This window comes from Serinus canaria, chromosome Z (genome assembly GCF_022539315.1).
Source record: "Serinus canaria isolate serCan28SL12 chromosome Z, serCan2020, whole genome shotgun sequence".
NCBI classification, from domain to species: Eukaryota; Metazoa; Chordata; class Aves; order Passeriformes; family Fringillidae; genus Serinus; species Serinus canaria.
In genome coordinates, this window is record NC_066343.1 from 65570790 (window position 1) to 65685026 (window position 114237).

The 114237-nt window shown below is 39.7% G+C and overlaps 2 protein-coding genes and 1 non-coding gene across 3 annotated transcripts; all 3 read left to right on the forward strand.

Annotated features, from left to right (window-relative positions):
• The first annotated feature begins 6904 nt into the window (after nt 1-6904).
• Nucleotides 6905-54351, forward strand: ZFR (zinc finger RNA binding protein). The gene is made up of 20 exons (XM_050986915.1): nt 6905-7006; nt 7217-7301; nt 25468-25750; nt 27158-27302; nt 28120-28338; nt 29474-29724; nt 31132-31323; nt 33445-33733; nt 34676-34869; nt 36199-36317; nt 36831-36977; nt 37341-37503; nt 39084-39289; nt 39498-39648; nt 41011-41152; nt 46032-46129; nt 46948-47043; nt 50977-51088; nt 51184-51281; nt 51984-54351. Exons 1-20 carry the CDS (start codon nt 6970-6972, stop codon nt 52161-52163), a joined length of 3207 nt encoding a protein of 1068 aa, XP_050842872.1. The 5' UTR covers nt 6905-6969; the 3' UTR covers nt 52164-54351.
• Nucleotides 22349-22486, forward strand: LOC115485169 (small nucleolar RNA SNORA66). The gene has a single exon (XR_003945908.1). It is a non-coding gene; the product is annotated as a small nucleolar RNA SNORA66 (small nucleolar RNA).
• An 11676-nt stretch (nt 54352-66027) lies between the features above and the next one.
• MTMR12 (myotubularin related protein 12) lies at nt 66028-99207 on the forward strand. Its single transcript, XM_030237021.2, has 16 exons — nt 66028-66183; nt 73930-73984; nt 75136-75275; nt 77035-77107; nt 78247-78377; nt 79000-79093; nt 81585-81708; nt 82842-82917; nt 85863-85969; nt 88112-88236; nt 90807-90885; nt 92464-92534; nt 93517-93689; nt 94383-94550; nt 95372-95533; nt 96496-99207. Exons 1-16 carry the CDS (start codon nt 66028-66030, stop codon nt 97069-97071), a joined length of 2310 nt encoding a protein of 769 aa, XP_030092881.2. The 3' UTR covers nt 97072-99207.
• The last annotated feature ends 15030 nt before the right edge of the window (nt 99208-114237 follow it).

Sequence of the window (114237 nt, forward strand, 5' to 3'; positions counted from 1 at the left end):
CTGCCACCGGCCACGAGAGCGAAGAGATCGGTACCAGCCCCTCTGCTTCCCTTCGTGAGGTAGCTGGAGACTGCGATGGACCTTAGGAAGAATTTCTTCACAGAAACAAGGACATTGGACATTCACAGATGTCTTCACAGACTGGACATTGCAATGGGCTGCCCAGAGGGGTGGTGGAGTCATTGTTCCTGGAGATGTTTAAGGAAAGACTGGAAATGGCACTTGGTGCCATGGTCTTGTTGACCTGGTGGTATTTGAGTCATAAGATGGACTCGGTTGTCTCAAAGGTCTTTTCCAAATTGATTCTGTCGTTCTCTGAAGTATCCCCTCAGTCTTCTCAAAGCAGAAAAAAACCCTACAATAATTCATAAATGGCAGGGTTTTTTCACGCTCTGCAGCCATTACTCGATGCCGCTCGGGGCAGCGGCGTGAGGCGGGGTGCGGCTGCGGCGGCTTTGCATAGCGAAACCGCGGCCCCGCCACAGCTGGGGCGCCGCTCGGCAACCCCTCCTGATGCTTCCCCTCCTGATGCTTCCCCTTCTGCCACCCGATCCTCCTTCTGCCACCGGTGCCCGGGTTTCCTTCTCTTACCGCGGGGCTCTGCAGCTAGGGACCGGGGAGCAGCAGGGCACCTGTCCGGGCCGGCTCCGCGGGGGCTGGAGCCGCGGGGATGGAAGGTTAAATAAAGCTGTCTCAGCGCCTCTTTTAAACACCTACATTTTAAAAGTTGTCCAAGCAAATAAGCTTGAAAACATACTGACAGTGTTGGGGCTTTTTTTCTGCAGCGTGTTCACATGGTGATGCGTCCTGAGACACACCGAGATGGAAGGGAGGTGAGGAAAGTGCCTTCTGCCCTCAGCTTTGTAAGAGGCGATTTTTAGCAGCCTTTGCAGACTGCGATAGGCCAGGCATGCTGTCAGAGCACGAAGTGGCTTCATGTTGTGTTACCTGTTGAGTCTTTCAGTTTATGATAAATGTAATGTTATGAATAATTATTATAATTAATTTAACGCTATTACTAGCATTAAAATACGGGCATGATTCACACAAAACGAACACATCTTGCTCCTATTTGCTGATCGCTGTTCTCAGCAATGGGTCATGTAGTTGTGTTGTGAGCAATGACAATTCTTCAGACACCCTGTATCTGTTGAGTCCTTTTCCCATTCTTACTAACTCTAGGCTTATGCTTTTGCTACCTCGTGAGTATAAGCTTTTTTGTAAAAAGTGCAAGCAAACTATAAAAAATAGGAAGCAGACTACAATCCCAGTTCTAGCTTCCAGATAAAATTGATACAGGCTGAGTGATGTAGTGGTTGATCAACCTTCATAATTCCAGTAACAAACACCTATTAATAAAGTGTTGAAAAGCAAAAGTCTTTGGCTTTTTTTTTTAGTTGTAAAGATCTCTGTTTATTAATAAGGGCCAGAAAGCCAAACAACATGTTTCTAGAAGGAATAATTGTCCAAAATCAGCATAAGCAGCTGCAAGTTCTAAGCAGTGTTTCTGAAAAAGTACTTCAAGGAGGTGGACAAAAAAGTTTTCAGAGGGAATCCATGAGGTCTTTAGAGCCCTCATCATGCAGTAAACTGGCTTTTGCTGTGACAAGTGGCTTTCACTTCTTCACTTTAATAGCAGGAAAACAGGAAGGAAATACCAGAAATAGGAAGTGCACTCATCTAAATAATCCTTGGTAAATTGCAATTTCATGATGTCATGTAGATCGCAAAATGAAAAGAAAAACAGAAAATGATACAATTCTTACTACATCTCTGACCTTTGGAAGACAAAAATACCGCTGTTTATACAAGCAGGGGTCAAAGTACTGTAAATGATATGCAGGCAATATAGCAATTATCTCCACTGCAGCCATGTAATTGGGGAAGATGAACAGATATAGTGTAACACTTAATATTTAACTCCAACAACAAGATCATCTCAAAATAAGGACTATTACGTTGTAAAAAATAGTTACTCTTTTCAACTAATTTACGCTAATTTTCATTTTAGAGGCATAATGAGAGTTTAGGTGCTTGTAATCCGTATATGCTTTGCTTTTTTACAGGTCAACACTTGGTACACAAAGAATGTTCGGGTTTTAATCAAATCATCAAGGAATTGTTTATTCAAATCAACAATTCTTTATGCATTTCTAATCAATTCTTTCAGTTTTGACATAAATCAAACTGACTAAAAGAAACATTTTCTGCTGGCTCCTAATAAGTTAATTTCTCCCACTTGCAGTATTTCCTCCAAAGCAAGCACCAAGTTTATTTTTACAGCTGAATTCCTAAATAGCAGGTCAGTAAGAGGAAGGGAAGGTTTGCTGCAACTGGGATTTCATGTTCTGCTTTTCAGGAATGATATATTTCTTTGAGAAATATTCTGGTCATTGAGTATAGCAGCGGTTTGAGCTTTTGGTAAATTATCTTCACTATATTTTATTGTATTTAAAAAAGAAGAAAGAAGCTACTAAGAAAAAAAATGCTGTCTTTAAAACAGTGGGAAAAGAGCCATAATTTTTCCAAGGTAAATCTCTGCTATTACCTTTTGAGTGAGTCATCTATCCCCCCAAGGAGTATAGTTCACTTTCTGAGCTCTTAAAATAGACTTTTGTAATGGGTTTGTTCCTTCATCAGACACTTTCCTTCTGTAGCTGCCTTAAAAGGGCTTAAATTCTTCTAGTTACTGCCTGATTGCCTCATTTCATATCCCACATGTCTTCGGCAGAGAAGAACGTTGAAGCATTAGTTTTTTCTTCAGTAACAGATTTTAGCATGCAGATTTGAATGGGAATGCTGAAAAATACACGCTGGTGCTTCTGATCACATAGCAATTGCTAACTGCAAAGGATGAGTCCTCTGGTTAGAAATAGTAGAGCTAGCAAGAAAAGCATTTGGGGGCAAACCTTAAGTGGGACAGCTTTTAAAACTTTGCTGTTTGGGCTTTCTAGTTTAAAAGGTGGAAGAAGAAATCTGCCATGAAAGGGTAGGTTAGCAGTAGTTTTATTAAAGTGTTAGGAAAGAAAGAGTAAGGGATGCTACCACGCAATGGTTTTGTTTGTGGAACTGGAACTGGTTCGTTTCTCTTCTGTATCATGTAATTTGAGTTTGCTTCAACACTTGCATAACTTTTTATTGTGCTTCGGAAGTGGGGATTTTTTTTGTGTTGCAATTTAGTAACCTAAACAGTAATAACTTCTACCAATAGTTTAATAGGTCTATTGTTGTGATCACTGTACAATATCTAAATCCTGTTGTTAAAAGTAAAACTTTTTTGCTTTAATAATTGAAAAATATGGGGTCTTTACTTCTTAAAAAAATGTAATTTCACTCTTAAACAAGAAGGTTGATAAGCTGGTGAATGTCTTGTCTTTCTAGCTATCTGAAATATTTTCCAGGTGAGAAGATAGCATTGGTCTCCATATTCTGATTGTAAATCTCTTTCTATCTAGGGCATTTACAAAGAGAGCACTAAGTATTAAATTGCCTTTTCAGGAAATAAAAGCAGCTTTTGTTGACATGGTCTGTGCTGTGTTGGAAAGCTTTCACCTGCTGCTGTGGCTCTGCCCTCTGGTGGGCACGCAAAGGCTGGCTGAGAGCCTGCTTTTACATAAACTGGAAGGTTGCCTCCAAGAAATTTTGCCTAATCTTACTTAGCAAATCTTGAGATTTAAAAACATTTAGTTTTCCCCATTGTGTTTCAGTCGCAGCTTTGCAGTCCTGTGGCAGCAGCAGAAACATTATCACATGCATCTTGGGATATTAAAAGTTAAATAGTAGGATTGATGACGCTTGCTTGTTATTGTATTGCTTTCTTCTTCCCACCATATTTTGGAGATCTCTCCTCATATGGTTGAAATGAAGGTCAAAAATGTATTTTCCTGAATGCCAGATCACTTGCCATTTTTGTCTGAGATATTTTTAGACACTTTGAACTTTACACAGATAGAGTATCTGCTGTATATAATTCCAAATTAAAGATTTGTGTTCCAGCATATGTTTTCATTCTGGAACTTCTTTGCTGTTCTTCTGTAATCTTATTAGGACTGGGGATAGAGAAGTTGCTTTTTCCTATTTAAAAAATACCTTTTCCATGTTTCACAAAAGCTTTTCTGTCTTTCTCCCTGTGCCACAACTTGTACTTTATCACTCCATGTATTATCCTTCCAGTTAAAGATATAGAAATCAGTAAAGGTCAAAATGCCCTTAAGGATCTAATCTGAATTTATTACTGTTTTATTTGAAGCAATCTGATACATGTCTTAAGGAGATAGAATCTTGTTTTATAACCCACTGAGGTTTTTTAAGTATAGACCATGAATCTGATCCTGCAAGCTAGTAGTAGCATAAATAGATGTTATGTAATGGTTCACAAAGTCACCAGGAAGCATCAGGTTCTTATTAGGAAACTGCTGAGGGACAGACCTGTATAATACTAGTGGTTTGGGGCTTTTTTCCCAAGGAGAAAAGAAACCTTGGCTTTTAATTTTTTTTTTTTTTTTTGGTCACATTTAAAAATTATGACTTCTCATAAACTACGTTATATTCTTTTTAAAGTTATGTATGCACTCAAAACACAAAATTCACACAGGAAAGTAATCTGAAACTTCTTCTGAAATTGCAGCTGAATTGGGCTGCCAGATGGGAGCTTATGCTCAGAAATAAGCTGAAATCACAACATAAAGGCTGTAGTATTTGAATTTTAACTACTAGAAACTACTTGGATGAAGAAAAGTTATGAAACCTAATTCAAAAATCTCGGTTGTGAGTAAGAAAGCCTTGGGTTTTTTGTTCGTTTTTTTCTGATTGTTTTTCATGGAGACAAAGTTGAAAAGAGCATAAATATTCCAAGTTTATTATTCTTTTATAATACATATCAATAGAAGTATGTATTAATAATGTTGATCTACATCTGGGAGAGAGTCCACAGGAGCATCACTGATTTGATGAGAGGAATTGGAGCACTACTTCTTTGAGGAAAGGGTGTGTGAATTGGGTTTGTTCAGCATGGAGAAGGGAAGGCTTTGGGGTCACCTTTATGGGCCCTTCCAGTACCCAAAGGGAGGTTACAGGAACAATGGAGAGAGAATGTTTACAAAAGCCCGGAGTGACTGGACAAGGGGGAAACTGAAAGAAAGTAGGTTTAGCTCAGATATTGGGAAGAGCTTCTTTACTGTGAGGGCGATGATGCACTGGCAAAGGTTGCTCAGAGAAGGTGTGGGTGCCTCATCTGTGACAAAGTTCAGGGCAGGTTGGATGGAGCTCTGAGCAACAAGAACTAGTGAGAAGTGTTCTTGTCTATGGTAGGGGAGTTGGAATCACATGATCTTTAAAGTCCCTTCCAACCCCAGCCAATCTGACTCTGTCATTCTCTGAAGTTCATCTCATAAATGAATAGCAATGGCAACCCTACCTACTTTGCGCTTATATTTTTAATGAAATGTGTATTGAATATTGTCTATTTCTTAGGATATTGGAAGGCTTATAACTGAAAAAACTTGAAAGACAGTGGAACAAAAAAACCCTGTGATGTCTTCTTGTCCAAGCAGCATGATCCAGCGGTCTAATTATGGACAATTTTTAATAGATGTAAGGAAAGATATAAACATCTATATGAATCATAAGTCTTTTTATAAATAGTATCTCCAATTGAGATCCAATTGAGATTTTCATGACAGAGGTCACGTCTTTTAAGTTCTTCTACAGACGGTATCTGTAGAGCCTTCTCCTTGAGTACTGTCCCATGGAATTGTGGATTAAGACTTTTCTTTCCTAGTCTATAGCAATTAAATATTCACACAGTAGCCAGTTTCTTCCCAGAAAAGCACTTTGGGCAGAACCAAGGAGATTTCATTTACTGTTGTGCTTGATTAGGAAAAGAATGAACAGAAGATACAGTAATCTTCACTTCCTATGCAAAATTAATAATAATGACCAACAAATTATGTGCAGTGAATTGGGAAGGAGGTTTGGCATTGAGAATGGCTGTACCTCATATTCAGCTGCACTAATGTTAGCTATGAGATGAGGAAGTACTTTCCTCTTCTCATTTTATGAAAAATAATACCCTCGCAAGTCCTACTGCTTAAGACCACAGCTACTGTGGGATGTGGGAATCCCTGCTTTTGTTAGGACTGCACGAGGGCATCCCAAACAGGTATGTTTTGAAGAGGCTTAGTTTACAGTAAACAAAATTATGTCCAAAATGATACATTATACTGAATCCAGTGTTTATTAATCGTTTTATAAGACTTGATGACTCTACTAATAATGCACACTGTAGCATAGGCAAAATACATAAAGGGGATGAAAGCATTTGAGCATTCAAGTTTTGCTTTGTTTAGAGTTTTGGGGGACATCTGATGCTCAGAGAGAAGGATTTGCCGGAAGGAGCGGCAGAGCCATGGGGAACGGACGCTCATTCAGCCCCTTTGATCGGGAGGGCGCTGCACTGGCCGCAATGTGCTGCCCAGCGCGTTTCAGGAGTGATCTGACGGACTGCTGGCTTCTGGAAAAGCCACGGGGAATGGGCGCTGTGTGGCTGAGGCTGTAGCAGCGTTGCAGGAGCAGTAAGCACACAGGAGCCACGGCGGGACCTTACACACCGTATATCCATATGCATGTCTGCGTGTGTTCCACGGGCGCCGCGAGCGCGGCTCCCCATGGCCGGCCAGGTGGACCACAGCTCCCAGCGGCTCCCGCGCACATCCCGCGCCTGCGCACGCAGTCCCCGGGACGGAGGCGGCTCCCTGTTCCCTGAGCGGGAACCCGGCTGCGGCAGGACTACATTTCCCAGCGGCCCTCGCAAACATCCCGCGCCTGCGCAAGCGGAGCCGGCCCGGCCGCACTCCGCCGTTGTCGCCGTCGGTGGGTGGGTGGGGGAAGGGAGCGAGGAGGAGGAGGAGGAGGAGGGAGGGGGGGGAGAGTTGAGAGTTCACCCGCCGCCGTCGCTGCCAGGCCGGACTCATGATTCCCATATGCCCGGTAGTTTCGTTCACCTATGGTGAGTAGCGGTGCTCGGTGTGTCCGTGCTTCGGGAGAGGGCGGCGGGCGGGGGTCGGTCCTGAGGCGCCGAGTCTAACCCAGCGCTCCCGCGCGCTCTCTCTCTCACCCTTGTCCCTCTGTGTGTCCCGTTCTTTCCCCACCGCCTCCTCTCGCCGGGCCTCCTGTCATGGCCCCCGCCGCCGCCGCCCCTCGGTCGCCGCCGCCGCAGTGCCCAGCCGGCTGGGGGAAGATGCCAAAATGGCCACCGGCAACTACTTTGGATTCACCCACAGCGGGGCTGCTGCCCAGTACAGGTGAGCACCGCCGCGTCCCCCCGGGACCCCCCCAGGGCCCCTCTCCCCGGCCGGGACCCCGGGCAACTCCCGCCCCTTGCCCCGTGCCGTGGGTTGTGCTCGGACCCTCCCGCCGCGCCCGCGGGTGTGTGTTCTTATCTCCCTGTGTGCCTGGGGGTAGGAGGTGGGGCTGGGCACCGCCGAGAAGGAGGAGGAGGATGATCAGCGACAGCATCGGTCCCCAGGCCCTTAGATTAAAATGGCCACTTGCAGTCAGTCAGCAGCACCGGCGAGTCGCCCTGTGCCGCCCCCAGGCCCGTCTCCTGCCTCAGCTTCGGGGAACACAGGCCTTGCCCCCCAAGGCTTTGCTGTCACTGTGGGAGCCCAGAATCCCTTCTAACATGGGTTGAAAACCAACCTAAAGGAGGCTGGATGGATCAGGGAGCGATGGAGCACCAGAAAATAGCAGGGGACTTAATCCAATTGAAGTAATGTGTCTAAGAAAGTAGAGGAGGTACTTTCGTGCACAGGTACCTTTTTAAAAAAACTGTCCTACTCTCATTTCTAAGACCAGTATTAGCAGTAGGAGCAGTATAGTAGTGGAACTTGAGGACCCGTGACTGTGTTAAACAGTATACATACCTGTGTCTTGCGTGTCTGAATGCATCGAGAATACAGATCTCACACAGACACACTGGCACAAGTCTTTGTATCTTTATGGGTTTTGTTCATCTAAATTGTGGCCAGAGTGTTAAAAAGTAATTGGTAGCATCTACTATATCACAGTTGCTGACATCATAATACTTAATTTGCTAAAAACAGTCAGGAACATCTTTGCAATTTTAGCTTGTAATGGAGTAACACCTTAAAGTCCACATTTGAATCTTATGTTGCTCATTACATAAATCTGTAATAAGGACCTTCCTCAATGGCTAAATTGTGGTGAATAAGATAAAACCCAGAAGAATAAAGCAAATATATCAGACATTATTAACAAATGAATGCAGAGCTGTGCTAGTAGCTAATAAAAATTGCATACCTAATGCAGTTTTAGGAATGTACAATTTTGTGGAGGTGTTGGAATAACTCTGTTTTTCCATTGATTTTTTTTCCCTGAAATGAATGTGAAGTACACTGAATTTAATTTACTCTGGTGTTTAATAGAGGACTAAATTTAGCTAATCTTCTAGTCCCTTTGGGTGCTCACAGTGCATGTATGTGTTTACATTTTACGTGACTATTATAGTGACATATATATAGAATTTCCTTTTAAGTATAAAGGTTAAGTGAATAATAAACCAAGATCTGTATGCCTGCAGTTTTGAAGTGCAGATGAATTTTAAAAATCATCTTTTATTGCAGAGATGAGGTGATCTTTAGACTAAAGATCCTGCACAATTCCTTTGAAGTTATATAATTGGAATAACATTCAAGTTTAATAGCTGATCCTTAGTGTGTTTTTGAGAAAATGGAAAACAGATCAAAAGAACCTTTTTCCTTTGCTATCGTAAGTTTGAGATACTGTTTAATTTGCTATCCATTAAAGACTCTACATCCTGTAAATGATTTGTGTGTATACCGCATCTGGAAGTGAAGACACACAGCAATCAGTGTTTAAGTAGTCCTTTTGTAAGAAGAAATTTAATATTATGAGCTGAAAACACAAGAATCACTTAAAATGTCTGAGGGAGCTTACTTTTACAAAGCAGACTTGTTAGGTCCTTACTGGTGTGTTTGCAGAGTGCTACAAATCATGTATTCCACTCCAGTTTATTTGAGAAAGAGATGGAGGTGGCAGGGGATGGTGGTAAGGTTTGATTTTACAACAAGTCTTGAAGTTTTTTTCCAGTATTTGAAGTGACAGTTCACAGAATAAAAAAAAATAGTCTTCTTGGAAACCAGGGCAATAAATAAACAAACAAATGTTCTTCTACTTACTGAATGCATAGGTGAACCTCAAAAAATCTTGAAGAATAAAAGGGTTTCTGGATGCTGAACTAAACTATGGATTCTTAAAAAGTTGCTCAAAGGAACAAGTTGTTTTATGAGAAAAAAAATCACACTTGCAGTTGAAGTCTTCTTTATACATACACCATTTGAAGTTCTGACACTGTAGTTTTTATAGCAACAAACAGGAGTTTTCATAATAAACTCAATATTGGTCACATTTTTAAAGGTTTTCTCTTGCTAGAATGGCTGTGAAAAATTCTGATATGTTGGAAGAATATTAGTCTGCAATTTTAGATGACTCAGTGCTCCCCAATGATAATAATCAGAATTGTATTGATTTCAGCACTTAGTTTAAAAATTTCTGCAATTCTTTTGAGCATACACACCTTTCTTGTAATATCTCAAAGTATGAATATCTCAAAATACATCAAGTCCTCATCTGGAAACATGCAGAGAAAATTAAAAGCCTAAATTTTGCATCAGAAAGAAGAGAGTCTAAGTAGATTCTGTTCACTTTCAAGGAACAGAAGAGACTCTTCCAGTTGGATCTGCAGTCATTGTCCGGTCACTTGCCTGCCCACTCAGGGTTGGCCAAGTTCCAGCACATTGCTAAGGGCACTGTCCAGATGCTTTTGAACCCTGACAGTCTGGGGCATCAACCACTTCTCCAGGAAGCTGTTCTAGTGCTTGACCACCCTTTCTTTATAGAAATGCCTCCTAATGGCCAGGAAAGCTCTCCCAGTGCAGCTGTGAACTGCTCCCTCATGTCCTGTCCCAGGATGACAGGGAGGAGAGCTCAGCAACTCCCCATGCCCTTCCCCTCTTCAGGAAGCTGCAGAGAGCAGTGGGGTCACCCTTCGGCCTCCCTTTCCCCAAACCGGACAAGCCCAAAGTCCTCAGCTGCTCCTCTCAGGAAGTTCCTTCCAGCCCTCCCACCAGCTTTGTTTTCCTCCTTGGGACACCTTCAAGGACCTTCCCATCCTTCTCCACCTGCAGGGCCCAGCCGGGCCCAGGTGAGGCCACCCCGAAGCTGAGCCCAGCAGGACCATCCCCTCCCTGGGGCGGCTGTGCCGTGCTCAGTGCTCTGGGATGGGGTTTGTCCTTGGGGCTGCCCAGGTGCTGCTGACCCACCCTGAGCCCATCACCAGCCAGCCCCACCTCCCTCTGCAGCTGTCCAGCCACTCCTCTCCAACTTCATCCCTGTGCTTGGCATCACCCCATCCGCAGTGCAGAATCCAGCATTTGAACTTCTTAAATTTCACTCATTTAATGCCTGCTCAATTCTCTAATCTATCTAGATCCCTCACCAAGACCTCTTGTCCCTAAAGAGCATCCACAGCACCTCCCAGTTTGAATCATTAGCCAAGTTGCTGATGGTGCACCCAACTCTTGGTTGCCAGATGAAGACCCATTCAAAACAGCCCTTTGAGTGCTGCCATCCAGCCAGAGCACTGTGAGCCTGCTCATCCCACAGCTGGGCCCGGCTGGAGAAGGATGCTCTGAGGGACAGTGTTAGCAACTTTAGTCAAACTGGAGCTGCATCCACTGCCTTCCCTTCTTCCAGGAGGCAGGTGACCTTATGATAGAAGGATAGGTTAGTTAAACAGGACTTTCCTTTGTAAAACTGTGTTGACTGTAGAAGATTGCATTGTTTTTTAATAATTCTTTCCCCTTCCAGTAGCACTTAGTATCTCCATAGTTTTTCCAGGAGCTGAGGTTACGCTAATAAGTCTCCAGTTCCATTTCTTGCTTCACGCCTTTGTAAATGGGAATTACACTGGCAAGCTTCCAGTCAGCAGTGACCTGCCCAGACTCCCAAGGCCTTCAGCAGATGATTGAGAGTCTTACTGTAACAGCTGCAGGCCCATTCTGTTCTCTGGGGTGAATCCCATCAGGGCCCACAGAGATGTTGGAACATTCAGTTTATAAGCTGGTCCCTCAGAATTTGAGTATTCACTGTTGTAGATCTCCTACTCAGAAGACTCAAAGGAAAAAGTCTGCTCTATTAAGTGATTGCTGAAAGGTGCTTTTAAGGAAAGTTTCTGTATTTAATTCTAGAATTATTGCAAACTGGTATAAACTCTTTCTGAATTGCAGTTCCTCAAAGTGACAGTATTCTAATTTGTGTTATTAGTATTGAATCATAGTATCATAGAATATCCTGAATTAGAAAGGACCCACAGGGAACATCAAAGTCCGACTCCTGACCCTACTCAGGACATCCCGAAGAATCATACCACGCGCCTGAGAATATTGTCTAAACATTTCAGTAACTCTGTCAGGCTTGGTACTGTGATCGCTTCCCTGGGGAGCCTGTTCCAGTGCCCAGCCATCCTCTGGGTGGAAAAATTTTTTGTTGATACCCAGCCTAAACCTCCCCTGACACAACCTCAGGCCATTCCCTTGGGTCGTATCACTGTCACCACAGAGAAGAGATCAGTGTCTGCCCCTTTGCTTCCACTTGTGAGGGTGTTGATGGCCACAGTGACTCCCTCAGTCTCCTCCTGGCTGAGCAGACCAAATGACCTCAGCCACTCCTCACATGGCTTCCCCTCCAGGCTCTTCACCATCCTTATGGCCCTCCTGTGGACACTGTCTTGCAGGTTAATACCTTTTTTATATTGAGGCACCCAAAACTGCCCCCAGTACTCGAGGTGAGGCCACCCCAGTGCAGAGTAGAGAGGAACAATCCCTTCTCTTGCCCAGCTGGTGATGGCAAGGGAAGGGATTGATGCCCCCTGGACAGGGTTGACCCTCCTGGCTGCCACAGGGCTGCTGACTCAACTTGTCATCGACCTGGAACCCTAGGTCCCTTTCTGTGACACAGCTTTCAACCCTCTCCTTCCCCAGTCTATCCACACATCCAGGAGTGACCTGTCCCAGGTGCAGAATTTAAACTAAGACAGTGGAACATAGAAGTCACTGTGTATTCCTGGAGTTCCAGCTTATCCATGGCCCTGGTGTATCATTTAAATACTCTGTCATCCTTCACATGAAGAAGAAATTAAAATTTGTCCAAGTCTTAACATTAAATACTGATATTTGAAGCAGTTATGAAGGCCACGTTGATAGATGCTTAGGTGGTGGACCTTGGGTTTGGAAAATTCAGGAGTACGAGGTTATTGCTGTTTAGCCCCAGTGAGCAGCTAAGTACTACGCAGCCTCTTGCTCACTTCCTGCCTATCCTGGTGGGGAGGAGAATCAGAGAAGTAACTCCTGGATTGAGATAGGAACAGTTCATAGTTGAAAGAAAATAAAGTATAATAATATGAATTACAGCAGTAATACTAATAAAAGTAATAGTAGTAATGAAGGGACTAAGGGGAATAAAACCCTGGAGGAGAAAATAATGCACAACACAATTGCTTATCCGCTGCTGACTAATGTTCAGCCTGTTCTCCAGAAACAATCAGCAGCTCCTGGCCAACTTATCCTGGTTCATACATGCATACATGATGTTCTGTGGCATGGAATAGCCCTTTGGCCATTTTGGGTCAGCTCTCCTGACCATGCTCCCGCCTTGCTTCTTGTGCACCTGCTCACTGGCAGAGCACAAGGAATTTAAATGTTCTTGACTGGGAGTGAGCCCTACTGAGGAACAACTAAACCATCTCTGTGCTACCAGCACAATTTTCTTACTAAATCCAAAACACAGAACTGAACCAGCTACTAAGAAGAAAATTAACTCTACCCCGGCCAAAATCAGGATTGGCATGCAGAACTTGATAATATTTACTGTTGTGGCAGTATAATCAGTAAAGTTCCTTCAATTGACTATATAAGAAGAGGAATAGATTACTGTATTTATTAGTTCATAAATACTATTTTTCATAAAACATACTTGAAATCTTGTTTCATATTTAATCAAAGACAGCAAAAGAGCTAAATGCCCTTTAAACCTGTAAATAATGTATTAGAAGCATTCTTGTTCCTTTCAGTATTGTTGCTGCATGAAATTTCCTGCTACCCTACTAATTTAAAATTCTTTGTGTGCTCTATCAAGTAATAATATTGTGATTTATTGAGGGAAGCATTAAATTATGCAAATAGTAATGCAGGAAATTTCTCTGAACATTACAGGACCTTTACAGTTTGTGCTTTCTGCTAGTTGGTGGCGTTAGGGCCTAAGGTTATAAACCCGCATGCAATGCAAACCTCATTTGTTACTTATTGCAGTGACTGTACTAATCCATCTGTTTAGGAGCCTAAAATAAATGTGGAATTTGGTGGTACTAGACTTCTTGGTGCGTGTGTGTGTGCATGCTGTGTGCCTTACCAGAACCACTGTGGACTACTCGTTTTGAAATTAACACCCTAATATTGGCTTGTCTTTCCAATGTAAAATAGTATCAACATTCTTCGTTCAGTGCTGGAGAGAGGTATAATTATGCTTTTAATCTCAGATTGGCTGGTTAAAATGCTAATGGAGAGATAGGGGCATTAAGCAACGTTTGGACAGAGAAGTGTGCAAATGTGATAGTTTCATTTAATTAATCTTGTATTATGGTTTTGGTTAAAAAGGTGAAGAATCTCTTCAGCGTTGTGAGTTTCATCTTGGTGGTATTCATACTGTGTCTTGCTCTAACGAGACAGAACACTGATGGGACATGCTTGAGTAGTTAGGAATGATTTGCTAACTTTGAATTGCCTTCAAGCAGCTTGAATATTACTGAGTGTGGTGAGCTGTCGCAGATAAAGGCAATTTTAGCAGTGCAAGTTCAGAGAAAATCACAATGCCTGTGAGTCCAGCTTAAGATGCAATCTTCTCGGCAGCAATATAGAAGTGAGTTCTTGCAATTACAGCTGGTTTGGAATTCTAACATAGTGCACCATGTTACAGCATATTCAAGTGGTGCAAAACAACAAAAAAAAGTGGATTGTTACGCATGGGTGAGTTGGCTGTTGAGAATTGATTGGGGGTGGAGTGTTCTTTTCACAATTGCTAGTATTTCTAATTACTTTTGTCTTCAATATCCTGCCCCAGTTAACTTTTCTTCGTCTAGAAACTGGTTTAAAAAGGATTGAGTCTTTCAGAGTTGTTAGGGCCGTAATTTGCACAGGCATACCAGACCAAGCTTAAGGTATCACTAAACATAATTCAGTCTTGTGTTGGTGAAAATGGGATGGTGAGGACAACAGTGGGTAGGACTTCTTCTGCAGACAGGATGTACTACTAGACTTGAGCAGTGAAAGTAATCACTTTTACCTCAGGATGATGCTAAAAACTGAATGCTTGCTCTGCGTACTTTATGCCCATGCTCTCTTGAGTTCCCTCACATCTTGACACATAATTCTTAGCAGAAGAGACTTCACTGAATATGGTAGAGCTGTGTGGAGCTGATTCTCTTTTGGTCAACGAATGCTAGTGTTAAGTGCTGTAGTAAATATGCTGTTCTAGCTCAATGTACACAAGAAGCCTCCAGTGCTGTTGTTTTCGAAAGGATTTTGATGGACTTCTTTTCAAATCAGTGAGGTCCTACTCTCAAAGGAGATATGTCAACATTAGAAAGGCAATAAGTGGCTCTGGGTTTGTTAAAGTGGGTTTTTTGTCAGTATTGTAATAGGCTATAATAGGGAGACAGAGAAGGTGGTAAATGAGGGGGAAAGGTGCCTTGAGTCAAAGAAGCCTTTGTCATTTCAAGGAGGGCAAGCCTGCCAGCTAGTTGAAATTTACAGCAGGTGCTTGTCTTTAGGAACAGACCACTTTGGGGAGATTTTCTGTTAATGGTATAGCTGTGTCCTTTACATCCTCAGAATGGGTTGGTGGTTATAGGCTTAACTGTGGGGTGTTAAATCATGTGTGAAATTTTGTATGTTACTAAAATACAACAATGGTAGCTTAAAGCATGTTACATTATTGGTGCTAGAAAAGCAAGGTAGTGGCTTAAGGCAGGAAATACAGAATGTTTTAACAATTTAGTACAATTTTCCATACTAGTGAAGTTTCCTTCCTTTTATGGAGAACTTGCCAATTTCAGCATTTTTTCTGTTTAGCATCTTCATTAATGGTCCAGATGTTAGGGCAGAGTGTACTCTCAGCAAGCTTGCTCATGACAGAAAATGATGAGAAGTGTCTTACGTGCCAGAGGGTTACAGTGACATCCAGAGGAACTTCAGAAATCTGGAGAAAAGGGCTGCCAAGAATCTCGGGAAGTTCAACAAGGGGAAGTGCAAAGTTCAGTATGAAAGAACTACACAATGCATTAGTACATACCCTGGGTCACCCAGCTGGAAAGGAGGAGAACCTGGGGGTCCTGGTGGACACCAGACTTGAATGTGAGCCAGCAGTGGGTCCTTGCAGCAGAAAAGGAGAATGGCATCCTGGGATGCATTAGATAAAATATTACCAGATGGGTGAGGGAGGTGGTCATTTCCCTCTTATACAGTACCAGTGTGGCCACACCTGGAATCCTGTGTCTGTTTATGGGCTTCAGTACAAAGCCCAGGAGAGATATGGATGTACTGGAGAGAGCCCAAGAGGCCCACCAAAGCTTCTGAGGGGTCTGCACCATTTCTCTAATAAGAAAAGGCTGGGAGAGCTGGGACTATTCAGCCTGGAGGAGGGTGAGAAGGATCTTAATAACTATAAATACCTGAAGGAAGGCTGCAGAGAGGGCAGAGTCAGGCTTCTTCTCAGTGATGTCCATTGTAAGGACCAGAGGCAATGGGCATAAAGTGGAGCGCAGGAGGTTCCCTTTGAACGTGAAAAAGCACTTTTTGAATACAAGAATGTCTGAGTCCTTGTGCACGAGGCCTAGGTAAGTTGTGGAGTCTCCACCCTCAGAGATGCTCAGAAGCTATCTGGATATAGTCCTGGGTGTTTGGCTGTAGGTGATGCTGCATAAGTGGGATTGGACCCCTGATGACCTTCAATCATTGGATTGGAAGATTGGAAGGTCCTCCCCTTCCAATCTCTGCCATTCTGTGATTTTGACCGGGATGATGTTAGTAGTTGGTCCTTTTTTAAGCAGATGTAACCTCTGAAGCTCAGTTCTTTTTGTTTTACATACTACCATTCAAGGCTGTTGAACAGACTTGAAAATAATGAACTTTTTAAAGAAAGTGGTATGGACAGTGGATTGTCTGTTGTGTGTAGCCATGCAAAGAGAGGTTGGTACAGAGCATATATTACATCACTGTTACAGACACCTGTAGCGTATACAGGGAACAAAACATGGCAGAATTTGATTAGATTTAAATCAGGTTGTGAGACTAAATTTAGAGATTATCAAAGAAGAAAGGATGTTTTGTAAACATGAAACTGTTCATCTTTGAGGTGAGTTATTGATAAGTATATGGTTTAGCTATCTAGTGGCCATCAATCATTTATAATGGCATGATGCAAGCAAGTTTTTAGAACAAGGGAGGGGAAGGTAAAACTTGAAATGGCTGCAAAACCCTGTGTTTTTGAGGCTTTATGTAGTTAAACCATAGAATGTATTACTGCTGAAATTTAGTAGAATTCACGAAGGTATAGCATATTTGCATGCCTTCAGGGCTCTCTGGATTCCTAGCGCATTAGATTAGGAAAAAAGTAATTTTCCTTAAAGTTCTAAGAAGTTATTAAAATACTGAAAATTTTATGCCTTACATGAGTGACAGGCTTCAGAAATACAGAGGCAAAGTCACTCCTAAAGTACAACAAACTGTAGTGTGATATTTCATTTCACCATTTTATGCTGTATATTGTCAAGTGTGTTTAGGAGAATAAAACTTTTTTTTTTCTTGTTAATTGTAATTTTGGTTTTGTTTTGCTCTGTCCATGTTCCATTAGCACATCTGAAACTTCATCTGACCAGTTATTCAGGAGTGCCTCTTCCTAGGTTAGGACCTGAAGCAGTAGCAGATTGGACTGCTTCTAGCAGTTTTTACAGAACTAGAACATACTTGTTTCAATCATCATGTTCCTGAAAGAACTGCAGAACTGTGTTTTTGCTATTCTACTATTAATAGACTTATCTGTGAAACTTCGAGAAACCTGGCACTTAGATTTCACCAAATATGGTTCCTTAATGCTAATGTGTTCCAATGTTCTTAAAAGGTACAAATCAAAAAATACATCCTAATTAGTGGAAGGTTTCATTCAAGATACTCATATTTTAAAAACCATTTCATAACTTTTCTTAAATGTTTTGCATGGAAATAAAAAAAAAAATAAACCCCTGGAAGAAATATGTTTTAAAAGTTGGAATTTCTGAGGAATACTGTCTTTTGGGTAGAGACATATTTGGTTTTAGGCCAGATCCTAACTGTCTATCAAAACAGCACTCATCAGAAAACTGAAAAATCACTGATGTTCTTTGCCTCTTGGAGGAGAGTTTTCACTGTTCAGCAAGCTAAACAGAGCTTATAGGAGCATATGAGCAGCATTTGTGTACATGTGTTGCTTGTTAGTACAGCAGTGTGCTGAAGATAAGCATCTTATGTGCACATGAGTAACAATTTCTTCTTTTTTATTCAAATAAATGAATCAAGTGTGATGAAAAGCAGGGCTTATAGGGAAGGTTTTCTGCGCTTCCTGTATACCTACCCTTTATGTGCTATATATCTTACTTGGAAATAGGCTGTCTTTTCCTGAAAGTGTATTATTCCTCTGACAGTAACTGCCACTGATGGATTGTCCGTTTCTTAATGCATTACTTACTCAGCAAATACCTTAATGTGGAAAATAAAGTATCTTACAATCTTCATTCATCTGGCAAAATAGCATTACATCAAAATGTTGTATTTTCTTTATATTGCTAACATGAAAAAATACATAAAGTTTTCTACTTCCCATTTAGTTTTAAACAAAAAAAACTCCACACTTTTTTCTAGAAAAGGACAGTAACTGGAAATGAAAAAAGACATGACATAAGTGTATTGCAGAAGAGAATTCAATGTTGGTTTCAGATTTGCCCTTAATACTGTATAATTCTTTGGAAATCCAGATCTTCTTTCAGTGTTGCTTTTGGGAAGTAACTAACAAAAGTTCTCCTGTATTCCATCTAGCAAGTTCCTGTCTAAGCTTTTTTGGGAATAATGCTGCTTATTTGCAAACCTACCTTATATGGCTCTTTAAGTGAGACAAACACGTGCTTGTGGAGCTGAAGAACATTGTTTTACCAAGTGGACACCTGTACCTCATTAATTGCTGTTGACCAGCAGTTTCTGCTCTCTACAACTTCTGACTGTGCAAGTGTGCTGCCAGCTATTTTTTTTCCTTTTTTTTTTTTTTTTTTTTTTGCTTTGAAAGTCATTGTTTCTTTTTTTGTATCAAAAGCACTGCTACAGTGTTCTTGCTGAAGGTCTTTAGACAGTTCATAAAAGGTTATTAATTGCTGCTTGAATATTCTGCTTTTTGACAAGAGAAAAAGAAGTTAGCAACAGAATTATGACAAATCTAGTTATTTTAATAAGAAATGCAGAGTAGTGATTGGTAACGCCTTCTGTTTTGAGAGCTTGTTCTCAGGGTAGGGTGTAGACTTTTTGTTGCTGATGTTTTAATACTAGTTGGCCAACAGGTAGAGTTTTCCAGGCTAAGTATCTAACTAGAATTACACTGGTTTTTGCAGATCTGTTCTGTGGCTCATTTGATTTTGTGTGGTAGAATTGGAAAGGGAGATCTTCACAATTATTTGGTGCCTCAATGATTGCAATGGTTTCCTTGCAAACAAGAAAAATATTTAAAATACTGTTTTATTTCAGAAGGACAGTTCTGGGTTTACACAACCGGGTTCAATGTCAATACTACACAAACAGCCACTGTATTACTCTTATATCCAACTTAAAAAGTACCAGGGCAAAATTGTGCACCTGCTTTGAGAAAAGGTACTTACATTTGATGGAAGGAGGTTTGTGTACAAGACAGCAACGTGGATAAGGCCAGTTTTTGCTTTGGCATTTGCTCTGGAATGAATTATGCAAGATTGAGAGATGGGATGGCCCCTCACCCCCACCTCTAGAAAATCAGATTATCATGGAATTAGAGGAATATACTATGGAGAAACATACATGGTCACAGCTCTCTGCAGTCAGTCTTACCTAGCAGGTTTAATATCATAGTGGTATTTTACAATGTGTGCCACTTGTGCTGATACTAATGCAACAGAAAGATTATTTCCCGTTGTTAGTGTCAGTAGGAATTATAATAGATGTTATTCAAAGATTTGAGTCAAAGGTGTTTCACAAAAAATGCTTGTGCACAGTAGTGCAGTATTGCTAATAAAGAGTTAACCTCTCATTTTCTTGGAGTTATTCAGTTAGAATGTGAAAGACAAGGACAAGTTAAGTACATACTGTGGTGTAAAACTACTGAATAGAGGTGACCTTGTTTGGGAAGAGGAAATAAAGAGGATGAGGAAATAGTATTATAGATGTGGAAGTTTAAAAACAGGTAAGGAGAGACAAAACACTTTAGGTAGTTTGCACTTCTTACCTAAAGTGCAAATGACCTTCTGTAGTTGACTGAAATATAAACCTACAGAATAGAGCAAAACAACTGGGGGCAGCATGTGCACTGAAAACTGGCTCTGGATGGGATAGGGAAATGCAGTGACACAGACACCTGAACAGGAAGATAAGCATGGAAGAGTGTATTGTTCCCAGAAAACAGAAATTAAGTCACCTTTGTAGGGAAGCATTATTTCTATTACAATCAGAAAGACCTAAAGAGGCAGGTCTGGTATCAGTAAAATACATTGGTTTTGAATGAAAATTTCTTGTGGAAGATGTGGTCTAACAGTAGTATCGCAGAGTACAATTGGAGGCTACTCATAACTTCCTAAATTAAAGAATGATTTATTCTGAAAGTGAATTTAAACACTCGAAGAACTGTTATATGAAATTGCATTGAATTGAGTGGTCAGAAACTGGATCTGCCTTTGCAGGTGTTGGTATAGAGCTTATTTGCTTTTGAAACTGGAGCTTTAAAAAACTAAGGAAAAAAATCTTGACAGGATGCTCAAACATTATGTGCTGGTTTTGGCTGGGGTGAAGTTAATTTTCTTCATAGTAGTTGATATTGGGCTGTGTTTTGGATTTGTGCTGAAAACAGTCTTGATAATACGGAAATATGTTCTTTATTGCTGAGCAGTACTCACAGAAAGTCAAGCAAGGCCTTTTCTGCTCATCACCCCACCCACCAGTGAGGCGCCTGATGGTGCACAAGAAGTTGGAAGGGAACACAGCCAGGACAGCTGACCCCAGCTGACCAAAGGGACATTCCATACTAAATAGCATCATGCTCAATGATAAAACTGGAGGGAGAAGGAAGTAGTGTTCAGAGTGATGGTAATTGTCTTCCCAAGTAAATGTTTTTCTGTGATAGAACCTGATTTTCCTGAGATGGCTGAACATCTTCCTCTTTTCTGGGCATAGTGCTGCACCCCAGTGTTTTGTGTGGAGCCCAGAACTCGACACGGGATTCAAGGTGTGGCCTCACCAGTGCCTGACTACAGAGAAGAAATCACTGCCCTGGTTCTGCTGGCCACATTGCTGATACAGGCCAGGATTCCCTTGGTGTTCTTGACCACCTGGGCACACCCTGGCTCAAGTTCAGCCACTGTTGGCCAGCACCCCAGGTCCTTTCCCACTGGGCAACTTTCCAGCCATTCTTCCCGAAGTCTTAAATGTCGCCTGGGGTTGTTGTGACCTAAGGTCAGGACCTGGCACTTGGCCTTGTTGTGCCTCATATGATTGGCTTTGGCCTGTTAATCTATCCTATCCAAATCCTTGTTTTGTTTTGCTTGTGTGTGCCTTTGTCTTTCATATTAAACTGTCTGTCTCAACCGACAAGTTTTTCTCACTTTTACTCTTCCAGTTCTCTCCCTGCTTCCACTGTGGGGGAGTGAGCAAGTGGCTGTGTGGGGCTGAGTTGCCAGCTGGGGTTAAACCATGACATCCTGGAACAGGTTGTCTATAGCATCCTTGGAGTCTCCATTCTTGGAGGTGATCAGCCCCTGACCAGATAAGGCCCTGAGAAACTTATAGCTTTGAAATGAACTGTGTTTCGAGCACTGGATAAGGACAGGTCCTTATCCAAATCCTTGCTTAAACCTAAATTATTCTCTGAGTTTTAAATTCCTCTGAGTTAACAAAGCAAACTGAATCAAGTGTAGAAGAGAGCTTGGACTCAAAAATGCTGGTAAGGGGTATTAGAATTTATTTTGAGGAAGTGAAGAATTGATCTACAAAGAGAAGTGGCTGCATCAATGATTTATCTGCTTTCTCTGCAGTCCTGCCATACCTATTGGTGTATTCTTAACTCATAGAACATACAGAATAATTTGTATAAATTCAGCTTTTCCTCATGGTGTTGAGGGATGAAGAATATGCATGTGTTTTCTTACTGTAACTCAGCTGGCATACTGTATTTCATTGGTGTTCTAATAACTTGATGACATGCCTAGATCTTTTGGAGACTTACTTATCAAGACTAAGAACAAGTACTTGATGTAGTGCAGTATGAAAAATGACTGCTTAGGGTAGAGATTAGTAAAAGAAAGCTGGTAGAGGTGATTAGTAGAATTAGAAGAACTATAATCAAATAAGAGTAATTGCAGTGGAGTTCACTGGGGATTGTTTATGAATTTAGTATTTCTACTAGTGTGGCATATTTGCTATTTGATGTGAGAAAAATAGAGTCAGTACACAGGTAACACTACAAGAATCTGCTCTGAGGAAGCTAGACTGATGGGAGAGAAAGCAGTTGTCTGGAGTAGAGTGGGTGGCACAGCTGAAACTTCGTATGAAATGACGCATGAGGTTCTTACCATCTGTAGTCTAAGAAAAACAGAAAATATTAAGATAGGTGCACAGATGAAGGAAGAGTGGAATAGGGAGTTTGGCAGAATAATCTAGGAGGACTGAGTTCATCTCAGCAAACGTGATGAGACGCTAATCACCAAACCAGGATAAGAACTCTTGTCAGTTAATTAAAGAAGTTGGCACAAGGATATTTTTATGTAAATTAATTACATTAAAACGTCTGCTCATCTTAGTGTTAAAGGTTTTCAGTAAGACCATGGGAGAGAAGAATGTCACAAATTTAGAGGAGATGTCACCGTTAATTTCTGTTAAATAATGTAACACAACTTTTAGGAAGAAGCAGTCAGTTCCAGAATACTTTTCTTGCAGTCTTGCAAACTCGATCACTAACTCTGCGTGATGTTGCAGAAGCAAGGGGAAGAGATTTGCTAAAATAAGCATGGTCATAGAATCTGTGTTAGCCTTAGAAATCTAATTATTTGGGCTGTTAATTCTATGCCGTGACAAGTACTTTTGCTGCTTAGTTGCACAAGAAATTAAGTTGTCTGTACCATAATCTTGTTAATAGTTCTGCTGGTAATGTTTGTAATCTCTTCATGATTTTAAATACTGAAAACTATCCAGTATCTTTAATCATACTTATTCTGAGAACAAAAGTATTTTCTTTGCTAACTGACTGGTACTGTTACTTTGTAGTGTGTTGTGAGCACTGTATCTTGTTTTGTAACAGTAACAAATAGTTTCTTGAAACCTGGAAAAGCTATGCTAGTGCTTCTGCACAAGTCTTCTGCTCCCTTTTTGCTGTTTCCCTGTATATATATAATTAATATGGGTTTTGGCTCTCACCAGACCTATTTTGTAAGCTGCTGTGTTTCTTAACATTTCTGCCACGCTAGAATTTGACCCCCACAAGAAACCCTCGCATTGTTTTCTGCTAGATTAATGAGTTAAATCACTGTACTGAATGGCTTGACAATTAGCACGAGGGATGGAATAAGATGGCTTAGCCAGGACTGGTGTTTAGGAGAAAGGAAGACTAAGAGTAGGAAAAGTGTGAAGCAAGAGTTACCTTGTTGTCAGTATTAGACTGTTGATGTGTTCAACTGCAGTCAGTTAAGGAGTCTGCTGTCTGTTTACTCAGTTTAGTGTGATTTTAGTAGATATATATGGCCGTGATAATCACCTCCAATTTCGTGACTATTTTACACTTCTGTACTGTTAGTTATGTAGATAATGAGGCCTAATTTTATAGACTGTCATTCACATCTACCATAATGAAACAGTCTTCCTGGATTTTGTGATGGAGTCCAGTTTCTCATGTTAATTTAACAGAATTTTCCTGTGAACATCAGGGAGGAGTTGCAAGCAGCGATGCGAGATACATTGGGGTATTCACATGCCCTCTGAACAGAGAGAAACTGTGAGACAAGCAGAGAAGAAGGAAAACAGTTCTTATCTCGCTTGCTGTGCCTGTGTTGTGCTAAAGTAGAATGCAAAATGGAGATTGTTTACCCAAAGTGAAGATGTTTTGTTCCCTTGGCCTATCAGGGCCAAGAAATATGTGTGTGTGGTACTGTCACGGGACAGTCAAGAGAGAAGGAGAGATGAGTGCTGTTCTGTGCAGTTGGGAGCAAGAGTAAGTACCTGGCAGATTCCTTTTAGATACAATCTACATAGTACAATAAAGTAATTCATTAGCCTTCTGATGATGGAGTCAGATGCATCATTCTCTCTCCCCTCACCTTCATCGGAGTCACCGTTGATTTGCAATAGTACATCAAAGTGGTTTAGGTCTTTTCATTTTGCTCTTAGGCTTATAATTGAAAATAACATAAAACATTGTTCTATGTGGAATTTACAAATGAAGTAAAACTAGATAGAATGCAAGTAGTCTTTTTAAGCAGTGAGGGACTTGATGGGAAGAAAGTGGAGTCCAGGCATGTAAGTCCATCAGTAGTAAAATTTTCTCAGTTTCTGCCGTGAGAATGGTGGGGGTGGGGGCGGGGGGGGGGGGGGCTGCATGAGTGTGGTTTTTTAATTTATTAAAGTAAGTGGGTTCTGCTGTAATTGAAATGATGAAATCAGGTTTTCTAAAAATAAGTAAGAAAAAATTACTGAAAACAAGGGAGTTGTGAAAATGTCTTCTGTGAAATTAAAAGTGTATCAATATAGCTATTATTGAACAGCAGTTTAGTAAATGTACAAAAATAATCAGAATTATCACTCTTTCCCCACTTGATGTCATTATTCCAGATAGTGATATTTTACCTGCTTCACTTTATTTGCTTAAAATCAAAATAACTATTCCAAGCTTCTAATCATAATCCACAGTTATGCATCATAATAGGACAACATCATGCAAGGTTACGTATCAGTACAGGACTGATTCAGTAATTCTAGTTTCTGTTCAAGTAATTAAACCTGTGAAGCAATCAATTTTTATTTCTGCTGTTAGTATTTGTGGATTTTTAGTAAATTGCTACATATTAGCATCCTACCTGCAAATTTTAGAGAGGCAGATTAGTCTCAGCAGGTGCCTGGAAGATTGCCAGAGCTCTGGTAGTGGTTTTCTTGCTTGATGTGATTGTCTGCACTTGTGATGCTTTGTGTTGCATCAGTGGACTTCTGCTCAGGCAAGTGGGACCAGCTCCTAAAATTCTAACCATCTGGTGAAGAAGTCCCATATCAGATATATGTCTCTAAGTAAATACAGCCATTCCGAGCTGATTTTCATGGCTGTCTTTAAAATTTCATTGCTTGAATATGGTGTAATGAAAAACTTCATGTTAGTACAGGTCAGTAAGGAGCTCTCACACAAAAGCAGCATTTTTCTTAATTGGACAGGTGTGTCACTTTACTGAAGAACTACAAAAGCATTTAAAATTTGACAGTCTGGAAAAGCTAACAGTTTGGGACTACTGCATCATTGTGAATGAAAGACTTGTGTTCCACTGCTTAGAGAAAAGTCAACACAAACACCCCCCTTATGAAGTAAATAATTGTCTACATGAACTATCAGGAAGTGTAGAGATAGAACATGGAGTAATGGGTACAAATGGAAAGAGGGGACATTTAGGTTCAGTGTTGGGAAGACATTCCTTACTCTGAAAGTAGCAAGACAGCTGGAACAGGTTGCCCAGGGAGGTTGAGGGTGTCCCAGCCCTGGCAGCATTGGCCTTGAGCTATCTGGTTGAGTAGGATTTGGCATGGACATGGGGACTAGATGGTCTTTAATGTCCCTTCCTGTGTGTTAACATTCTGTGATTATGTTCTATGTGTCCATCCACAGAAATAAAGGAATGATATAGCCTTTTTCATGAGGATGGAAGATGGTTAATAAAAGCCATTAAATAAGAGTGTGCACAGATAGAAGCCTGCTCCAAATTTGTCTGTAGAACAGGAAAAGTATTAATCAAATCTGGGATTTTGAAATGTGTAGGCATCAGCTTTGTATGTTGGATTAATTACTTACTGTCTTCTGCCAATACAGCCAGCAGCCAGCTTCGGGTGTAGCCTATTCCCATCCAACCACAGTTGCCAGCTACACTGTCCACCAGGCCCCGGTGGCGGCGCACACGGTCACTGCAGCCTATGCCCCGGCCGCAGCCACGGTGGCGGTGGCCAGGCCTGCCCCAGTGGCCGTGGCAGCTGCTGCCACAGCTGCTGCCTACGGCGGCTATCCCACGGCACACACAGCTACAGACTACGGCTACACGCAGCGCCAGCAAGAAGCTCCACCACCACCACCTCCCGTCACCACACAGAATTACCAGGTAGGTTCCTTCTGTCTGATTTTTAAAAGGTGCTTTGAGAGGAGGAAGCCTGTTTGGAAAAGAAAATGTAATTTTGTGCTGCTGCTGTAAAGAAAAGCACTGTCTTCTGTTAGCTTAGATGTTGGCTTGGTATGCAGTAAACTGGGTCATGGAGCTGAAAAGACTGTTCCAGTAAAAAATTTCAGTAGGGGTAGAAATAGTTTCTTTGTCAGATTCCTAGGTGCCACTGGAGTCTCGTACCAAGCCTGTGAGGACAGAAGATTGCCCTAGGAGATAAACTACCCTATAGGTAGTTTATTGGATATCCTCTTCTGAGATCCCTGCCTAACTGTCTGTGGATACAGGCTCTTGCAAAAGGGCTTTTGCTGTCTGTCCCCTTTCAATACTATGTTTCTTGCAATAGTTCTTCAACTTTTTAATTCTGAATTTATCACGGCATTATCTAGATTCTAATTAGCATTTTGGTTTGTTTAAAAGGACTATATTATTACTGCATGTTCTCAGTTCTTTCATACAGCTTCTGTAATTTGTATTATGAGGTCAGTTATTAGATAAATTTGGAAAAAAGAGACTCCCCTAAACAAAATAAAATAATTCCTGTTTCACAGGTTGGACAAAAAAAGATTTTGTTGTTGTATTTCTTGGAATTAAAAAGGATTTTAATACATTAGTGTATTTCAGCTCTTGCGGGTCATGCCTGCTTCCCCCTCAGTTGATCAACTCTGTGCTTTACTATAAACACAGTGAGGATGGGAGAATGTATGTATGTGCATATAGTGGCTTTCAGGCATCTCCTTCTAAGCTTATTAGAGATCTCCTGAGTTGTAAAGGTATCAAATGAGCTATTTGCCTTTGAAGACTAGTTATGTTTCCGTAATGAACTTGTTGATACACCAAAAAGTAAAGAAGGCTTTAAAAATACCAGTTTCAAACTCTAAAAACTTAACAATTTTCTTGGTTACATTATAGGATTTTTAAAGCCAACACAGGCTTGTGCTTCTACCACTGAGAATTTATTGAGCCTTATAGAAATTCATGTTTTCTAGAGATCTGTGTTGGATTTTTTTCTTAATATTTTACAGAAATAGAATCTGGTACTGTCATTAAAAACTATTGAGAGTAGACGATTTTCAAAAAAAATTGGTAGAGAAAGGGATTAATAGCAGGAGGATAATTCCATTATTGAGTCTGTAAAAGGCAGTTAGGGCTGTTTCAGGCCTGAAGTATCTATGAAAGTAAATTTATTTTCTCTAATGCATTTATTTTTATATACTGTACATGTAGATGGGGAGTTTTTATTCTACTTGAGTAGGCCAGAAGACAGTACATTGTTAATTTGACTCTGTTGATCATTTCTATTACTCCAGCCATATACTTACAGGTGGTTTCTCTGTTTTGAATCCTCAGGATTCCTACTCTTACGTTCGATCCACTGCCCCAGCGGTGGCGTACGACAGCAAACAATATTATCAGCAGCCGACCGCGACCGCTGCAGCCGTGGCTGCTGCTGCCCAGCCACAGCCCTCGGTGGCTGAGTCCTACTACCAGACAGGTGGGTGGCATGATTCAAGCTGCTCTCATTACTCACAGTCTTGTCAACTAGTTTAAGCCTTAAAAATAGTTGTTTGACTGCTTCACGTTATCTTCTTTTTCTCTTTTAAGTTTTGTCGCATAATCTCTGTCACTGTGTGGAAGGTTTTTCTGTGCCTAGAACTTCAATACTTGTGACATTGCTATAAGTAGCTGCCTCTGAATTTTGGACTGCTACTAAATATACTCAAAACATACTTGTAGGTAAAGTTTACTTACTGATTTGTCTAGAAACCTTGCTGAAGTAGTTGAGATAATCAGTGTTGTGTTCAGTTGATAACTCAGAAATCCTCTTTTGATTCTCTAGGTTCTTCAGGTATATAATTCTCTAATTATTCGTATCATGGTTGCTACAAAGCATGAATCCTGCTTAGTTTTTTTTTAATGTAGAATGAAGAGGAAAGTTTTGGTGTGCTTTGGTTTGGAGTATTCTAGTAAAACTGTCACATAAGAAGGTTGTTTAAAACCTGTTTAAAACCATGTTAAAAACATGATAGCACAGTTAAAAACAAATAAATAAATTTAAGGCTTACTGCTGTGAGCTGTGACTTGATTGAGGTGCATGGTATGCAATACACAGCCATGACAGTAAAGCAACCAAATGTACAACACTAAAAAGCAAAACAAATGAAACAAACTCCCGAAACAAACCGCACTTCTTACACATTTGTTCACAAGCATGTTAAGCTTGATGCCTTAATTTTTCCTTAGTATGGTTTGCATTTTACGCAGCTAAAACATGTCAATGTTTCTATGCTTTTATTTTCTCTCCTCATTAGCTCCAAAAGCAGGATATAGCCAAGGGGCAACTCAGTACACCCAAGCCCAGCAAACACGTCAAGTGACAGCTATAAAACCTGCAACCCCAAGTCCAGCAACAACGACATTTTCCATATATCCAGTGTCCTCGACTGTGCAGCCAGTGGCAGCTGCAGCCACTGTTGTTCCCTCCTATACTCAGAGTGCAACATACAGCACAACAGCAGTAACTTACTCTGGTAAGAATTTTGCTTGTTTTCTTGCTGGGGTCTTTGAAGTTGCTGCAGAAGAGGCTTTCAACGCTCAAAAGTTTAGCACTTCATGTTCAATTACGTCGTAGTCTACTGAGAGGTGGCAACCAGTTCAGTCATTACAATGGCAAAATGTTTTGTGGCACCTTCAAAATAGTTTTGATATCTTATGTACATATTTTATTAGATATGAGAATATACAAAGCGCTGACATTGCTACCGAGCAGTGACTTATTGTAAGGGGAAAAGGGAAAAACAGGGAATACAAAATGTAATGAACTGCATCCACACAGATGTTACTCCCAGGAAATGGGAAGGGTGCATGTAGTTACAGAGACAGGGAGGAACAGTTCAGTATAAATCTTTTGAATTTGGGCTGTCCTGACCCAAAATGGAATGAGAAATGTGTGCTGGAAAGACTTTATTAAACCATTAGGAATCCAAAACATAGTTAAAGATGAAAATATGGTAACTTCATAGCCATAGATGGTAATTAACTGGCATGTTATACCTACCCTGAACTTTTTGTTCCTTGAGACAGAGCCTAGTTTCCTTGATTTACTCAGCTAGAAGTCGGGGACTGTGCAGCCAGGTTTTAGTGAGTGAAACGTCTTCTCTATACCAAGACAACTTAAATCACTGAAATAGGATGTAATAGCACTAGATGTTCTGTCTTTTATCTTTATTTTTTCTCCTTCCTCTCTATATTATCAGTCCTTGCCATTTGGAAATGTGAACAGCAAATCAGATTCTAGAAGATTGCTTGCTTCATGTGGCCTTTGCTAAATCTTTCATTAAAATTCTTGTTCCATCGTACCCAATCTTACCAGATGTACCAGGAAATTTCATATGTTCTCTAGGGATGCTTTGTTATATCTTAAGTTAACTGTGTGTCTGCAAAGATGTGTCTAGAATTTAATATATTCCCACACAATTGTTGGCTGTATATTTGTCTTCTGTGAAACATGAAGCCAAATTCAAGACTGCCTGATAAGATCTCAGTGAATTACTTACATCTTGCCTTGCCCCTCAACTGTTATGCAACATGATTTGAATTAGTGTATTATGTAATTGATACATTATATATGGTGATGTAACATTTGTTTTTATTTTAATTTTTCAGGTACCTCCTATTCTGGCTATGAAGCTGCAGTGTATTCAGCTGCATCGTCCTATTACCAACAGCAGCAGCAGCAACAACAGAAACAGGCGGCAGCGGCAGCTGCTGCTGCTGCTGCGACAGCTGCTTGGACAGGGACCACCTTTACTAAAAAGGCACCATTCCAAAATAAGCAACTGAAACCAAAACAGCCTCCCAAACCACCCCAGATCCACTATTGTGACGTTTGCAAGATCAGCTGTGCTGGACCACAGGTATCTGTATTACATATTATTCTACTGTGCTTTTTTCTACTGTACTTTATTCATAATTTCTTCAGCTAAAAAACCGTATACTCTTAAGAGTCATAAAATTGCAGAATGGACTGGGTTGGAAGGAACCTTGAAGATCATCTGGTCCAGGCTCTGTGCTGTAGGCAGGGACACCTTCACCAGAGCAGGTTGCTCAGAGCCCCATCCAGCCTGGCCTTGTGCATTTCCAGGCATGGTCACCCACAGCTTTTCGGGGCAGCTGTGCCAGTGCATCATCACCCTCGCCATAGAGAATTTCTTCTTAATACCTAAACCTACTTTCTTTCAGTTTGAAACCATTGCCTCTTGTCCTGTAAAAAGTCTCTCTCCATCTTTCTTACAAAACTTTATTTATGTACTGGAAGGTCCCAGTTAGGTTGCCCTAAAGCCTTTTCCAGGCTGAACAAACCAAATTGTCTTAGCCTTTCCTCATAGGAGGGGTGCTCCATCCCTCTAATCAAGAGTATTTGTTAATTTTTAGACCTGATTCTACACTTGTACTAAAGGAATAATGAAATAAAAATGTGCACTATTATAGAAAGAGTATCTGTTGGAAGACATAAAGATACACCCCTCTGAGCTTGTACAGAGGAGCTTCACCTGACTTCAGAATTATTTGAAACTTTGAATGTGATTTGTTTCTTTAGCATAGGAAATTTCTTAGAAAATACTATTTTGAAAGCTGTGGAATTACAAAAGTTCTGCGAATGGGAAACCTGAAAATTTATTCTTCATTATATTCCAATTTCCAAGTTTAGTGTCATAGTAGGTAAAAGTGCCTAGAAAGTCATGCTGAATGTTTATGTCTGAGTCTGGCTAAACAGTTATTTTACTTTAGGTAAGCTGGTCATTATTTCCTACCCTGTCTGCTCTAGATTGCCAGTGTTGATATAGGAACTAATACCAACTTCTGCATTTAGTTTTCAGTACAGCTTTATTTGTGCACTACCTTCTTTTAAATTGATTTTTCTGTTTATATGGATACACTTGAAGTTTGAGGGAAGCTGAAAATCAAGAATAATTGAATGCAGTGTAGGAAACCACAGTTTCTGGTCCTGTCATGTTTTCAGTGGTGACATCTGTTGACCACTACTTGATTGGGAAGTTGAGAAATTAGAGGAGGAAAACCTGTATTGTTTTACCTAAGTGTGGGATTCTGATGCTGGAGAAGAAAATTTTCTGGTATTAGAAGTTGCCTATTAATGCATGCCATACCGCAGAAATGTTCGTGTAGGAGGTACTTCCTAGGTAAAATATCCCTACTTCCTAGGAAAATGTGTTTTCTGCCACCTTCTGTATTACATGTATTCACAGGACTGATGAACCAGCATTACAAAGACAGCTTACTGTGTGTTTTGTTTATTTAAACAGACTTACAAAGAACACTTAGAAGGCCAGAAACACAAAAAGAAAGAAGCAGCGTTAAAAGCTTCCCAGAACACCACCAACAACAGTACTTCTGCTCGTGGAACTCAGAATCAGTTGCGCTGTGAGCTCTGCGATGTGTCTTGTACCGGGGCAGATGCTTATGCTGCCCATATCCGTGGAGCCAAGCATCAGAAAGTAAGAGGTTTCTCTTGTTCTTACCATGCAAGTCAGTATATGTATTTGTACCCATAATTTTTTCTCAATTTAAGGAAGGAGAAAATATACAGAAACAGGATAACTTAAATTATTTTATTTAAAAATTTTAGTTCTTCTTTTCCTTTCACATTTGTTTTTAGGCTCACTATTAGAAGGGCATTGTTGAAAGAAAGGGGGGAAAATATTGCCATGGCATCAGTGCAAAGAGGATATATTGGGATATCATCCAAATCACAGGAAGAAGGTGTGGATTGAGATGAGGGAAAGGTACCATTGAGGACATGTGGTACTATGCTTGTGCCCCCTAAGTTTTCTCAAGACCGTTCTTGAGATTCATCTTACTTGTCTGGTTGGGACAGTAAGACTTTTAGTGCACTTTGAAACACTGTAAGCTAAATCAGTGCAAAGAACAGGCATCATCCTTTGATAGTTCCTGCAAAGAAAACTGTCCTCTGGATGCAAGGATCAGTGTCCTGTAGTAGACTTTATAATGACTTTGTTTAGAAGACTTCTGGTACACGTTTTTCTTATTGTTTGGGTGCTCTTTTGTGGGCATCCTGGAATAAAAATTGTAGGCTGCACTGTGTGATGCTGTGACCTGTGTTTTAAACATGGCCATACAACAGTAAGTGCACTGATAGGTAGAATATGCATTCAGAAATTACAGATTTTCCTCATAACTCTGGAAAGATAAATGCCACTAACAAATACAGTATTAATAGTCTGCTTTTATAGCTCTTTACATCTCAGGACACAGGCATCATTAACATTGTGCCTACTAAAATAAATAAATCTTACAGCGTGTTTAAAATAATCTTCCTCTGAGAGCAAAAATCAAAATTTAGAGAGACTTGTCCGGTTAGTAAACTGAGCCTTTATTTTCTTTTGGTTTTGCCCTATTACATCATAAGTCCATATGTATATGGAGTATAGTATATATTATCCTTTTATATTTGGATATAGTTTTCTCTTTGTTATAGTCACAAGCCATTGCTAGGTTTAGGTTCTTAGCAGTGTGAAAATGATATCTCAAAGGACTCTATTGCTGTGGTAACTAAAGAACTGTGTGCATTCTACTGGAAAAAAGTAATTTTGAACAGTTGCTTGAGTTTAAATTTATACTGTTGTGTGACATTAATATGTCAGTATTCTGATAGAGAACATAAAAAATAAGAACAAAAGCCTCAGAAATTAATTTGGACAGTTGTGTGCATATCATGATTGCGTGCATGATCACGTCTAAGGCATGTCTCACAGGTTTGTATTTTTTTTTACTGCTGTTTTCAACACTTAGTTTTGATCTTGCATATTTCTCTCATACGGATTACTTGCATTGCTTTTTCAGATGGTCGTCAGCAGACACGAAAAGGAAGTATTCCATGAGAGACATGTTATAGAAAGGCCCGTGCTTATTAGTTCTAATAAGCTTTTGCCTCTTTACTATAAAATACTAAAGCACTCTGAAATACCTCTTGAATTCTCCTTAACTGTTTCTAAACATTAGAAAAAAAGGGAAAAAAGGAAGGCATTTGCCTATGGAATCTCTTCAGCTTGGCTAAATAAAGTGTAAAGTCATGCAATTTGAAGTCTCTTCAAATGTAGCAATCAAAAGATACAGTGTTGCTGAATCTGAATTAAATAACTCATAGTTACAAATAAGAGTTATTTGTTACTGGCAAAACATTAAACTGTTTTTGGAACGGAAAACAGTTTAATGTTTTGCCAGTTAGAGGGAGACTAGAAGGCCACGAGGCAACAAACAGACACATTGAAACACTAGGAGCAAAATGTTTTCTTGAATTTATCCTGAGTTGTAAGCTTGTTGTGTTTCTCTTCTTATCTAAGCACTTGTGGGAATAAGTGCCTGAATTTCTGAAGCAAGTAAACAATGTGAGATAACAAGTATCTATTCCCTGTTATAGATGACAAGAGCTTTTACAGGTCCATCTTTTTTTTTTCCTAAGACCACTTTTTGTAAAAAAACAAGCTAACTCTTTATTTATATTGATTTTTTAGATACTGATATTTTTTGCTTGTGATACATTATTTTTACAGCTGTCTCAGGGAGATCATGTTATGAATTTCTCTTCCTACTTACAGGTAGTAAAGTTGCATACAAAACTTGGCAAACCCATTCCTTCGACTGAACCAAATGTGGTTACCCAAGCTACTTCCTCAACATCCACATCTGCTTCCAAACCAACGGCCTCTGCTTCAAATATAGCAACTAGCAGCAGTACAGTGAACTCCTCTGTTGCATCCTCTGCAGTGAAAGTTCTTACTCCCACAGCAAACACCCCGCTTAACACTGCATCCAACAACAAAACATCTTCAGCCGCTGCTAACATAGCTGTAAAGAAAATATCTACACCGAAAATAAACTTTGTTGGCAAGTACAGAAGTCAGTCTTTATTTTGAAACCTAACCTATTCTGTAAATTATTCTTAAGAGCTACTGCAGCAGGCACAAATGTATTTAGGTAACTCCATGCATGAGTTACTCCACTGTGTTTAAGGGAATTACTGATAAGTGAGAATTTCTATAAAAATTTTGCTTCAAAATTGATGTTGGTGTTTTCTGCCCAGTTGTCTCCACCTGGCCCCTCTTGAATAGTTTTCCCATCTTCATAAGAAGCCTCCCACCTTTGGTTTCTTATGTAGTAGCTGCTGGAGTATTGCACTTTATAGTCCTAATTTCAGCTCATAGCCTGGGCTGCTAATGCACCTGCAATAAATTGGCAGTTTGTGATGGGTAACTGAAACATCCTTTTCCAGTGCAAAACTAACCGTGTAAACTTTGAACTGAACATAACAGAGATGGGAAGCAGCTGTTCCTCAATAAGCTATCCTGCTCTTCAAGGAGAAACCTATACACAGTTGCAACACTAGGGGTATACTACCTTTACTAGTACAAACATTATAAAGCTTTAAAGTACTTTTTTTTAAAAATATAAATTTACAAAATAACAAACAAGAGATTATTAAAATACATTTTCTGAGTTGTCCCCCATTCAGTCCTGTCCCTTGAAAAGGCAGGAAAACAAATAACAAAAATCGTGATTTTTTTTTAAAGCAGAAGGTTTTCTTGTTAGAATAAACAACTTCAGTGTTTAAGTAACCTGAATGTTGTTAAATTTACGGTTAAAATATTTAATTGTATTGAAAATATATTTAAGTTTGGTTGACTTTAAAATCCAATCGATTTTAAAAGACCTAGAATTCTTTGCCCAGATCACAGGTATTTGCAAATAAAATCTTCAGTTTGCACATTATGTTTAATCACATTCTCATTTTATGAAAAGCAATAATTTAACTTTTTTTTTTATTTCTAGGTGGTAATAAGCTTCAGACAACAGGAAGTAAAATGGAAGAAATGAAATCAGCTGAAAGTGTTAAAACACCTCCTGCTGCTGCAGTGCAAACACAGGAAGTAAAGCCTGACACAGCAGCTGAACCAGTGACTCCCACGACTCTTGCTGCCTTGCAAAGTGATGTCCAGCCAGTGGGCCATGACTATGTGGAGGAGGTATTAATATGAAAATATTAATTATTATTTTTAACTGTTATAGTGAAATGTAATCATAGAGTGATTGAGGTTGGCAGGGACTTCTTTAGGTTGTCTGATTCTGTCACCCTACTTAAGAAGGACTACCTAGAGCCTGTCACCCAGGACCATGTCCAGATGTTTTTTGAGAATGGCAAAGGATGGAGACTCCATAACTTCCCCAAGCAGTTGTGCCAAGAGCACTATCAGTCACAATAAAACAGAGTGTTGTGATGTTCAGCTGTTTTTCACTTGGTGCTAATTGGCTCTGATCCTGGCACAAGGCACCATTGAAAAAGGTCTGTCCTCTTTGCACCCTTCCTCCAGGTATTTATATGCACTGATATGATTCCCCTCAGCCTCCTCTTCCCTAGGTGAGACAGGTGAGATTCCTCTGAATGTCAGTGCAACCCTTTGGCATATCCTCCACTCCTCTTAGTTTTTTGTGTCATCAGCAAACTAGCTGAGGATACATTCTCCCCCATCATTCAGAGCATTACTGAAGATGTTACAGGACTGTATTGATCCAGGGGCTGCATTGCTGGCTCCTGGCCTCCAACTAGGCTTCATTCTGCTGATCACTACCCTTGGCCAGGCTGTTCAGACAGCTTTCAGTTCACCTCACTGTATATTTATCCAGCCTGTGCATTAGCAGCTTGTAGGAGGATATTGTGGTGAGCTGTGTCCAAGGTTTTACTGAAGTCCACAGGGACGGTCTTGACTGCTCTGCCTTCATCTGCCAGGCCTTCATCTTGGTGAAGTCATTTTGACTGTTCCTGATGGTTTTCTTGCCCTCATTGTACCTGGAAATGGTTTCCAGGATTAGCTGCTCCATTGCCTTCCCAGACTGTAATTCCCTGGGTTCTCCTTGAAGATAGGACTGACAATGCATTGAACCTGCAAAGGCTTGTGCATATGTTTACCTTTTTGTATTGTGTATATTTCTTTTTTCTTCGTGTAGTTGATATGATATAGGTGGATGAACTTTGATGTGAATTTTGCATGATACACCGGTTTGTGATTTATTAGCTCACTATGTTCAGGTTTGAGTTTACAGCTGTGTACTCTTTGGAATGGAAGGACCTTGTTCCGTGCTCGTTACCAAGCACAATGGTGTGTCTGTCAGAAATGAAGGTTCTACTTTTCTACTTTGCCTTCTTTCAGTTATTGTGTGAACTTCTTAACGTGTGTTAGGGCAGGTAGACTTTAGCCAGTGGCACTGGATAATTAGATTAATGGATAATTTAATTTTATATCAGCCTTATAAAATAAAAAAGAAACAACCAAATGTGTTATGACTTTATTTTCCAGGTAAGGAATGATGAAGGAAAGGTGATCCGCTTTCACTGTAAACTCTGTGAATGCAGTTTCAATGATCCTAATGCCAAGGAGATGCATTTGAAAGGGCGGCGGCACAGACTTCAGTACAAGGTGAAAATGCTAATGCTTCTCTCTGAAAATCGACCAGATACCAGCTAACTGGTCTGGTCACCTGTTCTTAGGTTTAAATGACTAGACACAAGTAGGCATTCTGAGTAAACAGCATGTAAAAAAAGAGAAATATATTTCACAGGCAGTATAGTCTTAAAAGAATAATACAAGAATAAATAACTGAAATTGTATTTTGGTTGAGGCTTTTAAAAATGTTTTGAATGTCACTTATAGTCCAAGTGATGCAAGCAACAATAGGTTCTTTATGTTGCTTACCTTGAAGTTTAAACAGTATAAAATAGTATTGCTCAGTGTTTTTGGTAGGATAAACAGCACACACTCTTTGCCTTGCAGACTTTTTAATGATAAGTGCATTTGTGCCATTCTAAAACTGCATTTTACTCCTTTTGATTTTATTGTAGATGAGTAGTGTATGTTAAATATGTCAGACTACTCCATAACCTTGAGATGAGGACAGGAAAGCAACATTTAATTCATTACTTTTCTGATCTAGAAAAAGTAAACCCAGACTTACAAGTAGAAGTAAAGCCCAGTATTCGAGCAAGAAAAATTCAAGAAGAAAAGATGAGAAAACAGATGCAGAAAGAAGAATACTGGAGAAGACGAGAAGAGGAGGAGCGCTGGAGGATGGAAATGAGGTAATGCATTATGTTTCATGAATGAGTGTGACAACCTGCTGTCAGATTGTCTGAAATTAAACTCCATAGTTACTTATTTTAAATACTTTAGGGAACTCTGTACTGTCATGTTTTAAATTGTCATTTTCTCACTGGGATTTTTGTTTGCTACTGTTCAATCCTTCTGAGTAACGCAGAGTTAGTAGAATTACTTTGCCATAAATGCAGGCCTACTTTTACAACAATAATTCATGTTGCTACCGTCTCTTCATTGGTATTTGCTCATGACTGCTAGAAGTTGTTGAGGACAGAGGAGGATCTGTCTAGAGCAGTGTCAAGTATTAACTGCTGTATAAAGAGAACACTTTGATTGATGCACTTCAGGCGATATGAGGAGGACATGTACTGGAGAAGAATGGAGGAAGAGCAGCATCACTGGGATGACCGTCGCCGAATACCAGATGGAGGATATCCTCATGGCCCTCCAGGACCACTAGGTCTGCTGGGAGTTAGACCTGGAATGCCTCCTCAACCCCAAGGACCAGCAGTGAGTTTCTTACCTTGAGAAAAAAATTAAACCAATCTTACCAGGAGGCACAGTTAAGAAATATAAAATTACTCAGTGCTACTGCACTTGTCTCCAGTGTTTCTTAATAAAGGATTTGGAAGAGAGAAGAAGAAATTATATGCTAATGAAATTGTGTAGGTGTACTAGACCTCCAATATAAGTCCAATGAAATGACAAGAGGATTCTTTAAATATTGCTTCTTATGAAACACAAGTCATACCAAATTTTTCTATTTTTTATTTTACTTGATTGTGTTATACAACATTATTTACCCAATTGTGGACAAATGTATGGATAAAAAGTGTCTGGGTCATCAGTCTTGGAGAATAATGGTTAGTGGTGCATCATATTTTAGCAGTGTGGAATGCAGTACCACACTGCACATGGGATGATTCTGGCATTAGACTGAAAAGCACCTTATCAGGGATCTGAAAGCTGATGGAGTGAGTGCACTCTGCTGAGGTTTGCAGCTGGCATGAACCTGAATCACATTGGGATGGGGAGAATAGCTGATACTTTGGATGGCAAGGCCACCATCCAGAGGACACCTAGGTGGGCTGTAGGAGTGGAACATTATGGAATTCTGCAAGTACAAGCTCCTAATGCTGCACTCAGAAAGGAAGAGCCCCTTGCATTGATAGAGGCTGGGTAGCAGCTCTGCTGAAAGGGATCTAAGGGTCCTGGCAAACATCAGTCTGGGCATGTGTCAGCAGCATGCCCTGGCAGCAGGGCCAGCAGCTACCCTGGGCTTAACAACGAGCGCAGTCAGTAGATTAAGGGAAGTGATCAGCTTTCATTAGACCCTAACTTCAATGCTACATTTAATTTTGGGCTTTTCAGTAGAAGATACATAAACTATAATGGGCACAGTGTGGAGCTACCAGAATGGTCAGGGGTCTGGAGCACCTGCCCTGTGAGGAGAGACTGAGGCATTTGGGATTGTTTGGCCTGGAGAAGAGAGATCTTCAGTGGGATAGAGTAGCCTTATAAAGAGGATGGAGCCAGGCTTTTTATAGTCATGAAGGGGTGAGATACATCTACCTTAAGCAAACACAAAGGAGATGTAGAGTGAATACAGGAAATCTTTTTTGTACAGGTGTGCAGTTACCATCTTTGAAGGTTTTCAAAAACTAACGGGCTAAAGCCCTGAGCAACATGATGTGGTCTTACAGCTGACCATGTTTGGAATAGGAGATTGAACTAGATGACCTTCTGAGGTCATCCTGTACAATCCTTTGATTGTACAAAAGTAATCATGGATACTTTATTTTGCAGCAATATCCATGTATTTCCCAGCTGAGGAGTACCTCTGATCTTGGGATTTGGCCTTAGTTTAATTTTGATACACTTCATGTCTTTTCAGACATGATTGATTGTGACAGTGTAGGCTGTTGAGGAAACTTCATGTTTTGTTACACTTCAGTGATGTGAGCTTTGCATATTCTGTTCCTTAGCCACATGTTTGGGTTTGAATATTCTGTTCCTTAGCCACATGTTGTCTCATTTGTGAACTTGGAAGTGCTCCCAGGTCTCAGAAGAACCCTTTTTTGTCTGTTCAGCCTCTACGCCGCCCTGACTCCTCTGATGACCGCTATGTGATGACCAAGCATGCTGCTATATATCCAACTGAGGAGGAACTTCAGGCAGTCCAAAAAATTGTTTCTATTACTGAGCGTGCTTTGAAGCTGGTTTCTGACAGCATGACTGATCATGAAAAAAGCAAGAACAAAGAGGGAGATGACAAAAAGGATGGCAGTAAAGACAGGTATTTTTTAAATTACTTTTTAAGGATTTTGTTTTTCCTTACCCTGTTATCAGTGTTTTCAGGATCTCAACCCTTTGGGCTTTTATGCAGTATTTTGAAGTCTCAGAAAGATGCGGAGTACTGTTTTATTTTACTTTTCTATCTTCAGGATTATTTTAATGATTTTTACATTATTATTTTAAATGCAACTTTTAACTGCAATTCACAGAGCTTTGAAAGGAGTTTTACGGGTGGGCGTTTTGGCTAAAGGTTTGCTACTCCGTGGAGACCGAAACGTCAATCTTGTTTTGTTGTGTGCTGAGAAGCCCTCCAAGACATTACTCAGTCGTATTGCTGAAAGCCTCCCTAAGCAACTTGCAGTAAGTAGAATTTAGACTTTTGGATTTGAGTTTTTGTAAAAGTGTTGTGAAAATCTGTCCTCAAGTTAAATGTCTGCAGGACTCACTGTGCTGCTACATGACATAGCTCAGGTTCAGTTTCTTTCCATTTTCTGAGTTTTCATCTGAAGTCAGAAACTGCTGCATGTTCTGCTTCCGCCATATTGTTACCATACAAGATGTGCTCTAGCAGTGTAGTATCAATCACCATTTAACAGATTTCTTTTATTTGGGAAATAGAAATGAGCACAAGAAAGACCATTAATCAGCTACCAGTAGCAACAGAGATAATTACAGCACGTTACATGTTACAGCACGCCTGCTGCCTCAAGTTCAAAGTTCTCCATTGATGCCAGTCTTTTGTACTTATATCTTGTTTTCCTTATTGTATGTATCATTGCTTTATAGTTCAAAATTAGCCAGCTAAATCTAGTGTGGGTTTTTTAGAATTTGAACCTTTAAAAAAGTAAACATGAAGTCTTAGTGAACTATAAACCCTTTGTATTTCTACAAGAAGGTATAAAGTCTGCTCTGTGCTGAACAGAGCCTGTCACTGTAGAGTGCTTGTCACAGCATTAGTATTTCAGTGCAATCTAGTAAAATACTTGATAGAATCACTGGCATGATAGAAGCTTTAGCAGGGTCAGATTAATGAAAAAATAGTCTCAAGTTGCTCTTCTTTGAAGTAACAGAACAGAAGTAAATTTAACAAATGAACATCTTGGTCTGCTCTTTGTGGAAATGTTCACCAAGTATGTAGGAGAAGGTCACAGAAGTGCCTACAGCTTTCTTTTGGGGCTATTTAGAATTTATTTAATAAGTTGCAAAGAGCAGTTCAAAATAAACATTTCATTAGTTAATCTTACATTTTTTCCCTGGTGCTTATCTTGCCCTTTTTTCTTAGCATGTTGTGACACCAAAGCACAGGATATACCTAGTAACACCCATTTTGTAATTGTGAGCTTGAAAAATATGCATCTTTGGTTTTTTTCTGTGTTGCAGTGAAAAACACCCTGCTGACATTTTAATTGGCCCAGACGCTTTTCTTTATTTCAAACACCATCAAGATTCCTGTTATGTAATTTATATTAATTTCCTTTCTGGGCAGCTTTTTTTAATTCTAACTGTTTGGTTGTATATTTTCATTGATAATTTGTAAAAAATATGCAAGTCCTCATATCTTTATACTGTGTAGTGTGGTTCTGTGACTACATAGGTACCTGTTTCATATAATTATATTGTGTTTCTGTCTTTCTGTTGAAAAAAAATATGTTGGAATCCTTTTTCTTCCTGATACTTTTAATGGCCACATGCTAATAGAAATTTCTGTTTCTCAATATTTAGGTAATAAGTCCAGAGAAATACGATATCAAGTGTGCAGTCCCAGAAGCAGCAATAATTTTAAATTCGTGTGTGGAACCCAAAATGCAAGTTACAATCACACTGACATCTCCAGTCATTCGGGAAGAGAACATGAGGGATGGAGGTTGGGAAGTTGTTAAAGATGTTACTTATTTCTCACCTATTTTTTTATGTTTATCTATTCTGCTTAAGATGGCACTAAGGTCCTGGAAGGCAACATGCTGGCACACATATTTGATCAAAACTTTGTTTTTCAACAACCAGTCTCAGTAGAAAACAGTTGGTTAAAATAAATGTGTATATGGTGCTTTTAATTTTTAAAATTTCTAACTTTATGTCCAACCTCAGCTTTCTGGAAAAGGTACAAGCTTGATTTTTTTTCCCCTTTTAAAATTATGTGCAAAACTAATTATTTTATAGCAAGTGGCTATAAACTGGCTTTCTAGAGCAGTCTTGCCTTAAGAGAAAGATTGTATGGATTTAGAAAATCAAATCACAGGTTTTTGGGTTTGAACTGGGTCAGTATTACCATCACTTAGACATTCTGAATAGTGCCACTTAAAATGCACTTTTACAGTACTTTTGACAGTAACAGTGCTTTTAACTTTTAAAAAAAAAAAGATAATGCGATTTTTTCCAGCTCTCTGAGGTTGTTTTTTGGTCTGGAGTGCTTTTTGAGTATATTTAGGCTCCTGGTATTACAATCACTCTTCTATCCAACTGGCAAACCCAACTAGTACAATAAGAAATGGCTTTGTCATTGAGCTGAAGCAGAAGGTGGAGCTTGGGAATCAATTTACGTTTGCAAAGTCCACAGTTTCTCTGGTGCCAGCAGTGTTGCTTTAGGGTCTGTTCTGTAACACTTTCAAAGCTCCAAAAGCTTTTAAGCCAACAAGCATGATTAATGTCTGCAGTACATTGGTTCTTTTTATTTACGGGTCAGATAAAATTAACTTTTGTTTCCTTTTAATCCTGTATTTTCATAGTTGAAAGAGATCGTAGCAAACAGGGTTCTGGTGTTTGACAGTGAACCTACAAATAGGAAATCTGAGGCTGTTTTAACACTTCTCATATACAGGTTGAAAGAAATTTTATGTGTGTATGTATACATGTGCTTGTGTATATACGTATTTATATAAGCCACTGAGGTTTTTTTTTAGATTTCATCTCATCACTACATGTCCTCTAAAACACTTGAGGTTTTTATATTACATTACTAAGTGTCCTGTAGCTGTGACTAGTGCATTTATGAGCAAGCTATGTTAACAAAGTCATCCTACATAATCAGAAAGAAAAATTTTCAATATGCATTTTGTTGTTTGGATGACTTCCAAAGAGTCTTAGAGTGCTTTTGTTTTAAGCTGTGCATTTTATTGCTAGCTATAAAGGCTTTGTATGTGTACTGTCACACCCAACCAATTTTACTTGGTTTTGGATAATCTGAATGTAACATGACTCTGGGCTGAATCCAACTATTTAATAATCCATATTATTTAAGTTTTAAAAACAAATGCAGTTTATTATTAAATTAGACTAACCATTTAATGAAAGTAACCTTAAACACCATGTTTATTTCTTGATGTACTGTGCAAAGTGCAGTATTGATTCTTGCTACTGTACTCAATTTCAGCTAAGTGGTTTCTGGCCCAAAATTCTATGATGTGGACTAAAAGTAAAACAAATTCCAAATGACTACCATCAGTCCCCTAAGTTACACCACCAAAAGGAAACAAATCTGTATTTTTGTCTGACCCACACTTGAGTTAAATTATCTTTGTGAGTTTATTTACTGCTGAATGCAGTACTGCCTCTAGGCAAACAAAATCAAGTTAGATTTCTCTTCAAGACACTGAGCAGTATAAAATGGATGTGCAGAAAAGTTCACTTTTGAAACTGGAGCAAATAGAAGACTGAATTGCCAATTATTGCAGCAAAGAAGTTCCTTATTCCGAAGACTGCTGCTTATTTGCTGCAGAGTAACAGTATGTGTTTGTGTTTTCTTACTGCAGCTTCTCATGCTCTGTGTCTTACATTGATTTGAAGTTTTCATTTTCCTTAGCCCGCTTGGGGAGCTAGTTCAGGTGTTAAGGAAGGCTTTACCGGAAGAACCAGTTGGAGTAAAGATGCAACTTGAGTCTTGCACGTGGAGTAGAATCATGTTTGATGTTTTTTTAAGTAAAAGGCTAAAAAAAAAAAGAGTGAAATGAAATTGTTAACCGCATAGCTACTGTTCCTTACAGTATTGTGCGTTTGACAGTTGACCAAATCTGATACATTTGAAGAGCTCTAAGCCAGCTGTGGAATCTTCCTTCGGCAAAGAGTACATACTTACAAACACCCCTGTGTGTGCGCGTGTGTCTTTTTTATCCTTAGCTAACAGCCCCGGTCCAAAGCCTTCTAGCAGAGGGACTTGATTCCTGTCAGGGGTTGCTGCCAAGACATCGGAAGGATTTTTGACCAAGGTTTTCTAAAGCTCAGTGTCACACCTGCCATGCTTTACAAAGGAGGGGTTTGGATGCATAGTCCTAGCATCTGCTGTTACTTTGTGTTTGGTTTTTGTTTTGTTTTTTTCTTTTCGTCTTTGTCTCTTTTCCTAGAATGAAGCAGTGTTCACACTAGTCTTATAATAGTTGACTGGATAAAATGCATTTTACATAATAAAACTTACCTAAATTGACATACCTGTTAACTTTTACTGAAGAGGTAGTGTGGACACAGCATGTCTATTTAAAGATTAACCCCTTATGTTTAGGCTAGTAATAAGTGATACAGGGTAAGAATTCATGCCCATGTTTTGTAAATTAATTCAGTTTTTGTCCTAGTTTAGTAGGGCGGTAGGTTAGGCATTTGATTTTAGTTACACAGTGTTTAAGGGGTTAATCCAGAAATGTGAAACATATGCAAAAATCCACAGAATAAATATTACAGGAGTTCCCTTGATACATTTTTATAGTCAGTGTTTTCTCAGTGTAGTACCTGCCTCAGCAACTTTTGACTTTCAGAGTCTTTTTAAGTTCCAAGGGTATTCATATGACAGCTATTAGTAACCCATTTTAGATGAATATTTCCAGCACTAAGATTCTTTCCTGTACATTTAAATTGGAATTCTTCTCAGTAAAACTGTTTTACAATTTGAAGGTTTTCTGAGGTAGAAATTTCAAATTATTAATTAATTATTGTGCTAAAAGTTTGCACAGTGTCACCTATTTGCATATTAGTTTTAGAAGAGTGTAAATAATGGACTGATTAGACTATTGGCCCCACAGCACATATTTGCATTTTTAATTTCTCAGCCTTATTTTGCCACTTTTTCCTGTGGTGGGTCTTCTCAGGATGTACTCTTTGTCTCATATATCTGTGTTGTACTCCTTTCATCACTTAGCTTTAGCTGGCACCCCTCTTTTTTAGGTTTGGAGGGGATTTTTTGTTGTTGTTTTGCTTTGAAAGAAGCATCACTTTAAATGTCTTCATATGCTCTGTAATTGCATTGTGAGTGAAGATTTTAATTTTTCACTTTAATATATAGTTTGTAAGTTCAAATATCTATGAGAAGTTACCCATGTTCTTCTCAACTTTGCTGTTATGAAGTCTTCAGCTTTTTATCCAGGTGCAGAGCAATGGGACTATCCTATCAAAATGCTCAAATCTGAATATAGTACTTCACATTAAATTTAGTTACTGTACTTAAAAGCCATACTACCATGTTAATTCATGGCCTTTTAGCTCTATAGACTAAAGAATTCTCCTATTTTACTTTTGTGGTTTCAGAGCACAATTTCTGCAACATACCTAAAAGCTTCTCGTTGCAGGCATGTTTCATAAGCCTCATTATTTTTTATTTTATTTTATTCCCTGGCTTAACCTAAATTTAGATCCTGGAGGAGTAAACTGTACTGTTCCAAACAGCTAGCTCCTGTGAAATGTGTGCCATTGAGTGAGGGCTTTTTGTTTCATCTTATTTGGAGTATCACCAGTTATGCTAGCAACAAATGTTGTGACTAGTCACCATAGACATTTTCATAATGAGTAAACATGTAACTTCTAATGGTGATCACTGATCTGATTATATCCATATAGTTTTCAACTCATGGATACCATTCCATATTGTTTAGTGATTCCAGTTTCACTGATTAAACCACTTCTGTGGTCTCTTCATTTTTGATAGCAAAGCAGTCAGCTTGGTAATCAAATTCTTTCTGAACATTTAAACGGGCAATGTCTGCTATGTTTTCTTCATCTTTCAGACATTTTGCTTTGTTTTTTAGACTATTCCTTGCTTTTCTTTATCTTGGTGTGTCTTTGGTAAAGCAGTCCCCTTTCAGATCCTTCCTTGCATCCTAAGTGTTGCTGGAACATATCTATTATGGGCTGAGGAATTTTATTTATATGTGTAAGAGAGAAAGTGCTAGAAGACAAGGAACTCTGTAATATTGAAGAACATGTCACATTCCTTAAGTCAGGTTTTTAAAGTAAAATAATTTTAAGACATGATAAAAATAACATTATTACTAAACATTCAGTGCTTTTAAGATTTGTTATACTTAGTTTTTCTTTCAAGAATAGGTCCCAAGTAACACCTGACAATTAAAATTTAAAAGAAACTAAGTTTGAATGTTTCTACTTGGTTAAAGTGGATTTTTGTGTTCCTTCTGTCTTGTGTTCTCTGTGCTGGTGCACTGTGTCCAACCATCCTTCCTTCGGTATTTAATTTTAGGGGATATGTGTTTTCCCATTGTTAGCTGAAATAAAGAAGTGCTATGCATTGCATAATCAGCAATGCAGTTAAAAATAACTTCAGAGCTGAAGTGCATTATGCTCTTGATCTTCCTACTGGGTCGATGCCCTAATCCTAATTGAGCGACTGCTGCTGAACATTTACATTTCTCGTTCAAGGGTTTAAACTTAAATGGCATGTGTGACATTGAAGCTATTTAAGGAAGTGTCTTGCTCACCTGGTCAAACACCCATTCCTCACTGCATTTTGCCAATTCAATCCATTTTAGATGTAACCTCGGGTATGGTGAAAGACCCACCGGACGTCTTGGACAGGCAAAAATGCCTTGACGCTCTGGCTGCTCTACGCCACGCTAAGTGGTTCCAGGTTCGGAACATCATTTTACTTTCTTCTTGTAGCCTTATGAGAGATTAGTTCAGTTGCAATATGAATGTTTAACTGTGTGAAAACACTCAGCGTTGTTCATGCTAATAATACTTAATATTTCTCTGGTCCCTAAATTTAACTGTAGGAGGTTGAGTATGGAGGAGCTGCTTTATGCAGTTATTGCACATTTGACATCATTTTTTTTCCAGTCATTGAGAAGGCGATGTTGAAAGCTTGACTCGCTTGGGGTGATCATATGTTGTATATTTGTTATATATTCCATAAGGCTGCAGAGTAACTTCGCTTTAAATAATGGAAAATGTGTTTAAAGCTTTGTGTTTAGATTTAAGACTTTTTTTTCTATTTCTTTTAGTGCATTAAGTGTAGGGAATGAAAGGTGAGAAGCAACTGTTTGGTTTAGTGACTTTGCATTCTGGCAAAGGCACAATAAAGAAACCAAACAGATTCCCTTGACCTTTCAGTCTCTATACCTATTTCTTAGATCTTTACTTTATCCTTTTTATTTCTAATATAGAAAGATACTGTATTTATTGTTTCAAATGAACATGGGTCAAAGTGTATAGGGGATCAAGAAATGTTATTCTTGTATAACCTGTGCACTTTGACTTCTACCACCTTAAATTACTAACCCTGTATAAAATACTGCTGTAAATGGCAGCTCACGGAATAAAGTTGTAGAATGATTTGTTTCAATCCTGTATCTGAGCTTCCATTGAACAGTGGTGTTTTAGTCTTTCAACAAGTCCTGTTTGCTATGGGTTCAGGGGTAATTAATTTGATTTTGTATTGCTCTCAAGGCTAGAGCTAATGGTCTGCAGTCCTGTGTGATTATCATACGTATTCTTCGTGACCTCTGTCAACGGGTTCCTACTTGGTCTGATTTTCCAAGCTGGGTAAGTAATGTTTTTTTAATGAGTCTTCTCAATAAAGATGTTACTACAAGAAAATTATAGGGATGTGTTAATACAATTTTTAAATTCATACTTTTTCAATATGTAATGTAGGGTTTTGTTTGGGATTTTGGTTTTTTTTTTTTTTTTTGCTTACAAATACTCCAGATTCTGTCTTAAAATACAGTTTTCTGAAGTTTTTCATTTTTTCTGAGGATGGAAGTTACTGTTTTTTTCCAAAAGAAATTTTCTTGTTCTTTTCTCTTCTTTGTTGGTAGATTCCTATTCTAGGTTTTAGCATTTTTTTCCTTCACTCTGTATAAAAGAACCTATTTTTTTCTAACCACCTATTCTGAATTGCTTGGAGTTTGCTGAAACGTATTTAAAATAATGTCGGCTGTGCCGAGATTGTTCTGTGATAACAGAAAGAACTTGACAGAAAAAATCACAGTAATTCTTATGATTATTATGTCTCTTTTGCAAGGTGAAATACCACAGTACTTCAGTACAGTCTGTGGTTGTGTCATCATCATATTTTAGTCAGTGTCACTTAAATCTCTGGGTTCTATCAGGTTACCTTTCATAATTTAGTTGAGTGTTCTGGTAGCATTCCTTTTGTATTGACTACCTTACAAATGATCCAAATACTAACAGGTGTACAATCTGTGCATTGGATGAAGTTAGTCTGAAACAAATACCTGAAAAATGCATGATGGGGAAGTAAACTTGGCTCTGACCATTGTTTTTTGCAGACCAAATCCATTTGCACCGTGCTGCTTCCTTCTCAGTTTTGACAGAAAGAACACTAACATTGTTTTGATCAGTTGACTTTATTTAGATGAGAAATATTTTACAACTCCACTAAGTTTGCAGACAGTTTTACTGAATGACTTCTAATAATATTTATTGCTTCTGGAAAGGAAGTGGAGCAGCAGTGTCTGTTTTTCTGAATATTTAAATGGAAAAAAAAATAGTGCCAGTTTCAGTACTGCATTTCATGAAAAGTACACTAAACAAATCCAACTTGAAAGACGCTAAGTGCTCTCCTAATATCACTATGATACTGAGTTGCCAAAGAATGAACCTTGGAATATTTTCAGAAAAGTATCCTTACAGCTATTGCAACACAGAGCAGGGATATGGGTGAAGAACAAGGAATGTGGTTTCTTAACTCTCACATTATGTGTTCCAAGGCACATCCAGAAGGGCAGAGAGATATGAAGCAGCATGTCAGACCTTGCTGTGTCTCAGTTCTCTCCAAAAGTGATTCCTGATTTGTTCCTGGTGTCTGATGCATTCTCAGTGCAGTGGATCAGCACTGAACTGTAGTCAGCTGTTCTTTTGGCCTGTAGGAAAAATGTTACTGATAAAAACAGGGACAAAATGAAAGTGGTGATTTCAGCCAGTATGGATGGAATTTCACAGATTGGAGTAATACAGTTTTCTGAATACAGATATTCTCCTACCCTCTATACTAGAAACCTTTTGCAAATGAAAGAGATGACAGATCTTTTTTGAAAAAAACATGAGTAGTTGAAAAATAGAAGTTAATAGGAAGCCTGAATGCTCACAGCAGTAGCATTTCATGTACCTAAAAGTAAAAACTAAATTAGAAGAATTTTGTCAGGTTCCTACACATTATTCAAATTTGAAATCCAGCCTTTTGTGCCCACAAACACCAGGACATCATAATTCGCATTTTCCTAGGACTGAGTTATAGACATCAGTGTATTGTATGAGCATCCAGAAAAACTAGATTTTAATATTATCTTGTAAATCCAAGATCTGCTTTTTTTCCTTTTCTGATGCACTTTGTTTCTTACTTGAAAACTTCTTAATTACTTTTGCCAGACCCTGACTAATACAGCAGGAGTATGGAAATAACATGCTCAAGAATTGAAATCTGTCAGTTAAATGGAGCTAAAATAGAAAGGAATTGGCAGCCTTAGTGATTAGCACTGCACTGATGTATGTTACTTGCATACATCAGAATAAATATTTACACCTTGAAAGGAAGAAGAAAAGGTATCATTTAAACAACTGTGGATTTGGTGAGGAGGACAAGGTCCAAACAACAAGTCCCTCCAAAAAACCTACCAAAAACTATTGTTTGAGAAATAAACTTGCCAAAGAGGTGGCAGTGAAGCATCTATCTAATTCTGGGAAAGAGATGTAGGAGAAGTTGGTTCTTTCTTTTACAAATACTTTTATAGGTTCTTCTGGGAAAAAATAGTGTCTAATGAAAGTGAACAATGGAAATATTAATGGAAAAAACACCAGTACTTAAAACACAGCTAATGATTTAAACCATTTTAACTAACATCAAATAGTGTATACATTTCAGAATGTATACATTCTGAAAAGGAAATGTATACTTTCTGAAAATATATTTATCATAGAGGTTTTTATACTTATTTAACATTTGAGTTAGTGTTGCTTGCTAACTCGAGAAAAATTGCTTTGAGCATCAGTTTTGCTAAACTGAAGGACTAGTGAGGATATTAAGCATTTTAAGGACATTAAATTTTTGATGTTTTAAGTTTCTATACTCTTGTAGAAAAAACTATTTCTATTTTTCTAAAGCGTCCTGTTTCATTAGGTATACTGTGTACTGTATTCACGTGGCTGACAGAATCGAATGTTTCATATTCTCAAAAACGGCTGGAGAAGTTGCCTAGCTGTATATGTAGGCAACTACTGTATACATTTCTACAAAACCACTGAACAACTTGTGATGGGAAGAAGCCCATCATAGAATCACTGAATTGTTCCGATTGGAAAGGACCTTGAAGATCATCAAGTCCAGCTGTTAACCTAGCACCACTAAACCATGTCCTTAATTGCCATATCCACATGTTTTGTGAACACTTCAGGGATAGTAACTCTGTCAACTCCCTGGGCACCCTGTTCCAATGCTTTACAACCCTTTCAGTCAATTTTTTTTTTCCTAGTATCCAATCTAAACCTTTCCTGGTGCAACCTGAGGCCATTTCCTCTTATCCTGTTATCATTTATGTGGGAGAAGAGACCACCCCCGACCTGGCTACACCCTCTTTTTAGGTGGTTATACAGAACAATAAGGTCACCCCTGAGCATCTTTTTGTCCAGGATAAACACCACTAGCTCCCTCAGCAGTTCCTAACAGAACTTTGTGCTCCAGATCCTTCCCTAGCTCTGTTCCGCTTCTCTGGACACTTTCCAGCACCTCAGTCTCTTTCTTGTGAGGGTCTCAAAGCTGAACCCAGGATTTGAGGTGTGGCCTCACCCGTGCCCAGCACAGAGGGGCAGTCACTGCCCTGCTCCTGCTGGCCACACCATTGCTGATCCATTCAGGATGTCCTTGGCCTTCCTGGCCCCCTGGGCACACCCTGGCTCATGTTCAGCCACTGCTGACCAGCACCCCCAGGCCCTTTCCCACTCAGCAGCTTTCCAGCCACGCTGTCCCAGCCTGGAGCTGCAGGGGCTTGTTGTGACCCAGGGACAGGAGCCAGCACTTGGCCTGGTTGCACCTCACACAATTGGCCCTGGCCCATGGATCCAGCCTGTGCAGATCCCTCTGCAGAGCCCCCCTGCCCTCCAGCAGGTCAGCACTCACACCCAGCTTGGTGCCAAATGCAAACTGGCTGAGGGGCTCTTGATTCCTTCATCCAGATCATCAATAAAGATAAGTAGGACTGGGCCCCATGTGAGCCCTAGGGGACGCCAGCAGTGACCTGCTGTCAATATCAGTACTCATTGTTCATCTGGCACCACCTTTCTTTTTATTCATCTTTATAAAATAACTGGGGTTTCTTTCCATTTTAACTGAAACTGTTCTACAATGTGTAATGTTCTTCAAAATTCAGGATTCAAAATTCTCTACTGAGGAATAGTAACAGCTTTATTCTCTCTTAGTCTATCTTCTAATTTGGCTAAATCCTCCTGTTGTTGGTCTAGGCTATGGAGCTGCTTGTGGAAAAAGCAATTAGCAGTGCGACTGGACCACAGAGTCCTGGAGATGCACTGAGAAGAGTTTTTGAGTGTATATCTTCAGGAATCATTCTTAAAGGCAAGTTGCCATTTATGTATCCATACACTTAACTAATCTGTAATCTTGCTCGTAATAAGGTAAAGATGTGTTACTAATTAGCCTGATTATTGTAGGTGGTCCTGGCCTTCTGGACCCTTGTGAAAAAGATCCTTTTGATACACTTGCTGTAATGACAGATCAGCAACGCGAGGATATTACTTCAAGTGCACAGGTAAGGGAAGTTGTGAAGTAACTAAATTTGTGAAGTAACTAAATTTGATAGATGATTTTGGTTCTGTTTTTTTTTTTTTTTTAATGTAGCTTTATATTGGACATGAATTTTTTTTTTTGCAGAATATAGTTGGATCTTACCAGTCTTAAGCTAGGCATTGAACATACCACGGTAGAGGATGTTTGTAGTGCTTGTTATTGCACTGAAATAAATGTATTTTCCTGAACAATTATAGCATTCTCATCTATATCTATATATCTAGATCTGTAAACAAGCTTACTCTACAGCAGTATGCTACTAGATTGGAAATTTTGTGAATAAATCTGTGTAAGATTCATATAATAGTTTTGACCATTCATGGTTGCAGTTTAAGAGCTTACTGCCTCTGCCTCTTCATTTGATCCTTTTGCTAATGATTTCTAATGTATGTGTCATCTAATGTGACATGTGACAAGCCTTGGCTGCTTCAGTGCAAGCGCAGAAGCCCAAACACATGTACATTAAGCTAAGATGCTGCAGTTACAGAAGCAGCAAAAGCAACGTACACATTTTATTGTGTTGATTTTGTTGGGGGACAGAAAGATGGAATTAGAGCTAAGGGTAATATCACACATCACTGATATTCTTCCCTAAATGTTTGACAAAGTGCTCAAAATGGACATTTGTTTGTAACACAAGTGATTTTCTGTACTGTTTTTCTAGTTTGCACTGAGACTCCTTGCGTTCCGTCAGATACACAAAGTTCTAGGAATGGATCCGTTACCACAGATGAATCAACGCTTCAACATCCATAATAATCGTAAAAGGAGAAGGGACAGTGATGGGGTTGATGGGTTTGAAGCAGAGGGAAAGAAGGACAAAAAAGATTATGATAACTTTTAAAAATGTTGGTCATCATTGCTAATATTGATGGTAATGAAAAGTCCATTTGTTGCCTTGCTTTTACTTCATTCATAATGATGTCTGCTTAAAACATCCAAAACCAGCTTCTGAATTAGATTTGGAAGAGAACAACCTAGCTCTTCTGCAAGATTCTGAATATTTTAATTGGATGTACTGTAACAGACAAATTATGGATGGAAAGACTGCAAATGGAAACTTGTTGTAGGAAAACATAGTTTTCCCTCATTGCATTTTCTTTAAATGTGTTGCTAAGTTTAGTATCTTTTCTTCTTTTTTTTTTTTTTTGTCTTTTTTATTAACAAGTGCATTGTCTTCCTATCTTGACTGTATTTAACGCAGCATTTGTGCTCTGTTGCTATGTGTATTTTGACTTTTTATTTAGAAGTATTTTTGTTTGCCTTTGACACTAGTTGTGTGAGTTACTTTGTGTTAGGTAGTAAAACAGTTCCCCTCCTAATTAATATTTTGCAGAAGTTTTTTTTTTCCTTTTTTTGTAAAGTGAGACTGCAGGATCATGTTTTTTTCTAAATGTGAAGGGGTTACAACACATAATTGTCCTGCCATTTGAGTGCTCAGAATTAAATGTTTTTGCCAATCTTGTGGCATTTGTCTCCTTAGTGTGATATAACGGTGTAATTAAGACAAATTTGTGTTAATCTAATCGAGTTTGCTGTTAGTTGTGCATTAGCAGTATAAAAGCTAATATATACAGTATGGTCTTGCAACAGTTTTAAAGCCGCTGCATAATTGATCAAAGATTTGCATGATGGGTTTTGGTTTTTTTTTTTTTTTCATAGAAGGGCTTTAAAAACTATTATCTTAGGTTAAATGCATAGCTCTTTGTATGATTGACTTCGTGACATAGCAAGGCCAAAAAATAACTTTCTGAATTTCTTTTCTCAACAAGCAAAGGTGGGCATTTTCCATTTAGACAAAGTTAGTCATTCTTTTCAGTCAACTTTGTCAATGTGGTATTAATGCCTCTCAGCCCTTAAAATAAATGTTTGTCATATCAGTGCCTGTGAGGTTATTCCTTATATCTGTTCCTGTATAAACTTTCTGTGATTTTTTTTTCAATAATTCAAATTTGAAAGGTGAAGTATTACTAAAAAAGTGAAGGTTATCAAAGAAAAAAACCCAGAAAATTATTTGCTGTGGCCATAGTGTATGCTTATGTCTCTTTCAAAAATCTAAATATAGCAGTGGTGTAAGTAAAGTTACATCATACTGTTGATGTATGCTCTGGTACACAGGTGTGATTTGTTGTCACAGCACTACAGTGGAATACACAAATAAAAGTTAAAATTTATTAAACGACTAAAATTCATTACACACTGGAAACTGAAGTTTCACTTACTCTGTTAAATGTGTATAATGCTTTGTTGCAAACCCATAAAACACAGATTAATATAGACTAACATTCCAGTAGCTACTTCATTGATGGCTGTAGGAGAGTATCACATGTAACAAAGATAATTTGTTATTTCTGATACCGTTTATTAAGAAAAGCCCAACTTCTGTTCCATTTCAAGGTCGAATTTATCTTTGACCTTTTTAATAAGCAACTGTTGGAGCAGGGGGCATGTTTCTGTTCCCAGCATTTACTGCTAACCAGTGTGGGCCTATGGAATAAAAATACAATATTTTAGGAAAATAGAGGGAATCTAAAAGAAAGTGTTCTGCGAGCATCAGAGTGCAATTTTCAAAGGAGTGATTATAAGGGGTTAGCATATAAAAGTAAAGCTTTCTTATTGTAGGAAAGCTTTCTAAATAATTAGAAATACAAAAAGCAGAAATGCTTTGAAGTTACTTCAAAAAATTACACTCATTTCGTTGTCCAGCCTTCATGCATAGCTCCAAGCATATGCTTGTTCTAGGGGATATCTTGCTGCCATCGTGTCTAGTTAGCCATTACTATTTATTTTGAAAGCTACAGGTGCTATTCATGTGGCTAGTTCAATTCCATACCAAAGTTTCTTTCCTCATAAGGCAAACTTGTCTATTCAGGAATGTGACCCTAAAATACAGGATTAAAAAGGTCAAAGATGTATTTTAGATTTTCTGTATTTTTGTTCTGCTGGCTTGTAGCTCCTAACCAGTTTCTGGATCTTTTGAAATATTGTATACTTAAAGTGATTCCACATTAAATATGAAGCTGTGACCATGATTTTTGTGCTGTGTGGTGAAAGGTGAATTTGCAGTTTGTTTCTGGTGTTCATGCCCATTTTAATGGATAACTTCTGACTCTTGTTAACAAATCTAAGAATGTAAAAACAAGGTTTTCAAAAGTACAGAGCTAGCTTTGACTTAAATACTACACTGTGCACTTGGGAGGGCAAAACTGACTAAATGAGCGTTTTAATGCCCTGTGTTTTGGTAATGCTGGCAGTTTACTAATAAGCACTCTTTACATTTTTTATTCAGCAGTGCTGTGTGTTAAATCCCACAATTACAAACACTGTAGTCCTTGTTCACAAAAGGGAAATGTACACAGAAAGGCTACTTCCCCCCATGCTCATCTTGGAGGAACAGTTTGTGAACATGTGAGCTGTTCTGTTTCAAAGCTTTCTTGAATTTTGACTTATCTTCCTAGTTCATAAGTGTGTCCTGTCTGTGAGCAGTGTGGTTTCACATGGATCTGTGCATAAAGGCACTGCTAGAAATCAGTCTCTTAGACATAGTCCATTGACTTCTTGCCCTTTTATGAAATTCTAGATGAAAACTTAAACTTGCAGAAATATTGAATATGATGGGTTCATTTGCAGTTTATATTTTTAGACCTTTTAGTACTTAAAATTTTTCTTCCTAGGAAACTTCCAACAGTTGGAATCAACTTTAAATATTCCTGCAAAAATGTGCGTGCTTATTTAACATTCTTATTGCTGGTTGAATATTTGCTGATCATTAGTCTGCTAAGTTGTCACACAATGCCAAATTCATATTCAAACAGATTTGAATAGCATAGCATTAATAGTGGTGAGCAATAGACAAAGCTAGCAATGGTTTCTTCCATTTATATTTCAGTTTTACAAAGTACAGTGATAGAGTCAAGAAGAATATGTGTCTTCCTTTCTTCCTTCCATTTTTTTTTTTTTAGTGACAGCTGTAAGCCAAAGAGCCTTCTAGCCTAAAAACGCTAGTGAATTAAATTTCTCCTGAGAGATTCTTTTACAGATCTCAGAAGATCTTTTTGTCCTTCGTGTGGTATTTCTCAGACTTGCGAATGAAAGAGATGGCTGGTCTTTTTGGGAAAGAAAAAAAAATCCAAGGAGTGTTCTCAATAGACTTAGTACAGCAGTTTTGATTTATATCCAAATGAAAATCAGACTTCATTCTGTAAATATCTGTTAATCTGTATTCTTACATTTTGTTCCACTTTTTCGCTTGCATTATGGAAGTCTGAGAGAAGCTTGCTGTTGTTTATTGAACTTTCTGATTATTTACAATCTGCATTTGAAGAAACACTGCCCTAATAATACTCAGCAAGTGTCCAGTTGCTACCAAGGGCAAAAGTCACTGTTTTTCAGGTACTGGCAGCTATTGCTGGGGATATTGACCCTGCACAGTGCACACCTTCATGGTCCTTACATACCTGTGTTTGTAAGGGTCATCATTTGGAAAGATCTTTAACGCTTGTGTTTTCTTAAACTTTTGCAAAGTCATGGCCACCAGTATTTATTGCAGGGTAGTTTAAAGCATACTAGCTTGCAGAGGCTCAGCAACTAGCTTAAATACTTTCATATATATTCTGCATCAGTCCTGTTTGAGATTGATACCTTGAATCACAATAAACAAAGGATGGCATCAAGAAATCTCTGTGGATTTTGTAAGTTTTCTGTAATTAAAGATCTAAAACTGCAGAATGGAGTAACTGACCAAGACAAAATAAATGTTTTTTTCTACAGTAAAAAGGTTACCTTAACATTAAAAGTGAGAAAAAAGGCCTCTTGTTTCGACACAAGAATCACAAACCTTGCTCCTTATATACCTCTTTTGTTTTCTGCATGCTGTATTGTGTTTCTATCAATAGTATGCATATATAATCAGACTATGTAAGACAGACTTTACTTCTGGCACACATTTAAGTTTGACAGTAATTTTCTAGTTATACAAGTTAACGAACACTGTGGGAGAGATGAAGGTGCCTGAATATAGGAGTTTACTATGTGTTACACGCTCCTGGGCTATGTGCTGCTCCAAAAGGGGATGGGTTTCTCAGAGGTGCAGGCCCACAGCTGCCAGTCCTGCAAGGATACCTCAGCATGGCTTAGGATGTACAGAATGTCACTGCTTGGGTAACTACTTCGTATTTTCACACGTGAGAGAAAAACCAGGTACATCTAAGAACTGGAGCCAGAGTGGTCTAGGATGTTGCAACCATAGTCATGTGAAACTGCAGCTTCAGGAAAGAGGTATAATCATGGTGCTATCAGCAGCAGAGGGTGCTTGTCACAAGAAAAGTGTCTGTGATAATTAAATGCTATCCCACTTTCTACCAATAATTTATTTTATTTGTAAGTGGAAAGGGAACAAAATACAATAGAACAGACTTTTCTGTATCGACAGGAAGAGACTGACAGTCATTGTCTGGTCACTTGCCTGCCCACTCAGGGTTGGCCAAGTTCCAGCACATTGCTAAGGGCACTGTCCAGATGCTTTTGAACCCTGACAGTCTGGGGCATCAACCACTTCTCCAGGAAGCTGTTCTAGTGCTTGACCACCCTCTCTTTATAGAAATGCCTCCTAATGGCCAGGAAAGCTCTCCCAGTGCAGCTGTGAACTGCTCCCTCATGTCCTGTCCCAGGATGACAGGGAGGAGAGCTCAGCAACTCCCCATGCCCTTCCCCTCTTCAGGAAGCTGCAGAGAGCAGTGGGGTCACCCTTCGGCCTCCCTTTCCCCAAACCGGACAAGCCCAAAGTCCTCAGCTGCTCCTCTCAGGAAGTTCCTTCCAGCCCTCCCACCAGCTTTGTTTTCCTCCTTGGGACACCTTCAAGGACCTTCCCATCCTTCTCCACCTGCAGGGCCCAGCCGGGCCCAGGTGAGGCCACCCCGAGGCTGAGCCCGGTGGGACCATCCCCTCCCTGGGGCGGCTGTGCCGTGCTCAGTGCTCTGGGATGGGGTTTGTCCTTGGGGCTGCCCAGGTGCTGCTGACCCACCCTGAGCCCATCACCAGCCAGCCCCACCTCCCTCTGCAGCTGTCCAGCCACTCCTCTCCAACTTCATCCCTGTGCTTGGCATCACCCCATCCGCAGTGCAGAATCCAGCATTTGAACTTCTTAAATTTCACTCCATTAGAAAAGGCATGAGGGGAACAAAACTAAAAAACCAAAAAAGAAAAATGGCAGCAGAAATAACAGGACTAATTAAATAGGTCCAACTCAAGAAATAAGATGGATAAAGTCATTAAAGAGCTACTAATCGAAAGTAAAATAAAAAGGAAAAAAAAATACATCAGTACTCAACAACAATCAGCTCCAAAAATAGTGTAAGAAATCAAAGAGAATGGCTCTGTTTCAGCAGAGAGCATGATTGGCCACTCATGCAGCAACTGCAGCACTCCACAAAAACATAGAACAAAAAAGAAGCTCCAGGTGATTAAGAAATTTAAGACTGAAATGGTTTAGGCCAGTGGAACTGAGATGTTAAATATGTTACATTCCATGTATGGCAAGTGAGCTGTGGGAAAAGGTGAAGGAAAAGCTGAAGATTTTTACTAACTTTTCATGCATCTCTCCTGCTTCACAGATAGAACTACATCTGGACTCCATGCCTTGCCTCTCTTGCATGTGAATGGAGAGTGTTAAACATTGTGGGAGGACACTTCCCTCCCTACACACTTGGAAACCTAAGTGAATGCTCCACAGCCAAAAAGAAAAGTGCAGTTTTATGTGCCAGATCCTCAGGGCTGTGTTTGAAGTGTCCCTGTGTGCTCCCAGCAGCAGAGAGCGCTGTGTCCTCAGCAGTAGCTCCCGCTGGAAAGCCAGAACTCGTTCTCACCTTTCTGTGACTTGCACGAAGGAAAAACTGTGATGTTTTAGCTATTACAGCGTTCCTGTCTATTGCTAAAGTATGCATTTTAAAATAATTTAAAAATAATTCTTTTACAATGCACCAAAGTCATCATGGCAGCACGACCCCAAATAAAATCTGCTACTGATTTAGAAGACAGCAGTGGTTAGAAACACAGCCAGGACTGTGTTTCCTATATTCTGAATAAATTAGAAGTAAATACTTTAGGGGTGAAGAAATTCACAAGTCAGAGGAGGCATAGCAGAAGGAAGAAGAGATTCGATTTTGAGTCACTGAGGGCTGCAAAGAAGAAATTCTGCAAAGGATTCCCTCTTAGGAAGGCAACCTGAGAAAAAGGTTATAAAAGGAAGAGTTGATAAAATGTGTGTAAAAAGACTATATCTGGCAAATCATTGAGAACAGGAGGAGAGGGGCATCTCAGATACAACTCTTGTGTGAGGGGGTAGTGTATGGTTTTCCTTTCTTGTATCCATTTCTTAAGAAATTTCTTGCAGCTGCTCTCAGGGGTCATTTCAGGGCAATTGATTCAGGATAAGCATTCCTGACATGACAGTGGTAAATCATAAATCAGAATTCTGGATACTTTAACTAATGTCCCCAGCAAGTTCTCCAGCATATCCAAAGGCATGAGATGCAATTTACAAGCTATGGGACCAGTTCAGAGCTCCTGTTACAGGAGTAGCCAGGGCTGAAGTGTTTTCCAGGAAGCAGTGATGCATTCAGAGAACACAGATCTTAAACCCACCAGTTTGGGACAAAGTCTGTGCAATAAAATTCTGCCAGTCCTCTGCTGGTTTATATATTCTCCCTGAGGAAAAGCCCCTCTACAAATTTCACCTGAACACCAGAAAAAAAAAATTAACTTATTTCCATAGAAAAACCTGGAGTTCTGGAAGTGCAGGTGATTTCTGAAATTCTCAAAAAAAAGTTTCCAAATACCCCTCTTACATTCAGGCATGACAGATTGCCATATGGATATCAGTATGAATATTTTAATTCTAGCATGAATACATTTTAATTCTAGAAAGTTTGGCTAAGGAACTTTCCAAAAGCCTGAAGATAAAAAACCACAGCAATTGCAAAGAAAAATATTCTATTAAATCAGAAGCATTTTCTAACATGGATTTAGGAGATTTCTTTTACAAGATTTGCTGCTTCTATAAACTTTGCTCCTTCAAAGACTCGTTTGTCTTAGCCAAATAGAAGTGTGCCTTGTTTAGACAACGGCCTTTTTGAAGTCAGGGACAGTAAAGGGAAGCCTCTAGACTCACGATTGTGTTTTGCCAGTAGTTTCTGCTAAAGAGCATATAGCCTTCCTGCAGGGGTAGGTTGTGCCTGTTTCTCAGATTATCTGGGCTGGATTTTTTAGCTGCAGCAATTGTATGGGAGGTGGGGATGACAGCATGAGCTGGATGGCTTCTTTCATTACCTGACATCCATGATTATTGACACACACATGCATTTTGCATTAGGAAATCAAAGCCAAGAGTAAGTCGAGGGCCTGGTGGGCAATGTAAAACCAGCACATTTTTTCACTGCAGTCATGCACTAGATACAGTTTTCACTGATAAGGGAAAGAACAGAAGAGCCAGGACACAGGCAGTAAAAACTTTCAAGTCTGTATGTGTCCTTGCCAAAGAGAAGAGGTAACTGTGTAGGCCTCAAAATGAGTATTTCTCCCCATGGATATGCTGGAACTGATCCATCCTGTGCCCTGTAATTCGGACACTGGATGGTTCTCACTAGCTTTGCTTTGCTTCTCCTCATGCCCAGCAGGAAGAATCCTGCACAAGAGCATCCATTTAACTAGATGGACCAGATTCCTAGCTAGTGACAGACTGCTGGACATCTTTCCCAAGGACTTTTCATCCGCATTGCATTTGAAGAAGTGACTTGGGAAGAAAGAATCAGGGCTGCCCAAGGACACCTTGGCAGATTTTTTCCACCACCTAGCTTAGGGACTGCCATCAAATTGGGACCTAGATGTTGCCTTTTTCTTTTATGGGATTCATTCCAAGACAGAAGGGTCAATTCACAACCTTTGATATCAGGAGGGCCGTACCTAAATTTATCAATCTTGTTATTTACGAGCTCACCATCCTTAGGACCTCCCTTTGCACTGCAGGTTTAGAAGAAACAAGGGTGAGAGACAGAGCCCTGATGTAATTTTGCCTCACATCCAGCCATGGTGTAGGCTTTTTCCTGATGCAGATGGGGTTCGGCTCACCCTTTGCGTACTGTTAAGGATAAGAAATTCCCAGTCTGAAGTAATTTCTGTTCACAGCATTTTGGAGAATAAAATAAGTTCACCACGTGACAAAGAAGTCTGTGTGTGCCCACAAACAATTGTGTTTGCCTCAAAATAGCTAAAAAAATAAGTGGGGAACTTCCCTAGCCTTGTATTCTTGTTTGTGACACCCATGCTTTCCTGGGTGAGTAGAGTTATTAAAAAGTTCCTCACTTCCTCTTCTCCCACTTGTAGCTATTAAGAGAAGGTGATTTTGCTATTCAGTGTGAGGTGCTTTGTTCCCTGAGTTTTCGCAACTCTCACAGCAATATTTTGTTTTCCATCCTCAAATTTAAGACATGTAATTCCCAGCTGCATCTCTATGGCTAAAGTAAACACTCTGGTCCAGGGTGTGTTCTCAGCAATTAATGCCTCTGTCCCGCTCTCCATGGTGTAGTTGTTAATTTGGTCTTGCACTCTTCTGTGTGTGTTTTTTGGAATTGTATGTCCGAAATGGCAGATGAACCTCGCTGGTTAGAATGGTTAGGAGGGTTAGCTCTGGAAGTCCCTGGTAGAACAAAAACATTCATTAATGAAGGGATGGACACAAAATGGTGCTGGTCTGTATTGCTACCCCTGAAGGAAGTGCTGTTTGCCATCTGAGTCATGATGTGTTGCCATGTGGGACACCCCAGATGGCTTTACTTAAGAAAAAATTGCATCTCTTCAACCACCTTCACGAGGAACTGGGCACATAGTGTCTCAGGACTGAGACGTGGGATGGAACAGGAATTAGAGCCAGATATTTCAGCTGGGGAAAGCTAGAGTAGATCTGCTTTCCCTTTACCCAGAGAAATTAGGTTCTCACAATGAGGAGTAGAAAACTGTTTAAGAAATTGAATCACACAACACAATCAGTAGAGAAAGGCCACTGCAACAAAGATAAAACATAAAAGGTTTATATAGGACAGCATCACACAATATCAGACCATATACTTCAAAAATGGGCTAATCTCAAAGGTGACAGGCTGCAAGCTGAACCAAGTTCAGAAATTACTTCCTGAAGGACACTGAAAGATCTGGAACATGAAAATGTTACTGTATTAGAAGTCAGCATTAGAAGTAGTATATTAGAGCAGAGCTCTTTTATGGTTTTTATTGTTGGTTTGTTGGTTTTTTTTTTTTTTGTTTTTTTTTTTTAGAATTGTCTTAATTTGCAGAAAGCTAACATTCATGACTTTTCTCAGAAAATTCTCTTAGCCTATATAAAGCAGAGGTAACTGCTGGCTGTCTGTAGACTGATTTGGTGACCTTTCCCCAGAGGACATCTCAGTACATTCCTTATTTCTGATTTTTTCGCTGAGAGTTCCCAGTAATCTGGCTTCCAGCTTAATCTTAAATCTTCTGCACTTCTTGGATACTGATTTCAGCCATTTTAGTGTGTTCTCTTAAAATACTGAAGTCCTTAACCAAGTTACTTAATTGAACAGCATAAATAGGGAATATCAGACCTAGCATGCATGGCAGATCTCTGTATACTTGGGGTAAATCCAACACTTTGGGGACAGCTCCTCCCTTCTGAGCTGCACATGAGCATCAGCAAGGCTCTGTGAAATGTCAGAGTAACTGTATGGGTACAACAGAAATACCCAGATTTGCACAACCAAGTGCAGTTCTTCTGGTAAGGCTCCCACAAATGTGAAAATAAGAAAAATCAAATTTTACACACAGGTTGATTTTTTGAATAGAAAGATCATGAGACCTTGACAAATAGCAATTGTTTGAGATCCTCTTTTGAGGTGCTACTTCAAGTTCTTTACCTTTGTACCAGTGGAGCTGCATATACTAAAAGTAGTTTTGAGATCTGGATCCAGCCGTGATCAGAGTTCAAAGGGGAGCACAGCTGCAGATTCCTGCCTCTGATTTACCACTCTGGAATGGGAGTTATGCACACCTGTGACTTTGCAGGTCTGCAGCACTGCAAAGACTCCCTCTATTTTCTTCAAAAAGAGGAAATGAGGAGTAGAAATTAGACATAGTCATGCAAGTTTGCTCAGCACTCATGAATGGCTTTAAAAATTCATGACATCTGTCCTACCTATACCAAAGCACCCACAACACACAGTGGCCTGCACCCCCTGAGTATCCAAGCACCCTTTGCACTCTCCAAGGCACTGAGATTTACAAAGGCCCAGGCTCAAAAAAGCTGAAACATGATACAAAGAGCTGTGTTCAGAGATCTTCACCAACTGTGCTCCAGATACTGCCTAGGATAATGCCTTATCCAGGATACTTCCCATAGCCAAGGAAATGCTGGCAAGGAGGACTGCCACAAAGGAAAATATGAGATAGCATTTGCAGTTAAGAGGCTCACTGAAAGAAACCTGCTAGAGGAGCTGCAAACAGCTCCTTGTGTCTCCCTTCCATCAGCTGTTGTGCCACCGAGCCTGAGCACAGCTGAGAATTCAGCCCAAAGAATAATTCAAATTAATAGCACGTGAACTTTTTAAACAAAGTAATCTCTCTATAGAAAGAGCAGAGGTGGTCTGTGAGCTGGTCTGCCCTCCTGCAGGCAGCATTAAATTCTGTGATTATACTTTTAGAAAGAGAAAAGCATCAGGATGATATGGCAACAGTTACATGCCATATATTCTTCACCCACTACAGACAAACTAGAACTTGGCTTTTAAAAAGTTTTACTGTTCTACATTTGCATGATTGTCATTGATTTACATATAAAAATTGAACAAAAGTAAATTACATTATTTCATATGCTCTTTTTCTTTTTAATGGATTGAAAGTCATTGGCAGCATGGAACAACACTTCCCATTTCGAAGAAACATGGGAAGATTTATCCTATTAATACACCATTCCAGGAACTTCAGTTTGTTCTAGAAATTTTATTCCAGAGTCTTTGTTAGTGAAGAGAACAATCCCAAATGATTGAACATCATTGAACTGTCTTATTTCCTCATTGGTATGGAGCAATTTGGGACAACAAAGAGCGACAATGCTGAAGAGAGGGACCGTATTAAAATGACAAAAAAGTAAGTATGTAAATACCTAAGTGAGAGGCAGTCGACTATGGGGGGAGTGTAAAGACAAGGGGGGAAGGAGGGCACTCTGAAAAGCCAACTTCAGCCTGGCCAAGCTGAATTCCCAAGGTGCTCTGAGCACTGGACAGTCTTTTGAGGCTGATTCTTAACAAGGAATTTATTTACTGCCTCCTCTACCTTTAGAAGGAACCTATTTCCCTCCAGGGTCTGCAGGAGGAATCTACCGAGACGAGGTGGCCGGGCTGAAGTTGACTTTTGTGAGGACTCCCCACAGATGCTCCAGAGTTTAGAAGAGAAACTGAGAATACGTCATTCTTCCTGGAGAGAGGGAAGAACATGGAAGCCCCTGGTGCTTGGAAATCTGCTGGGTACGGAGTCAGGGTTGCAGTTGGCCCTTTCAGATGCTAATGTTCTTCTCTGAATTAAGTTAACTTGCCTGTGATAGCTTTATTCCTTCCATTTCAGAAAAGATGAACTAAGGGGGGATCCAAATCCGGTCCCCAAATTCTAGCAAAAAGGCTTCAAATCCCTTCTGCAGTGGGTTCAGTCCCACCCATTTTGCATCCTGGAAAGCAAACCCGAAGATGAAGCACTCCCTGTTCATCACCATGAGGGTATTTTGCTGATGGAGAATAGCAGTTACACTCAGATTTTTCTTTTATGCATGGCTTTTTTTCATGACAAGATGAAGAATGAATTCCCATGTGCTGTGTGGGAATTAAGGCTCCTTCTGCACTTCCTATCAGAGTTAAGATGCTGGCCTGGTGTCAAAACATCCCTTCCTCTTTGAAAAATGCTATGTCAGTAAGGAGCTGATTTTTGCTTTAGTGTGCTGTAAACCTCAAGGCGTGCTGAAATATTCATGTTATTCCCACTCTAAATTTGAGTATTTTAAAAGATTTTTTTTTATATGTTATTCTCTTTCTCTAAGTACTTAATATACTGGAGAGCACGGAGGTGGTGTCCCACGTTTCCCCTCACCCTGGATTTGCACCAGTTTAATCCCATGGGGTGTACTTTTGACCTATGCAGCTAAGGTCAGATGCGACATAAAGAATGATGCAGAAGCAGCTGTGGAGTGAAACATGAGAGGTCTTCAGCTTGGGATCCCAAATGAGGATAGCCTTTGTTGTAAAACTACTAATGAAAGCTAATCTCTGAGTTGTTTTGAGCTTTTTTTCCAGAGAGAAGGTGATTAAATCCAAAAGACTTCTCATTCCTTGACTTCGAAAACTGGGAAATTGCTTTATTTCTGAATTGAAACATTCACTCCATTTAACTTTTATAAATAATGTCTTATAACTCCATGTAATCTTTTTTCTTCCTACTGTAGTTTTCCTAGGTCTGGTTTCAAGCAAGGTAAATAAAGTGAAGTATTAAAACAAAAAGAGGGGGGAAATGATATGAAAAGTGCTTATCACTAATATTTGAAGGAGCTGTTGATATACACGTCCTATGGTCTAATGAAGTTTGTAAAGTACGTTTTATTTTTGTAAAAATATTTCCATAAAGTCGACTCTGCACGAATTGTCGCCTGGGTTACCATTCGCCATTTGAATTGCTGGGTAGTCTTGCTGCACTGCCACAGGCTGTTGACAATATTTGCATTGTTCTGTATCCATATAAAAATGAGGCTTTTAATAGTAACCCACATACCAGTTAAACCTGGTGTATATTTGCAGCTCTGATTATACAGTGTTCAAAGACGACATTCCAGGGAGGCTGTGGCTGTAACACATTAAATTAGGCATCGGACAGAGGACCTCTTGAGGTCTATCAGCAGTCACATTTCAGAGGGTTTTGAGGATTATTTAATGGAAAGCATGTAATTTTTCTTGCACCTCTCATGTCATAACAGGAGATGTAACACTGCATCTCGATGCCTTGTTTAGATTTTCCTTAATGCTGAGTTGCCTTCTGAGTGTGCACGGATACAACGCAGGCATTTGGCAGCTGAGTGAGAAACAGCGCAACAGATGAGCTAAACGAAGTTTAGATGCGATGTTAGGAATAAAGTCTTTCGTGTGAGGGGGTGAGGCAGTGGCACAGGTGGCCCAAAGAAGCTGAGGATGCCGCATCCCTGGCAGCGCTCAAGGCCAGGCTTGGAGCAACCTGGTGGAAGGTGTCCACACTGCCCACGGCGGGGGAGTGGATCCAGGTGAGCTTTAAGGTCCTTTACGGCCCAAACCATTCTGCAATTTTATGACTTTATGGAAGTGACGGCTGGATCAAGGCACAGGCCAGGAGCGGGAGTTCCCGGCAGCTACACAAAAAGGTATGTGGCGGTCCCGAAACTGAAAAAGCGGCGGGAGATGCCCGCCAGCCCCGGCCGCGCCGGGCAGGCCGTGGGCACAGCCGGGCAGGGCACTCCCCGGGCAGCCCAGAGCCCCGCGGCCGCTGAGGGACGCGGCCCACGCCCCGTGAGGGCGGGCACGGCGGGGAGGCGGTGCCGCAGAAATGGCCGGCGCCGAGCGGGGCCGCGGCCAGGGCCGTGGCTGGGGGCGGGCATGGGCGGTGCCGGCTCCGTGATGCGGCTCGGCGTCGCCGCGCTGCCGCGGGATCGCTCCTTCCGCTGCCTCCCCGCTCGGGACGAGCGCTGGCAACCGCCGCCGCGGGCCGGGGCCATGTTGGGCGGCGGGGCCAGGGCGAGCAAGCCGTCCTTCGTGTCCTACATCAGCCCGGAGGTGCGGAGCCGGGCGGGCGGGACCGGGCAGCCTCGGGCACCCCGGCCGGGAGCTCGGGGCGCGGGGAGCGCTGCGCGGGTCGGGGGGAGCGGGGCCGCGGCCAGGGCTGCCGCCGGGCACTGCGGGGCTCAGCCTGCCTGGGCTGCACCGAGGGTCAGCGGCGTGGAGCAGAGCTTAAGAAAATAGAGCTGGCTGGTCAGCGGAGTTGTTTCTGTAAGCCGTGGCCAGGTGTCGGGCTGCGGCTGTTCGGCCCGTAAGGTGGGACTTTCCGAACCTGTTGTTCTTATTGTCCCTGAGCAGCATCACTTCACGTTCTGTTCGGTGAGCTCCTTGCTCTCGGTTCCGCCAATGGAAAGCCCTGGGTATCCTTCCTTAACAGCTCGACGTTGAATTCTTGGCAGTGCGTGTATTTCTGTGTGTATCTTTGGTATTGTTCTGCCTGTTGTCCTTTCACTTATTTGTCGAAACTTGTGTTGACAGTTTGATCAAAGTGACCTTAGGCTCAGTTTACTGAGGTCATCTTGTTAGCGCATGGGATTGGATCAGTATTGTTTTTCTGTGTTCCATCCTTCTTATCCCTGCTAAAGAGCTGTTTTCTAGGAAAAACATTTGATGAATATGTGCCATAAGTGTTGGGATTTTTCCCGTCCTAGTTGTTTGTAATCTGTGTCAAACTGAGTCTTCTTAATTTTTAATTCTCTTGAGAGCTTCTAAAGGAAGAGATTTTTGTCTATCTTGTTAGTTAGTGCAGAGTCTGTCAATTAGAGGACCTTGGTGAATCTGCTGGTTTTATTTTACACTTGACCTGAAAGAACAATCAGAGTTGTTATGGCCAAAATCAGCTGTGGTGTTGAAAACTTATGTCCTTAGTCGGTGATAGCAAATCCAGTTTGTATGTTTTTCACTTCTGGTGGCTTGTAGTTTCACCAGTTTACTCTGAAAGTTTTATCTCATTCTTGTATTTCCAAGTGAAAACAGATGGAAATGATAGGTACAAGTATTTCTGGAGTCAGCAAATGCATCTCTGTCTGAGGTCACTTTTTCACCTTTGGAAAGTACCTCATACAAATACACAAGGAATTGGATTTTGTGAAGGAAAAAACTTCACTTGTTGGACTTACTGGAAGATATTTCACCATTTAAATAAGTGTGGTGTATGACTAAAGCTTGCTAGAAAAAATGGCTGGTTGAAAAGAGCGCAAGTAAATAAATACATAGTGCAGCAAGATACCAAATAATAAAGAGTACTTTAATTTGGTTTTAAGTACGGTGATGTAATGCTTCAAATATGATTCTGATGGCTGCAGGAAGAGTATCTAAAGTATGTAACAATGGAATATGAGGCTCTTGATGAAATACTCTGATTCAGTCGACATTGCTGTCATTAACTTTTTACATGTTCTTGCTGCTTTTAAGTGTCTCCATATTTGACTTAAATTTAAGAATTTAATTTACTCTTGCAGCAGGCGCTTCATGTTGTAGACGTGACTTCTGCCATAGGATGGATGTCCCTTTTGTGCCCTCAAAGACACAGGGAAACTGAGGTCTGATGTGATTAGCAAGTAAAACAAGTCTGACTCTACTGTTGACAGCTGTTGACTGCCTTAGTGGTTATACAGGAAACTGAAGACTTTAACGGCTTTTATGAGGATTAAAAATAAAATTTAGGTATATGATGAAACCTGTGAGGCTATTTTGGTGTCTAGAAAAAGCATGTTGATTAAATATCCTAAAGTAAGCAGAAGAGAGCATCTCTCACAGAGTTGTGTGAGAGAAAAACAACTTCCTGAACTCAGGTTTCCTGTGCAAGTTAACTTCCATGTAGTTGAGTTTTAAAAGGAACTAGACTGGTAGAACAGTGGAAATTCTAATTCCTTTTATGTGGAACATAGTTGGGTCAACTGGGAGCTTTCATTGAGGCATTTTAACTTCCAGGTGCTCGGGGAAGAAGTACTGGCAACAGGTGTGATGCTTCCTCTGGCAGGCCTTGTCAGAAGGTGGGAAACAGCAGTTCAGGGACTTGATGAGCTTGAGATTTCAGCTGTGTAGGATTGGAGTTAGTGGTGGACTTCTCCATGAATTTGCAGAGCCTTGCCTTGAATCTCTTTGTACTTCCAGCCTGAGGCAAGATTTCCAATCAGCCACTATGCAGTACAGAGCAGTAGAGTCCTGTTAGCTGTAGCCCTCCCTTGCTTGCAGCCTCCAGCTTCTTGTCCTGGTTTGCCTGGGAAGCTGTTTTAAGGCCTTAAACTGCTGCTTCCAGCTTAGGAGAGCCCTGCAATAAGGAAATTAACAGGTAGAGCTGAGTTTTGGTTTAGCCCTACCTTGTTTAGTCGCATCTTCAGATACCTGAGGGACACAGTAGGCAATATTCTGAAAAAGAAAGTGAAGTCAGCTTTAAGCTGCTGTTTGTGCTAATTTGAATATAAAATTAATCAGGAACTCTATTCTTGTTAATATATGACCAGATGGAAGCAAGGAGTGAAAAGGAAATGCTGGTTTTTAAAGAAACAGAAGTAATTTTTGCTGTGAAACCCCAAAATGTCTGGAAAAACAGCGTTTTTAACATCTGACTAAATATAACCTAGTTAGGCTCTGCTGTATGGAACTGCAAATCAATCAGTGGTCTGTTGAGAGTGAGACCGTAGGATGTTGATATTAATGACACACTTCCCCTCAGGACAGACTTGGCTACCCTGCAGGAAGTGGGGTGAATACTAGGGTATAAAGTCAATGTTTTGACATTTCAGATCACAGACTTAGAATATGTGTCTGTGGAGACAGTGAAACAAGGACCAGTGAATTACTCCATGATTTCTAACTCTTTCAGACTTTGAAAACTGAAGTTATTTACAGGTCAAACAAGCTAGATCCTATTTTCAAAAAAAATCTTAATTTGCATAAAAAATTGATTTCAAATTTGATTTCAAGCTCGAAGTATTTTTGCATTCATTCTTTAAAGTTAAATCCTTCATACTCATTCTTATGGGATGTTTTTTTCCTGTGTTACCCTTTAAACTATGGAAGAGGTTCCTCTTCTTCATGCTGCTTGTTTCTGAAATCTGGGTTACACCACAGACTGCTGAGGGTAACTTTCATGCCTTGTGTGTTGTCTCTCTGATCATAAACACTGTTAATTCATCTTGCTTGTAAATCCTGATACTTTTAAGACTGGTATTGTGATCAGTCTTAAAAACATATGTCCCTCCTTCAAAATTGGGATGGTGGAGTTGAAGGGAGTAATAGGGAATAGAGTTGGTGGACAGCTGGGCTGACATGGGGGAAACCCGGTGTTGATGTCAGAGGAGATGAACAGGACAATGTAAGGAAAGAGGAAAGGATAAGAGATGAAACAGTTGGGGAAAACACATGCTATGATCTAACAGACTTCTGGATAACGGAGCTGTGAAAGGAAGGAAAACAAGCAGTTAGAGGTTATTCTCAGCAATGTTATTCAAGTGTAGTAAGCATATGCTGTGGGTTGTATGGCATATAACATGGGATTAGGCTTGTTTGACCAACAAAGAGTCCTTCACAAAGTACCACGTAGGTAATGTGGTTTGTTTCTGGATGTAAAGTAGATACTCAGCATTTGCACAGGTGTTTCCTCTTTTGCTTGGAATTCCAGTGGAACTGTTCCACAAAAGTTTATTTTACCCAGGAGCACTGTATTCACTTGTTGGAGCACCACAACTGATTTACATGTTTTTTGGTACACAGTTTGACTTTCACAACTGATAACTTTCTTAAGTATATGTTTATCTCACCCCTCTTTTTAGTGAAGTAAATACGAAAAAAATAGAGGCTCATAGCAAACCTCACCAGGATGTAGATCTTCCCTGCGCAGAACTTACTTGTGGAAAACTATATAAAAACATCAAAGTGTTCAGAGTTCTTGCAGCACTAGTTGCTGTCAGCTGTTTCAGAAAGTACCCTTGATAGCCTGGAAGTGATCACTTGTTTCTTCATTATTTGAATCTTTCAAACATATTTTCTCAGCATATTTAGTAAGTCTTGTTTTTCATTGTTGGAATTACCAGTAGTGCAAATGTCCAGCTATGGATCAGTGGAAGCATTAGTCTGGGGTAAAGTAGGTTCAGAGTTTACAGTTTGGATGCATGGTGTCTGTGCTGGGGGTGATGAGCAACATCCACTATCAGTGAGCACATATATGTATATCTGTATGTCAGTAATGATGAAAAAAACCCAAACAGATTCTCTTATCTGGATTCTGGAATGCAGGAGATGTTTTTCTCTCTTTATTTTTCTCTCTTTTCTCTTATTTCCAGTACACAGTTGTTTACCTCCCTGTGGAGAGAGAGGAATTGTTTCAGTTGTGGTGACACTGTAGAACAAAAAGCAAAGTCATTTGGGATTCCTTTCCTGCTCCAACCATTAAGACCCTGTTAATATAACATAACTCCTACTTGACCTTGTTGCCCTTAACTTTGTTGCCTCACTCATGCATTCAGCACTTGGGGAAGACTTGTCTCCCCAGACAGGCTTGAGGAAAATACTTTAACCCCTTTAAAAACATTTTTTTGGAGGAGAGCTGACTGTAGTCCCTGGGTATTGCAAACTGTGCAGTTGTTCCTTGTATGTGGGTAAAAGACAAGGAGAGAGCTTTCCTTAAGGAAAGAAGTTTTTGGTTTTCTGTTAGCAAGAAGAGGGATGTATTATGAATTAATTAAACATGTCAGCTTGAAGTTTTGGCATTATTTGGTACTCTCTATTGTTAAAATTGATAATTAAAGGGCATTGCCATATTTCCTACCACGGTTTGAGAGCCTGGAAGAAGAAATATAGCAGAAGGTAAGTGCACAGGTGAGAAGCATCTCTTAGAAGTTTCTAAAGCCTGCAGCAGAGCTGAGGTTCGTGCATCAGAAATTACAGAAACAAAGTTAATTTTCCTCAGTTGCATGGTGTCCTGTGCGTGACTGCTTTCAAGTTTGGCTGGTAGTAGGGTTTCCCATGCTGTATCTTAAGTAAGAAGTGACAAAATGCTGCTTGGGGCATTCAGAACAGGGGAGCTGCAGATGAAAGGCTCTGTCTAGAGGTTTGCATGGTTTTCAGTGGTCACATATGGAAAGTACTTGCAGGTTTAGCCTCAGCAAATGGTCAGAGGGTGGAGATTTCTGAGGTCCAGATGTGTTCAGTAGCTTGCAGAAACAGGCAGACTTACTTTTGCTAGTTCCCTTTCTTTTGTTTAGGTGCTCATCTGACCTGTTGATGAGCCAGTTCTGCTAACAATAGGCACTAACAATAAAACCAAATGTAGGACAAGTGCATCTTCCCAGCTGATTTTACAAATCAAATTACCTCTCTGTGTTGTCAGACAAACCCAGGGATAAAGGAGTGGGTGGGTGACTGTGAGCATGTGACTGATTAAAGGGGTGTTGAGCATAATCAATTGAAACAGGCTCTTCAGTTAGGGGTAAGATCTGTGTTGCTCCAAAACTTATATTCATTATAAAAATAAAGTTGAAACAGAGTGGAGATGGCAGCTGAATTTACATGTGTATTCCCACACAACTTGAACTGACTCATGGTGAGTTAATTTTTCTTGCAGATCTTTACCTTCTCACTGAAAAGAGCAAATACAAAATCTGACAGTAGTAAAATCTAATGTATTTTCATACCCTCCCTAGGAAAATGAGTGCAGCAGCATGGATTCTTCAGCAGCGCTCATGGCTCTATCTATATGTATCAAAGCCACCTTTAACATGTTTATTAATTTACTGTGGGAATGTAAATGCTGAATTTCAAATAGAATTCTTCTGGAGACTTAGCTCTTGGAGTCTGTTGAATGTTATAAGAATTCTGCCTATCATAAGCACTTCAGTGTCTGTAGGCTTTTTTCGAGAAAGTGAAACTGCATTTTACAAGGTGATCTCAGTGTTTGTGGTCTCTAATCTGCTGTGATGAAATTTGATTAAACTTCTTACTACCTTCAGAAGATAACCAATTTTAACTTGTAACCAAAACTTGAAACCATTTGTTCAAGTTTATTTTGCTGTTGAAACTCGTTATAAAAGCTTCATTTTAACAAATGGGTGTAAGCTCAAAGAACTTCTTTGGGGTCAGATTTTTTTTTTCCTTCGGTTCAGTTCTGCCAACACTAGCATAAACTTGTGCTCATGGCAATAACTATGAACAGTGTGTTTGCAGAACAGTAGTTATTACATTCTTTCCGGCATCTCTCAAAGTCAGAGGTGCTGGAAAAGCACCTGGCTGGTATAACTGTTTTACTGTTCCGTGGGAGTGATTGTTGGCATGCAGTTTTCTGAGCAGTGTTGCATGTAGCTGGACACAAAGAGTGATTGTTTAAGGCAGAACTATTAAAGGCACTTGTAAACCCAAAGTTTCGTTTAAAGCTGCCATTGGTGAAGAGAAAGTGCTGGGGGAAAAAAAGGTGTAAATATTTCTCCTCTGGATGCAGAAGTATTCAGCTTAAGTCATAGTAGCCCTTTAACTAACTTTTTAGCTGACAAACCTGAACTTTGAATAATATTACTTTATAGCATCCACACTTAGACAACAAAGGCAGCAAATTGGGATTTGTTTTTTCTGTTAGCTATCAGCTGAAGTTATGGATTTCTTTCTTCACACCACTACTACTTTTTTCTCTTCTTGGCCTATCTTTAACATCTCTGCTGTTCTCATGACATGAGAACACCATTTCCTGGTGGTTTTAGCTTTGCTGTGCAGCCTTCAAACTTAGTTCTAGGTCTTCTGAGTATGGAGTGCAAGTGTTTATATGAATGGCAGAGGCTGTTTATTTTTGTACTCTCAGGGGCTTTTGTTTCTCTGTATTTAATCCAGCAAAATTATTATTGCTTATATCTTCTTTTGATTCCTTGCCTTGAATTGCAGTAGCTGACTGGATGCTGGTGACAAACTAAAATTAGCTTGCTTACTGCTGTGCCCCCTGGGGGGTTTCCAGTTAACTAATGGTTTTCCAGAAAGACTCCAATGCATGCAAAGTGATTTGGGCTTGGAGGAGGAAGTTCTGAACAGGCTGAGCAGGAAGGGTGTAGCATCTCCTCTAGTTTAATAGTCTTTTGGCCGGAGATTTTAGCTCAGCTGTCAGTGCCTAAAGGCTAGAATAAGTGACACAGAGAATTTAATGTGTTTGCTTTGTGCAATTTGGGTCCAAACTGATGGATCTCCTGTCACGAGGTTTTACCTCTTAGCTCCAAGATCCTGAAATACTTTTCCATATAGTCATGTTAGTGCCGTTTACTTTGGTTGAAATGTGTGTAAAAAAATCAGAAACAGGGAGTGATGGATGAAACTTGAAAAACTGAAGGGTACATTTGAAACAATAGCAAGTCATACATGGAACAGCTTATGAATGAGCTGGGAGATGGTGCTGTAATAGTAAGTTTATGCTTATCCATTTAGGTGTGCTGAGAGAACTTAAAAAGCATTGGTAATGTTTTATTTCTGTCTGTTGCACAAATAGTGCATTTTTTGTGTGTTCACAAATGCATGTAACTGACACTGTGGATGTCAAAACAATTACGTAGTAAATAGACTTCTGACATTAAGTAGAAAGATCAAATTGCAGACGAAGACTCCTTTTATTTAGGAGGCTTTTTTCTTAATTTTTACTTTCCAAAATATGAGGAATTAAAGCAGGAAGGTATAGTTCTTTACAGTGTTGAAGTATGATCTTCTATACAGTTTTATACAGTGTTGAAGGTATGATCTTTGCAAAGTAATAATTACTCTTTCTCTCTTTAGGAAATACACATAAAGGAGCCCATAGAAAAGGAAGTAAATCCTCACTTATTACCAGGTAACTTTTGTATATTACTAGATTTAAGTAATAAAAATTAGTGATAAATAAATAATATTTAAATATTTCCATGTCTGCAGCAAGCACTCAAGTGACATTAGTGTCATAACTAGTAAAATACAAGGTTTGGTTTAACAACCCATGCAGGTTGAAATGTTTTTAACATCTCTATCTGCATGTGATGTTAAAAACTTCATAAAAACAAATATTTTATAGAGTTCAGTATCCTCAGGTAAGCTGCATGTGGAGAACTGTCAATACTTGAGTTTGCCCTGTTTCTTAGAACTTAAATTTGGGTGGGTTTTGTTTGTTTAGAACTGAAGACAAGAACTAGAGGAAATTTACCTTCTAGTGGCTTTGTCTCTGCTGTGAGTTACTTGGGCCTTCCACTGTTTCTTTTACTGTTAACATTTTCTTTTTTAATTTACAATTACTTGTTTGAAAATATTTTCTAAGATAAGGAAAGCCCAAATACATGTAAACATTTACAATAAACTAGTATTCTTCTGTTGGGTTTCCTACACTTTTTAGGAAAGACCAAGAGTCTGTCTGATCGCATCTACTAAAACTTTACTTTTTTAAAGTTGAAGATTGGTTTCTGTGAATTCTAACAAGAACTTAATTGACTGTTATTTATGCAAACTTGTATTTGAGATTTTAAAAATAGCCTTGGGACCTGTAAAATAGTTAAATCTATGAAAAAAATAACTACAATGAACCTGAAATAACAAATTCAAATGTTTCAGCATTCTTAAAGTTTAACAGTAAGGAAGACTGGAATAATTTTCTACTTGTTTATTGATTATATAAACTGCTGTTGCTGGGTTTTGTTTTTTTTTTTTCAACGACACGCTCAAATGATTGCTGGTTTTCTGCCATTTGGAGTAGGCTATGACACAGTTACCTGTGGTTACAGAAGTCCCAAACATCTGCAGTTCAGGCCTTCTGGAATAACGTTAGTAACCTGGAAGATCAAGATTACAGCTGATTCCAGGAGTTGCCTCTTGGCTTTGTGTAACAGTGATGAACTATCTTTAGGCATACAGTTCTGAGAAACTGTCAGGAAGTTATTGCTGTGACTGAGATAACAACTGAAATAATTCAATTGTAAATGTCAGTTAATGTTGCAAGTCAGTGTTTCTTCTCCACAGGTGAGCTGCTGCTTTGTGAAGCCAGCACAGTGTACAAGTACGTGCAAGAAGATGGGTCAAATCGTGGCACTTATGGGAAACTTGTGTGCACAAACTTTAAGATTTCTTTCCTTGATGATGATTCTGCTTCAGATGATAATGTAAGAAAACAAGTCTTCTAATTATGACTAAACAGGCTCTGCATAAATAATCATATATTTACCTTATATAAAGATGCAGAATGAACATAAATGTATAAAATTTGCTAATGGGTGCAGAATAACTTGAATCAGTCTGCATCTGCTTGATCCTGCCTCAGTCTCTAATGACTATTTTAAGCAAAAGCAGTGCAAGCATTTATGTGGACACTTAGATTAGACATAGTTTATAACTCTTTATATTTTGTTAGCTAGTGAAGCTTAAGTTAAAGGAACTCATTGTTTTGAAAACTAATCAACAGTTTGTTTAAAGCTGATTTCTGGCTCTTTGTCTTGGTAGCAGTTGTGAAGTGTGAATGTCTCTGATGGTGAATAACATCTGCCTGATTTGACTTTGAGCTACATCTGCAGAATCATTTCAGACTGTACAAGACTGAGTAAGCTAATACTCAGTGGAAATGCTCTGAAAATTTATGTGGCTCAGTGAAACTCTGAATTATTTCATTCAAAGTCCGGTCTTTACTGAAAAGATTTTAAAACCTAGTGCTACTGAGCTTGCAAACACTGAAAAAGCTAAAAACTCCCCAAATAATAAAAATTATTTCAATCTTTTTTCCTTTGGTCTAGGTGCTCAAATTGAGCTGTCTGAGGAGAATGGTAGTGCCACAGTGCTTTTGATAAGCTTAAGCATTGAAATAGTTTAGTCTATTTAGGTACTAGAAATGAAGAGAGAGTCTACTGACTCCCACATTCAAGGTGATCTTGACAGTTAAGTACAATGAGAATTATATGATTTGACATGTGTTGATTGTAATCAGAAGTTTCTTGGGGTTAAATTTCACCAAGTTGAAACATTAAACTAAGGCTTCTGCAGCCAAGTACAGATTATTGAACCTTCTGGAATTAATTAAAACAAAGCTGCAGAATTTTTTGATGTAAATCTCAAGTGGTCTGTGGAAAGTTGGTAATGACCATGCTAATTTCTGTTCCATTGCTGGCTTTGAACTTTGGGTTTATAACATGCCAAGTCAACAATATTTCTTTTAACAAAAGTTCAGGATTAGCTACCTGCTTCAGAGTACTGCAGACCTGGAAATAACTCAGATAAAATTAACTCTGTTCACAGTAAAATATAATTTGCTGATGTAGTGTATGTCAGCTGTTTGGTAACAATATTGAAAATAAGTGTTTAATTGTGGCATTGCTAAAAATGCCATTTTTAACTGTACTAATGGAAAGGTATAAGTGAAGGGAACCCCAAATCACTTCAACTTTGGTTACACAGTAGATGAGCTAATTGGGTTGTGTGTGTGTCTTCACTTTACCTGGTCATAAATCTGATTTTAATGTTAGTGTGTTCTTGGGATACTTGTTCTTTTAAGAGACTTTGTATTTCCTGCCAGGTTCCCATAGCAAGGAAACTTGTCATAAAAGGGCTTGGATTACATGAAGCTACTGTATTTCCTGTTTACTGCAGTGATTGTAGTTTGGAAAGTGACGCTCAGTAGAAATGTATGCTTTGAAGCTATTTTAAAAGTAAAAAACTGTATCTACATTTTTAAGCGTGGCTGAAACTTAAATAAAGCTATATTGTGTTTGTAACTTGAATCTCTCTGCATTTTAAAAACTGTTCTTCAGTGTCCTGCCTTACACAGCTTCTTAGAATAAGTCATGCTGGTAGTAAAACAGTGCGTGGAAAGCCTTTACTTGGCAGAAGGTGGTACTGTAGTGTGACATTTCTGTGATGTATTCATGTTTCTAGGAGCCACAATTTAAGAATAAGATTGTTGGAGAAAATGACATAACTCTGCAATGCGTAGATCAAATATATGGAGGTAAGTCAGCTTTTTACCCCTGGGGGACTTAGAGTGCTGCTGCTCCTTGTACAAATACATCCTTTTTAGAAAACCAATACATTTTAAAAAGCAGCTTCAGTTATCTTTAATAATGAAATGACAGATAAGAAATTTATCAGAACCCAGTCTTATCCCTCAAGCTTGTCAAATTAATTTTAATTTATTTGATTAATTGTCCACTGGAACAATGATTCCTTCAAAATGCAGTGGTTCAAAGCAGAGAGTGTACTGTGAAAAGTCCCTAAATTTGGTAGACAAGGATCTCCCAATGTATCAACTGTTTCTCTAAATATGGATATATTCGCTTCATTTGAGCAATAGCAGTGCAGGTACCAAATTCTCAAACAATTCTTTTTTTTTGTCTAAGGGAACTTTGTTTTATGAGATACATGATATCTTCACCATATTAAAGGAGATAGAAAAGGAGGTTTTAATTGCCAGCTAAAACAAGTGCTTTGTATGGGGGCTTAGAGATGTGCCAGTATTGCTAAAAAAGATAAATGAGAATGGGGCAGATAATTTTTAAGTATAGGAAGGCTTTATTGAGAATCCTGTTCTTGGCCTAATTATGGGTATTGAGAGTGTTTATAAATGGTGGTGTGGATTTGTGAAGGAGTGAACTAGGGCAGACCAGTGATGGTTATGAGACACTTTAGTTTTATGTACAGTGGCCGAGCTGGCAGCACTTGAAGTTGTGAAATGGTACATCCTCAAAGAAAAATGAGCAGAGGTTTGCCTTGGGGACTTCCTGGTAAAGTTTAAAAAAAAAATTAAGGAACTTAGAATTATCTCAGATGTCTGGGGACTTCCCCTTGGGTAAAACTACTTAATTGTTCTTTATGTATCTTTAAACTTAGTGTGCAGTCAGAATGTGAATAGATACAACCACTGAGCAGCTGGTTTGCTGCAAATTTGTCTTTTACCTTGTATGAAGTAATTCAGTGGGTTTTAAAAGAAGAGGTTGTGGCTTGCCAGCCTGTGTTGTAGGATGCTTGTTTTGTCTTAAGAAAACTTGGGCTTGAATTAGTTTCTTGAGAATTTTGGAAGGTCAGTCAGGGACAACTTTATCAACATTACAAATACCTTTCTGATACTTACTTTCCTTTTTATTTTTGCAGTTTATGATGAGAAAAAGAAACTTCTAACAGGACAGCTAAGAAAATACCCTGAGAAGTTAATTATCTACTGTAAAGACCTGAGAGTATTTAACTTCTGCCTGAGATACACAAAAGAAGAGGAAGTGAAAAGAGTATGTATAGTAACTTAATTTGCTTTTCTATTTTTAGCTTAGTGTTGGGTGTTGTGAGGATGAGGGAAGGATGAAATTCACCCTGAAACTTGGAAGTGTTTTCTGATAATTTCCAGCTAAGACAGAAAGTAAAAGATTGATTTTTATTAAACATTTCATTGTGCATAGCAGTTAAAAGACAGGTGCAGTGGCTCTTTAAAGAAAACTGGAACTTTGGAGTGCTACAGGAAATTTGCTCCAGCTCAGACAAGCTGTAAAGCTGTTCTATTTGTGACACGTAATTTAATTTTATTTTAGACTTCAATATAGCGTTACTTTCCTGATAACTTTAGTTTTTTTGAAAAGTTAGTCTCTACTCCAAACTAAGAGTCAACTAACTTTATTTAAATAAGAGTAATTCTGGAGTTTGAACATATATAATACTACTTAGACAAAGTAGGTACAGCATCTTGAAGAAAACAGAGAAACCTTCTTAAAAATCAGGTTTCAGCTGTTGAGGATAGATCCCATCATTTTCGTTTAAAACCTGGATGGAGGCGTTGATTTAAAAAAAAAAAAAAAACATTTTTTACACTGATAGTCTTGGTGTGTGTTTGGGTGTTAATTTTTGGTCCTTTTTTAGATCGTCAGTGGTATAGTTCATCATAGCCAGACTCCTAAGCTGCTTAAACGTTTGTTTCTGTTCTCTTATGCATCAGCTGCTCCAAACAACACAGGTAAATGGTTTTTCTTGATCTGATTGTTGCATAGTTAGTTTGTAAAGCAGTCTGGGAGGTCTGTAGTTGAGTTTGTGCTCAGCTTATGACTCTGTCCTACTGGCAGGTGCCTTGAAAAGGCTAATTCTTCTTTTGTTGTACATTGTTAACCATGTTGCTAAAAACCTCTAAATTGTCTCCTGTTGGTTTTGGTGTTCTTCAGGAAGTTGCACAGACATTTTCCAAGCAGGAGTAGCATCCCTAGATTGAAAACTTACTGTGATTAGAATGTGCTAATGCTATTCACATGGTTCGTCTAGAATATACTTTGCTTGTTTTATCAGTGTGGTTTTTCTGTATTAGTGCTGTGAACCAAACTTCCTGCTCTTAATTCTGAAATTACTGCATTTGCAGTGGCATCCTATGAGAAAGTATTTCCCCTTTTGCTCTTATTTGCAGCCAATATGCTTCTTCCAGGCAATTGCAAAAAAAAGCATAGATTTGCAAGGCATCTGACTTCCTCTTATATCTGACTTATTACATAATCTTCCCACTTGATCAAACTTGGCTGAATAATATATTAGGCTGCAAAATTCAGGACAAAAAATTGTCTGTTTACTTTCTAGCATTCTGTAATTCAGACTTTAGCTGAAATAAGAGTGCTGTTTTGATTTAGGAACCTGAACCTCAGGGCACCAGCAACACCAATTCCCTTCACAGAGGGAGGTTTTGGTATATGTAAGGTACTAATCAAACACTAACCAAAATATATGTTTTGATGTATGCAAGGCATTAGTCAAACACCAAAATATGTTAAGGAATTTCAGGATTATTAAGGTTAGAAGAAGCCTCTGGAGATTATCTAGTCCTGTTCTTGTCCTATGCCCCTCTTCAGAGTAGGTTTAACTGCATCAAGCTCAGTCATGTACTCAGTTGGGTTTTGAGTATCTCCAAGTATTGAGACTCCACAGCCTTTCTGGAGAACCAATTTCATTGCTTGACCCTCCCTCATTACTGTTATGTGTTTGTGGGATTTGCTGTAGTTCAGCTTGGCCACAACTGCCTCTTGTCAGGTCACTGTCTGGATCCGTCTTCTGTACTCTCCTCCCTTGTTCCCCCCCAGTTTATATACACAGAGAGATTATATACACAAAGAGGCCCCTCCTGAGCCCTCTTTTCTGGCTGATCCCAGCTCTGTCTCTCCTCATATCAGGTGTTTTGAGCCCTTAAATGATCACAGAGACCCTTCACTGGACCTGGTCCCGGAGGCATCAGAGGGGAGCCCAGCTCTGGGCACAGCCCTCCAGTTGAGAGCAGTGGTGGCTTCATTCAGCTGGTACACAGTGGCTCTGCTAAACTCAGCCCAGGAGCACACTGCCTGTTTGCTGCAAGGAAGGGCACATTGCTGGCTCAGGTAGTTCCTGCAGGCTTCTCCTGAAACTGGTGTTCTGTTTCAGCTACAAACAATGGAAAAGACTGCAAGCTTTTCCAGGTAGAGACAGAGCCTGGGAGAAGCCTACTCCTCAAAGCAACATCAAAGAACTGTTACACAATTCTTTCCTATTTTAATAGCTGTGTTCAGTAAGTGGCTCAGTGTCATTCTTCATCAAATTAGTACAGGATAAGACAAATAGACTGTAGAAATTGTTTTTTATGCCTCTCACAGTCTGATACCTCTAAAATCCTGTCTCCAAGAGCTCATCAATAATGTTCTGTTCCAAGCTGTAAATTTTTCATCTACCTTATCATCTTACAGTGAAAAGTTTCAAGTTGCCATTGTGTCTTCCATGGAAATTATAGCTCTCTTTGCTATTTCAGGGTTAGCTGATATTGTAGAATGTTACTCAATTAGAATGTGTGCTTAAAACAATTGACATTACTTATGGTTAAATTATATGGTTATTATACAAGATTTGAGGTTAAATCAAGCTGCTGTCTTAACTGTTTCTGAGGTGGCTAAGTAGAATTACAGGGAAGAGTCCAAGTTGAAAGTATTGAGACTGAATTGCTGTAATTAATTTTCTGTTCTTACTGAGTGCCTTGGATCTTCTATTCAATGCAAAACTACTCATGAGAAAAAAAAATCCTTAAATGAAATGCAGTAGCTGAAATTTTTGTAGAAAGGTTTTTGTTGTGATTGTTAATTCTGCATTTAAATGACAGGATTAAATACCAGTCAGCTGCATTAGTATAAAGTGATATTTGCTGCATTTTAACCTGGATGTGAGGACAGCTCCAGCTATATGGAAGTTCTGTAACAAATTATTCGTTTCTGCAGGAGGACTGTTCCTGAAGTTATTAGTAACAGCTGTATCTGTTAGAATATTGCTGTTGTTGAAGATCAGAGAGAGGCAGTGTGGTGTACCAAGGCTTTTGTCTTTGACTCGAGATTTTTGGTACACAGGAGGTTCTGCTTGCTTACCTTAATGGTGACTAGCAGGTTTACTTAGGATTGCTTTTGTGTGAAGAGTTCCTTACAGTCTGCAAAGTTAATTTTATTGATGTCTGACAGATGGGAGGAACCAAACTGTGATGTTTGAGACCCTCGAGGACTGGCGCGATGAGCTGGAGCGGACCAAAGGGAATGTGAAATACAAAGCAGTGACCACCAACGAAGGCTACAGAGTCTCTGAAAAGTAAGATTGCTCTGGTTTCACACTTTGGATGTGTGAAAATCAGAGCTACCTTTGATGCTGGGGATTATACAGGTTTTTGGGAGTCTTTTTAGGATATGGTTTTCAATTTTATTTATGGAATAGTTTGGTTTGTAATCTCAGGAGGTGATCCTGCACACCCCCTGATTCAAGGAGGGTTAACTTCAACTACTCAGGACCTTGGTTAAATCAAGCTTTGAGTGTATCTAGGGGTGGAGAATAGAAAATACATATGTGTGGGACCTACACTTCTGTCATACTCGTTAGGATGACACTTTCTCAGACCTATACCTTTACTGTGGTAAAATTTAAACTTACACTCACTGAAGATTTTCCACTGTTGTTGCTGGGAGGGGGCTGGGTGGGGAAAAAGTAACTGGTTTAAAGTAATTCTGCAAAATGTGCTGGTGGAGGTTGTGTTGCCTTTAGGAGGAGGTTAGCTAAATTTGAGTTTGGCCACCAATTTAGCTGAGTAGCATTTGGTGGTGAGCCCTTTAGGATATACACAAGGCATTGTATAGTTCTGCTGTTGTTTCATAGTCAAATCTTGAAAGATTTCACAGACCTTGGAAAACTAGTATTTCAGAGTCTTAACTATTTATTCTAGAACTCTGTCTTGGGAGACCCTTTAATACTAACAAGCCAACCTAGATTGCTTCTCTGAACCTTGAACATAAATAGTATTTGTTGATGCTGGAAATCCTTGATAAATTAAATGGCATTCTTGAATTAGGATGTGATCTGCTTTAGAGGCATGGAAACAGAACTAGTCATTTAATACTGCAAGAGTGTCTTTTGAAACAGCAAAGCATGAGAGAGCCAAGGTGGCCTTAGTAGTCAGTCTTAGAGGTTACAATTAATTGCACCTTTGCAAAGGCAGGGGAGTGTTGCAATTAAAATAGTTAAGACCTCAAGGTTGGGAAAAAAGCCTTATTCAAGCTAAAAATAAAGGCCCAGCTTTGAGGACAATAGAATTATCTAGTAGGAAAGATTATTGTAGCAAGGTGAATATGTAGTTAGAATTTGAGTTAGAACACTCACCATCATTAAAAGGAACTTTGAGGTTGTTCTTTGTTCAGTTTTGGAGACCAAGAAACTCTTCTTTGTTGTCTTAGGCTGCCTTTGTATTTTGTTGTTCCCATATGCATTTCTGAAGAGAGTATCTTGAAGTATGAAGGCAGAGGCATTCCTGTAAGTATATGTGCATGGCTGGTGATAAGACTCTCACTGAGATGGCAGAATTTCAATTAACATTTCATATGTTACTGCATATTGTTTTCAGAATTTTTTTTAACAGTTTACATGTATACCTGGTCATCTACAGAAGCGAAACAGATGTTGGAAGGAGAAGTGCTTGATACATTCTGTATTTCACTGAACAGTATATAATATGTAGCAAAACATATATATAACCTATACATTACATAACAGCAAAACATATATTTACTCTTCACAGTTCCCATTTACTAATGTTTTATAGCCTACATATATTACTAGCCTATCTGTCCATCAGCCTGTTTTTCATGAGACTGTGCTGAGTGGCATCTGGCTGGGGCAAGATGTAGGCCTTGAAATGCTATTTGGATATTGAGGTGAAGATGTTGCATGTAAGGTGTAGCTGAACACCTCCAGTTACCTGGCTTGGGTTCTGGTTAGTACTATGGCTGTGATGATGCAGCATTTTTACAAAGTCAAGTAACCCAACTGAAAAACTAGTTCTACAAGTCCAACAGAAATTGAAGTTAAATACACTGGTTTGCAGCCTGTAGCAAGCTGGGCTTGGCTTCCTGCCTTTTAGTTCAAGAACCAGTAAGACAGAGAAGATGGAAACAAGGAGAAAAGTAATCTCACTTGTGAGGTCTTACCTTAATGTAAATATGTCTGTTAAATTTGCCAAGGAAAACCATGCTCATTTTGTGCTCTTAAGTTAATTGGTCCATGGAGGAGATAGTACTGTACTGTCCTGCCTAAAAGTCAAAGTAGTGTGGTAGACTTTTTCCTCAGAGTCAGATACCTATTACACTGGCTCTTACACAGAAACAGTAGTGTTTGGGATATGTTATTCCATCTTGTGTTCACAGAACTGCAGAATAGTCTGGATGTTTAAACTGCATCTAGTATAATCCCCCTCTGGAATGACCCAAAGCATCTTCTAGATCAGGTTGTGCAGAGCCCTGTCCAACCTGGCCTTCAGTGTTTCTGGGGCATCTACCACCTTTGTAGGCGTCCTGTTCCATCCAGTGTTCCAGCACCCTCCTTGAGAAAAATTTCTTCTGTACATATAGTTGTAAATCCACCCTCTTTTAGTTTCAAACCATTACTCTTTGTCCTACCACAGCAAGACCTACAAAAAGTCTTTCCCCATCTTTCTTATAAGCCCGCTTTAAGTAATGAAATGTTGCAAAAAGAACTCCCCAAAGCTTTCTCCAGGCTGGGTGACCCCAACTCTTCAGTGTATCCTCACCGGAGAGGTGTTCTAGTCCTGTGACCATTTTTGTGTCTCTGCTCTGGGCTGACTCCAGCAGGTCCCTGTCCCTCCCATGCTGGGAGCCCAGCTCTGGATGCAGTGCTCCAGGTGGGTCTCAGCAGAGCAGAGGGGCAGAATCCCCTCCCTGCCCTGCTTCCCACGGGGCTCTGGATGCAGCCCAGGACACGTTTGGCTCTCTGGGCTGTGAGTGCCATGGCAGGGCATGTGCAGCCTCTCACCCACAGCACCCCAAGTCCTTCTGGGCAGGGCTGCTCTGGGGCTGCTCATGCCCAGCTTGTGCAGGTACTGGGGATTGCCCTGACCCAGGTGCAGCACCAGCAATTGGCCTTGTTAAACCTCATGGTGTTCCCATGGACCTCTCCTTGAGCTTGTCTAGGTTCCTCTGGATGGCATCCTGTCAAACCACCTCAGCTTGGTGTCATCTGGAAATTTGAGAATGCAGTTAATCTAACTGACTGTGTCATTGATAATGGTATTAAATAGTCCTGGTCCTAGTACAGACCCCTGTACTACTCATCCCCTGATGAGGGACACCACTCATCAATGATCTCCAAATGGACATTGGGTAGTTGACCACTACTCTCTGAATGGGACCATTCAATCAGTTCCTCATCCCTGAACACTCCATGCATCAAATCTGTCTCCCCAATTTTGAGAGAAGGATGTTGTGTGTAACCATGTAAAAGGCCTTACAGATGTCCAGAGAGATGACAACATCTGTAGCTGTCCACTGTTCAGAGGCCTTGTAGAACTCTTCTAATTATTTCCAAACAGTATCTGTGAAGGTAGTGTCAAGATAGCTGGGCCATACTGAATTGGTTTTAGAAGGTAATGGAAGGACAGTGTAGTAATTTTTTTCACTTTTGATGATTGTGAGGTTTCTGTATCTTTCTGAGCTACATCTCTTGGTTACTGTAAATTGGTAGGAGAGCTTCTACTTCCTGATTTCATTTGTGTAATATTCCTGATGAAAATTATTCTTGCTCCCTGTTTCAATGCAAGTTTACAGATCATCTTGAAAACTTCAAGGATTAAGAAGTATGAATGAGGAAATTATGGGTAAAGGGAAGTAAGAAGCTTTGAGGGCTGATTTGCCGTAAGAAATATCTATGACCGTGCAATCTGATTTAGCTGTGGAGTGTTTAATACTTTATTTCATATGCCTCGATTACTCTTTATGCATAGTTCACATGGAAAATTATCAGTGTATGTATTGTGAGTTATCTCAAGGCTGAACTATTAGAAAAATCCAATAGTGGAGAAACTGATGGATAATATATATATACAAGTTCTATCTTGCTGTGGCATATATTCCGACATAATTTGGCTGTAAGCTTTTTGATCAATTTTTTTTTTTACCTGTGAGGGAAGGTGAGAAAGTAATGTTTTGGCATAATCTGTCATTTTATATTTCCCTGTGCCTGTGTTAAGTCTAACTTAAAACTTGCAAGTGGTAATATTGTGTACTCAGGCATGTAATTTTGGTGCAGGTGTAGGAGTTGGCTTCTGTTGATGGTGTTATTAAATACACTAAAAATTCAATGAAGCAAAAGCACAGAGAAATTTTGAAATTACTCAGTCACTTGAGCAAATACCTTGTACAGAAGAATTTACTTATTTTTCTCATCTGATGAATATCTTTCTGCAGATTTGGTGTTGGTCTTGCCATAATGGTGCTGCTCTTCTCAAAATGTCCACGTTTCCCAAAGAACAGGATGACAGCACTTCACAAATGCAAAAAGCCTTCTTGGATGGGTCAGTAATAGCTATTCTGTCCACAACACTTTGCTTGGTATGGACCTTGCTTCTCTTTTTCCATATATGCTATATCTTTTAAGCTTTCACACATCAGGAAACAAGTTCTGTATCTGAAAGTAGTTTGCTGTAGTGGAATGTGTTTAAGCCCTTGACCCAATGGCACTGGTCATTTTTGCAGGGTTGGAACTTCACCAAAGGGTTTTTCTGTGGAGCTGCATACACATATATTTCTGAGAAATCTGTACTAACTGTGGTGTGCTTTTTAGGCAAAGAAGCAGCAAAGCCTGTGGGCTTTAATGGCTTGATTGTTTTGCATGTAAGAGAAATGTAGACTCTGTCTCTAAACGTGCATTTACAAACTGAGTTTTTAAGACTCTGCCACCTTCTGAGAGCTAGGTACATGTTCTTAAATAACCTGAGATGAGGTGTCCTAAAATGTCTGAGGCAGCCTGAGCAATTCACTACTGCAGCTTTCAGGTGTGAAGGCAGACAGCACTTTTTCAGATGGAACAGTGAACTGAATTCGTTCAACAGTTTAAGAAATGACAAGTTTAACTTGAGGGAAGGAGCACAGCTGTCTGACTGTTATGGCAATGACTTTTTGCCCATTAATTTTGGTGCTTTTTTTAACTGTTCTTGGTCCGAGACAGAACTTCTCTCTCAGCAGCCCCCTGTTAGATCAGACTCCTAGGTACAGTCTCTACATTGAACATTAGCTCCTTGCTCCTCATAGATGGAGACCTGTTAATCACACAGAACGAATAGAAAACAGCTTGATTTGGCTCTTAAAACTGCTTTTGTTTATAAAATTAATTATACTTGCATAGGAAAGAGTTGTGGCCCTTCCTGCAGGTTCTCTATTATTTCTACCCTGAAATGGGAAAGCTTATATGACTTAGAACTGTCTTTAATGCTGTTTAGTGATGTGAAAGTAAATAAAACTAGCAGTAAGCTCTAACAAGGTATCCCCTGATATTTTGAACCCTTCTCTGTGGCCGTTTTGACTTGGGGCAGTATTGCTGTTTTTCTTTGCTGTGCAGTACTGGTGTTTAATCACTGCAGTCTAAAATATATCTACAAATTGGCCATCGGGGTGTGTTCAAGTGCCATTACAGTAATAGTCTGAACTCAGGCACAGAGCAGATGTTTACAATTAGCAGTTTGTTTTTTAAAAAGCTGTTCAGAGCCTGATCTTGCAGCCTAAGTTCTTTGCTATGTCATTTAGAAGTAGCACTGTATTTGGCCAGCAATTGCTCTCCCTCATCGTCTCTGATCTGATGCATCTTCCGTTAGGTCTGGTAACCCATGTTTCTGATGTGGACTCCTGTAGTTCTTACCTAAAGCAGGTTCCTGTGCTACAGCCTGCAGGAAGCAAAGCACTCTGTCCTACCTGGAAAACTGCCCATAAGACTTCACTTCTGAAGTATGAGCTAGAGCAACTTTTCCCAGGTCTTGATAACAGAGAGGCCAGTGTGACAGCAGATGTAGTTACTACACTGATGTTCATCTGAGCTCTGGAACCTGAGTGAGAGGGAATGCTCTGGGTCCAAGCCAGAGCATCATCTTGCCTCATATTTCTTCCTCTCCTTCAAGGCAAAAATCTGTAGATTTATAGGGAAGTGCAAGGTACATTGTCTTGTTTGAATCCAAATAATTTCCTTTACTTGTGTGCTTCATTAGAAGACCTAGCAGCTAGATATCAGAATCTGGTTAGCAAAAGTCAATAGAAGTTGTAAGCTTCTGGTGGGAGTTTTGGGTGTTTCTGTCCATCTCTTCTTTCAGGATACAGCTCTAGCAACCTCCTAGTAAAGTGATTTTGGTGTGTCTAGTGAAGAAAATACTAAAGAAACACTAGTAAAAATCAAAAAGTGCTTGTAATATTCATAACTGCACAAATAGGCATGAGTATAATTTTATTGGTGTCATGGTTAAAAGCATCAAATAGTGTTATAAGCCTGTAGGCAAGCTTCCAGACAGTACTTAGAAATGCATGGAGGTCACTAGCTTTCCAGAGTGTCTATCTTCTGGTATTACAACTCTTTGATAAATCAAACCTATTAACTTTGTCTTCAGATAATAGTTGATGCATTATTTGACTTGTGAAGCAGAAAGCTTTAATTTCTTGATGGTTTGATTTAGAATCTATAAGACAATTAGCAAACCTCCCTATGAGCTCCTGAAGATGGATGACTTGTCAAGCAGCCTTCCATCTCTGCAAGATATCCAGACTGCATACACAAGATTTAAACAGCTGTTTTTGATAGGTAAGTCAGACTTTAAAGCAAAGCATAACAATGATGTGCTGTGACTCCTGAGTGCAGTATTTTCTTGATTGGTGGTTAAAAGCAGATTTTGAGGGTGGTTAAAAGCAGATTTTAAAATATGTAACTGAAGACTGCTCATGTCTGGATGTGAATGAAGGGTTGTAGTTCTTTGACTTAATCACCACTTGCTAAGCTGTCACAGTATCTCAAAATTACTTTTGAAGGAGTAGAGTCTTAAGTGTTAGTTGGATTACAGTAATTGGAATGAAGTTTGTGGGGAAGATTTTCAGTCTTCTGTGGCCAAACTTTTAGCCTTTGGGCTCTGTCAAGAGTAGAGACTGCTAATTAATTTTTGCCCTTGGTTTTGTTACACACTAGTCACATCTCAGAACATATGAAGCTGCTTAAATTCTGTCCTTTAGAAAGAAATCAAATGGGAGCCATGGGAAAGTATGGTCTAGGCTTTCAGGCTTCTTTCTTCTGAGACTTTCCAACTATTTTGCTGTCATGAAACACTTTGACCTCACCTCTTGAGATGAAAAAAGCTCCGCTCTACTTCTGAGGTATTTGAGTTTCACACTGAAGATTTTGTTTAGAATGCACTGTCAAATCGACAGTGAATCTTAAAAGCTAAAATAATTACCTTTTTATCTGATTTCTGGTAACTCACCCTCTGTTGGAGAAAAGCCTAAGCTTGAATTTAAGTCATTTAACCTGTGTCATGAAATACTATGTATTTTAATTATGTAATTGTATCATTGTCATTATCATATTCATGCAAAAGGGAATGTGTTGAAACTGCCATCTAGTCAGTATTCTTGCAGTTTTCTAAATAAGGTTTGATATTAGACTGTACTTCACTGAGTACAGCACTATGCACTTTCAGTCTGAGGAAAACATTCAGGTTACCTTTTGCAGAAGTACTAAGATCTTACAGAAATTTATGACCTTATTACCATATTTTTAAGCCTGAACACATTAACCATAACTTTTGTCTTGTACATGCCTAGTTAATATGGTATAGGCAGCTTGTCCGTGGCACTCCCAGCCCAGAGAGCCAAACGTGTCCTGGGCTGCATCCAGAGCCCTGTGGGCAGCAGGGCAGGGAGGGGATTCTGCCCCTCTGCTCTGCTCTGCTCAGACCCACCTGGAGCACTGCATCCAGCTCTGGGCTCCCAGCATGGGAGGGACAGGGACCTGCTGGAGTCAGCCCAGAGGAGGCCGCCAAGGTGATCAGAGGGCTGGAGGATCTCTCCCATGAGGAAAGGCTGACAGAATTAGGATTGTTCAGCCTGGAGAAGAGAAGGCTTCCACGAAGACTTTATGGAACCTTCCAGTTCCTGTAGAGGCTACAGGATCCCTTCCTACAGAGGGATTTTAGATGAGAGCATGAAATGACAGAACAAGGGAAAATGGGCAACTTTAGGTCAGGTATTGGGGAAAAAATTCTTTACTGTGAGGGTGGTGGGATTTGGTGAAAACTATGTCTAATGGAACAGAACTTGGAAGATGCATTCTAATACTTCTGTGGAGAACTAGTTTCCATGGTCAGGGTGAAAGAAATTGGGAGAGGAGTTTAAATTGTGTAATGAGCAGGATGAGGTGCAGAGGCATGGAGGCAGCACAGCTACAGGAATAAAACACGTGTTTGCCTGTGCATTTGAGGCATAGGAGCAAGATGCAGCAGAGACAGACGTGTGTAAATGTGCTGGAATTGAACACTGGAAGTGTTTGGAGAGACTCTTGGACATGGGCAGGTACACAGAAACTTGTGGAACTGAAGCTGTTCTGGAAAGGGTGGGGGAAGAAGGAATTTAGTGTATCTGGTTTCTCACTAGTAGAACCTTTGTAGGCCTTGTGCTTCAAGGATTGTCTCATGCAGCAAATGTAATCTATTCTGGTTTTAATTGACTGTATCAGCTTGTGAAAGCTTTCCAATATTTGTTGACTGGCTTTGGTAGAAATAAAAGCAATGGACACTTAGGTGGCATTTGAAAAAAACTACAAAAGTCCTAGTGAAATTCATAGGCGTTTAATGACTTTGGTATTGAACTTGGCCTCCCTGTTTATGTATTTTAATGCCTTTTTTTAGTTGCAGCAAAAACTGTTTAAAACATTTTTCAGGTAGTCTTACATCCCATAAATTTTTATAACCTACTTCTAAAACCCATTGAGGTGTCTGGCTCTGATGGTAATGATTGTCAAAATCTAGTGTCTTTAGGTTAAGCTTTATGTAGATCATCATATGTTTAATCATCTCTGATTAAACTTTTTAATTCCTTTTCCATTTTGTCAACAGATTTATTTATCTGGTTTGAGTGCCATGAACCTTCAACTTACTTTTTAGAAAAGGCTGTGGTGCTATAAAACTCTGATGTTTGTGGGACTACTTCACTTTCTTATTTAGATATAAGTTGTCAACTTTAATAGTGATTAAGATTTGCTGACTCCTTAGTACTGGTTGCTTTATACTGTTCATAACTGAAGGGTTAATCAATGGATGGCTGTTAATTATCATTGTATGTGTGAACAAACCAATTTTTGTTTTTCTTTTTTTTTTTTTTTTGCAGATAACAGTACAGACTTTTGGGCAACTGATGTGAAATGGTTTTCATTACTGGAGAGCACAAACTGGCTAGAAATAATCAGGTTTGCTGTATCTTCAGCTTTCTGTGTTTCAGATTGTTGGTAATTGCATTTGTAGTGGGTTTTCTAGCTAGTTTCTTGAAACTGAATTCTTTACTGCCAACAGGAAAAAAATTAAGACAGGCTTATGGTCCCATTTATATATCTTATTTCTGCAACTTGAGACAGTGTTTTTAACAGTGCAGACTTGTGTTACACCTTTTGCTTTAAAGGATATGAGAAGTAGCAGATCATTCCAATTACAATTCTTCCAGAGAGCCAGTTAAAAATACAGATCCAGTAATTTCCATCCTGCACCGTCACCTTCTTTCCAAACTAAGGACCCTGTTTGTTTCTTGTGTGAAACTATTCCATGTCTCTGACTGGCCTTGCCTTTCTTCTCTGTACTCTCTACTTCTGTAATGTCCTTTAGGATGAGATGAAGTGCAGTGTTCAAGATGTTAGTCCACTAAAGATTTATAAAAGGATATTTCTTGTTTGTTTTGTCCCCCTTCTGTGCTGATTGTTCCTTAAGTTCTCTTTTCTTCTTTCAGCAGTCCACAGTGAGTAAGTGTTGGAATGGTGTTGGCTAACTTAAGGCTTGTTGTAGTGGAATGTTGAGGAGTTATGTTTTCAGTGTTACTTTTTGCTAACTCTTTTGTCTGTTACTTTATTCTGTAATCAGCTAATTACCATGGAGTGCTTCTGCAGTCAGCTCCAGTCCCTCTGGTCTTAATAACAGTCCATAAATATTGATAATTATTAACTTGTTAATACAGAATTTAAATGTGTTTATTGAAAGGTTATAGTGAAGACCATATATGTGGAGAAATTCATTGACATAATGAAAATCACAGATAGTTTAAAGTAAAAGCTAGGCTGGGTTTTGAGGCTGGTCATTTCCATACTTGGATCCAGCTTGTTCCTGCATCAGCCTGTTCTTGGCTTTTGTAGTTAGTAGGACTGCTCTGTCACATGTTCTAGATGATAGAACAGAGAAGAATCTGACTACTCCACACTTAAGAAGTAAACTGTCAGCTTCTATTAGTGACCTAAGATATTGCAAGAATCCTAATTTGTGTTCAGGCTTTTGCCAAGAATAACTAACTTTATGAAAATTTAGATCTAGAAACCAGCAATGTTACATCTGGTTTATGTGATCTGTAATTCCACTCAGTCTTCCTTGTGTATTAATGTTCTCAGTATTACTTTTATCTGAGTGTTTACAAGAGCTGATTGCTCATCCTTCCCTCTCTCTCTTGAAAGCAGATTTTGGAAGAAATGTAGAATGTAGTATGTGAGAACATAAATGTGGTGATGTTGGCTCTTTCCAGGAAAAAGATCTGGTTCTTAGCAATTGTAATACTTCAGTGTGTGATGGCTGCTGTTGATCCAGAATAAAGTGGTGTATCATAGCAACTGAAAATGCATGGTTAATGGCCAGATAAAATGTTCTTAAAGCTGAGCAGTTCATAGTTTACACAAACTGAGCATGGTTTTTGTGTTTTAAAGAACTAGTGAAGTTTCAAATGTGGCATTCTAACCCTGTCTAGGGGAAACTAATATAAGAAACTTCACTCAACTTTTCCTGTACCAAAACAGGAGAGTCTTGAAGAAAGCCATAGAAGTTGCTGAGTGTCTGGAAATACAGCATACAAATGTTCTCCTCATAGGTAAGAATTTAGTAAGATAGTCCTATATATTGATTTGTTTAAATTCATTTTGAAGTAGATTAAGCTGTAAGTTTATGATTATGGTAGAGACTTGCTAAAATTCTACAGCGCTCAAGTAAGACACCTGTATCTCCCACATTTCTGGAAATGCTTCCTGTAGTTAAAGAAAATATGGTAAGCACAGTTGCAGGATATGAATGAAAAAGCTGCTGATAAATTGGCAGGAGAGTCTTGCATAAGGAAGAGGTAACATTCCTGTTTCCCAGTTTATTTTATTTAAGGTCTCCCAGGCCCTTTGCTGTACTTTAGGGGCACGGGAACCATATCCACTCAAAGGACCAGTAATATGAAAACCTTGAAAAATAACCTTTATATTTTCTAGATACATGTTGGATATTCTGCAGACTCTTTATTGAAAATACATGGAATAATATACTTACTGTAAACATGTTGAGCAGTTTATTTTCCTAGACTGAGTAATCACATGTAAAACCAAATCTAAAGTTAACTATTAAGTGACTCCTGGATTGGTGATTTAGTTGAGTTTTTCACACATATAGACACTTGAGAATGGTAAGACGTGTTTTCTGGAGACACCTTTTGGAAAGGTGAAGACTGTATGTTGCATGAGGAGGCAGTTTCACACCTTGTGAAATTAGGTGTGGAGGGTAGGAAGGGTAAGGACAAATGGCTGGGCTGAGGGGCAGTGTGTGCTTGTGGGAGACTGAAGGGCATAGGCAAGTTACAGTAGTAAGGGATGGAGCTTGCAGGTTTTATTGTCCAAGTACTTTCCTAGGATAAGCGTGTAAGCAGCCTTAAATTTGGAATAATGGATTAGCTCCTCTCTGACTTGCAAAGACGTCTCACCTGCTCTGATCTGGAAATACAATTTTGTTTATGTGAACATGGCAATGCTTTGCTTTCTTACATAATGTTTGACGAATGGCTCAGTGTAAAATGTGGTTTCTGTTCTCCTTTATAGAAGAGAGTGCTACTGATCTGTGCTGTGTAATCTCGAGTCTGGTTCAAGTGATGATGGATTCATACAGCAGAACAAAGTCAGGGTTTCAGAGCCTTATTCAGAAGGAGTGGGTGATTGGAGGACATAGCTTTTTGGATCGCTGTAACCACTTACACAAAAGTGAGAAAGAGGAGGTATAATTTTTTAAATCGCTTTCCTTTACTTACTATTTATAAGCTTACTCAGCATGAGGAGGGATTTACCTGTTAGTCCAGAAGTTCCAGTTACTCTGAGGAACTTTTGTTTTATGGGTTGATGTTTGTACAGTGTCACTGTTTTTGCTGTTTAGAGATCAGCAAGGGCTTCATTATTAAAGAGAACAAAGGAAAAAGTTCCCGGTTTTGGAGTATTTTGAAAGTCGTGTGTCCTGTGCTCTTGGAAACTGTGTTTAATGGTAGTAGCATCCATAGAAATAACTCAAGTTAAATGCCTATTCCTGTCACATCTGGAGATCAACTTTTTACTGTCTTGCTTTGGGACTAGATTAGATTGCTATTCAAATGGAAGTAATAGGTGTACACTGACTAATTCTGATCAAGAATTGATATAAACTAGTTTTGCTTTGCCACCTTTAAAAGGCTTCATAGTGGCAACATTTAAATTCAGAGTAGAAAGTGCTTATCTCTTCTGTCAATAATTGGCCAAGGATTGCTCAGATAATACATCTTCAAATTTCAGCCAAATGTACATGCAGCAGTTCTGTAGTTAATCATGCTTCTTGCCTTAAGATTTGTATTTGGAGACACTCGATACTATAAAAGAAATAGTTTGCATGGTGGAACAATTTTAACTTTTTCTGAAACTGATTAAATATTTTGTTTGCATAGGCACCTGTTTTTCTCCTCCTGCTAAATTGTGTTTGGCAGCTGGTACAACAGTATCCTCCAGCATTTGAGTTCACAGAAACTTACTTAACTGTCTTGTCAGACAGCCTCTATGTGCCTATTTTTAGCACTTTTTTCTTCAACTCTCAACATCAAAGAGACACTAATAAGGTAAGGGTTTGGTATTTTGTGGATGCAGTGTGTTGGAGAATGAGTTTGACCAATGAAAAAGGAACTCTCAAAAAAAGCTAATTCCCAACAGCACCATTTTCCTTACTCATTGAACTGCCTTGAAGGGTGAACAAGTGCAATTTTGTCTATAGGGAGGCAAGTTCAGAACTTTGGAGTTTATGATGACAGAAGGAATATATTACCTGTAATATGTAGCTGCAGTTTCATGTTTAATGGCCTTCAGTGAAATTGGAGCTCCTTAACCTACAAGGAATATCCAGCTGTCTGGCAGAATAAGTTATCTATGAAATTCTTGTATAGTATATTCTGTTGTATTCCAAAATCAACATCTCCTGAATGTTGATTTATATTTGGTTCCTGCTCTTCTCTAGCCTAAGAGCTAAGAAGCTGGGAGCAATGGGAGTATCCTCTGCAAGACTGCAGAAAGACTAAAGGAAAAAGTGAATATTACTGTCTTTCATTCAAATAAATTGTTGATCACAAAATCTAGACCAGTAGCATTGCATGATTGCAGTTCCAGCTTTTGGCGTTTGGAATCGTAGTGTGCCCCCTGTGTTTGAAGAATACAAGTGTCTGTCTTTAGCCCAAGTTTCAAAATGTCTTTTTTTCTGAGAATATTTAACTTTATTTTCATCTGTGAAAGTCTGCACTGTTGTTGTTCAGTTATTGAGCACATAGAAAGCAAGAATGCTGTTGCAACTCTGTGGCATTTTTTCTGAAAAGCCAGTTTCTTTATTTCACCTTGACTTAGTCAGAATTCCCTTCTAGCTGTATTAAATGTGACCTGTTTGTTTTGGCAGAGTGGGGAAAGCCTCAAGACACAAAGTGGTCCTTTCAGATTCCTGACTGTGTGGGACTGGTGTGTGCAGTTTGACCCCAAGGCCCTGGCTTTCCTGAACAACCCTCTTTATGCAGAGAAACCAAAACCAGATAGGAGTCAATGGAAGACTGCACGGTTCAAAGTAAGATATGTGCTGCTAAACTGTTATTTCAATTCTAGAAATATTTTGCATATCTCTTATTTCAAATGTTCTCACAGTGAAAGTATTGGTGCAGATTTTTTTTAATTGAGAAAATACACATATACTTCAGGCCCACCTGTATCTTAAGAACCCAGTTTGTGTGCATCAGAGTTGTAAATAACTCTTTTATAGTTCATAGCCATGAAGTTAGGGATTCTTTTTCTTGTATTCAAGTCTGTTGGTAAGTCATGGGATTTAATATTCAGGCAAGTTGCAATGATGTGTTTGAAGGGAGTTCATTTGGTTGTTCCAAATGGTGGATTACCTGACTGAAATACATAGGTTTGTGATTGTCTCCCTAATTTTGGAGTGTGTGTGTGCGCACTTGAAATGGGAGGGGGATCAATAACAGCAAAAAACTGTCTGGAGTATGGAGGATTATGGACAGACCACTTAATTACTGGCATGTAGCACAAGCTCATGGAAAAACTTTTGGAGTAGCCTCTTTCAATTGCAGTTCATTGGTAAATTTTATCCTGTGTAAAGCATTCTCATGTGAGACACTGCCAGTATGATCTATAGCATTTATCTGAGATTCAGTGAGGGACCACTGGGTAAAAACCCATAAACAAAGATTTCTAACTAGCCTAAACTAAATATGGACACTGGCAATACTTAAATGTAAGCAGAGGGTTTGGCTTTTTCAAGACAATTGCTGTATTTGTGTTACTTTAGGTAAGCAGGGAAGGAAGCTGGCAATACTCAGTATGCTCTGTTAAGTACTTGATGTATTGAAAAATAACAATTTAAACACATCCACTGCTTTTCTGTATAGGTCAAGTGACTATTGCTTGCAAGACATTCCTGAATACAATTTTGTTTTTCTTCCTCTTAAAACTGCTTTCTGAAGTTCTATTCCATTAATATTTATCTGAATATTTTACCTTTTTTCCCTCTTAAAGCATCAACGGCAACTTTCTTTGCCACTGACACAGGCAAAGCCTTCCACGAAGAGAGGATTTTTCAGGGAGGAAACAGATCATTTAATTAAAAACATTCTGGGTAAAAGAATTGGCAAGTTCATAAATTCTTCAGATGAGCCCCCTAATAGTTTAAGGGAGTTTTATGATAGCTGGCATAGCAAACCTGTCGACTACCACGGTCTTCTGCTGCCGCGCATCGACGGCCCCGAAATCAAAGTCTGGGCACAGCGTTACCTACGATGGATTCCTGAGGCCCAGCTCCATGGGGGTGGAACAATAGCTACAGCTGCCAAGATTTTGGACTTGATGGAGGAAGTGCAAAGCCTTCAGGTGAAAATGGATGAAGAACACAGTCAGGCTGTTTCTGGAGATGCACATTCTGTTCCCATGCTGAGAAATTCTGCCCGTTTGTCTTCCTTGTTTCCATTTGCTTTACTGCAGAGACAGTCTGTCAAACCAGCTTTACCCACTAGCACCTGGAAAGACTTGGAAGATGAAGATGACTTGGTAAAGAGGGATGATGAATTTGTTGATCTAAGTGGGGATATGTTATAACATGTACATAGATTACAGTATGGATTGTACGTGGCTAAGCACTGAGTTTTAATGTTGTGCTGTATCTTCAAATAAGGAACTTGAGCATCTGCAAACTGTTTAATGGGTTTGTGGGGTTAAAAATCCTTGATTGGAAAGAACTACTTGCTGTAATTAACTGAGCATGTTTTGAATTTCCATTTTACTCTAACAATATTTATTGCAGAACCGTATTTTTAGCATGGGTGTAATGAAAATGGGAGTCTTGGCTGTAGTAATACCATGGCCACTCTATTAAAAAAAGAAGAAAAACAGCAAAAGAATACTTTCTGCTGTAAAAGTAGAATGATAAATGCATATGGCAACAAACATGCTATCTTAACAGAACATCTCTTTCCCCTTGCACTAAGAGTACTGGGAGTGGAGTACTGTGATTTGCAAATTCCCCCCCCATGTAAACAGTGAAAGATGCAACTAACTGTGCACTCACTAGTCAACTTTTGACAGCTGAGGAATACTCTTGTTGTCACCAGGGGTTTTCTGTCTGCTGTTGGATCAACAGAAGTGATGTGCTTGCACCTTCCCCTCTGTCAGTGGTGTTCTGTGTGGTGTCATGGTCACAGGTTGGCTGCTCTGAGCCTATGCATGCACTTAGCTCAAGGGTCAGATGCAAGAGCTTAATGACACATTTCAAGTCCTAATGTATGGCTGCTGTGCTACATGCCCTTGCTGCCTTGGAATTTTATGTTTGCTCTTAACAAATGAGATTTCAATTTGCCATGAGTATGTTTTCTCCTTTTAAGTAGAGGGAGACTTTCATTGGAACTTTTCCCCCACTGATGCCAGTTGCCTTTAAGGCTTTCTGTAGCTTGCACTGAGACTCTCCACATAGCAGGGAAGACTCTTTTCCTGTAGTCCTGCAGTGAAGCAGGATTTGCAGTCTGTTACCACTTGTCATGAGTTGGTGGTACAGCTTATGAATGTGGTGTTTATAGAACACTCGTGTCCTGTTGCTGGATGTTATAACAGTACCTCAGTGAAAGAAGCCATAAAGAAATGCCTGTTGACTTGGATCTACTGCGTGTATGTTTATACAAATTTTTACTGCAAATAATTATCCTTTGTAAAGCCGAATATTATTTGACTGTCAGATCTGTTTTTAACCCTTAAATTCTGTAATACCCCAAGAATGGATTCAAGGAGTAAAATCAGTTAAACTGAGAAGTTACACATTGAATATTTTCTCTGTTCTCATAACAATTTAGAAATCCATGCTGGAAAACTTAGCTGGTGGATAAACTGTTGCTTAAATTTGATCAGCTCGGTGAAACTTGGGGATATTAAGTGTTTGTAAATGACTTATCACTTCATACTGAGTTGTATTAATATATAGCAACAATTCATCAGCATTCCTCTAAAAATAAATTCTCATAACTGGGAGAGAGCTTGATGCAGCTATGCCAAACTGAAGCTTTCTAGCTCTTAATTGCCTTAAAGTCTTAGTGTGAGGACAATACTTGAGTTTGTAGTGTTTTATTTAAAAATACAGTAGTACTACGCTTTCTTCTGTGATAATTACAGCTAGCACTTGCTAGAATGGGCTGTACAGCACATTTCCTTCAGACTTAGTTGTAATTCATATGACTCATGTATGCAATAATACTTTGCATGTTGAATGAGCAATGTTTTATTACAAGGAAGAAATACTTGTCCTTCTAAGGTCATTTGGGTGCAAGGGTGGAGTTTTTTAAACACTGCCACAAACAAAAAGATATTAAAATGATTTTCTATACTTTTGATCAAACTGTTGTAATGTTTCAGTCATGAAGATTACATATTTGTATTAAAGAACAGATGTTGGACATCTTATTTGTACATAAATTATCAGAAATATATATAGAGGAGAAGTATATATCTGAACATGGGAACACTTCTAATGTAGAGTAAATACCATTGTTGCTGGTTTTCTGCACTGAAGGATTGGAAATATACTTCATATTTTTACTCCAGGCTTTTGTTTATACCTCCAAGTTTTAACACTGAATGCAAGCTAGCAGTTTTTCAGGTTTCTATCTTATTTTTCCTTCTTTTGATTAAATACTGTTACTTCTCTCCAGGCTGTTTGAAGAATGTCAATAAAATATACTTTGAACTATTCATCCTGAGATAAGAATGTATGTTTAAGGTCCACATTTCAAGTGATACACTAATCACAGCAGACTTGACAGTCTGCAGTGGCAAGGCTTTTCTGGTTATATCCTGAATTTTACAGACTGTGATGGGGAAGCTGTCCAGTTTTGATCTAGCTGTACTTCTGATGCCACCAATGCAGGAGAGAGGACAGTTCAGTGCAATGAAGTAGGATGGCTGTGGGAAGTTAAAGGTGATCTAGAAATTGTCTGCTGTCTGTATTGGGGGGGTTATTAAAGAGTGTTTGTTTCTTAGCAATATTATTGCTTAGTTGTTGTCTTAGCAATATAGGGTTTCCAGGGTGAAATTTGTTCTTGCGTTTTTACACTAAGCCACTTGAAATTACCACAGGGGGTGGGGGGGTTCTCAAACCAGATGTGTCTTTGAGATGGACTGAGGTAGCCACAGTAAGCTGTGGAGCACAGATTTTAAATTCCACTTTTTTCAAGACGCTACAAACTGCTAGCCCCTGGTCAAAGGTGGCACTAGTGCAAATCACACATTAAAAACCCATAAACATTACGAGACTGTGCCAGCTTTGTTCTTGAAGCCCCACACAGCAATAGCTGTGGGTCATGTTGTACCACACGGTGTGCCTCTGCCTCACCCACACCTGCTAAGGACCAGCAATTGTACTTTGACCGCTTGGCTGTGATTTAGGGCTGCATTCACTATTGAAAAGACTCAGCTATTGATGTGCAGCATGAAGAAATGCAAACATGTACTTCATTAAGGTGTTTACAGCCAGCTTGCCCTCCTGATCTTTTCCTCCAGCTGAAGCTTTTTCCATTTGTGCTTGAAGCACGGAAGCATAACTTATTCCAGAGGCAGGTGAATACTTTCTGCTGATGGTTTCTTACAATGGATTAGTTTTGTCACAGCAGAGGTCACCTTCATTCTAAACTACCTGGAGACCTCACACAGTATTTATGGCTGAGTGCTCCTTCACAAAGAGCTAGGTTTTGCATAAATCTCTAAAAATTGTGTGAAGGACTTCATTTTCTGGGATAGGAAGGACATTTGAGTCTGAAAAAAGCATTCTGTGTACAGAACTATACATGCTCTTCCAGGGTAAATTGGGGAGGGTGAGGAATGGAAGGGGCAAAACCCTTCTTAGGGTCTTGCTTAATTTTTCTTGGTTTTTAATAAAGTCAACGTGACAAATGCTTTTTGCCAGCATTTGCAGGATGACAGAACTTAGTGGGATAACAGAGTTAACTTGGAGAGGAGTGGACACAGAAGATAAGGAGAGCTGGTACTTGAGCTGGAGAGACAGTTTTGTGGGGAGGGCACCACCATGTTGAGTACAAAGGCAATGGGGTTATTCAGCCTGTGTTAGAAGGGCATGGCTAGACATCTACACACAGTTCTGAGCCCCAGAGGACTCCCTCTGCTTGGGTGGTAAGTTTGACTGGGGTCCCAGCTTTAAAAGTGCTGTTGAGGCCCAGAAGATGTAATAGAGGACTGCTACTATTTTAGCAAGTGTTTGGGTGGGTAGTGGATGATCAGTGCTGCTCCTGCTGTGGAGCCCTGTAGAACAGAAAATGCTGGTGTCCAGACATAGCATGTTACTCTGCTTTCAGCAAGCATTTGTTTTCCCTGGTTTTCATGTAGCAACCCAGTAAAATGAATTGGCACTTACCTCAATGTTATCCCTCAGTGCTTAAAGCAGGTGCCTAGGAAATGCACTTGTAAATTTTTCCCATGAACAGCAGATCTAGGAAGACTGATTTCCTGTGGCCTTGACTTTCTGGCCAGGCAACTCAAGTTTGTCCTTTTTTCTGACATGTCTTGCCCTTGCCCCTGACAGAACATCTTTGGTCTCCATCCATCTCCTCCCTGTTCCTAAGTCATGTGCTGTTCCAGCTGTTTATAGGTTTGTCACCACTGCTGACTTGCTGGACAACTCAAGCACTGTGACTCAGGTTCCTGGGGGACCAGGTAATGCTCGTGGTAATGCTCAGGTAATGCTCAGGTTCCTGGGGGACCAGGTAATGACATGGCCTGGCCACGTAGCCTCCAGATTGCCTGTTGGAATCTAGCAACTTCTGAAATAATTTTTTGTCAAATTGTTCACTGATTTTCAAAGCAGGTGATAGATGGAACACTGATGAGATGCCCAGTGTTGGAAATCAGGGGAATGCAACAGAAACCTCTGTACCTGCAACTCAGGCATGATCCAAATCTGCAGTTCTCAGGCTAGAAGCAATGCTTCTCTCAAACAGGAAAATCTGCTCATTTACAGTAAAGTCAGGTATCCCAGTTTTCTCTTAAAGCAACATTTTTTAAATCTTGCGTTTTCTCTCCTTCTGGGTCCTGAAATAAAATTTTCATTATACTGCAGAAGTAAAAATTCAGTCTATGGAACCACTGAATTTCCTGGAAACCAGCTGATATTTCTATGAGTTCCGAAACTTACAAACCTTATTGCTCTCTGAAGAAAATTTCCAATTAAGAACAGCTAACACTACTAGAAATAATGTACAGTTTTGCTAATAGAATGTAAACCTTCAAGTCTTCTTAAGACTTTTAAAAGTCAGAACTCCGTGGGCTCGCTTTGCAATCAGTCGGACTGATTTCCTTTTGTTTTCAAGACGTTAATTGAAAGTATATTTATGCATGAATGTGATGACAGAGATGCTAATTTCATGTAGAGGGTGTAAGTGCCCTTGCTTTATGTTTTGGTGATGCAAGAATATATTTCCTCTCTCTGAATCTGTACTCTCACTCTGACCCCAATTCATAAATCAAAACTGCATGTTCCTCATCACCTTCCTTGAGTTCACTATACACATGAACCCAGCCACTTCCTCTATTTTCCAGTTTCCCTTCCCAGACTTTCCGCTGTGGATTCACCATTAGAAAATATTTCTTCCTTTTCTGATGGTTGTTCATTTAACTTTGGAAAATACTGGTTTTATACCCGCCAGCTGCACTTAGTTTTTCCATTTGCAGGAGGTGGTGGGAATATTTGGAAGCCAGATGAGAAGTGCTACAGATGATTTAAGCAGTTCTTAAAGTACAAGCTCTCTTACTTCCCTGCCAATACAGAGCATGGTTGTTCAGGAAGTTGTGTTGTTGCTGCTGTTGTTGTTGTTGTTGTTGTTTAGAGTGAGTAAAATCTTCCTGCATGATGCACTTTTTCACAAACAAAAACTGCATCAAAGAAAAAGAAAAGCAGGATGAAAATCCCCAAATGTGTTTCTAGTGCAGCATATCTTCTGTAGACTCAGGACTTTGTTATGATGGTGCCTGCACAAGTGACAGCAGAACAATGGTCTGTTCTCCCAGCAGGTTTGGGATTAGATTACACCCGATCTGCAGCAAATGCAAGGAGCTGCCAGAGGGAGTCCTGCTAATCATTGCCCAGCAGTGCCCTCACACTGCTGCTTGCCAGCTGATTTTATGGAAATCAGTGTTTTGCTTTTGTGGATTAGCTTTCCATCAGATCAGCTTGTTGATCCAAATCACCCCGTGGGGATGCAGAGGGAAACAAGGGGAGCAGGTTGTTTGAGGATGCCCCTCTCACTTGGCAGCCCCCAGTCGGAGCAGATGAGGTGAAAGATGGAACCACAGGTGCTGGAAAAGTCACTCTCCAGCTGCTGTGCTGCTGAAAAAGATAAATCCTGGGAACAACCTCTAATGTGCACCAAGCTGTAATGCTGTAAATAGCACACATGGCCAACTCCAACTGTTTAACACTTCTGAGAGAAAACAAAAAGACAGGGAAGAAAGAAATACAATCCAAACCAGCTGTGTTTCGAGGTTGCCTGTAGAAGCCTTACAGGATGATTTAAAGTGCAGCTGCATTGGATCTGAGCTGTTTGCCATAGCAGGAAGGTAAGTAAGGTGAGCAAACCCAGTGAACTCATTTTATGGCCATCAAACATGTTCTGATGCTCTTCAGGCCTGTAGTTCCTTGGGCTTTGCTTTGGTTGGGCTGGCAGAGTCTGAAATACCATTTTGCTGCCTGGGCTGTGAGCAAGCAGTGATTGAGGGCAGCTGCTAAAAAGCAAATATCGTGTTCTGACTTGTAATCTAAAAACAGCCAATGCTCAGAAAGTGGTTTTGGATTCCTGGTGAGTTCCTGCTGTTCTCTTCAAAGCTTCAGCCACACATAGGTGAGCTGACTGGTTACTCCCCCATACTCCTTTAGCATATTTTACTTACTTACTTCTCATTTGTATTTAGGTTTAATGCAGGTGATCTGCTCTGTCTATAATCTGCCCATTATCTCTCTCAGGTGTAGAATCTAGTATTTTATCTAATTTTCCATGAAAATTTTTCTGCCTAATGTTGTTCTGAAAGCAATGGTCCTTTTTATGATTCAAATTGCAGGTGAATAGCTGTCTGGCAGAAATGATGATGAAAAGGGCAAGTTAGGGGAAAGAAATACAGTAATAGTAAAACCATTACTCAGTGGCTTGGAATTAAATAGAGGCTGCATGAATATGGCAAACGTCCGGAGTTCTGCAGGTAATAATGAATGCTAGAAGCAGCTGAAATACAATTACCAGGGATCCAGAATGATTTAGGCAGCCGGAAATGACTGAACATAAACTTTTTTATAATCTTTGGGTCTTATTAAAGTAGTAATAGCCCTTCTTGTGCTGGCTGCTGACATTAATATTCTGTCTAGGTTGATGGACATCCTTCTCCTCCTTGGACGTTTTCCCTCTCAGTTATTAACATTCAGCTTGCTGCCTTCCAGCTCCAACCTCAGAAGGAAGATGTCTCCCCAGCTGCAACACACGGAGGGAAAAGTTGACTGACATCTTTGCATTTGTTACAGGAGCATTGTTTAAATGGCTATTCCCTGCCAAGAAATTTCTTTTGAAAAGTTACATTTAGTCAGTAAAATAATACCTGAGTGTGCCAAACTAGAGTTGAAAAAAAGGTAAATTTAATCATAGGACTGAAAAGAAAGTCTTTAATACACCTGAATCAAAGAAAGGAAAGAAGAATGAACTCTTTCCATGGACAGGTGGGGGAAAAGACACACTGGCTGGCTGTGCCCCTGCAGCACAGGGAGGTCCAGGGGGGAGCAGAGATCACCTGCAGCCCCTGGAGGAGCCACACCAGAGCAGGTGGGTGTGCCTGAAGGAGGCTGTGACCCCGTGGGAAGCCTGTGCTGGAGCAGGCTCCTGGCAGGACCTGTGGGTGGTGGAGAGAGCAGCCCACTGGAGCAGGTTCCCTGGCAGGACCTGTGACCCCACTGTGGGCCCACAGCGGAGCAGCCTGTTCCTGAGGGACTGCACCCTGGGGAGGAGACCTGTTCTGGAACATTCCATGAAGAACTGCAGCCTCTGGGAAGGACTCACCTTGGAGAAGTCCATGGAGGATTGTCTCACTGGAAGGAACCCCACACTGGAGCAGTGGAAGAGTGTGAGGAGTCCTCCCCATGAAGAAGGAGCAGCGGGAACAACATGTGATGGACTGACTCCACCCTCAATTCCCTGGTCCCCTTGTGTCATGGGCAGAGTGGAGGCAGGGAAACCATGTCTGGGAAAAGAGGGAGGCATTTCCTCCTTAAAAAGGAGAAGGCCTTTTTAAGATTCATTCTTACTTCTCGTCAACTCTAATTTAAATGGCAGTAATTAAATTAACATCTGCAGGTATTCACCCAGTTACCATCACCTGTGGTGGTAGCTGCTGAGTGACCTCTCCCTGTCCTTATCCCATGAGCCTTTGATTTTATGTTCTGTCCCTGCCCTGTTGAGGAGTGACAGAGTGGCCTTGGCAGGCACCTGGTGTCCAGCCAAGGCCAACCCACCACAAACACTTAAACACAACTTAACAGCATCTCTTCAACTGTGTGAGCTTTTTGAAAACCTTTATAGCAGGATTTTCAGTCCCTTTAGGTATGGCTGAGTATAGAGATTTTTGAAGGAATTTTGAATGCATTAGAGATGGGATTTCTGAGTTTTTTAGATGATGTGATTTATTTTTTTTAATCTTTTACATAGACAGGAAGGGTGAGTTCGGCTTATATTCTTACTGTGCAGTTCAGAAGGTCACAAGACCCTTAGTTATAAGACCTTTTAAGGATTTTTTGACCAATAAAACACTGCTAATAAGGATATTTATGTTTTTGACCCAATACTTAAATATTTCATCTTATTTCTTCATGCTACAGTGTAAGCTTTCTTAGCCAATCATGTTATGATCCACAAACCTATAGTATGGCATTCTAAACTTCTTGTTTACCTTTGTAACTACTTTTATTTTTTTCTATATCCTAAACTCCAAAACTCTAAACCCTCTTCTTCTTAATTCAATGTCTCTCTGCTTCAAACCATAAATCCACATTCCTGCTTCTAGTACCTAAGTTTGGAAGCCTTTTCCAAGGTCTCAAATAAAATCCTGTGTTTAATTCTAAGCTTTAGCTTACAGGCTCAAAGTTCTGAGAATTCCCTGCATTCTGGATTCCAACAGCTGAGCTTAAAAGGTGTTGACAACGTATTTCATGTGTCTCTATCATTTGTTCAATTTAACTGTTGGTCTGCAGCTAAGGGCAGCCACGTTTGCAAGATGAGCTTGTTCAGTGAGAATCACCCACTGACTCAGATCTCACAAGCCTCCTGAAGGTCTCCCCGGGCCTGCCAGGAGAAGGCACGTGTTGCATAAATCACTGAGTTGTCTCAGTGTGGCCACCACCAAGTCCTCACTGATGAGCTACGGCAATCTAAGCAGTCTGTTTCATATGGGGCAGGGAGCAGCTGTGCCAACACTCAGTGGCCGCTTTGGTGGGCCAATTCCATCAGATTTTTGAGATGTATTTGATGGCAGTGAGGAGCATGAAGTGAAGCACTGCTCTGTGGAGACCTGGTAGAGGAGAAGCCTTTCAAAATGATGCTTGGGTCAGGTGCTGGCTCAAAGATCTGTTTGATTTATCCTGTGCTCAAAGCAGCAGGGCTTCTTACATTTTTGTAAATAAACCAAACTGCAACAAAGAAGCTTTATTCCTAACTGAAGGAACCTATTGGACACTGAGCTGGCCAACTGCCCTGTCTTCCTGCAGAAGGGAAACTGGCAGATGAAGGAGAATTAGGAATCTTGATTTTTTTTTTTTTTTTACTTTTTTCAGCTGTGCTAAAGAGCCATAGTAAAAGGCTACTGTGGAATTATTTTATCTGTCTATGTATTTTCAAATTTCTGTGCAACATCATCTTTCCAAAACAAACATCCCAAAGGAAAGTGGTAAAAATGCCATCTTCTTCCCTAAAGAGTCTTGGTCCTCCATATTCTATGCTGTATTTCCTCATGTTAATGGCAAAATGAATGTAGCAGACCTGCTACAGTCTGCTTCAAGCACACCTTCATAAAAATCATTTACTGAAGTGTTACTTCCAATGCAGTAGTATAGCCAAGAGCAACATGGCCTTGCAAAGCATCAGAAATAGTCATAAAACAGGATGTCAGAAACACTCAGCACTTTGTATTAGGCTTGTGTTAATAATGATGAACAAGCCCACATTCAAACCTGTCATTCATATCTGAGGCCAATTTATAACCTTGAGGTCATGTAAGATGTAAGTAATGCTTTGGTTTTGGCTGCAGGATGCTTATGACTGATGGTAAAACGGGCCAAGCTGGTTCTCCAGATCCAGGCTGAGTTTGCAGAGAGGTAAACAGAATACATTTGATTTAAAGAAGAGGGTAAGTCCTAATTTTGGGTTTGGGATTGTTTGGTCTTGGGGTTTTTTTGCAGAGCTGTTTCAGAGAGGGACCATGCTTCCAGGATAAGGAGGGCTTTCTTTGCTTTGGTGCAATGTCTGGTCCTGCTCTCCTGCTCTGAGCAGTGGGAGATCACCTTGCTGGGTTTCAGCCACAGGTGTGTTTTGACCATTAAGGCCAGTAAAAGCTTGTGTCTTCTGCTCATGTATTTATTCTGCTTCTGCATTTGTTGCTTGGGTTGAAGTTTTCTAAAATTTTCTTTCTGAAGGGCTTAACTGTGTAGTAAAAAGGGTGTTAATTAAAACCACTGTTTTATCCCCTAGCAAAGAGAATTAGGCTGGTACCTAAGTAAATATTAGGGAAAACACTTAGTGAGAAAAGGCCATACACACCAAAGTAGGACACCTTGATGAATTCACGCTGACTCATCAGTGTGACATAGTTTGTGTTAAATATGGAAAGCTCGGATGTCATTTGTTGTACCTCAGCAATAGCAGAAAAATATATATATTTTTTTTTTTCTTCCAAAGATGCCTTGTAAACCAGGCAGAGATCTTGATTTACTGTTTATGCAAGTGAAAACACTGATACACTGTACAGCTCTTCTCATTCCTCTGCTGCAGCCAAGAGCCTCCCTCACGAAAGCATTCCTGTTGTTTGGAGGTTCCTGCACCACACCAGGGCCACCTTTTTAGGCTGCTGGATGTATTTTTATTACCAGTTATCGGATGAGTTTCTCCACTAAGATTTTGTTTCCAACTTCCATCTTAATTTTCAATCAGCAATAATTTAGCTGCAATCCTTTTCCATCTCTCCTCCCTGGGGAAGTCATTTGAGCCCTGAAGGTCTAATCCTGGCTTCAGTGATGTAGATTATTGCTGTGAGCATCCCACTGCCCCCAGGAGCTGTGGGAGGCAGATTTTTGAGAGGTTGTGTTGTGTAGCCAGCTCTGTAGCTGCACAGGAAAGTGATCTGAGGGTCACCTGCCACGCTGCTGCTGCTCTAATTCTGAGGCTCTGAGGCAGACAGATACCATTGTTCTGGCTTGCAGTTTTATGTAAGTGGATTCAAGAGGCAAGGAAAGCTTCTTCTGGCCAGTTCAAGGTAATATTTTCAAGAGCTTAGTACCTTTAGAAAAAAATAAATACAATAATCCAGAAGTAAGTGAGACACCAGTGCACCAAAATGAAAAAGTGTTGCAAGAATTTTTTCACCCTTCCTTTCCTTTTCCTCCCAGATACAGAAAACAGTTTTGGGGAATCACTCTCTTGCCAAGTTTTTCAAGACTTTTTGTCAGGCTCACAGCTGCTGCATGTCTGGGCACGCAGTGAAATGCACCAAGCTGCCAGTTCACTCTGCAGCCAGCCAGGCTTCTGGATAGGGAGTCCTCCTTTCCCATACCAGCATCCCTAGAAAAAGAGTCCTCTAACCTTTCCAACTTTGCTGTGTATTTCTGGTGTTGTTTTAGCTCTCTTTGCCTTCAACAGTGAAGCTTCCAGTTACCTATCTTCTTCCTCAATCTAGTTTTCAGGGAGAGAAAAAAATACACTAACAGGCAGAAACATGAGCATTCTATGGAGGTACAAGGCTGATGGTAAAACTATCTTTTTTTCTGAGTTTTCTGACAGACTCTGACTATTAGGTTTCTTCTCTGTTTGAATTCACTGTGATAGCTACAAATACTAATTTTAAAAAACAGGAGACATTCTAGAATTACCTCACTCTGTGTCTCATAGTTAAGTATTGTACTTCTCAATCCTGAGATAAGCTCAGTTGGTTAGAGCGTGGTGCTAATAATGCCAAGGTTGTGGGTTTGATCTCCATATGGGCCATTCACTTGATGGTCCTTGAGAGTCCCTTCCAACACAGAATATTCTGTGATAATGTGATCTTCACTTAGCTCTGTAAATGTAGCCTTATGTTTGGTGCTATATTAGTACATAGCAGGAGTCCTTACACATTTGTAGCTCATTAATGAACTAGTAAATGCAATCAGGACTTATGAAAATGCACTTATTCCACTGACAGCAATAAATTTTTAATAAGTGGCTAACTTTGGAAACAATGCTAAAAGCTCATCAATCTCTATTATGCAGTTAATGTCCTAAACAGCCTTTGTCCCAACCATTCAAACTACCATGCCAATTTTAATTAGGAATATGGTCTGCAGTCTAGATTCACTTTAAAAATTCTTTGCAGATCCCCTACAAAGAGACTTCTGTTTGAATAGCAGCTCTTTTGCAGCAGATTTATATATTTGCATAGATAGTTAAGTGCTTGCCAGGGAAATTGCTTTAAAAGCCTTGCCATACAATGATATAGCAATAATACCATTTTACAAAACAGAAGATAGATGTTTTTTCATAGATATGATCCAGAGCAGAATTAACCCCCCAAAATATCAACCCATATTTGACTTGATCCCAAATCCTTTGGGGATCAGTTCACAGGAAGAAACTCTGAAGCTCTCTACCTTGTAGTCAGCAGAGGCACCTGGATTACAGGTCAACACAGGAAGGTGATGGGGCTGTGGAGTGCTCGGATGCTGAGCCTCTCTTCTGAACTTCCCCAGCCAAGCACAAGTACATCCCCTCCAAAAAACACCTTCTGGAATTTTCTCCCATTGTCACAGTCAACCATGCAAGGCAGTTCACAACAAGAGGGGGAGACAGAGTGCTCCCTAGGACTTTACTTGGATTTTATTCTCCCACGTTCTCAAAGCTAACTTCAGCAAACTAATCAGACACGCTTCCAGAGCAGCCGGTGCATTTAATCTACAAATGTGTATCAGTGTTTTTTGCTCCCTGGGTAGAAGGTACTACTGGGTAGAAGGTATTGATATCTGTGCCAGACTTAAAAACCTTCTGGCATTCCCTGCGATCGCAAACTCCTGTCTGCCATCAGGAGTACAAACCACCCCCCACAACAGGGTGTGCTACCTCTGCCAGGAGCAGCACAGAGAGTGCAATGCACTTGGCTGATTTCTCAGGAGCAAGGAAACTTGGAAATGCAGCTTTATCTCCCTTACAATGATTTTTATAGAGGCTCAGAGGTGGCTGCTACAAAAAGCTTCTAGATTCTTCCTCTATTTCCCAGCTGCTCACACACCTTTTCTGAGTTAATGTGACCACTAGTTCCTGGAACCTGTACTTTTCTTCCTCACTGACCCCACAGCTCTGTTTGCCTGATATTTACAGTTCTAAAATTACCACTCTTTATTTGACTCTCTCTGCATGGGTCTTTGGTCATAACCAGAGGGTGTAAACCTAGCAAGAGTATTTGACATTTATTCTACACAAACTCCGAATGCACACAAGTACTTTCTATTTAGACAACATGAATGCTGCTCTAATCACTATTTATCTTGTAAATTACAACTCCGTGGAAACATTTTCTTTGCGCCATCTGGCTTGATGTATTTTTTAATCAGTTGATGAGTATTTTTCTACGTTACAAGGAGCAGATAGTAAAGCTTTGTTGCATTAGGATGTGAAGTAAAGATTTTTTGAAGATGAACTTGTAAAAAATTCACTGCATTAAAGATTTTAAATTTTGCCAAAATACCAAAGACAGTTTTGGTGAAGGTTTCATAGGGCTCACTTTGCAGAATGAACCTTTGTCAAGAAAACTGCACATTTTTCCTAGGAATGCTGGTTGAACAGAACCCCATTTCTGTGTAGAAATGAAAAGGTATCTCAATTACAAACAGCACTTTGACTAATAATTTTGTCCTTATGATTTCACTGTTGTAATTGCAATAGTAAAATAATCAGTACAGATCCTTACTGCCAAAGAATTTCACTCCGATACAAGAAGGAAGATGCTATTACAACAGAAAGATTTCAGGAACTAGCAATCATTTCTACTCTCCTGGAGATAAGAAAATGAGAGTATCTAGAAATACTCAAAATTAAAGAATGCTTTTTAAAGGAGAAAATGCACACAGCATTTTCTCATGTCTGCCTTTGGTCTTCCTAAAATGCCAGTCATTCTTTTTCTAAAAATCCACAAGTTATTGTAATTGCAGATAAAAAAGCTAAAAGCAGCATGTTCTGGTTTTTAACTCAAAGTCCTTTGAAGATAAATTTTATTACTAAGTGGCTCCATCTGATTTTGTATGAGCTCAGTGTTCAATACTGGTGTTTATGCTGCTGAAAGCAGTAATTAAATACACAAATTTCTGAGAAGCCCAGAACATTGTCCTTGAATCATCCTAAGGGAAAAACATAAAAATGGGTATTAGAAAAGGTACACTGGCAAATTTTGACTCTATAAATTGACAATTTAAACAACATCCAAGCAGGTGGGCATTTAAAGCCAAATTAGGGTTTGTTGTACATCTAGAAAGAGTCATCAGTAAGTGATATTTTTACTTAGAACAATTTGTTGTTAGTGTTGGAAAACCGGTTCCCAATCTAAGAAAAAAAGCCCAGGTGGTCCACACTGGGTACCAAAGGATTTATTTAGCAACCAAAACAACAGCAAAAGTAAAACAGGTGCAGCTGAAACTGAAAGAGACAATATTACATGATCACTTTGTACCAGACACAACTTCTACGGTCAGTTGACCATTGACTCTGGTTTCTTCCCACATACAGTATCACACAAAAGCCTGCTCACTTGTCCTGTCTCTTATCTCTGATCTTCTCCTTCTTTCATCACTCTGTACCTTTCAGCATCTTGATTCTTCCTGGCGGTGAAAATCCTGTTCTTGGAGATCACACTGATAATATTGGATAGAACAAATCTCTCAACAGTTTGTTTCCAGTTATTTGCTGGCATTAATGCCTAGTCTAGCACTCAAGCAGCATGTCTGTAATCAGCATGGTGTTGAAGACTTTTTGGCCTTAAGGCATTCCTGTCACCATTTGGTCCTGGTCCTTGGGTTGCCATACTTTGTACTTCAGCACAGTGCTCCTTCAGCAATGATCCTGTGCCTGTATATGAGACTGTCCTGTCAATAGATCTCTGAAACCATAAAAGGAAACGTGGCCTTTTCTTGGCTGTTGTTTTTAGGTCAGATCCTCACATGGATTTAGGCCACAGCTCCACCTGACACTTGCTTTGACTGGCCTGAGTGGGAGTGTCAAACTTTCACTGGGAGGGAATGGAAGACACAGGCAGGAATGTAAACAAGCTTGACTGGTCAAACTGCTGAATGGTGGAGCCGTAACAGACCCAGCAGCCTTCTTCTGGAAAACAACTCCTGTTTTCTTGCTCTCAGCTTCAAAACGTGCACATCCTATTAATCTAACTGTTCTTCAGGAGAAAATCTGCCTACCTATGTCTTGTGAAAGTACTGTGACGGGAGCAGTAGGATTCACCCTTTGTGTCTGAAGTTCCAGAGCCTGGCACAGCTGTTAAGCTGAGGTGTCTTCAATGTCTCATTTCAGCCAGCTCTGTGTCATGCTCCTAACATTCAAGGTGTGAAACGTTTGTAGTTATGAGAATGTGAGCTCCTACTTCAGGTGTTAAATTAAGTTACTCTTTTGGGACCTGCTGTCCCAACACACACTTGCAATCAGTTTGCCACTCACTTTTCCCACTGACATCACTGAGGTAATCCCTGCTCCCATAGGGAAGAAAATCATGGCAACTGCAACTAGCACAGCAGAAAGTAAGACTCTCAGATTCATGCCTTTGCTCTTTCCTCTTTTATTTCAACCTCCCAGGTGTCTAGCAGCAATTAAAAATATCCTAGCTATTTCAGAAGACCACTGCATTTTGCCAGAGATAGGCTTAACGATAAACTAGGATACATTACAAGGTCAATTTACTGCAAGATTAACTAAACTATTTATAGACCACAGCCTATGCTTTTGTATTATTACTTCTTAACAGAGTGTTTTGAAGATTTTGGGCCTCAGCTCTCTGGATAAAACTGGCATTGAGATGGGGGAGGAATGGGAGTTTGTAGCCAACAAGGTGCCCAGTGGCAACCCAAACAATCAGCAGTCAACCATAGTGTTGGGGGCTACAGCCTTCTGAACTCCTGATAAAGCCATGCAGGTCTCAGAAATATTTTTCAAACACTGCTTGACACTGTAAAATAAATCGGAGTTATGAAGGTCGTAACAAAGGGTCTCCTAGGTGAGTATCTAGAGTGCTCCTCTCTGGCACACCAGCTTTCTGCTGTGTAGAAAGGACCAACAACAACAAAATCATGTGCTGAAACATGTCGTGTTTGCTATCCTTTTCATTCAGATTTTGGTTTTGTATATCAACTTTGCAGTGGTGTAAAAAAAAATTAAAATAATTGGCTCGACATTCAAGTATTTGTGTTCTTGATGTGATTCATGCTGAACTTAGTTTGTGTTCATCAGATAATGAGTCAGAACTGAAATTAATAAAGAAATACATTTGTTTGAAATTACATCATTCAATTTCTACAAACACCTGAGTTTCTAAGTCAAAAAATTGACTGTTAAGTATAGGGAACTTCACTGGACACCTTATCATAATAAAAACTAAATTGAACAACAAAAAATTATTTACCCCTTAGTGATCCTAATTTGTTCACTTTTGTAACAAAATACAGAAAAGAGGGCAAATCAATAATATAATTAGCAACTTTTAAAAGACTATTAAAGCAACTATTTTAAAAGACTGATTTTTACAAAACTGAAGGAATGATGAGTCCTTTGAGGGCCATCAGGAAAGGATAAAAAAAGACAAAAAACCACAAAAGAAAAAAATTATGAGCTGATAATGGACATTCCATTAGTTAACCTTTAAAATGCAATCAGGACAAAATGAACATGTACTTAAATTTCGCAGTAATCTAGTGAGAAAGTGAAAATAAGTGTGACAGCCCAAACAGTGCATTCTGTTGATAAAATGGAGATGATAAAATTGCTTTAAGATAGGAATTAGAGAAAATGTAAGTCATGCTTGAATGCGAATTGAATGTAGGCACAAGGCAAATTTTACATGATATTACTAAACTGAAATGTAAGAATTGTTAACATTTCTGTCAGAAAATGTTTAACAGATAGCTTTACATTCTGGAAGAATAGGTAAATATTATCAGGCTTGACAAAGATTAAATTCTTTCCAGTAACAGTATGTAAAAAAAAAAAAAAAAAAAATATTAACAGCAGCACTACAGCTAAGTAGTTTGTATCAGTAAGCCAGGATAGCTTGCATACTGGTTTTTGAAATATCTTTTTGGAACCTCTTTTTGATCTCTAAATATGGCTCTCAATAAACCTTGTGAGCTCCAAAGAACAGGAAAAAAGCTAATACAGTGACTATGTTAAAAGAAGGCAAAGGGAATGACCTGGGTTAATTACATGCCTGTCATCTGGACTGTAATCCTCA

Coding starts and splice junctions, on each gene's coding strand:
- ZFR (XM_050986915.1), top strand. CDS start 6,970: ATGATTCCCATATGCCCGGTAGTTTCGTTCACCTATG. Junction 36,318..36,830: donor CGGCACAGACTTCAGTACAA/GGTGAAAATGCT, acceptor CTTTTCTGATCT/AGAAAAAGTAAACCCAGACT. Junction 37,504..39,083: donor CTCAACCCCAAGGACCAGCA/GTGAGTTTCTTA, acceptor TTGTCTGTTCAG/CCTCTACGCCGCCCTGACTC.
- MTMR12 (XM_030237021.2), top strand. CDS start 66,028: ATGCGGCTCGGCGTCGCCGCGCTGCCGCGGGATCGCTCCTTCCGCTGC. Junction 66,184..73,929: donor TGTCCTACATCAGCCCGGAG/GTGCGGAGCCGG, acceptor TTCTCTCTTTAG/GAAATACACATAAAGGAGCC. Junction 93,690..94,382: donor ACAAAAGTGAGAAAGAGGAG/GTATAATTTTTT, acceptor TTGTTTGCATAG/GCACCTGTTTTTCTCCTCCT.